At 39.8% G+C, this 144,179-nt stretch overlaps 1 protein-coding gene across 2 annotated transcripts; it reads left to right on the top strand.

Moving 5' to 3' along the window:
- Window positions 1–29,691: 29,691 nt before the first annotated feature.
- Window positions 29,692–110,365, top strand: ARHGAP20 (Rho GTPase activating protein 20). Of its 2 annotated transcripts, none has more exons than XM_084893675.1 (15): window positions 29,692–29,767; window positions 46,603–46,685; window positions 69,851–70,015; window positions 74,739–74,888; window positions 80,521–80,562; window positions 81,716–81,800; window positions 84,447–84,524; window positions 87,232–87,298; window positions 89,762–89,950; window positions 94,021–94,199; window positions 95,531–95,692; window positions 99,808–99,917; window positions 102,059–102,248; window positions 103,562–103,676; window positions 104,675–110,365. In XM_084893675.1, the coding sequence occupies exons 2-15, from the start codon at window positions 46,606–46,608 to the stop codon at window positions 106,552–106,554; spliced, it is 3,492 nt and encodes a 1,163-aa protein (XP_084749801.1). In that variant the 5' UTR covers window positions 29,692–29,767; window positions 46,603–46,605; the 3' UTR covers window positions 106,555–110,365. The 2 variants fall into 2 exon arrangements, with proteins under 2 accessions (XP_084749801.1, XP_084749800.1); XM_084893674.1 differs by lacking the exon at window positions 29,692–29,767 and adding an exon at window positions 29,901–30,261.
- The last annotated feature ends 33,814 nt before the right edge of the window (window positions 110,366–144,179 follow it).

The raw sequence follows: 144,179 nt of genomic DNA, 5'->3' as shown, positions 1-144,179 counted from the left end.
CCCCCTACTTGGGATGTGCCCACAACCAAGGTACATGCCCTTGACCGGAATCGAACCTGGGACCCTTCAGTCTGCAGGCCGACACTCTATCCACTGAACCAAACCAGTTAGGGCTAAGTCATACATATTGAGTAAATTCCTATTATTACCTTACAATGTATGCATTTTATTTATTAACCCCATTTGATAGGTGACAAGTCTGGGACACAGATAATAAATGCCTTCCCCAAGGTCATACAGCTATACAATAATAGTGTCAGCATCTGAACCCAAATGGTATGGTTCCAGACTCTTAATTACTAGGATAATTCGTTGAAAGGGGACATAGGAAAGCAAAAGACATGAATTCCTTATACCAAATAATTTCAATTATTTTCCTCTCATGAAGACTGTTTCAAGATGTAAAGTTTAGTCTCCAACATTTTTTCTCCTACCACCTTTCTGGTGATAGACAGCAATCAATTGGCTAAACCAGATACAAAAAAATCCTTTCTCTCTCTGTTTCCTCTTTCCTTCTGTTCCATATTTTCTTACTGAAAAATAGTATTTACTAGGAATTGACCTCAGACTGGAACGTGAACATAAATAATGTCCACAAACAGTTCAAAGTCTTTAGGAGGCAACAGACATTTAAGTAGTGAGTCAAAGTACTAGAGTAGAAATATAAGGAACATTGTCCTTTGCAAGAGCATTGAAGAAGAATTGTTAGTTCTGCCTGGCGTTCCAGGAAGACAGAAAGAGAAGAAACAAGGATTTGGGAAAAATCTAAACATAGATATTGATTAATTGCCAATAATTAAAGGCCCTTTCAATTCAATAAGTATTTATGAATTTAGTTTTATAGTAGGGGCCAAATAATGAGAAAGTAATATAACAAGGATCCTAACTTAATAAGTAAACAATTTTATTGAGGGGATAGAAGTTATATTCATAAAATTATTAGAAGTATACTTTAAAGCGCCAAATGCATTGTGTAGATAGTAAATGCAATAAAAAATGAGAGAAGGGAGCTATAAATATGGAGTTAGGCCATCACAAAGAATTTCATGCAGATGGGTCCTTACTATATGTGTTTTGTGTGCTAGCCTTACCATGGCTCCATCTTATTGACCTACTCTTATTTTCCTTAAGATGAAATTTCTCCTTTCTAAAATGTTGTTACATTTATTTTTATAAGCCAATTGCAATCTTTTTTTTTTCTTTTTTTTTAATAAAAAGGTACGGAAAAAAGAAAGGGTAGAAGGAAGAGCAGGATGAAGGGAAGGGAAGGTATCTCATTAACCCTTAAACTTTATTATGCCCCAAACCATGCAGTCTAATAAGATAATATGATATAAACATTATAGCAAGGAAAGTGGAGAGGAACCTGAGCTTAAGAGCTAAGACTTCAAGGTTCAACTTTCAGCTCTGCCACTTATTGGTGCACGACTTCAGACAAGTTACCTGTGTTTGAAAAGGCCTTCAAAATGAAGTTTGAAACAATTTTCTATATTGAGATTTTGATTTTTTTTTGAGTATTTTGCTTTCTTGTGCCCCTACGTCATAAATGACATACTGAGGTCTCAGTTTCCTCAGCTATAAAATGAAAATAATAGTAACACTTTTCTCAATAGGTTTTGATACGTTTCAATGAGTTAATTGCATTAATGTGCTTAGAGCAGCCTCTACGCATAATTATTAGTCATTTGAAAGTTATTTCCTAAACATTCTCTGTAGTCCAAGAACCAAGCTAAATCCTGGGAATATGTAAATAAATGAGTTATATTCCCTACATTCAAGAATTTCATAATCTAGTAGGAGAAACTCTAAACAATTTTAACTTAACTTGGTATTTGACAAATTAACAGTATGTACAAAATTATCTTCACGTTACATTTTTATTAGTGTGGCATAAAACTGCACTAACATTTTACTAGCAATATCAAGGTACTGGCTAAAACTGAGCTTGTCATCAACTGAAACTTCTGAATTTTGTCATATGAGTTAGTGGTTATTCAAGTTGTCTTCCTGTACTATGCAATCAGTTTTGATGCGTGTGTTTTTCCTGTTACATTTCATCTGCTTTAAACCTTTCATCCCAACTTGTTAGGATCCCTTTAAATCTAAGTGGCCCCCCTTGCCCTAGCTCTCCCTCCAGGTTTTTGTCATCGGCAGATTTGATGTGCATGCCTTCCACATCTTAACCAGATTTACTGGAGAGGACAGAGTCATGGACAGAGCCCCATGGCACCTTCAAAGACATCCCTTCCATTAGTACCTAGTGATTAGCCAACCTTTTCATATGCAACCAAACATAAATTTTACCTCACATATGATCATTCAGTCCAAGTTTTGCAGTTTTGCTCCCCAGGATATTGTGCTGAGGTGTCCTATTAGGTAATAAGTTTATGAGGTTTTGCTAAAATTATGATATTTTTATTCCTATATATTACCTCCTGGTTTACAAGTCCAAAGAGAAGTAAATCTCTTTTTATGGTTCATTCTGACTTGACAATCACCACCTTCTTTTCTGGTATTAAACTACCTAATGATTATCCTACCTCCCCAACTCCCCATCCCACCCCCTCCTCACCTCCTAAATTGTGAACTCTTCCTGGTCAAGAACATATAACTCTTTGTCCATAGGGCCTAGCATCATTCCTGACATATAACAGATGATCAATAAATAGTTGTTGAATAAGTGAATAAAACCATCTGTCCTATTTGGTTTTGGTTCAAGTTTTATCCAGGATATTTCTTTGCTAAATTGCAATGACTGTTCCAGGCCAAGTATGTGATCACTCTTTGGAATTTATTGTTATGGATTATTAATAATAATAATAATTTTAGGCATTAACTTAAAGAATGATGGTGTAATGTTAGTGGATAGCAAAGAGAAAATAGAGTTCAATTTCAGTTACTTGTGTCTTTTCAAGGAAAATTATCTCTATGTTGAAAAACATAAAATAAAATGGGTGAGGTAGATATAGAGATTGTAAGAAATCATCTGTCTGCTCTCAATGAGTTCATGTTCCTCAGTGGATTAAAACCAGAGAACTCAGAAGTTTTGCAAGCAAATTCATTGCATTCATACCAGTGAACTGTAAAGAGAAGTGGAAAAGGGATCTTAGAAGACATAATAGGTAAAAGTAAGTCATGTTCTATTTTTCTACAGAGGAAGGAAAGAAAGTGGATTGGCATTTCATTTACTTTTAATTTATCCTATATTTTCTTCTCCTTGGACTACTTATTTAAACTCTCCCACCACTCACTTTCTCCACTGGCTAGAAAGTGAAATGCACTTTCACCTGTTCCTTTGCTGTTGCTAAGAACCAGAACACAAATTCTCTTCTTTTAAGAGTTTGGGATATTATCGTTATAAGAAGCTATTCACAAAATAAATCTGAGAAAGCTACCCTGATTTTCTTTCTTTTTTGGGGGGTGGGGGGAGCCGTTAGTAACTCTGGCCCCGGGTCTACATTTAATTCATCTCCATTTAATAAACATGCTACTCAATATCTCATACAGGCCAGTCATTGTGCAAAGGGCCTCTAGGCAATCAAGTTGATGCTTCTTCCTTCATCAGGGCCTGTGATGCCTATCGGGAGGCCAGCAATCCTTGAGGCACCATCCCAAAGCCAGCTTATGAGTGTTGGCTTTTCTAAGGATCACAAGCATGTGTGATTCTCATTAAAAGGACAACAGTACAGTGAGGGAGCAGTCCCTGGGGCATTTCTTCAATCCCATTTACCAATAGATGGATGGCCAAAATACACACACCTCCATTACCACACAAACAACAATAGTTGATAGGAGACTGAGCCTGGAAGAGAAAGCAAATATATAAAATGAAAGAGGATCCAGTCCCCAAATCCAAATATAAAAAAGTAATGTAGCCAGATGTCCACAGGGCAAGGGTAAACATTAACAATTTTTTGTTATTATTCAATGATGTCACATCTATACTAATATTTTGTTTATTTATATTTAGAAATAATTCATTACTTAAAACAAAAGCAGGTTCTGGGGAGAAATAAATAAGGAGTCATTATTTAATGGGTACATAATCTCAGTTTTGCAAGTTGAAGAGTTCTGGAGATGGATGGTGGTGATGCTTGAGCAACAATCTGAATGCAATGAATACACTTAAAAATAGTTAAGATGGTAAAGTTTGTGTTACTTGTATTTTGCCACAATAAAAAAATTGAAAGGGAAGAAAAATATACCAAGTTGAAGACAAGGCTAAGTTGTAATTTTAAAATTTAATTTCCACTGTATGGGAAACTAAATTACTGGACCACCACCTACTTTAATACTGCTTACCTAGACCTCTCCCAACAAAATGTATTTAATGGTGATTAATGCAGAGTTCTAGAAAGGGGATTTTTGGCTTAGCAGCCTTATGGGTTTCATAAACTCTATAAAACTTTTTAACACACTATGCTTTAAGCACATAGTGTAGCTACCAAAATCATGAGTTTTGGACAAGACAAACTGTCAAGTGTGTGAGGGTGTGGCAGGCAAGGATGGAGATGAGTCTTCCAAGGATTCTTTTTTGGGCAACTGTTCTGAAACTTTGTTATTTATATTCTCTAGTATCAACTGTCCTCTTTGAATAAGTGAAAATAGGATATAGTAGATGAATATTTAGAAGGTGGAAATTCCTTATTTAATTTGGTTTACATATTCTTAATTGGCAAAATTTTAAAAATTGGCATGTTTTCCTATTCCCCACCTCCCAGCATTCCAATAATTTAAAAAATACTGAGCAGTGAAACAAAATACCCAGACACTGATGAAAGTTAAGAGTATTTCAACCCTAGTGTTCTTATTGTATGATACAGAAATCATGATCCCTACATATAGCATCTAACCATACATGTGGGCCCATTTTAGAAACTTACTCATGACATTAAGTCAGAGCCTCCATGTCACCAAGAGATTGCACTTCAGAAGGTTGAACTAGGAATGGAAGTATATGGAGTCCTGAGACAATAAGCACATTGGTAAAGTAGGAGCCCCAACTGGGTGAAATAAGCCACAGCAGTTAGATTAATTTTCTTTAAAAAAATAAATAAATAAAACTTAATTCAGAACAACCAAAGCCTAATCTGCCATTCTCTGGAAGAAAGACTGCTAAAACCAGACTAACCTCTTTTCCCAAAACATCATTCAATCGTCATGTGCTTTTCCAGTATTTCCTTTCCCATTGCTTCTAACAAGCATGGTGGCATTATATTATTTAAAGGGTGAAATAATCAGAAATTCCTCCTGTCTACTTATTAATTTGGAGATGTCAAAAGCCAATGTTCATGACATTTCAGTCCATTACTTGGGAAGTGATGGTCCACACAATGAAGCTGGCTGATGTTAAATAGTTATATACAAATGGAAACGTCTGCCAAAAGATTAAATAATAAATATATGAGTAGATGATGCAAAGCAGGGAAGGTGGCAAAATGTGGTTTAGAGAAAACCTGTGAAACTAGATGAGTATTTCTAGTATTTTTAAATAATCTATAGGACAAAGTTCTTCATACAGAATCTGACGTGATAGGATTAGCAGAAGGCAATTTATGAGCAGTGGTTGGGAAATCCTCCCACCTGTGCTTTCCCCAAAACAGTTACACAATCCTTAACACGGGGTACACTAGAGAGGCTTCCAAGAGTGTGTTTTGCCTATAAAACTAATTCATAACATTTATCTTAACAAGTGTGGCTGAAGACAGTCTTAAAACCTAGTAAGAGTTATTTAGCAAGTGTCTGAAGACCCAATAATCAGACTACTTATTCTGAAAACACTCCTATTATAGTTCGCTAGGAAATACAACTCTGTACTCCCCCAGGTATCTACTTCAAACCTCCTCTCCTCAGATCTCTAATTCATCATCCTCCACCCTACACCTATAGATCTTATCTCATATTTCACAGAAAAATATTAACTCCAATAAAATAATAATACCTTATTATTTAATGATCCTCTGCTAACCTCCATACACCTCCATCCTTTTCTACATAAATATCTCTGTTTTTAATGGATCATTCTCACTGACATACAACCATGGCTTAATGAATGTCTCCCATCTTCAAAAATAAACAGTACTCCCTTGACTCCACATTTCTCTAGCTACTGCTGCCTCTCAATGGAAGTCATCTTTGCACCTGTCTCTACTTACCTGCTTCTCACTCTCCTCTCAGACTCCTCTAATCGTGCTTTTGCTCCTACTAGTCATCAGTGACCTAATCTTGCCACTACTCCAATTCTCTGTCTTCATCTTTTGTAACCTCCCAGCAGCATTTGATGTGGTCACATGATCTCTTTTTCTGAGCTTCTTTCATATCATAATCACTTGATGTTCCTCCCACCCTACGTCTGCGTGGTAGGATCCACTTCTTCAACCAAATTTTAAATGTTGGAGATATATGGGGCTCAGTAATCTACTCGATAATCCCCCTCCATCTATTATGTTATGGGTGATCTCATCCAGTCCCATACGTTTTAAGATAAAGAACTAAAATTTTAGCGCTAGAACAGAGATTCTTAAACTTTAGTGCCAAAAAGCCCTTTGGCAGTCTAATAAAGCCTAGGGACCCCATTCACAGAAATGTGTTTTTAAATGTTTAAAATACAGAGTATTATAAAAGAAATATATTGTATTAATAAAGTTATCCAGTACATGAAAGTAGGATTATGATATTATAATAAGAGGTACTTCTAACCTATTAAGTAATAATACAGCAGATTGTCTAATAACCACCATTGATAATATCAATATAGTAGTGAGTGTAAAGAATAGCCAAAATTAACTAGAGGTATGAAAATATCTCGTATTTGCTGGTGAATATATCACAAATAATACTAATATAACTGTTGTTTGTTAAAAACTAAATTTCAAAAAACTCAAATCCAATAATACATAAAATAATAAATCATGGTAAATTGGGATTCATTTCAGGAAAACAAAAGTAGTTCAGTATTGGTAGAACCAATAAGTGTAATTCACCATATTAATAAAAGAAAGAAGGAAATTATATGCTCATCTCAAAAGATGAGGAAAAAGGCATTTGACAAAATTCAATATCCATTTGTGTCTTAAAAACAAAATTCTCATCAAACTAGAAATAGGAGTTTTCTTAATCTGTAAGGGCCATGTATCAAACAACCTACAGATAATATCATACTAAAGGATGAAATATTGGACCCTTTCCACCTATGACTAGGAGGGAAAAAGGATGTCCTTTTTCTCACCAATTTTATTCAACATTATTTTGGAGATAATAATCAGTGAAATAGACAATTAAATAAAAGGCATATATATAGGAAATGAAGAATTACAACTGTCCTAATTCACAGATAATTGATTATATAGACAATCCAAAGAAATCTGCAAAATATCTACCAGCACCAACAAGTTTAGCAAAGTTATAGCATACAAGATCAAAACACAAAAATCAATTGTATTTCTATATATTAGCAACAATAAATTTAAAGAAAATTAAAAATTATATCATTTACAATAGCACAAAAATATGAAATGCTTAGAGATAAAATTTAGCATTTTGTGCAAAGACCTATAGAATAAAAATTATAAGAATATTCTGAGAAAATTTGAATAAAACCTAAATAAGGTAAAGATGTACCATGTTCATGTATTTAAAGACTTGAGATTACTAAAAGATCAACTCTGGTTTCTTTAATTGATCTATAAATTCAATGCCATATGAATTAGAATCCAAATTGGCTTTTGTAATTATAATACTATTTTTAGAAAAGGAGAAACTAATCACAAAATTTTATAGAAATGCAATGAATTGGACAAACAATCTTAAAAAATGAACAAAATTGAAAGACTTATCTGAAGGATTTCAAAATTTACTATAAAAACCTAATAACAAGATATTCTATTGGCATACCATAAAGATAGAAACAGATCTGTATAACATTAAATAATTCAAAAATAGGCTCACATATATATAATCAATTGATTTTTAACAAATACATTAGTGCAATTTAAATGTAAAAAATCTTTGACACAATTGGATAACCATACTTTTTTTAAAAACACCATCTCTTCTCCTCTATCTTACACCATATACAAAATTAATTTGAACTAGATCATACACCTAACCTAAAAGCTAACACTACAAATATTCTAGAAGAAAACATAGAAGATTATTTGTATAACCTTGATGGATACAGAGTTCTTAGGTAGAATGAAAAAGGATTAATGATAATAAAAAAAATTTTAAATGAGTTCACAAAAATTAGAAACTTTTGCTGTAAAAATATTACTAGGTAATTTAAAAATAAGCCATAGACTTCACTTGATATATATGACTTGTATCCAGAATATGCAAAGAACAGGTACAAATCAAATATAAAAAGATAAACAACACAATTTTAAAATATGCAAAAAATTTTGAATAGATACCATTTTACAAAATAAGATATATAAATATATATCTTATATGTTTATATGTTTATATTTTAGACATAGAAAATATATTTTATATCTTTTGTGATTATTAATTTTGTGTCAATTTGTGGCACAAGGTACCCCAAATTTAGTTAAATTCTGGGTGTTTCTGTGATTGACATTTTTCTGTATTTCTGTTGACATATGTTTGTATTTCTGAGATTGACATTTAAATCTGTTGCCTGAATAAAGTAGATTTCCCTTCCTAATGTGGGTGGACCTCATTCAATCATTTGAAGGACTGACACTGCCTTGAGTAGATGATAATTCTTTTTGACCAATTGCCTGAGACTGGGATATCATATTTCCTACCTTTGCACTCAAACTGACATATTAGCTCTTTTTGAGTCTCAAGCCTACTGACCTTCCAAATGGACTACATCATTAGTGCTCCTGGGTCCCTAGCCTTCCCAGCTCACCCTGAAAATATTGGGACTTGTCAGTCTCCAAAATTGCATAAGCCAATTCCTGAAATATATTTGTGTGTATTTGTGTGTGTGTGTGTGTGTGTGTGTGTACTTGTTCTATTTCTGCGGAGAACCCTAATACAAATGGCCAACAAGCATATGAGAAGGTATTCAACATCACTAATCATCAAGAAAATTAAAATTAAACCCAATATGATATCACTGCAGATCCTCTCTAGAGTAACTAATTTTTTAATGACAAATTTGGTGAGAATGTGAAACAATGAGAATCCTCACACTGTTAAATGGTACAACTAATTTGGATAGTTTGGCAATTCCTTGTAAAGTTAGATAAACACCACACGACATAACAAATTTATTCCTATGTATTTAACAAAAGAAATGAAAGCATATTTCCACTTGTATTAGATGGGGTTATGAAAAACCCCAGGTAGGTATCAGAGGTACAATTATTAAAACTTTGGGATAAAATACTATTGGAGGGAACTATACTGGTAAGTGTAAATTCCAGTATGTGAAAGTACAGGGGAAGTAGTAATTATAAGGACTATGTGGCACTGGATAGTTGAAGCTTGAGGTGACTAATCAGCAATGAAGGGCTAAGTGGGAAAGCCAGAAGCTCTTGTAGTGTCATTACGTATCTCCTCTCACCTTGGCTAGTTTCTCTCAGTGATTAGAGTTTCAGTGATTAGAGCATTGGCCCCAGAATCCTTGGTTCAATTCCTGTCCCCAGGTCAAAGCATTTGCGTGATTTGATTCAAAATGTATCCTCTTGATCCATGGACCTATCTGGTCATTTTCTCAACACAGGTTCCTTGGCCTGTGGAATAAGAACAAAGTTCAGCCGAAACCGGTTTGGCTCAGTGGATAGAGCATCAGCCTGCGGACTGAAAGGTCCAGGGTCCAATTCCGGGCAAAGGCATGTACCTTGGTTGCGGGCACATCCCCAGTGGGGGGCGTGCAAAAGGCAGCTGATTGATGACTCTCTCTCATCGATGTTTCTAACTCTCTATCTCTCTCCTTTCCTCTCTGTGAAAAATCAATAAAATATATTTAAAAAAAAAAAAAAGAATCAAAGTTCAGCCAAAACCGGTTTGGCTCAGTGGATAGAGCATCGGCCTGCGGGCTGAAAGGTCCCAGGTTCAATTCCGGTCAAGGGCATGTACCTTGGTTGTGGGCACATCCCCAGTAGGATGATTCTCTCTCTTGGATGTTTCTAACTCTCTATCCCTCTCTCTAACTCTCTGTAAAAAAAAAAAAAAAAAAAAAAAAAAATCAAAGTTCAAACTGGACATGGCCAAATGGAAGCCTCTGAAACTCTCACTCATAAACCAGGCAAGAAAATGAAATTGCATCCCAAGAGGAATGAAAAAGAAGACAGAGAAAGGCAAATACTGTGTGGTCTTACTTCCATGTGGAATTTAAAAAATAAACTAAAAATTGAACTCATAGAACATAGAACAGATGAGAGGTTGCCAGAGGTGAGAGTATGTGGGGTGGGAAAGAATGGGTGAAGGTAGTCAAAAGATATAAACTTCCAGTTATGTGATAAATAAGTCCTGAGGATATAATGTACAGCATGGTGGCTAGAGTTAATAATATTGTATTGTATATTTGAAGATTGCTAAGAGAAATCTTAAGCGCTCGCTCTCTCTCTCTCCCTCTCTCTCTCTCATCTCTCTCTCTCCCTCTCACTCTTTCCTAAAGTCCTTATCACTAGAAAAAAGAATTTGTTACTATGTGACGTAATGAATATTAGCTAAACTTACTGTGGTAATCATTTCTCAATATATACATATATCAGACCATTGTCGTAAACCTAAAATTAATACAGAAAAATTAGGATATAGTTCAATTAAGTGTTAAATTAATCCATTGAACGTGGGCTGAATTCCTAAGGGAAGAAGTGAATTATCCTCCTGAATACTAACTAACCTAGTTCACCAAAAGAAATCTCTAAACCAGTGCTGTCCAATTAGAACTTTCTGCAATGATGGAAATGTTTGGCTTTTTCAATATGGAAGCTACTAGCCACACATGACTACTGGACATCTGAAGTATAGCTAATGCAACTGAGGAATAGAATTTTTATTTTATTTAAAGTAATTAATTTAAATTTATTCATCTGCAAGAGGCTAGTGGTTATCTATCTAGATAGCATAACTAATTTAAAAGAGAGGAAGGAGGGAAAAAGAGAGGGAGAGAGAGAGAAAGAAAGAGAGAGAGAGAGAGAGAGAGAGAGAGAGAGAGAGAGAGAGAGAGAAACCAGTGTAACGGTGAAAAGTAAGAGTTCCATTTAGACTTGTTCCATTTGAATGTAAACCAGAAAGAAATGTAGTTATTTTAGTATATTAATGGAAAATATCTAAACTAAGTGAGTAGGGTCAGCTCCTCAGTGATTTGGGGGAATATTTTTTTTTATATAAGTACTGAAATGTATGTCATTAGGGATAAACTTCACTAGACCACAACTGGAAGGATAATATAATGCTAGAGGTTACTTTTCATTGTTCTCACCTCCAGATTTGAGGTCTGTTAGCAGAATTGCTCTGAGAGATAATTAATCTTTATAACAATTTTTCTTTCAAAAAATATAATGGGCTGGAACATAATTGTACATTGTACCAGGTAGAGGAGAGACATAAAATAAATAGGAAAATATTTAACATAATAGACAACAGCTTTGATGGGGAGATAAATAAAAATATTTCTCTGCATTCAGAGTAGAATATCTTTCTTTTACAGAGAAAATAACGTAATTTTCAATACCACAGAATTATCAGTGGCATCTGAACCACATCAGTATCTATGAAAAATAATCCATAAGATAAGTGATTGATTAGCATTTCTTGTTACATATTACTTTCCCTGAACTTTGCACACTTCGGGAAAATAGTGTTTTTGAAATTTAACTGTGCTGAGCTCCTCTCATATAATCTTTTAGATAATTAAGCTATTCATCTACAACAGATTCCCTTCTTTAAGAAAGGCAGCCAGAGTAGTTACAAAAGGTATTCCAATCAATTTGCACAATCTACTGCAGAAAAAAATGAAAAATGCTTGGGTATATTTATTCTCTACCATCAGCTATTTTTAACTAATGCAGTTAAAGGCCTAATCTTTTTATACCTTTCAATCATAGGCTACATACTTCTTTGAAGTTTGGTAAAACAATACTTATTTGCACACAATTTCTTATTTCTCTCTCTCTCTCACTCTCTCTCTCTCTCTCTCTCTCTCTCTCTCTCTCTCTCTCTCCTCCCTTTCTCCTTCTTTCCTAAACATAGGTCTAGATGCTAAAAGGTCAGCAAGTTGACTATGATAGTTGATGGAATGTGATTGTGTGGGTAAGGGGACAATTGTCTCCAATTCTGTGCCTGTGTTTATGTTGTTAAAAAATAAATGTGAAGGTAATTTAAGAATTTCAGCAAAAATTATGCTAAAATCCTCAACAAAATATTAGCAAACCAGATCTAGAAATATACCGGGATCAAGTAGAACCTGGAACACTGATTAAAAAGAATATATGCAATCCTATGTTCACTTCAGCATCTATTTACAATAGCCAAGATTTGAAAGCCGCCCAAATGTTCATCAGTAGATGAGTGGATAAAAAAGATATGTTACATTTACACAATGGAATACTACTCAGCCTTAAAAAAGAAGGAAATATTTCCCTTTATCACCATATGGATGGACTTAGAGAGCATTTTGCTAAGTGTAATAAGCCTGTCAAAGAAAGACAAGTACCATATGATTTCACTTATATGTGGAATCCAATGAATGAAATAAGCTAACAAAATATAAACAGACCCATAGATAAAGGACAGACTGACCGCTGCCAGGGGGGCGGGTGGTTGTGGGGCTTGGTGAAAAAGGTGAAGGGGTTAAGAAAAAAACAACTCCTAGACACAGACAACAATATGGTGGTTACCAGAGGAAATGGGGGTGGGGGTGGGGGTAAAAGACAGTATAGGGGCATGCGTGGTGATAGAAGACTTACTTGGGGTGGTGCACACACATTACAATATACAGATAATGTATTATAGAATTGCACACCTGAACCCTATATAATTTAATTGACCAATATTACTCCCAATAAATTCAATTAAAAAAGTAAAATAAAAGAGTTTAAGCAAAAATTGATGCAAGTCAGTCAGTATCCAACCTAACAGACAGAGAGGAGCACCCAAAAGCTGTACAAAATGAAAATTTTATAGACACAAGAGAACAGACAAGAAAGTTAGACTAATGTGTTGGTTATTGCAAGGTTGCTTCCCTTTAGCGGGTGGCAGGGTTCTACCAGGCAGAGTAACTAATTAGTGCTGATTAGGTGATTCCTGATTGCTGGTTTAAGATTCCATTTCTGAAAGAGTGCAAACTATAATTAAGGCTCAGTTTGGTGAAGTGAGGCTCAGCATAAGCAACTCCGTTTGGGGTCTGCTGTCTTGCTTTTAACAGTGTAAACAAGATACAAGCTATATGTGTAAAGTATCAGCCAATAAAATGCTTACGTTCAGAACCCCCCCCCAGTTTCTTTATCTGTACTTCATTAGCATGTGAAAAGAAGGTTAATATTTGGTTAGGCTTAGTCCTGCTGCAACTCTTTCTAGATAACATAAAAATGCAGTATCCGCTGTATTTTATCCTGTCCCCTCTTAATATCTGCCCACAGGGCAACAATATGCCTATAGCAACACAGTCTGTGATAACCTGGACATATTTTCACTTGATGCTTTCTTTCTAGAAGGCATTTTTTTCTCACCTTGTCCTTAGATTCATTGTAGATGGTGCCTATTATTGTTTTTTCCCTAACCAAAAGACTTAAAAGATGTATTAATGCTCCAATGCAGCCATCATATGTTCCTCAGAAAATAAATGTCTATTTCTCTCTCTTCACTGCCACACAGGGTGTGCAAACAAAAGACTGTCTGATTGCCTCTCCTAATGGGGTTAGCCCTTAAGCAATGCCACATGCTTAAAGCACATTTCTGCAAAATTTAATTTGCTAAAAAACCCATTATACATTAATATATACCTTATTCCCTTCCATTCCTTGCTGATGACTAAAGCATTTCTGTAAGTCAACCTAAGCATTTTCTTTTCTTCTCTTCCCACTCTGTTCTTTGAGTTATGGTGTCATTCAGTAATTTAACATCAAAGTATTTTATCACTGGAACTATAGAGACAGCCTTCAGGGTCTTGATGATTAGCACACATAGGAAAGAAATGTCTTCTCAAGTTTAATTTACATTGAGGTGAATTCCTATTGTTTCACTCTTATTTGCATTCTCTCTGGTTTGTTAAGACCTTTTTGCAAGGCTTGGGAAAGATGAGTGGAAGCATCATCCCCCTGTCTTCACACACACACACACACACACACACACACACACACACACACACTTTCTCTCCTCTCAGAAACAGTGCCTGTCACAAAGCTTAGACTCGCACATGTGTCAAACACGAGGCCCGCGGGCCAAATCCAGCCCGCCAGGCCTTGCAATGTGGCCCGCACCGCGCTGTCATCACTGCACTCCGCTGTCAGTTTATGACATTGTCAGTTTATGACTGTTCAGTAAACCATTCGGCCGGCGATTTAGGCTGGATTTTAGATTTTGGCCCCTTCTCTGATTGAGTTCGACAGCCCTAGGCCTTAGAGAGTTAAGAAACTCCAAAATTAACTTGAGGCTCCCACCTCAAGATTCTGGGAAGTTCATGTCCATGTTAAATTGAAGATAATAAATACCACTTAGGAAGCTACATTATTCAACATGCTTTTACCTATATCTCATCTATGCCAAGTCAACATCCTTATTAAGGCATTAAATATATCTGATTTGCAGTTCAGAGAAGTTGAGCCATTTGCCCACGTTTACATAATTGGGAAGTAGAGTCAAGAAGCAGCATAGATCCCTAACTCTCAACTGAGTTTCTCTCTTTAGTTCTATGCTTTGTGCTAGTGGTTCTTGGAAAGAAAACACCAGCAGCAAATTCATTAAACATGGGTATGTTTTTGTTTTTTTTGGTTTTTTAAAGGATAAATAACTTTCTAGGAGGTAGTCAAATTGCTATAGATCAATATTGTACATGAAAATGCCAGGAATGTACAGTGGCTGCAAAAAAAATGAATATCAATATGCTTGAGGAGATTCAAAATATTTTTGTCTACCAACTAGCCACTTGTTCTTCCCCAGCCTGAACATTGCAGATCTTCTTGATCATTTTGTAATGAAATACCTTTTGGAATTCATACTTTAAATCAACTATAAAATCTCCCTTCAAATAGCTATTTCATAAAATGATTTTGTTAGCCCAGCCTAGGGATGAGAGGTATGAAGTGAACAGATTCAGGGTTAATTACTTTTTAAGCGTGCCCTCCTTTGCAAAACTATAATCCTAGACCAGTTGCCTCCTGAATCAGCCAGTCCACATTTACTATTCTAGGAAATCAAACCAATCTTACCTAAATAAGGTAAAATTAGCCAAAACACTCTACCAGTATTACCGAACAAAATTAACACATTCTTAAAAATAACTTTTTGGATCGTTGGTGGTTTGAGATTATTTACCTTCTGGATCCATTACTGGATAATTTAAAAGGGATTATTTTGCTTGAGAAAGAACTTTAAAAGTGTGTGTGTGTGTGTGTGTGTGTGTGTGTGTGTGTGTGTGTGTGTGTGTTTAAATTTCAGAGGAGCATCTATGATTTTTTTAACCTATGATTCATGATTCTTAGAGGGCATATCCTTCCCTCGGAGAAACTAGACTTGATTCACAAAGTATGAGTTTCTTTCCATGGCCCATTGCCTCAGAATGTAGGTTCATAACACAGTGGGGTAAAATCAAAGCATAAATTATAACTGCTATGCTGGCCTCTTGCACAAAAATAAAACCCATTTTATTTAAATTACTCATCCCTGAAACATTCTGTCTGTATTACATACTTCTGTACATATATCAAACACACTTATTTTCATATAACCCATCCCAAATCAGTTCCTTCTCCAAGCCTTTCTATTTCTCATTCACAAACGCAAGCACTTGGCTATCGCTTTAGAATCATAATGGAAAACATTTCCAGGCCTGGATATCCTACAGTATCTGGAAACCTTTCATTCTGAAGGTTCACACACACACACACACACACACACACACACACACACACAACCAAAAAATAAAGAAACAAATACAAAGAACAAGTAAAGAAGCATCTGAACTAGCAGAGAAACTTAGAAACTGGAGGTTTTTAGGTTTCTTTTGTTTTGTTTTCCTCAGGAAAAATTGTTTCCAGGCTAAGGTATTAAGTAGAACCTTAATACCTTAAGGTTCTGCTTAATACCTGGTGTCTAGTTTTATTTGAGAATCTCGTTTTTTTCTGCTCTTCCCCAGTTGCTTTAGTTGCGGAAGCACATCTAGAAGCATAAGCTCTGTAGCCACAAAGCTCAGTTTGATCAGAATAACTGTCCTCACTGATGAATGAGGTCCTGCTGGGAAGTCCCTCGCAGGGATCTGGCACGCCTGGCGTGCAGTTCTGCAAATGCACATGTTTGCCTCATGGTTTTTGTATAGTTTATGAAGGTATTAATATCATCTTAATAAGTAAATATTTTAGATTATAAAACTGACTTTTTGTCTTTAAATATATTAATTATATAACTCCGAATATGAAGAAAAAATAAAAGGCTACATATTTTTTAATTGTCTAGAGCAGTGGTCGGCAAACTCATTGGTCAATAGAGCCAAATATCAACAGTACAACAATTGAAGTTTCTTTTGAGAGCCAAATTTTTTAAACTTAAACTTCTTCTAATGCCACTTCTTCAAAATAGACTCGCCAAGGCCGTGGTATTTTGTTGAAGAGCCACATGTGGCTCATGAGCCATAGTTTGCAGACCATGGACCTGGAGCATGTTTTCTAGATTACAGAATTAGGTTAAGTGAAAGTCATAGAAATCAAGACTTCTTGGTACAGCAAGTTTTCCAAGAAAAAGTAAAAAGGGAAAGAAAATAGGTAGAAATCCAATCAAATTCATTGTAAAACCTACACACACACGCAGACACAAGGACACAATATTAAAGTTTGGCACAGTGGAAAGTGGTGATGAGTAAATAAATGAATATGGGTTTTATTCTCGTGTGAGAGGCCAACAGAGCAGTTAGTAATTTATGCTTTGATCTTACCCCACTGTGTTATGAACCCACATTCCGAGGCAATGGGCCATGGAAAGAAACTCACCATGCTTTGGATCGAGTCATTAGTTTGTTGGAGGAAATGATATGCCCTCGAAGAATCACAGAAATAAATGAAAAAATTAAAGATGCTCCTCTGAAATTTTAAAAGCAGAACTGAATTCCAGCCGAATCATATGATTTGGAAAAATTATTTCACCTTTAAACACTTCAATTTTCAAATCTGAGGGGAAATAGTCCACTGAATTATTATGAGGATTAAAAGAGAGAATGAAAATCAAGGGCTGTGAAGTCGTGCTACCTGGGTTAGATGCTGGCAGACAGGATCCTGGCAAGTGATTCAATGTTGCAAGACCTCAGACACCTCACTTTAAATAATAAGGATGCCTCTGTCATAGGTTTATTGTGAAGACTAAATGAGATAATGTATAAAGGATTTAGTCCTGTTCTGAGCACATAGTAGGCATTCATAAAATGGTCATTCTCTTTTTCCCTTCCCTGCAGTTCCTAAATATGCCTTTCTTGCTTGCAATTACTCTTATTAAACATGTTAATAATTTAACTCCTATCAAACTCTCCATTAAAATGTAGGAATCAAGAGAAAATTTCATCTTAAAATTCCTTCTGAAAAGTGAAACTTATGTGCATATTTACAAATGTTTATTAGAACATGTTTCTTTAAAAAAATATTTTGTTAATGCTTTTTAGAAACAAGAAAAGTACAAAAAGAAAATGAAAATAAAATGTTCCTATGCCCAGAATTAATTAGGCCTAACATTAGCAAATTATAATAGCTTCTAATTTTTTCCTTTAAAAAAAATCATATTATTATTTTGGTAGAGATAATACATGCTAGTTACAAGGGAGCAAACAATCTAGAACTAAAATTTTTAAATCATTTTAAACACCACTACCCATAAGTTACTATTATTAAGATTAGAGGAAGATAATTCAAAATATTTCTTATACAATTACAGATAGATGAATAAATGCATTTATATATTTGTGGATGGGTGGATGGATGGGTGAAAAAATAAATTTAATTTCCCTTGATTTTATAAAAGAAAGTAAGTAAATTGAAGGAATTATCATATTCAAATAAGATATTTCTTTACAAGAGATATTATTTCTTAAAAAGAGCTCCTTAAGGTTTTATGTACAGAGTGAGGGAGACAAAGACTACAAAATGTTAATAAGATCTATTATTTAAAAAATACCTACAGTTATCAATTTTAGTCAATATTTATCAAAGCCATGCTTCAAAGAAGATATCAACAGCCAACTTTCCTATTCCCTTCCTCAGGCCTCTCAAAATTTTATTTTTTATTTTGAAATTGTCAATAATTAACAACATTCACATCCTGTCTTTTATCATAACCCACAATTATTTATATTGGTTTTATACTTAAAATGATTCAATGCTTACCCACCACTCTTCTAATTAAGATATAAATATCTGAATTTTATATTTTGATTCAACTCTTAACTGGTTAGATTTACTTATCAAAATATTCTTTCAATGATGGTGTATTTTCCAATTGTATTATGTTTGAGACTGTCTGCTTTCTGCTTTTATATCAGAACTAGAGGCCCAATGCATGAAATTTGTGCAAGGGCCTTGGCCCCGACCCCAGCCCACAGCTGCTGCGATGGCCAAGGGCCTCTACTGCCTCTGCCATGGCCCCCACCCACTGCCACCTCTGACTTGGCCTCCACCTGCTGCAGCTTTGTCCAAAAGGAAGGACATCCGGTCTAATTAGCATATTACATTTTAATTATTATAGACTAGAGGCCCAATGCACAAAATTTGTGCAAGAGGCTCAGCCCTTGCAGCCACAGCCCTCACTGCCCTGGTTTCATCCAGAAGATCATCTGGAAGGATGTCTGGAAGGACATCTGGAAGGTTGTATGGCTGTCTGGTCTAATTAGCATATTATGCTTTAATTATTTTAGATGCCACTTTAGCTGGGTATAACTCCTGAGTCACTTTTACTCTACAAACTTTGTAGCTCATAGTCTGTTTTCTTCTGACTGTGCAATAATTTGAAGCAAGCCTCAACCCTTTTCCTCTTGTAGGTAATTTGCTTATTTTTTAAGACTTTTGTTAGCCGAAACCGGTTTGGCTCAGTGGATAGAGCGTTGGTCTGCGGACTCAAGGGTCCCAGGTTCGATTCTGGTCAAGGGCATGTACATTGGTTGCAGGCACATCCCCGGTGGGGGGTGTGCAGGAGGTAACTGGTCGATGTATCTCTCTCATCAATGTTTCTAGTTCTCTATCCTTCTCCCTTCCTCTCTGTGAAAAATCAATAAAATATATTTTTTTTAAAAGACTTTTGTTAGAGCAGTTTTAGATTTACAATAAAATTCAGAGAAAGCTACAAAGATATTCCCTGCCCCCACAGAGCCATGCCTGTCCCCATTATCAATGTCACTCCCCTATTATCAACATCACTTACTAAAATGATACATATTTTACTAAGGATGAATCTACATTTACAAATTATAATCACCCCAAATCTATAGTTTACCTAAGGGTTCACTCTTGGTGTTTGGACAAATTCAATGGGTTTGAACAAATGGGTTTGGACATAATGATATATCATCTTTAATATCCCTTTAATATCATCTTTATAATATCAATACCCTAAAATCCTCTGTGCTCTACCTATTCTTTTCCTATTTCCCTCACCCAGCAATCACTGATCTTTTTTTTTCTTATTTTTTTATTAAGGTATTATATGTGTACATACCTTACCAATCCCCACAACCCCCACTCCCATACATGCCCTCCCTCCCCAGAGTTTTTCATCCATTGGTTATGCTTATATGCATGTATACAAGTCCGTCGGTTGATCTCTTATCTCCCCCAAATCTCCCTACCCTCCCCACTGTAATTTGACAGTCTGTTTCTTTACTGTCTCTGTATCTATCTTTTTCTTCATCAGTCTATAATGTTCCTTATTATCCACAAATGAGTGAGATCACGTGGTGTTTTTCTTTCATTAACTGGCTTATTTCACTCAGCATAATGTTCTCCAATTTCATCCAGGTAGCAGCAAATGATTAGAATTCCTTCTTTTTATGGCAGCATAGTATTCCATTGTGTAGATGTACCATAGTTTTTTGATCCAATCATCTGCTGACAGGCATCCTAGTTATTGTAGATTGTGCTGCTATAAACATAGGGGTGCATATATCCTTTTTGATTGGTGTTTCTAGTTTCTTAGGATATATTCCTAGGAGTAGGATTACTGGGTCAAATGGGAGTTCCATTTTCAGTTTTTTGAGGAAACTCCATACTGTTCTCCGCAGTGGTTGCACCAGTCTGCATTCCCACCAGCAGTGCACAAGGGTTCCTTTTTCTCCGCATCCTCGCCAGCACTTGTCATTTGCTGATTTGTTGAATCACCGATCTCTTTATTGCCTTCATAGTTTTGTCTTTCAGGAATTTCATGTCATCAAAATCATGTAACTTTCTTAGATTGACTTCTTTCACTTAGTAATATGCATTATGTATCCACTCGCCTCCTAGAACTTGCTTCCAAGTTTTGACAATTATGAATAAAGCTTCTATAAATATTGGCACACATTTTTTTATGTTTGTGGACATAAATTTTTAACTCCTTTGGATAAATTCAAAGGAGCACAATTACTAAATTATATGTTTAGTTTTGTAAGAACCACCAAACTATATTCCAACATGGCTATACCATTTTGCATTCCCAACATAGCAAATGAGTTCCTGTTGCTCCATATCCTCATTAGCTTTTGGTGGTGTCATCATTCTGGAGTTTGCCATTCTAAAGGTGTGTATCAGTATCTTGTTTTGATATGCATTTCCATGCTGTACTATGATGTGGAGCATATTTTTATATGCTTATTTGCCAACTATATGTGTTTGTAAAATGTCTGTTATGATCTTTGGACCATCTTTTAATCAGGTTATTTTCTTATTGTTAAGTTTTAAGAGTTTTTAATATATTTTGCATAACTGTCCATTACCATATGTGTCTTTTGGAAAAATTTTTCTCCAAGTCTGTAACTTGTCTTCTAATTCTCTTGATATTGTTTTTTCCAGTGGAGAAGTTTTTTGTTTTAATGAAGTATAGCTTATTCTTTATTTCATTAATCTTGCCCTTCGTGTTTATTTAAAAGGGCATCACCATAACCAACGTCCTCTAATTTTTATTTATATTATCTTCTAGGCGTTTCATAGTTTTGGATTAAATATTTACATCTATGATCCATTTTGAGTTAATTTTTGTAAAAAGTATATGATCTGTGTCTATATTCCTTTGTTTTGCATATGGATGGTCAGTTGTTTCAGCACCATTTGTTAGAGAGATTATTCTTACCCCATCATATTGCTTTTCCTTTATGTCAAAGATCAGTTGGCTATATTTATAGGTTATATTTCTAGGTTCTCTAGTCTATTCCATTGATCTATTTGTCTATTATTTTACCAATAGCATAGTGTCTTTTTTTTTTTCAATTACAGTTGACATTCAATATGGTGTACAACGTAGTGGTTAGACAGTTATATAACACACAGACTGATCCCCTGGATAAATCTAGTACCTATCTGGCAGCAAACAGTTTCTTTGACTATATTCCCTATGTCTTACTTTGCATTCCCAAGACTATTTTGTAATTTCGAGTTTGTACTTTTTAATCCCTTCACCTTTTTCACCTACCCCTTCAAGCTCCCTCCCATCTGGCAACCACCAGTATGTTCTTTGTAACTATGAATGTGTCTCTATTTTGTTTGTTCACTTATTTTTTTTTTAGATTCCACATATAAGTGAAATCACATGATAATTGTCTTTCTCTGTCTGACTTATTTCACTTAACATAATAACTTCTAGGTTAATCAATTTTGTCACAAATTTAAATTTTATTTTTATGGCCAAGTAATAGTTCATTGATGGGCACTTAGAATGCTTCCATATTTTGGCTATTATATTATATGCAGTAAATAACACTTCTATGAACATAGGAGTGAATATATTCTTTCTAATTAGTTTTGGTTTCTTTGGATATATATACACAGAAGTGGAATTACAGGGCCATAAGGCAGTTCCATTTTTAATTTTTTGAGGACCCTTCTTACTGTTTTCTATACTCATCTGCACTCCCACAAACAATGCACAAGAGTTCCGTTTTCTCCATATCCTTGTCAGCATTTGTTGTTTGTTGATTTATTAATAGGCATTCTGACAGGTGTGAGGTGATATCTCATTGTGGTTTTAATATGCATTTCTCTGATGATTATGGATATTGAGAATCTCTTCTTGTGTCTATTGGCCATCTGCATGTCCTCTTTAGAGAAATGTCTATTTGAGTCCTCTTCCCATTTTAATTTGATTGCTTGGTTTTTCAGTTGAGTTGTATGAATCCTTTATAAATTTTGGATATTAACCCCTTATCATATATATCAATGGATATTTCCTTTCTCCCATTAGAGTGGTGGTATTTTTGTTTTGTTCATGGTTTCCTTAGTTGTGCAAAAACTTTTTAAAGTAGTCCAATTTGTTTATTTTTCCTTTTGTTTCCCTTGCCCGAGGAGATATGTCAGAAAAATACCTTTACTAAGGGGAATTTCAAAAGATATCTATCTTACCTTCTAGGAGTTTGATGTTTTCAGGTCTTACATTTAAGTCTTTAATCCATTTGTGTTTATTCTTGTATATGGTGTAAGGACATAATCTAGTTTTATTTTTGCATGTTTCTGTTCAGTTTTCCCAATACCTTTTATTAAAGAGACTATCTTTATTCCATTGCATATTCTTGTCTTCTTTGTAATAGATTAATAGACCATAGATGTGGGTTTATTTCTGGGCTCTCGGTTCTATTCCATTAATATATGGTACTGGCACAGAAACAGACACTTATCTTTGTACTATAGTTGAATATCAGATAGTGTGAGACTTCCAACTATGTTCTTCTTTCTCAAGACTATTGTTGCTATTCTGGGTTTTTCGTGTTTCCATATAAATTTTAGGATTATTTGTTCTAGTTCTATGAAAAATATCATTGGTATTTTGAAAGGGATTATGTTGACTCTATAGATTGCTTTGGTATGGACATTTTAATTATCTTAATTCTTTTTATCCATGAACATGCTATGTGCTTTCATTAAGCTTAGAGCACTAGTTAAGTATACAATTTTACCCATATGTTCCCAAAAATTCTAGTTTAGCACTTCTTAGTTGGGATTCAGGAATCTGTATTTTAACAACTCCACCAGGTGATTCTCATCATGAGAGAAGTTTGGGAAACACTGCCTTAGGGGATATCCAACAAACTGACAGTTGGACATCCCTCTCACAATCCAGGACCACTGACTCCTAACTGCTCACCTGCCTGCCTGCCTGATTGCCCCAAACTGCCTCTGCTTTGGTGGCTTTGTCCAGAAGGAAGTTGGACATCCAGAAGATGTCCAGTCAATCCAGTCTAATTAAAAAATCTGGATGTCATTCTGGATGTTCTTCCTGCCAAAGCCAGGGCAAGAGGTAAGCCAGGAGGTAAGGCAATGAAAAAGTGGAGGTGGTGAATATGGATTTCTTTCTCCAAAAACTGGCAATGAAGAGAAAAAGAAAGTGGAGGTACAGAAGTACAACTTAAGAGGGAACCATGATGGATGAAAGTTTTATTTTAGAATTATAAGGACTAGAGTGTGTTGTGTGCAAAGAGGAGAAAAAGTAATGAAGAGAAAGCAATTAAATGGGAGCATGCCCCATTCTCCCATCTCTACTCTATTAAAATTCATTGCATACCCAGCAATGTTCTTATGCTACTGTATTAACATCCTATATAATAATAAAAGGCTAATATGCAAATTGTCCCCTCAACCAGGAGATTGACCAGGGGGTGGGGCCCGCCAGCCAACCTCCCCCATTCCTCCCCACCCCCACCAGCCCAGCAGATCCATGTAGGTGGGCCAGACCCCGTCCATGCACAAATTCGTGCACTGGGCTTCTAGTGTTAACTATAGAGAGGCAGAAAAAAAGATAAAGCAAGGATTAAGCATAATTAATTATTTTTAACTGCAGAATTCACCAGTGATTTAATATATACATTATCACATTAGCTTGTTTCCTTAGGCATGCAACATCCATTTCGTTTCATCTGTCATCACATCTTTAGTGGTATTTCCCATACAATCCTTGATAGTGTTGCACATAACATGCCTTGGAAAATATGCTCTAAGGTAAAAATTCTTTCAGAATGTCTACATATAACATTTCCTTTTTCTTTGACATAAACACTACTTTTAAAAATAAGCCACTTTGTTTAATTACCAGTGTTATTTTCTACTTCAAATACTCAACAGTTTTCATTTATAACTTAAACTAGAGGCCTGATGCACGATATTTATGCAAGAGTAGGCCTTCCTCCCCCCAGCTGCTGGCACCAGCTTCCCTCTGGCACCCAGGACCCTGGCTTCCCTTGCAGCCCCAGCTTCATCTAGGGCATCTGGAAGGATGTCAGGTCTAATTAGCATACTATGCTTTTATTATTATAGGTTATCATAGTTAGTACTTAATGGAAAGGAGTTAAGTGTCAATACTTTCAAGTCAGAATGACAGAAATGCTGTTCCACCACTTATTAGCAGAGTAATCTTGCACAACTAATTTAACCTACTCATGGATTGAGCTCCCTAACTCTCCCATATATGCACCAATAATAATCAACTATGCAGCAGATAAAGCAATGAATTAGGAGTATAGTGAAAAGGGCTAATTTCCACAAATTTTTGGACAGGGTTGTCACAGAAACATGTAGTCAGAACTAAAAAATATGCAGTCAATTGAAATGCCTAAGAAAAACAAAAAGAAACCCAAAGTGATCTGTAGGGGAAAGAAGTGCCACATATTGTGATTCCCCTTAAAGAATGGGCAAGAGCACGAGGCGTGTAGTAGACAATAAATGATGATTAGTTAATTAATTTGGTCTGGCTCACAACTAACTGATGGGAAACAGATTTTTCTTCTTTTTGTTGTTTCTTATTAAAATATCAAGTTACTTTGTAAAATACATTTTTAAAATGATTGCGTAAGCCTCTGACCAGGAAGTAAACTGATCATGGACTAAGTCAGTGGTCAGCAAACCACAGCTTGCTAGCCACATGCGGCTCTTTGGCCCCTTGAGTGTGGCTCTCCCACAAAATACCACTGCCTGGGTGAGTCTATTTTGAAGAAGTGGCGTTAGAAGAAGTTTAAGTTAAAAAATTTGGCTCTCAAAAGAAATTTCAGTTGTTGTACTGTTGATATTTGGCTCTGTTGACTAATGAGTTTGCCGACCACTGGACTAAGTATAAAGTTTGGGGTCATATATAGTATGACATGGATGCAGCAAAATTTATAATGTTGTTTAGTCACAAGGAAGAAATACCATAAACTGTAGTGTTTTGCCAGGCCAGTGTGATTCAGTGGTTTTGCGTTGACCTATGAACTAAGAGGTCATGGTTCTATTCCCAGTCAGGCCACAGGCCTGGGTTTCCTGCTCAATCTCCAGTAGGGGGCATGCAGGTGGCAGCTGATCAATGATTCTCTCTCATCATTGATGTTTCTCTCTCTCTCTCTCCCCCCTCTCTTCCTCTCTCTTCCTCTCTCTGAAATAAAGTTTAAAAATCTTTAAAAGAAGAAGAAGAAGGAGGAGGAGGAGGAGGAGGAGGAGGAGGAGGAGGAGGAGGAGGAGGAGGAGGAGAAGAAGAAGAAGAAGAAGAAGAAGAAGAAGAAGAAGAAGAAGAAGAAGAAGAAGAAGAAGAAGAAGAAGGAGAAGAAGAAGAAGAAGGAGAAGAAGAAGAAGAAGGAGAAGAAGGAGAAGATTGGTTTTAGTGTCCTGGGTTTGATTCTAGCTCTTGCATTCAGTAGCCATATGATCATTAACAAGAAGCTTTATATCTCTGAGTACCAACATCTTTGTCTAGTGGTCATAAATACACAAGCCATTGTGGTTGTTTTGAAGATTATGATAGCAGTGTTTCACTATCAAATCCATATTGCCACATCCCTCTGAATGAATGATAGCCATTATCATAATAATACTGCTGGCATCATAAGTATATGGTCTTTACAGTCAATCATATCTGGGTTTAAATCCTGGATCCATCACTTATTAGTTGTATGACCTCAGAAACTTGCTTAATAAATCTGAGCCTCATCTTTATATTTAAAACGAGTATAAAAAGATCTCTCTCTCTCTCTAGTGGACAATGAAGTTTAATAAGATAATGTAAGGTATACATAACACATGGAAGGCACTCAACAGATGCCAGTTCCCTTTTTACCACTTTCCCCAGAGAATAATGACCAAATTTTTACCATGGAATCCGAGGTCCTCCATAGTCTGTCCCCCAGCTCTTTCTCCAGTGTCAGTCCCTCACATCCTTCCTCCATCTCCCTCCTCCTCTTTCCTAACTCCTCTGTCTCCCACCTCATTAGCTTCTACTTAGAACAGGGATTAAGTTCTTTGAGGAAATAGCCCCTTTTGAGATTCTAACCAAAGGAAGAGAAAATCCCACATCTGATCTTGATAATTAAGTAAAGTCAATAGCTCTCTTAATAGTTCATAGTCACCTTAGAGAGAGCTTGTCTCTTACAATATACTATAAACCATTTCTCTTCTTAAGACTATTACTTTGTCTTTAAAACATGTGTATATATGCTCGTGCACATGCATACACACATACACTTGTGTTTCTCAAACTCTCTCTCCCTCTCTCTCTCTCTCTCTCTTTCTCTCTCTCTCTCTCTCTCTCACCAATTTTGCATCTTCCATTACCTTGTTTTAGCTCCACAGCACCAGGGACAGAGAGCTAGGGTTGGCATGAGCATTGAACTGTAGAGCATAATGGATATGGTTGTTTCTAATACTTGATTCATTCATTCAGAGGGAACTTATTGAATAAAAATCATTGAGAGCATACATGTGTTCCTGGCAGAAAGAAGTAAAGACTAATAAAACACAATCTTTAATTTCAAGAATCTTACAGGCAAGGTAAGAGTATAGTGTAATGTGTACTATACTAGAATAATGTAATATAGTAAGCACTGTAATATATACTATATACACAGGAAAGGCAGTATAGCCAAGTAGTGAAGGGCACTGGTTCTCAAACAGACTTCCCAGGTCCCAAGCTTGGCTTCTCTATTTACCAGCTGTTTGAGCAAATTATTTAACATGTGGTTTGGTTTTTCGATCTGTAAAGTGGGGTGTAGGATTAATATGAAGTTTAAGTAAATTAATATGTGTACACTGCTTAGAACAGTGTTTAGTATAAAGTCTCAATCAGTATTACTATAACTGAAGGCACACTTAACCTTGTGTGTGGCTGGTGCATGGAGGTAGTTAAGAAAAGAGAAATAAAATCAGGAAGATTTTCCTGAATTATTGACGTGTCTTAAAGATTTATTTCCTCAAAAAATATCTACTTGATATTTACTAGGCACTAGATAAATAAGTGTAAATCAGTGGGAATTGGAAAATATAAAGAAAAACTTCCTAGGCTATGGGGACAGCAAATTCAAAGCCATGAAGATGTGAGAGCTCAAGGCAAGTTCTTGTAAGTGCAAATAGCTCAATAAGGCAAAGAATAGGGTGAGGCTTGCAGAGGGGCAGGAGGTAATAAGAAAGAGAAGCCAGGATGAAAGTGTCAGATTGTAGGCAGCCTTGAATATCATACTATGACATTTGAAATTTATTCCATAGATACAAGTTGCCAAAGAAAGTTTTAAGCATGGGAGTAATGGGATTAGATCTGAGCTCTTAAAACATTACTCTGGTGATAATATTAATCTGAGCCAACTCCATTTTCTTTAGGAAATGAGTCCTCTTGCAAAACTCCTTATCAGAGAATGCTAGGATTTTTTTTCAATGCAAATAAAGAAAGATGAGTTTAAAATAAAAGCACTTACAAATTAAGAAGTGAAAATGAGTTTTCCACATATGCAGTATAAATAATATGTAATTTGGTTTGGAATATGAAGCATTTATCTCAAAAAGAAACACCTGACATTACATGGGACTCTGAATGAAATAACCAACCCTAGCTTGGCCCTTCTGTATCTACCGTGTGTGTGTGTGTGTGTGTGTGTGTGTGTGTGTGTGTGATTCGTTCTTTTAACCAACAAACATTTACTGCGCCAGACACTGCTCTGAGCACTTGGGATACAACAGTAAACAGTGACAATAAAAACCAAATTGAAGATTCCTGTCCTCTGGAATACAGAGAGATAGATCATAAACAGTGATAAGTAAATTACATGAAATATTAAAAGGACATAAGTTATCAAAACAAAACATCGAGAAGAGTAAGGAGAATTGAGATCATCCATTCATGATAGGAATCATAGTAGGATGGCTTCGACAAGGAAGGAAAGGAACTGCAAAACTCTCCGTGGTGTAAAATTCACCAAGACTCCGTGATGGGTGCAAACCCCTGTCCCTGCACGTAGGTCTTAGCAGCAAAAAGAGAATTATGCTACAGATATATAATATCTACATTAGCATGAGTTAGATAATTATACATAATATACACGCATGGCTTATAAAGCCTGTGCAAGTCTACTTTAAACAATGTGGTATGGTCAAGGCTTCAAGTGGGCTGTAACATATTATTCTGCCCACCACTTCCACAAAAAACAATTCTGGGGTTTGCTGGTGGTCATGGTGTGTGGGTGTGTGTGTGTGTTTTGGACACCATCTCCTGCTTGGAACAGAGCCTGCCAGAGAGCCCTATTCTTCTACACAAGCTGTACTGATAACAGCCCAACCCGACAGGAATCTCCATCTTTTATTGTATTTTTTTTTCTTACCATTAAAACAAACCTTCTTCAACAACCTAGTATCACAGAGTGGTGTCCTTCACCGCTAATCTGTCCTTCAGGCTGGCCTGACTCCAAAGGAAGAAGAATGCCACCTACAGAATCATCTGCACCAGCCAGCCAGTCCTGTGCAGCACCATCAGTGCAGCAACTCAACCCTGTGTACTCCAAATCCCCTCCCTCCGATTAGTCTTTGGTTTAAAAAAAAAAAAATGGCACTATTTGGGCTGTCAGGAAGTTATGCTCTTGGCGCAGATATCTGATAAACACTTCCACATATTGTAGCCTGCTCAATAGCTGAGCCAATGTCTGTCCTCTCTCTGCCTGCATTTTCCTTCAGTGCTGCTTTCTCCTTCGGAATGCCCCTGCCTTTGCGGCAAGCAGTCTGCAGAAACGACTGGTGCCCACCGTGCAGGGGCTGGTGCAGGGGCTGGTGCAGGGGCTGGCGCTGGGCGGCTGCAAAAGCCACGCAGGGGGACCCGGGCAGGCTACCCAGGGATTGCGCCAGAGCTCGGGCGGCGCTTCGGGCTTCCCAATGCGCACAGTCCGGGCGCTCCGCGAGGCACAACTCCATCCCAGAGCCTCCGGGGTGGGGGTGGGGGTGGGGATGAAGGTGTGGGGGACCCCTCTGCGTCCGCTGACAGCGAGGCAGGAATCCCTGCAACTCCTCCGTGCTGGCTGCGCGGATGCATGCGCTGCAGCGGCGCCATCCCCCGCGGGCGGGCGGGCGCGGGAAGGGATGGGGTCGGTGCGGGCGCGCTGGGCGGCGGGAGAGGCGCGCGTCCGTGCACCGGAGACCCCGCTTCGTGACACCAGCGCGGGAGCTCTCCAGGCTGGACCCGATCGGAGAGGCGGACGGAGCAGGTCAGCAGCTGCCCGCCCGCGCCCCAAGGCGTGTACATATGGGAAACCTCCGGGCCTCAGCGCCTCGGGCCGGCCGCCACCCGAGCGCCGTGCGGGGGAAGACGGGGGGCGGGCCCGGCGCGGAGGGCGGGGCGGGGCGGGCCTTGGCGGGCGGGCGGCGCGGGCAGCGGCCGCCTCTGCAGTCGCCTCCAGCCCGCGGTGCGGAGCGCAGGCGGCGATCCATGGCCCCGACGGGAGGCGCGCGGTTCGCGCCCGGTGCCCGGCTCCCCGCCTGAGCGCGGCGGCCGCCCGGGCCCCGCGCGTCCTCGCCTCCTCCGGCCGCGGTCCTGCGGGAGGACCACCGCGTAGCCTCCTCCAGGGCTGGGATTATTAGCCTGCGAGTCTTCTTCATGGAAGCGATGTCCCCCCAGCAGGAGACTCTCGGGGGGCAGCCGGGGCGCTCCTCCTCCCTGACAGGCATGTCGTGGATTGCGGGAGGCCCCGGCACCAAGAAGGTGAGGACGCAGCGCGGGGCCCCGCGCCCTCCGCGGCCGCAGAACCCCCGCCCGGCGCGCGCCCTCCGAGCTGCCGGCCACGGGGCGCGGGAGCCGGGGAACGCGGGGGGATTTAACGCTCGGGGCTCGCGGGCCCCGCTTCGTTGGTTCTAGAACGTTCCCGCCTCATTCGTCCTCACTCCCAGCGGCGTCGCCGTGCCCCTCCGATCACCCGATACCTTTCGCTTGTCCCTTTCGCGTCCAGAGTCCGAATTCGCTTTCTCGTTTCGTGCCCAAAGCCTCCCGCGTCTCCATCCACCGCGGGGTCGGCCGGCGGCCCGCTCCCCGGCCGGGGCGCGGGGCCCCAGCTTGGGGCTTCGCCTCTCCCCGGCCCCGGGGGCTCCCTGAGGCCCCCCCCCCCGGCGCTCCCCGCGTCGGGATGGGGTCCTCTTCGAGTAAAAGAGGGCGGGCGGCGGCCGGCGGGGCGCCGCAGCCCTCGGAGGAGGAGGAGAAGAAGAAGAAGAAGAAGAAGGTAGGCGCCGGGCTCACCCTCACCTGGCGCGGTGGCGCCAGCTCCGAGGGATTTGGGTTGGGGGGGAGGGTTAGGTTTGGGTTGGGGGGGGGTCGAGGTGGGGGGGTTGAGCTCAGCACGGCGCGCAGGGAAAGGCTCGGGCTCTCGGAGGTGACGGTCAGACCTGTAGGTAAGCTGGGGATGGATGCTAACGGTTGGCACCGCGGGGACGCAGAGGCTTTGGGTTCGGCCTCGAACCGCAGTGGGTGGGGCCGGGAGCTGCGGTGGAGGATCGAGTGGGCCCCGCCAAGGGCCTTCGCCCTGCGATAGCCTCCCACCTCCTCTTCCCGGGGATCTGGGGCTGGAGAGGGCCTGGTGTAGCCCTGGGCTTGGGGGCGGCGCGTGCTCCCTGTCAACGCCGGGAGGAGGGATGCGGCTGCAACTTGTGGCTTTCAGGGAGGATGATCGCTGCCGCCCATCCGCTCCGGTTTTTGGGATCCGCTCCCAGAGCAAGTGCACGTGTGCTGGCCGTCAGTGGCCGGCCTCTGAGGTGGTCTCCGAGGGATTGATTTGGGTGTTTCTAGCCATTGGGCGTTTGGGCTCTTGCTCCTCCTCCCCCACCAAGACCTTCGGCTATTTGGCCGTTTTTTTATGGGTGTTTTTTTTTTTTTGGGGGGGGGGTCTGTCTTGGTGGTTCCCTTCCAGCTCCCCTGGAAACAGATTGGGTAGAGGCATCACCTAACTCTTAAAGGAACTGTCATAATGCACTGCATTTATATGATTAGGGCCCCAGGGGGTGCGCAGGCTCCTTAATTGGCCAGATCTCAGTGCCTCTCAGGACTCTCCCGCACCCGCATTCTGGGTTGGCTAGAGGGCGGTTGAAGCGAGGTGAGATCCTTACGTCAGTCCATATGGGAGGGCCCCTGAGCTTCCCTAGGACCTTGACCGTGTCACAGAGCCCTCTAGAAGGGAACGTGAGGATGTGTCAACCAGCCATAGTGTGGGCTAGGCCTTTGATGTATTAGACTGCGGTTTGTCCTTGTCGCTTTTCCCCTTCAGAGATGGGGGGGGGGTTGAGGGTGTGTGTGTGTGTGAGAGAGAGATAGAGAAAGGGGGGGGATTTACCAGGTTAACACTGCATTTGGACACTACTTGTCAAGTGAATAAAAGGTTGCTTTGCATCCTAAGCGATTGCCCTTGAGATGCTGTTCATTATAAGCCATAATGGGTTGTTACATTGCCAATCTAGTCTTTTCCCTTTTCTTTTTTGAAAGGGAATATTTTGCCAATCGGATATTTCTACAGTTTTTTACTCCCTTTGGAGTGGGGGTGAGGTTGAAGAACTGTTTTATTTTGCTTTTAATGTGTTTCCAGAAAAGTGCATTCCTGCTCATTTTAAACAATTAGTAGTTTTAAGCATATAAGTTTGATTTCAGATCTCCATGGTAGCAATAGAATGTAAAAATATTCCCAAAGTGTAGCTCACAGTACCACTGTCATTGATACTCTTTATGAACCAGTCTTCATGTGTCCCAAATGCTCACCAGATTGATCTTTTTTGTGTGTTTCATCTTGCCTTTTTGGTATTTGCTAGACTTAGTGAGTCATGAGCCATTTCTGAAAAAAAAAAAAAAAAAAAAAAAAAAAGAAGAAGAAAAAAAGTCCACTTATGTGATTGTAATCTTAATTACTACTTAAGGCTGCTTGGGTCAGTGTTTAAATCGCCAAGTACAGTCAACATTTTTCAAACGTGAAGTGGGAGATACTAGTACATTGGTGAAGGTAAGGTTCTCTTCTCTATAGCTTCCTTTTCTGTTTTTCACATGTGTATGTGTATTTTGGGTAATGGTGTAAGTAAAATGTGTTTCTTATTTGATGGTCAGATTCTCTAAAGGCAAGTTTACGGGAATAATTTCACTCGGCTTTTAGTTTCAGCTCTATTACTAGTGCAGTCATCTTGAGAAAAATCACTTGTTACATTTTTCTCATTTGTAGAATGGGAATAAAAAGATAATGCTGGAGAAAAAGTATGTCGATGACAATTATATCTTGTATTTTAGAAAATAAGGTGATCTTTTATAATAGGAGTTTTAAAAAAAAAAATAGCATCTTTCAATTTAGTCATCCTGAGAGTCTGTTACCCAGTGGGTAACTGCCATTGTCTGGAATGTTGATCAGATGCCCAGCAACTGCTATCACCACGACTACAGTGAGGTAGAATTTAGAGTGTGATGACCTAGGTGTAAGATTCTATACTGTTGGTATTGACTGGATTTCTGACCTAGGTGAATTACTTAACCTTTTTAGTTTTCTATTTATACAATGAAAATAATAATACCTACCTTCTCAGGGTTGTTGGAAAAATTAAATATGAAACTGAGTAAATATTGATACATAGTAAGTCCTCAATAAACGTTAACTCTTATTGTTTGCAATTTCTCCCATATCTGTAATTCCCCATACTACTGTGTCTCGGTTGTTCAAGCCAAAAATCTAGAATTCATTTTCAACCCTTCTCATTTCCTCACTCTACAACAACCATCAGAAAGGCTAGTCAAAACATATTTTGAATACTAGAGGCCCGGTGCATGAAAATTCATGTGCTGGAGGGGGAGTCCCTCAGCCCGACCTGCCCCCACCCCCACAGTCTGGGAGCCCTCAGGGATGGGAGGCAACCCTGTGATCAGGGAAGGTGACGCCCTCATCACGTCTCTGCTGGTGCCACGGCAGCACAATCCTCAGACATACCTGAGCCTCAGGCGGTCCTGGGCGGCCAGGCAGCCTCCATCCAAGGCTTATCTGTGCCTGGGGCCAGCCCTGGGTAGCTGAGGAGTCTGGTGGATTCCAGAGGCAGGTTTGAGGAGCAGCCAGGCCTGCTGGGGGGTGGGCCTGGCCTTGCTGCATGCCTGCCTGCCGCCCGGTAGGGCTGAGAGGACTGGGTGCTGCCATCTTGTGGCTGTGAGCACTGCAATCTTTGAGGGTGGGGCACTCAATTAGCATATTACTTCCTTATTGGTTGTGGGTACTGCCATCTTTGTGACAGTGTGAGGTCAATTAACATATTGAAGGGAGAGAGATAGAGAGCTAGAAACACTGATGAGAGAAACATCGACCAGCTGCCTTCTGAACACCCCCAACCGGGGATGTGCCCGCAACCAATGTACATGCCCTTGACCGGAATCGAACCTGGGACCCTTCAGTCCGCAGACCGATGTTCTATCCACTGAGCCAAACCGGTTTCGGCACTACCTTTCAATTGTACCTTTACAAAAGCTCCCTAACTTGTCTTAACTCCTTTCTTGCTCTTCCCCAATCCAGTCTCCATTTAGCAGCACCAGAGTGATCTTTAAAAATATAAATGGACCATGTTGCTCAACTGCTTCAAAACCTGTAATGGCTTTCCATCACATGTAGACTAAAATTCAGACTCCTTCTCTTGGGCATCTCTACTTCTCCAACCTCATCTACCCTTGACACCTTGTATTCTCCAGGCCTTCATTTTCAAATATCAAGTCATCAAGTTCATTTCTATTCTGAGGCCTTGGTTTTGCTCTGCCCTCTGCTTCTGCCACAGGCATTTGTAGTATTGGCTCTTTTCTACTGTCAGGCTTTAGGTCTTCCCAGAGGCCTGTCCCGACTGCCTAAGGGAAGTTGCCCCTTAATCATCTCTCTGTTTTATTTTCATCAGAGCATTCATCCTTGTCTGATATTTTCTTATTTCTTTCCTTGTTATGTTACCTGAACCCCGCACCAGGTTGTGAAAACCATGAGAATAGGTTGTTCCAGGCTGCCTCCCCAGTGCCTAGGGCAGTGCTACATAGTAGATACTCAATATTAGTTGGGTTATGTGCAGAGTGGAACAAGACAGATACTGGCCATTGTATCCAGAATTTATGATTTAAAGCAGGGTCAAGCACTCCTTCTTAAAGGGCCAGAATAAATCATTTAGGGTATAAACCATAAGGTCTCTGTTGCAGCTACCCACTCTTCCATTGTAAGCACTAAAGCAGATAGAGACCATAAATAAATGAATTGGCAGAGATGTGTTCCAATAAAGCTTTATTTGCAGGACAAGTGATAGGTCCCTAGTCTATAGTTTGCTGTCCCCTGCTAGAGCATCACTGTTGGCTAGAACTTTATATGACGATGGAACTGACCTGTGTCAACAATGTCCCATCCGATAACTGCTACCTACATATGGCTACTGAGTACTTGAAATGTGGCTGGTACAACTGAGGAACTGAAAAATGTTTAATAGTTTCACCGATGTATAATTGACATACAATAAATTATACATGTTTAAGTATATAAATCAATACGTTTTGACATATGTGTACATCTGTGAAATCATTATCACAGTCAAGATAATGAACGTATGTATCATCCCTAAAAAGTTTGCTCATGTCCCTTTCTAACCCTTTTGTTCCCTCCTCGTTTCTAGGCAACTATAGAATTCATTTGCATTCTCAAGCATTTTATATAAATGGAATCATTCTCTGTATTCTTTTTTATTTTATTTTTTAAGTTAGTGGAATTACTATGAGATTCATCCCTGATTATGCATGTATCGGTAGTTTATTCCATTGCTGGCTAGAATTCTATTATATGGATAAACTGCAGTTTGTTTATCCATCTACCTATTAATGGCTATTTGGTTAGTTCCAGGTTTTGGCTATACAAATAAAGCTTCTGTGAACATGTATGTACAAAGCTTTGTATGGACTCATGATTTCATTTATTTGGGGTAAATACTTAGTTGTTGAATGATGTGTCATATTTTAGGTATATGTTTAAGTTAAGAAGCTGTCAAATTATTTTCCAAAGTGGTTTTATATTCCCACTAGCAGTGAATAAGAGTCCAGTTTCACCAGCACTTATCTATCTTTTTTCATCATAACCATCCTTGAGGGTTTGTGGCTTTGACTTACATTTCCTAATGACTAATAATACTGAGCATCTTTTCACGTGTTACTTGTCATCCATATGCTATCTTTAGTGAGGTGCCTATTCAAATATTTTGCCCAATTTCAGTTGGGTTGTTTTCTTATTATTGAGTTTTGAGCGTTATTTACATACTTGAGGCCTGGTGCACGGAATTTGTACAAGGGTGCAGTCCCTAGGCCTGGCCGGCGGTCAAAGCACGAGCATCTAGTGTGGAAGGGCAGGTCCCAGCTTACCTCTGGGCCCTGAGGAGTACCTGGGACCCGTGCCACATGCACCCCCTTCTGCCTGAATCATTGGGCTCCTCCTGGCTCCCTTAGCACCTGGGAGCTGGGTGGTGGCCCCGCCCCCTGCCGCTGCAGCTGGTTGCCATCTGTGAGGTGATCAGTGGGGTGATCTGGCCCAGCTCACACCCACCTTGGCCTGGCACTGCCCGCTCAACTGCTCCACCATCCTGCCATGGTCCCACTCTGTGGGGAGTCCAGCAGTGCCTCCACTGCCACCTGCTGCCAGCACCACATCACCCCCTGGTGGTCAGCACAGGTCATGACGAGCTATTGAATTCCCTGTCAAACTCCAGGTGGAGGGAACAATTTATGTATTAGGCTTTTATTATATAGGATTATGGATTTAAAATCTTTTATTATGTATGTGTTTTTTGCAAATGCTTTCTCTCATTCTGTGGCTTGTCAATTTAAGAACAGAGCTCTTAATTTTGATGAAATTTGATTGGTTATTTTTAAAATTTAATTTTACTTCATTGTAATCTATTTGAATTTAAATTTAAATAGCCACATGTGTCTAGTGGGTACTGTATTGGACAGCACAGGTTGATAAGAAAAGACATAAACAATACTTTAAAAATTCATAGAGTAATAACTTATTAAAGAAACAAACATGACACTGATTTAGACAAACGTGGATATGAAGCTAGACCACTCTGGTATTAGGGCGTTCATAGAAGAACTCTTGAGTGATGCTTAACTTTTTTTTTTTTACCATGATAGGTAACTGGAATTTTTTTATGATTTTATTTTTATTTTTTTCATTTTTTAATTAAGGTATAATATGTGTACATATCTTACCATTGCCCTTCCCACCCCACTCCCATACATGCCCTCAAACCCCCAGAGTTTCGGATTCATTGGTTATGCTTATATGCATGCATACAAGTCCTTCGGTTGATCTCTTATCTTCCCCACCTCCCTACTCTTCCTGCTGTAATTTGACATTCTGTTTGATGCTTTACTGTCTCTGTATCTATCATTTTGTTCATTAGTTTATAATGTTCTTCATTATCCATAAGTGAGTGAGATCATGTGGTATTTTTCTTTCATTGACTGGCTTATTTCACTCAGCATAATGTTCTCCAAGTCCATCCAGGTTGCTACAAATGGTAAGAATTCCTTCTTTTTATATACGTGACAAAGAGCATACTATAAAAAGATTTCAAGAAGTTGGAGCAGTTGTTCAAAGTTCCCTAGGTAGAAAAGAGCATTATGTGTTTGAGGAGTAAGTAGATGCTGCATAAGAAGTCAGTCTCTATTTTACAGCCACATTTAACCTCATACAGAATTAACCAGTTGGTTCATCCATCTTTACTAAATAATAGTCAGATGATTTGACTATTCCCGAAAATCAAAGATTTTTCATCACCAAGGCTTTTCAAAATAATACACAATAAATGTGCACATTGATTTCTTAAAATGTGGCTCTAAAATATAATAGCAGCATGTAGATAACCAATTCTGGATATAATTCTGGATAACGCATCCTTGAGGACATCCACATTTGAACAGAATAGTTTTTGTGAAATGAAATGGAAGTACATATTAGAGTAATTTCAGTTTGGGATAATTTGTGTCATACTCAACCACCCTGACTTTTTGGTCTCGCAAGCTAATTGAAAACTCTTTAAATAAGATGAGCGCATATTGGGATAGGAAAGAAAGACAGGCACATAAAGTAAGTCAAAGCAAAATATTTTAAAATAGATCCAACATTTTAAAATGTGACAGCTGCTGTTGTGTACACTTCATTCTGTCGTTTTTGTCTGCATTCTTGGGGTCCAAGTCCGTTTATAGCAACTCATGATAAAACACCCCTGAGAGCTGACTTTGCCTATGTGTGTGTCTGGTGCTGGGCTCTGAATGAAACATCTTGGTGAATAAGCTTTAGTTTTATTCTTTAATGCTGAGAAAAATATCATGCCCATGGTTAAACCAGTGAACTGCTAAATCCTTTTCTGCTGTTTCTTCTCAAAGTGAATGGCATAAAATCAGGCAGCTGAGATTATTTGGGCTGAGAGAAGCCTGGAATTATCAAAACTGAATTGGACTGATCAGAAATGGCCTCTGTTATCACTGGTCTGACCTCTGAACTTCTAATTGGACTGTGTTTCTTTGTCTATAAAATGGGGGTAAAGATCCACATTCTGTTCGTATCACAATGTTGTTTTTTTGTGGGTCAAATGAAGAAAGCATATGAAAACACTTTGGGGGGGAAAAGTGTAAAAGCCATTAGTGTCTTTTACCAGGTGAAAATAGGTATAAAACAATAAAGAGTTTTATTTCTTTGAATTTAATACCAGAACATTTACATGTAAACGAATGGCTGTGATCTATCTTTTTCAGCTCAGGCTACCATAATAAAATACCATAAACTGGCTTAAAACAACAGCCATTTATTTTTCATAGTTCTGGAGGCCATGAATTCCCATGATCTGGATGCCAGCTAATTCAGTTCCTGGTGTGAGCCCTCTTCTTGGCATACACTTATATACACAGTGCTTTGAGAAAATATATGTACATTTTATTATTGTGACTTGATAGACTTTCATGACTCATACCCTCATGCCCCCAAGGCATTTGGCAAAAACCTCTGTTGTGGACTGAACATGTCCCCTGCAAACTCTTATATTGAAGCTCTGATCCCCAGTAGGAGGGCATTTGGGAGGTAATTAGGTTAGACGAAGTCATGAGAACAGAATCCCCATGATGGTAGTAGTGCCCTTAGAAGGGACCAGAGAGCTTGCCCTCTCTCACTGTCCCCTATGTGAGGACACAGCAAGAAGGCAGCTGTCTGCAAACCAGGGAAAAGGGCCCTCACCAAGAACCCCATCTGCGGGCACCTTGACCTTGCACTTCCCAGTCTCCAGAATGCTGAGAAATGGCTGTTGTTGAAACCACCCAGCCCGTGTTATTTTGTTACACTGGCCTGAGCTGACTGACTACCTCCAAAATACACTTTCATTGAGCGAAGAGTTTTTGCTGTCCTTTCTGTTGCTATCTTGGGTGTTCTAGATCACAGGGGCGCTCCGGATTCCAGGATGTGCAGAAAGCCTGCAGGGTGCATGCTCAGTTTGGCGAAGGCTATGGCAGCAGTTATCTGAAGCAGCCTCGAGGGGAGGTACCGTCTAGCTCTTCTTTCCTCAGGAAAGACCAGGCCGCAGTGGGGGAGTCCGGAAGGAAAGGGAGCAGAGGCCACAGCCTCTGTCAGCCACCAATAGCAAGGCTGGTGGGCAGCACAGCCCAGTTCACTTTATAATTTTGTTTCAGTCTGATTTTCTTTATCTAGGACAAGTTTAGATTAGAAACATCCAGCCAACAGCAGAAATAGCCATATCAGCACTGTATGCCAGTGCTGTGCCGAGCAGCCTTGGCCTAATTTGACAGACAGCTGTCACATGGCAGCACGGAGAGGTAAAACCTGTTTTTGGATGCCTGGTCACTAGTGTGAGGACTGAAAGTGGAATGCGCCCACATCAGTTCATATTTCAAAGATCTGAGAAACCCAGCTGCTCAGTGGCCTTTTGCTTTCCCTGTGTACCTGGGTCCTAATTTGTACCTAGGCAAGTGTCTGTGTTTTTCTTTTTTATAAAATTTCTTTATTGATTGAGTTATTACATATGTGTCCTTAAACCCCCATAACTCCCCCTTTCCCCCCCTCTCATGCCCTCACACCCCTGTTGTCTGTGTCCATTAGTTAGGCCTATATGCATGCATACAAGTCCTTTGGTTGATCTCTTCCCCTTACCCCCATCCTTCCCTACCTTCCCTCTGAGGTTTGACAGTCTGATCGATGCTTCTCTGTCTCTGGATCTGTCTTTGTTCATCAGTGTATTTTGTTCATTATATTCCATAAATGAGAGAGGTCATGTGATATTTATCGTTCTCTGACTGGCTTATTTCACTTAGCATGATACTGCGCTGCAGTGAAAAGGAAGGAGTTCTTACCATGTGCAACCGTATGGATGGAACTGGAGAGCATTATGCTATGTGTTCCTCTGTATCCCTCCACCCACCCCTTGAACCTCAGCTTTTACAGTAGCCATTACTAGGTTACCCTCTGATAGACATGGGCCTGTTTTTTTATTCTTATTTCACACTCTCTTTTACCAATATGGGTTTTGAACTCGATCATCGTACTCTTCCTCTCCGCATGAGGGAAGTGAGAGGTCTCTGCAAGGCAGAGTTTCCCAGCCATCACAGATGTATGTGACACATTCATCCCAGCCCCTTCGCCTTCAGGCAGGTAGGGTAGACAGGTACTGGGGCAGCGAGATAGCCCTTTGGTTTATTACAGTGTGCCATAATATGCAAGTAACATCACTTAGTATGGGTCATGATGGGAAACATGATGGGAAACATGTAGGGAATCCCTGGCCTCGCAGAGTTTCTGAGGGAAAGGGCATTGGTGACGGACCTCCCTACTCCAGGGGGCTGCTGAAAGGGACGATGACCGGATGTGGCTTTGCCCAAGAAGAGAGTGCAGACAGCGTGAAGGCCCATTGGGATACTCCAAGAGACTGCTTGGGCAGGATGGAGGCAGAGAAACAACGAGTAATGTGTAAGGGGGGTGATATCTACTGTCTATTAGCCCCATGCCCATTCTTCTACATTACATTGATTCTCATGTTTATTATTTTATTTCAAAGTGGTTGTCTCACAAAAAGAGGGAAGACAGCTAAAAGTAAAAAATGTTTTTTTTCTTAACCTCAGAAAAGAACGTTTTATTTTTCTTGTATTCCTTTTCTGTCGTCTGTGTTGTGATGACATTGGTTTTAGTTAAATGTTCAAAGTGATTCTGGATGGGATGATTATGCGTAAATGGGAGCTCTTATTCACCAGAGACCAAACTGACCACTGTAGGAAGCTTCACCTCGTGCATTTCTGTGGCAGCAGGACCTAAGAAACAAGGTACAAGGTTAAGAATATTCTTCTTTCCTGGCAGAGCCATGTCTTAGAGGTATGTCTCCACTAATAAACGCTGCAGGCCTCCGGGGAAGACAAAAAATTGTACAGCCTGGCCACCCAAGAATTACCAGTCAAATTTGAATAAGCTAATTTGCAAATGTGATTAAATATTTTTTCTAGCGTTGAAACTTTTGAGGATTTAAAAGCTTTCACCAAAGCCCTTATTTTAATGCTATGCTGATTTTAAGTGTTTGAAAGTGATTTCACATTTGACTTCAATTCACCTGAAATGCTTTAATATTTCTTCATAAAGTGACTGGGGGAAAACAAAGTAAAAAATTGCAGACTGAAACAAAACTTTTACAATTTCAAAGTAAAAACAAAGAAAATTTGCAGTTTTTTTTCTTTAGATAAGTTTCCCTTACCTCTAATCTAATTAAAAATAACCAGATTCAGAATTATTTATAGGTTTCAGCAATAATACTGTATCTTTTGGTTGGCATGACGTTAAAATTTCAATGAGAAGATACATACAGGTTTTTATGTAAACCGTATTTGCTGAGTTGTTGAACAAAAGAAAAAAGAAAAAACTCCTCTTCTGCAGTTACCTGTTTATGACTGCATTTTCCTACATAGGCACACTATGCTACCAACTGTCAGCTATATAGTCAGTGTGTATTTAACTCATTGACTTAACATATGGGCATGAGAATATACTATGTGGAAATACTGAGTAGGGCACTGTGGGATGGGAGGGGATGGTAGCAAACAATAGATAGGTGGGCATGTTCCTCAGGCCTCTAAGGCAGTGTTTTTCAACCTTTTTTGGGCAAAGGCACACTTGTTTCATGAAAAAAATCACGAGGCACACCACCATTAGAAAATGTTAAAAAATTTAACTCTGTGCCTATATTGACTATATATAAAGTAATTCTCTTGAATAGGAATCAAATAAACACAAAGAAAGTATTTTATAATTACTTTATTATGAAATATTAAGTAAACAAAATAGTGAAAAATTATAAAATTCTTGTCTTGTCTGCACCTACGGCACACCAGGCAACATCTCTAGTGTGCCGCGGAACAGCGGTTGAAAAACGCTGCTCTAAGGTATTCAAATGGACAACCACTCAAACACTTAGTACAAGACATATTCAACAACAACAACAACAACAAAAACACAAATAAGTGAGTTCCATTCTTATGTATGATCCTTCAGGTGATTGTTATACAAATAAATTATAGGTTCGGGTTATGAACCAGTTTGCTCCTAAGCCCAATGGTTTAAGTCAGTGGTCAGCAAACTGCGGCTCATGAGCCACATGCAACTCTTTGACCCCTTGAGTGTGGCTCTTCTACAAAATACCACGGCCTGGGTGAGTCTATTTTGAACAAGTGGCGTTAGAAGAAGTTTAAGTTTAAAAAATTTGGCTCTCGAAAGAAATTTCAATCATTGTACTGTTGATATTTGGCTCTGTTGACTAATGAGTTTGCCGACCACTGGTTTAGGAGTTTGGTAGTTAGCATTTTTAACAGCCTCATTGAGATATAACTTGCTTACCATAGAGTTTATCCACTTGAAGTGTACAATTCAATAGTTTTTATTTTATTCACAAAATTGTGCATTCATCATAGTTAGTTTTAGAACATTTTCATTACCCCAAAAAGAATCACCATACCCCTTAGCCATCATATCCCAGTCTTCTCATCCCCCCAAACCCCAGCAAGCACTAACCTACTTTAAGTTTCTATGGATTTGTTTATTCTGGATATTCCCTATAAATGGAACCATATAATATGTGGTCTTTTGGGGTTGACTTTTTTAATTAACGTAACGTTTTCAAGAGTCATTCATGTTGTTGCACATAGTACTTCTTTTATTGCCAAGTAATATTACGTTTTATGTATACACCACATTTTATTTATTCGTTCATCAATTAATGAACATTGAACTTGTCTCCACTTTTTGGCTATTGTGAATAAAGCTTCTGTGAACATTCATGCTTTTGCGTGGACTTGTTTTCTCTTGTGTGTACCTAAGAGGAACTGTAGGGTCATATGGTAACTATCTTTAGCCATTTGTAGAACTTCCAAACTGTTTTCCAAGTGATAGCATCATCTTACAATCCACACCAGCAGGACAAGGTTAGTTTAGGAACATGACTGGAGGATACAGAGTACAGTATATCCACATCCCGTAAACAATTGTTATTTAGCTGTCTTTTCTAGTGTAATGATCCTGGAGTATAAAATGGTATTTCATGGTTTTGATTTGCATTTTTTTGATGGCTAATGATGTTGAACATCTTTCATGAACTTATTGGCTATTTATATCTTTGGAGAACTGCCTCTTCAGATCTTTTGCCCATTTTAAAATTGGCTTATTTGTCTTTATAGAATTGTAACAACTCTTTATTCTAGATACAAATACCTTATAATTGGCAGAAATTTTCTCCCATTGTGGGGGTTTTCTTTTCACTTCTTGATAGTGTCCTTTGAAGCACAGAATTAATGTTGACAGTCATATCTAATTTACATTTTTTCTTTTTTTAAATATATTTTATTGATTTTTTACAAAGAGGAAGAGAGAGGGATAGAGAGTTAGAAACATTTGTGAGAAAGAATCATCGATCAGATGCCTCTTGCACACCCCTACTAGGGATGTGCCCACAACCAAGGTACATGCCCTTGACCGGAATCAAACCCAGGACCTTTCAGTCCACAGGCCGATGCTCTATCCACTGAGCCAAACCAGTTTCGGCTCATTTTTTCTTTTGTTGCTGTGTTTTTAGTGTCATATAAGAGAAACCATTGCCTAATCCAAGGTCAGAAATATTTCTGCCTATGTTTTCTTCTAAAATTTTTAGTTTCTACTCTTTCAGATTTTTTCATTCATTTTGAGTTAAATTTTGTATATGGTGTGAGATGAAGCCCAGTTTTATTCTACATGTGGGTTTCCAGTTGTTCTGGCACCATTTATTGGAAATAATTAAATTTATCATCAGACAAATTTTTACCATGTAGCTCAAAGTGGTAAACATTGGCACTATGTCAAATGATGTAGTGTGCAGTGTGCAAGAATGACTCTTACCATCCTGCACCACAGGTAACCCTTATGTTTTCTTAAGGAGGACATTCCAGCAGAGCCCCCAAGAGGTTGGTTGGTGTGTGTGTGTGTGTGTGTGTGTGTGTGTGTGTGTGTGTGTGTTTCTCAAAGAACCACTACCCGAGATCAACCTGGATTCTCAGTCTGCAGCTTACTAGTTTCTTTTTGCCTTATCTTCCTTGGAAGATATGTTCTATATTTTATAACTCTACATTAATTAATTAATTAGGAGGTTATTAATGTCTCCAAATGAACAATTCAGATCAGTTTAACTTTTCTCATAGGATGTTTTTTCCCCCTCCACAATTTAAATCATTTTTATGTCTGCCTTTTGATCCCTTCTTTATAAACTTGAAAACTAAAGAGCTCAGAATTAGAAATTATATAATTAATGAAGATCTAGTTTAGGAGCTTAGGTCTTCTGACAGTGAGTGGCTTAGAGGGTTAGGGGCAGCAGAAGACTACTAAAATAGGTCTAGGAATGCCCACCCCCCACACCCCTCATCCCGCTAACAAAGGCTGGACAGACAGATCCTCCATGTCAAAAGAGGGTATGCGACCAGGTAAAAGATTGGGCACATTTCAAAGTTCAAAGCATGGTGAACGGATCCTGAATAAGGAGTCAGAATAGTGAGTGGGAAACAAGCCCAGGCCTGAAGGTGAAACGGAATCCCGCAGAAAGCCTGCATGTGAACAATCTGCCACCTTTCTTAGTAAAGATCTACCCAATCTTCCAGGATTGAGACTCTTCTCCTGAGGCGAGCACTCATCTTCCTGATTTCCCTTCTCCTGTGACCAGTGCAGCCACACCAACCTCCAGATGTGAGATTCCTAAGAGTTAGGTTCCCAAAAGGTGTGACTAATGGAAACAGTGGGATGAGGTTTTCAGCTGTAATATACAAAGTAGGTTATCAGAGACATTGGGTTGGGGAGATTACAATCAGGGGACTCTGATGAAACCATGGGTGAGTTTTCTTTCCAGAAGGAAGGCACCAAATCCATATTATACAAATAATTTTATACAATTTAACCAGCCCTGAAACTGATTCATGGTTAATAACTCCTGGCCAAGAAATGTAGTCTATATTTCTTATCTATTTGTTTCCTGTCCTTTTGTTAACGTTTTACATCATTGTTTCGGTTGCTATCTGAGCTATGCTAAGGAGGTTTGGGCATGCAGTTTCCACATGTGAGCCAAAAGATTAACGGGGGAAACAGCAACATTGAGGCCATGGCACTGGGGACAATAAATATTTGAGAGAGAACCTTGGATGGGGATGGGGATGGGGGCTGTGGATAAGAACTGTGCCAGAGAAGTCCATCATCCCCTTCTCACTGATGATTCTCTCTGTGTTCCTATGCTAGGGTCTAGGCTTTATTCTGGCAGCTAGGAAGCAGTTTCGGCCAGCTAGAGGGGGTCAAGGCAGAGGGCGTGGGGGGAAATAGGACATATGCAATACTTTCAACAATAAAGATTTAAAAACAAACAAAAAGAAGCAATTCCCTTATGAGTCATGTGATGCCATACTGATGCTGAGCCTTACATGGTTCTTATTAGAGCTGCATCCAGTTATCACATAAGACTGGCCTGAACCCTCAGGTCCAGGGTAAGGCCTCTGGCCAGGGTAGGGTGAGAGGGTAGAGCAGAATGGATGGCTTTGGTAATACAGCCTGAACTTCACCCATGGCTCTTAGTGACTGTTGTTAATTTTACTCTCCCATATTCACTAGCTGGCCTTCTGACTCTGTCTAAAGGTATCCTATATGATAAAAGGCTAATATGCAAATTGCCCCCCCCCCTCCGCACGCCCCCATGAGTTTGACCAACCAGGAATTGGACCACTCGCTATGACATGCACTGACCACCAGGGGGCAGCGCAGAATGAAGGAAGGCCCGCCGGCAGCTAGGGGAAGGAAAGCCCCTGCTGGCCCTGATTTGCCAGCCAGGACTAGGGACTCTACCAGTGCACGAATTTCATGTACCAGGCCTCTAGTAAAATATATAAGAATGAATTTAGAGAGTAATTATATAGATATCAAGCTAAATAAAACCTCATTTGCCACAATTTTATCCTCTAAAACAGAGTACCCTAATTATCCATGTAATAAGCAACAGGTATGTTAGCTGTTTTCCCAAATTCTCTGGCCAGCATTTGACCTTATTCTCAAACCATAGAAAATACTTTCTCCCTGACTGGGTGGCTCAGTTGATTGCAGATTCAATTCCCACTCAGGGCACATACCTAGGTTGGGGGTTTAATCCCCAGTCGGGCACATACAGCAGGCAACCAATCAATGTTTCTCTCACATCAATGTTTCTCTCTCTCTCTCTCTCTCTCCCCCCTTCCCTCCTTTCTTCCTTCCTTTCTTCCATTCCTCTCTCTAAATATATCCTTGATGAGGATTTTAAAAATTTACTTTCTATACTACTTTTTGACACTTAGTATCTATCCTTGTTCAGATGTTACTATTTTATCTTCATAATGAGATTGTGAACTTCTTCATAGACAAAGACAGGCAATATAAAACTTGCTGAATTCAACTGAAAATTGGCATTTACTTTCTTTACAAGCCACGTGGTCTTCATTTTGATTCTTTTTCCTCAACAGAAAATGAAAACACTAGCAGAGAGAAGAAGGAGCGCACCATCTCTTATCCTGGATAAAGCCCTACAAAAACGGCCTAGTACCAAGTAAGCAAATGCTTTGTGTTATACATTTTGTGTGTGCTACACTTTATGTTGTTTGTTTATTTGTTATCAGCACCAGATTCTCTGTTTAATAATAGAAACTATGACTTCTGTTCTGAGGTTATTCATGAATCATAAACCATTTTAGAGCGGGTATGTAGGCTCAGTTGTTTTAAAACTGATTCAGAAGTGGATCTCATCACATAATACACAAAATTGCAAGTTCCACATATCGTTAAAGTTCAATTATAAAAATGAGAAGAAATCAGAATACTAAAACCTGAGTTCTTTTAACCACCAGGCATATTTGGTTATGCACAAACCTTTGCCTGGTTCTTTATCATGAGATGATGCCTGTGCCTGGGTATAAGGCAAATTTTTACCTATTTTAGATCTAACGAAGATTAATATCATTAAGAATGGAATGTTGATTCCTTTTATGCATTTTTTGATTAAATTAGTTAACTTGTTAGCATAATTTAAAGTTGAGAAACAAGCTAAGTATCCATTGAAATGGCTATTTTACCTATGGAGGCTGAATTCTGTTTCAATGGGTGTTTTAAGAAAGTCATTCCTGATGTGTAGAAATTGAATGGATTGTCAATCATTAACTTATTTGTTAATTTTTAAATGGCATTTTGACTCGGGAATTTTATGGTCAAAGAAATCCTATAATAATTTTCTCCTAATCTGTGAATCCTTTTCTGTAAATAGAAGTCTATTTAGAGTGAGGGTATATCTGCTATTTCTATGAATTATATGCTAATTTATGGAAGCATGGTAATTTTTTTTTCAATGCCAAAAATAAAATATAGCTAAATCCCAATCCAGCTTTCAAAATCCTTAGGTCATTCTCGGGACTCAGCAAGTTCTCAGACTCAGGCAGCCCCCACCTGCCCCACTGCTGTCTCCCCATCACCTCTGCAAAAATCGGTGCTTATATTAGAGCCAATAATTATTCCTGCCTCAGAAATAGGATGGGGTTTGTGTCAGATAACCACAGGAGGAAATTTTTATTTAAGGTGAAGTGTCATATGTTTTAAACTTCAGTTTATTCCCTACGAATCTCTCTGGGTTTGTAATGAGTGCACAGTGCTGGGAACAGAACCTTTACCTGTCTGATAGAAGTAGTGCTTTTACTCTATGTAATGTTGGTGCCTAATGTACCCTGTTTCCCCGAAAATAAGACAGTGTCTTATATTATTTTTTTCTCCCAAAGTTGCGCTAGGTCTTATATTCAGGGGATGTCTTATCTTTCCATGCGCTAGCTCTTATTTTCGGAGGATGTCTTATTTTCAGGGAAACACGGTATATGCCCTCACACCCTCCCACCCCTCCAAAAAAAAGCTGTTGGGTATTGAATGTTTACAAAATATTTGCAAGTAAACTAATCCTAGAATTGGAAAGAACCTTAAAGGTCATCTAGTCCAGTGGTTTCAAAACCCAAATCAGTATTCTGCAGTGAGACACAGTTGTTTGTTTTGGGGGTTTTTTGTTTTTTTGTTTTTTGTTTGTTTGTTTTTTCAAAAACTCTTTAACTATTATTTATTGGATGAATTAATGAATGAGCAAGTGACTCCATTTCCAAACCAAAATAGTAACTTAACCCATTGGCACAGTAGTTTCTGACTTTCCTTCCCTCCTTTAAGCAGCCAACACAATGAGAATTTCCTTTTTCACTGGTATGATTTGGTGAAATTCTGGCCAGGGAAGCAGGGAGATTCCTTTGAGCAAAATAATTCTTAGTTATTATTAGGAAGTTATTTCATGCAGCAAAATACCACAAGAACTCATGTATGTGGTCCAGAAATGACACACATGTTGGCATTCTTGTGGTATTTCTTCACTGTTTACTTAGGGATGAATTCAAACTCTCCTTCCAGAAATTCACTTGTTTTGACATGGCATTCAACCCACCTTACAGAACCCACACACAAAAATGTACCCACTTTTGTTTAAAATTACAGTCTATTAGCACTTTTAAGTTGGTATTCACCCGTCCATCTCCATCCTTACATCCAAATTAGTTTCTTGTGTCTGTGCTCTTTGCAAGACCCTGTGCTGCTGGTAAGGGAAGGCAGTGCCAGAGAAGCACTGTGGTCCAGCAGTAAGTGCTTGGGCCTGGGCTGCACTCAGACGCTGGCTCTCCATCCTGACTTTCTGTGTGGCTTCAGATAAAGGAACCAATCTGAGTCCTTGTTTTCCTCTGTGAAACATTAATCCAGTGCTTGCATTATAGAATGTGAAATAAGAAAACAGCTGAAAATGCTCCAAAGATTGGCTTAGATATAAGTTGTGTCTTTCCTTCCCTTAGATATATCTCATTTTCAAGCTTTAAACGACCTGACTCACCCAGTGAAGTCAAATTTGTTCATGCAAAGCACCTGCTCTGTCATTACAGCATTATATAACTAAAAGCGACTCCTTGAACCTGTTTCACGATATAGTGGAAACTGAGTCAAAGACTTGCTCTAAGTTACGCAGTTAATTCAGTGTTAGAAACAGGACTAGAAACTTGATGGAATATTCTTTGCAGTACACAGCAAAAGGTGTATGATATAGTATCTGAGAGATGGATTCTAGAGCTAAATTGCCAGGTTTGAATCTTAATACTGATCTTCGGTACAGTTGTAAACCAGCAATAATAAATAAAACCTACCTCATAAGGTTGTAAAACAGACTAAGTGGGTTTTATAAGTATAGAGAAATCTTTGGTTCTTTATCTATGCTGAATGTCTAAAGGCTATTTATTATTGTTACTAACAATGGTAGAGGTAGTAACAACAGAAGTCGAAATACACATTATCCTGTAAGAGAGATTCTTCCCATGGCAGATGGCAAGTAAAAAATACGAAGATGCTGTCTGGAAGCCAGCTAGATTCCAACATTAAATTCACTTTAACAAGACGATTATAACTCTAGGTCTGGCCTGAAGCAAGATTAGCTCAGAACATTTTGGATTTATCCTTTTTTTTTTTTTTTTAAGCTTTGAGAATTTTTTTAAATTTATCTTTATTCTTAAAAGTATTACTGATGTCCCCCATTCCCCCCTCATTGACCCCCTCCACCCGCTCTTGCCTCCCCTCCCCTGGATTTATTCTTTTTAAAAAAATAAATATTTCATTGATTTTTTACAGAGAGGAAGGGAGAAGAGAGTTAGAAACATTGATGAGAGAGAAACACCAATCAGCTGCCTCCTGCACACCCCCTACTGGGGATGTGCCCACAACCAAGGTACATGCCCTTGATTGGAATCGAACCTGGGACCCTTCAGTCCGCAGACCAACGCTCTATCCACTGAGCCAAACCAGTTAGGGCTTTGCTTTTCTTTAAGCAAAAGAATCCTGTGCTCTAGCCAGTTTGGCTTAGTGGATAGAGCATCAGCCTGTGGATTGAAACGTCCCGGGTTCGATCCCGGTCAAGGGCATGTACCTGGGTTGCAGGCTTGGTCCCTGGCCCTGGTCTGGGCTCATGCAGGAGGCAACCAATCCATGTGTGTCTCTCCCATGGACGTTTTTCTCTTTCTCTCCTTCTCCCTTTCCCTTCCACTCTCTCTTTCAAAAGTTGTAAGGGTCTATCAAGAATAAATCCCAGGGCCTTATACAGTTTGGCTCAGTGGATAGAGCAACAACCAAATGCTATTCATTGTGCTGCCTTGCTTACGTGCCAGTTGGCTCAACATGAGGCCCATTCCTACAATTTTAGACAACGTGTTCTGGGGTTTTAATTGACAGACCTAAGGATGATTCAAGATATGTAGTTAGAAGAGCACAGAGTAGAAATTTATGACAAGAAGATTGCCAGTGACGTGCAAGATCCCTTCTCTCCTTGCAAGGAACATTTTCCAAAGTTGTAAAATTCAGATGTGAAGGAAACAGACAGCAACTGCTTTATAAGGTGGCAAAGTTGGCAAATTTTTACCAAAATGGAATTTGTTACTTTAAGCAAAAGGCACCTTAGGCTTACATAGCACTTTATTATTTTCAAACTACTTTTCATATTCATTTAAAAAATGATCAAATGCATCTGTTCCTGGTGTGCTCTGCTCTTTTCCTATGGCAGGATTCTGAGAGGAAAGCTTTTAGAAGATTATATTAAACCTCCCCATCTTCTAGTGGGGCTGTGGCAGGGCCAAATTAATTTATTTTTGTGCTTGCAGAGCAGCACATCCATTTAATTTCTTCATTCCATCTATAGCCTAATTTGCTAATTGCAGTTATGATTCAATTTTATCTTCCACTTTGGCACCGGGAGAACTCTGCCTCATTAGTGATGTTTATTCACCCTTCCTCACCTCTCTCCACAGGGTTAGCAGGCTGTCCTAAGGCATCCGTACCGTATTGGGCTCACTATCCCCTTCCCCAGTACAGCTAGGATTTCTCAGAGGAGGTTTTGAATTTCATGACTGACTTTCCTTCAGAACCCTGAAAAAAAAAAAAATAAAGCACCTAAGAAGGAAGCAAAAGAATAATTGTTACTATTATTGAGAAGCCTCATACTATTGTGATTAAGAAAAGCTCTGGAGCCATTCTTCCTGGGCTTGAATCTGACACAGCTTCTTCCGAGGCATGATAAGTTTGGCAAATTCCTTAAGCTCCCTAGGCCTCACTGTCCTCATCTGTAAACTGAGGATAACCTCATGGGGATTGAGTTAATATTATAAGGTAACTGGCACATTGTATTACATAAGATTTTTACTAAATAAGATTATCCAGGCTATGACCCGTCCTGATCGGTGCCCATTGGGCTGACCAGTGGGAGGGGTCAAGGGCAGTTGGCCGGCTAACCCCGCCCCCTGGTTGAATTCATGGTCCAACTCCTGGTCAAGGGGACAATTTGCATATTAGCCTTTCATTATATTGGATACTTCTACACATGTAACTTGTCATCTGTTATTTTGAGCCATTGGTTCTCTGATGCAGAGCTCCTGGTCTAATGAGAACTCACCGAAAGGTTGTGGGTTTGATTTCTGGTCAGGGCACATACCTAGGTTTCAGGTTCAATCCCCATGTATGGGAGGCAACTCATTGTTTCTCTCTCACATTGATGTTTCTCTCTCTGTCTCTCCTTCCCTCCCTCTTTTCCTCCCTGTTACCCTCTTTCCCTTCCTACCTCTCTGTCTGAAATTATTAAAAACATATCCTTGGGAGAGGATTAAAAATAATCATTAAAAAATTAAACTAAATTATTCAAAATATATAAATCTTTATGCTTCCCTGTCACATGATGTCTAATTTTCTTAGTGTACCAGGTTTAGGTCTTGTTTTCTCAGCTTGACTGTCTGCTTTTTGAGTGAAAAGAACTTTGTTTTCTACTCTTGAAATCTACATGTACAGTGTCAGGAACAGAACTGATATTCTATAAATATTAGCTAAGCTGAATGAGGGATTCCTTTCTTGCCCTAGCCAAGTAGATCATCTCTCAGTAGGAGTGGGAAGAGAGTAAGAGTCCATTGCTGCCTGAGAAGTAATATAGGCAGCGTCGAAAAGACACACAAAGAATGACAGTTGTGGAGTGACCAGCTGTATAATGCATATTGATTTAACTAGAGGCCCAGTGCATGAAGTCATGCAAAGGTAGGGTTCAGCCAGCCCATCCTGATTAGTGCGCATTGGGCCAGCCATGGGGAGGGGTCAAGGGTGGTTGGCTGGCTAGCCCCACCCCCTGGTTGAATTCCTGGTCCAACTCCCAGTGGAGGGGACAATTTGCATATTAGCCTTTCATTATATAGAATACTTCTACACATGTAACTCTGATGCAGAGCTCCAAGTGTAATGAGAACACACAGAGAATGAATTCTAGTCCCTGCTCTATCACTAAATGATACTGGTAGTCACCTGGCTTTTCTGCAATGAGGATTCTTTTCTCATCTGTCAGGGGGCGATGTCAGTGGTAGGGGGCAAGGCAGAGTGTGGTTGCTTAAACCCTTTACATTCTTCCTCCATCAGCCCCCAACTCTACAATATTTCACTATTACATCAATGTTTCTCTCTACCTCTCCCTTCCTTTCTCTCTATAAAGCAATAAAAATATTTAAAATTGAAAAAAAAATCATATCTAAATATAAATTGATTTCCAACTCAGATTCAGGGCTACATGTGTGGTTTTTAAATATATATATATTATTGATTTTTTACAGAGAGGAAGGGTTAGAAAGAAAGAGTTAGAAAACATAGATGAGAGAGAAAGAAACATCAATCAGCTGCTTCTGCACACCCCCTAGGTACCCACAACCAAGGTACATGCCCTTGACTGGAATCAAACCTGGGACCCTTCAGTCTGCAGGCCGACGCTCTATCCACTGAGCCAAACCAATTAGGGCAACAGGTGTTTTACTTAACAGTATCAATACTACCACCAATATGATTACTGAAACTAGTTTTATTTTTTAAAGCAATTATCTTTATGGCATATCCCAGAAGTCATGTATAATCATGTTGTTTATGAAAGTCATTTGGAATATTTTTTTCTCTGTGTGGTCATTTTGGCTAACTTGTTTTAATTTCATTTTTATAGTTCTATTAAACTTTATTGTATAAATGAAAACTAAGATTTTAAGTTTTATAGTTTATGATATTGTGGTTTTATAGCCTTATGAAAAGCAATAAAATTTTTATAGTTTTATAAAATTTATAATTGTGTAAATATTTACATAGTCCATTTGAATCTATTAAAACAAAATATAGTCAAAGAAATTTAGTTCTTCTTTCTTTCTCGTCAACCTTGTATTTTTTCCTTTGCCATTGATAACTTAAAAAGTTCAATTTTATTTAATCAGATATGAATATAGATTTTTATCTGTCTTAAAAATAATATACTGTATACTTTTTCTACCCCACTTTGTTTACATTACACTATATCTGTATGATCACTTCATACTAGTATATAGAGATATTTTTCTTTCTTCTCTACAGTATTTTGGTAATTCATTGTTTATGCATAAGTACCATGGTTTATTCAGCCAGTGCCGTGCTGAGGAATGATTGGTTACTTTCTTTTTACTTTTTTGCTATAAATGATCCTGGAGTAAAAAAATAAAAATGAGAGCTTGTGCTTGTGAGAAATGGGATGACTTTCTCAAGATTGTCATTTCCATTCTCAATGCTGATGCAGAAGAGTCTCTGTCCTGCCACAGCTCCCTCATGGAATGTGTTGGGATCATGGATGGGTCAGGGTAGTTTAAATGTAAATTTCTACTGGTGTGAAGTAAAACATCTTTTAAATTATATGTTATCTAAATAAATGTAAACTAAATTTTAAAATGTCTATTCTGTTAAACGTAATCAGAAATGACATGAGGACAAAAACTCATCAGTGCAATTGAGAAATATAAAATGTTCTTTACATAAAAATAAATGCTGAATTATTGTTTCAACTATGTCAGTGTTTTAAGAATATATTTTGTATGTGTTAATGATGAGGGTGTCTCTGAATTTTTCTTAAACTGAGAACTTACACCCAGATCTTTTCATATCAGCATTATAGTAAGAAGTAAAATTTTTATTAAATTTGCCAATTGACTCATTTTTCTTTGTAAAGGTCCTTATTCAATGGACTTCTAGTTATGAATCCTTGTCCTCCTGCTAATTTTCCCCACTGTGCTCCCTCCAGCATTCCAATTATTACAAAAAATGGGCTTATGGTTGTATCTGTGCACCTGGACACCTCTTGAACATAGTAATGTTGGCTTTTAATGAAAAATAAAATACAATGAAAACAGGAAAAGAAAACATAGGAATCAGTACCAACTTTTTATTTTTCACCCTCCAGAAAACATTGGAGAGAGGGGATGGCTTTTAAGTGGTACCACTGGTTCAACAATGGTCTGGGAATTGTGCAAATTTCTACACTGAGTATCAGTACTCTGCAATGTAAAGATCTGGATTTAGTTCTCATTGGGCTGAATTTTTTTAATCTAATGACAATTAGAGATAGCTCTAATTTGTGGGGTGGGGACATTTCATTATTTTCTAACATTGTAACTAGGAAAATTCTTAAATATAAACAGAAGTTTATAGGATGTTACAGTGAATACTCATATTATTTAATTTCAAATGATTCATAAACAAATAGAGAGCTACTTATATGAATAGAGATGAAATAAACATGGCAAATGTCAATTACAGATAAAATACAGATAGTGGGTATATGTCCAACTCCCTTTAGCTCCCTTAAAGCAAAAAGTCCTCCCCTTCCTTCACAAGTACTGTGCTCATCGTAGATCTGCCTATTGGACAAACACTTGATGAAGTGAAGGTCATATTTCCCTGTCCCCTCCTCACTAATGCACTATAAAGCTTCAATGATAGGGGGGAAGTGTATATGATGATGATTAAGAACTTGACCCCTCTTGTCCTGACCAAAGAAAGCAAGTATTAACTGGGCCTGAGGCATAAAAAAGACCTGGATATTCCATTCATTTACAGCTGTTATGATAATTGAGAGGGGCCGGGAGTGGAAGGGGAAGAGGAGTAATTAGAAGGGATTGATGCTGCAAGTCTAGTCCACTTAGTTTTTGTGCTGGAAGGTCTCATCGCCAGTTTCATTGAGAAGACACATGGGGATGAGCTTCTGTCACTGCAAAGGAGTCACAGTTGGCAGAGGGGCTCGGATCTTCAAAGTAATCCTTCTCCTGGCCAACAGCCCAGAACGCAGCTGCTAATGTTGGGTTGGCCCCTCTGGCAGAAAAGTCATTGGTGTTGGAGATTTCTTAAATCCAGTCAGGTGCCTGGCACTGTCCCTTGCACTTGGGATATGAGGCAGTGGTACTGGTGCTGCTTGCTCAGCCTCTGGATGGACAAGTCCTCAATGTACTTCAGACCATTCTCCTCTCGCATGGCCTTGGCGCTGAAGGAGGCCTGTTTTCTGCTTTATGGTGTCTCCATAAGGTTGCCAACAACATTGCAACTGACTTCCCCCACAGTACGCAATCCAAGAGAAAGACGTGTGTGTCACACACAGACTGATCAATCTGAAAGCTAGAGTATTTTTCATAATTTCATCTTGGAAATGACATAGTGTTACTTCTGTCAAATTCTCTTGGTTATAGGGCCCAGCACTAATACAATATGGGAGCGCACATAAGAGTGTGAATCCTATGGACAGATATCATGGCATGCCAACCGTGAGGCTGGCCATTAGAGCCCACATCCTGGATTTCTCCGATTCCTTTGCCTTGTCATTAAATGTGTTCCTTTACTTCCCTAATAGTTCTGATACACTGAAGTTGTGTCTAACTGCTTGGTTATATTCAGGCAATCATTGGGTGCAAGAATGCTTCTTATAAGTGAAACAGTGTATTTCATATTGCATCACTTCAGAAGGCATGTGCGGGTTATCTTACTTGGCGAGTATGACCTGATATCCTTGTAAAGGTGTTTTTTTCCCTTTGCTATTAGAAAGTAATCTGTGAGTTCATATTCTGGCCCTTACTACAATAAATATTATGTCCTTTGGGCAAGAATTTGAATTTCATGTGATTTTTCATATTGGTAGCTAACTCTTTTTGCTTTTAAATATATTGCTTCCACAGAGCCATGAGCTAGATACTTTTAATTATCCTCATTTATAGGTAAGAAAATTTTACGCTCCTAAAGTTTAAACATTAAGGTGCACAACTAGTAAGTGGAAATACCCGGACTTAATTTCAGGTATGTCTGACAGCAGAATCCATGCTGTAGGCAGTGCTGCTTAGAGAACGAGTGGGAGAATTGCACCTAGAACTTCACAAGGTGTAGAAAGAGATCTCTTGAAAATACAGGGAGGAGCCCAGGTGGTAAAGGGGGAAGTTGATATCTGTAGTTTCACCATGTGCATGACATTGTGGGCAGAATTCCCTGGCTACAGTCAAAATCATGGCTAAACTATTCCAGGCAGAAGAGAACTGTACTATTTTAAAATTTTCTGGAGGCAAATGTAATACTCAGGAGCTCATTCCTTAGGGAAAAAAATCCTCTAGAAATATAATTTTGTTGTAAATTTACATTTATCTGATGCACAGTTGTTACAATTATAACAAAGTTAAGATTAAGGGAAGTATTTCAATGGTTCCAGGCAGTGTTGTTGGTGGGTATGAAGGAACAGAGGGAGAAAGGAAGAAACGGGCCTCAGTGGAAAAGAGAGCCACTTACTCCTTTATGGTCAGAACTAGAAAGCAATGCTGACAGACGGTAATTTTTGAGATAATGAAAATGATCTATCTGTGGCTAGAGCTACTGTATTGAATTATGCAACTTTAAATGGTACTTACAAATTCAAGTGGAATTTAAAGTTTCTTAATTGTTTCTCTTCATCTCAGATACATACATTTCTCTTTCTGTGCTAGTAATAAAATGTGGAATCTTAAAATTGTGGAGTTTTAGATATGGAGACTCTTTTTTAGAACCATTATATAGATCAGACTTCTTATTCCACCACTAAGGCGCCTAAGGGTTGTTAGACCTAAGGCCAGACTTTCACTGTCCCTCTGGCCTTAATTTTTCTCTCATATCTGGCCTTAAAAATAAGAGAATAAGTGAAAAAGAGGGCAGCCTGATCACACACAGAACAGTCATAAAGAAAACAGCGAAGGTGCCTGCTTGTTCTCCATGGCATTGAAAATAGGCACCCAGGAACGTGGGTAACCTCTGAGTTCTGAGAGGAGCAGCCTTCGGGAAAAGGTCAGGATGACTGTCCCCTCCGCTCCACCTTGGTGCAGAGTAGGGCACAGCTACCACTGAGGGTCTTGGTTAGAATGGGCTCTGTGCTCCCAGGAGCTAATGCAAATAACAGGGGAAAAGGCTGAACTGCCAGCACTCTTCCAATTAACCCCAAGGTAAGCCTCAGGATTAGCCACTTTGAAAAACGGATGGAAGAACAATGTGTCCGTCTTCCCTTTCAGTCCCTGCCTTACCCTAGTATTGTTTACTCACTTGTCTCTCATTCTGATAGTTCTCTCACAGATCTAACACACACCTCAGGCAACCAGAAGGAGCACACTCTGAAAACAAAAGCTGAGGGCAGAGGGCCTCAGGGTGTGGTTCTGGAACCAGGAGCACCAGCATCACCTGGGACTATGTTGGAAATATTGCTTATAGAGCCCCACCCCATAATGAATCAAAATGTCTAGGCCTAGGACCAACATTCCATATTTTAACAAATTCTACGTGTGATCCCGATACAGGCTAAATTTGAGAACCACTGTTCTAGGGCACGCTCCAGGTAAAGTCCTATTCTCAGAGTGGACAGGTAGCGTAGCCCAGGGAATCAGATTCAGGTAATACAGTTCATCCTTAGCAACACCTGGAGGGCCATTTCCAGGCCTCATCAGGATTGCTAGATGTCAGGAGCGAGTTATTGGAGGCTCTCACTCATTACCCAAAACAAAAGCAAGCTGATCAATGTTTCTCCCTCATCGATGTTTCTAACTCTCCCCCTTCCTCTCTGTAAAAATAAATAAATAAATAAATAAATAAATAATTAGTAAGATTAAAAAAAATTTTTTTTAAAAAAGCACTTATTCTTATAAAGGGCAGAAACCCTGACTTTGTTCTAGTAATATTTTGGACACATTAAGCTATGGTTCTAGAAGCCAGGAAGGCTGGCATCCCCACCCCTTGCCCAGGCATCACCACCCTCCTTTTTTTTTCCTTCTCTTTCCAAAGGCTTTCCACTTAATTTTCTAGTTGTTGAAAAGAGCATAGAATCTAGGCAGCTCAACTGTAGTTCCTTAGTCTCTTTTTGTGGTTGAGTCAGTAGAGAAGCCTTTTCTGAAGAATAAGAACGAAGCTTTTACTGAAATTCAGTTGTAGTCTGTTTCAAGATTTATCCTTAAATCTTCTTCAAACCCCTAGATTCAGAAACCTCTAGAAAGTATTTTCAATATGATTTTATTTGGAATGATAGAAATGGTAGAGCCCTTTCCCACTCACCTCTCTTTCAGGCAAGGCCTCTATGGCAGGGAATTTTGCTCTATCACTTGTACAAATGGTCACAGGGACCGTGTTATGGCCACACTAAAATGTTCACAGCCTGGAAATAAGCTGGGCCACATGTGTGTTTGCTCCGCTCCACCAACACAGATGCAAGGCGTGCTTTCTGCTTTGTTAAGGTAATGATGTCATTTTAGCTATGTGAAAAATGGCTTCAAATGTGGTTTGGTTTTAGTGGAGCTGTCAATTTTTATTTTGTCTGGCTTTTAATTTGTGGGTTTCACGCTTTAACACGCACCAGCAGTTATTTATAAGTGTTCCATTTATTTCTGACATTTTTTAAACCTTTGAATAAAACAAAAAGTAGGAAAATTTGTTCCTTAGCATTGATTTATGATCATTGTGATCAATCTCTTATAATTTGAACTTGAGAGGGGAAAAATTGAGAATGACAAAAGGATTTTTAATATGATGGTTCCCCATGACTGGTAGTCAGCTGGTGAGCATTTTAATGCTTCTTGTTTTTCTTTAGTTCAGTTGGATTTCCATTCAGCAAACATTTGTTCAGTGTTTTCTAAGGAACTAAAGTAGAAAGTCTGCCCTCGCACCAGGGGTCAGACTTCCAAAGCCATGTAGGGCATCTTCACACATGCTTTGACACCTGTGCACAGAACCAAATCTTTGGGAGGGGAAGTCGGAAAGTCTGTTAATTTTGGAAAATGAGACGATTGGCTTAGGTTAGTTCTAATAGCTTTTGGTTTCTTCTCACTTTTTGGAATGCTTTGATCATTGACAAAAGCCCTGCCACTTTGAACTAAATTCTGTGAAGTCAAATGTTCATCCATTCCTCCTTCATTTTTGTTTAGGGACAATGATGGGAAAAAGCTCCAGAAATAGAGTGGCAGAGGTGGAAAGGTGGACTCTCGTCCTGATGTTAGTAGAGAACAGAAGCGACTAATCAAATGGGTCTGCCTCCCCTGGAGAGAGTTACTTTTTCACCTGTGCTCACTGGTAAAGAAAGTAACGTCCATCCAAAGAGGGAAGGGCCACTCTTTCCCATCCCTCCCCTCCCCCGCCTGGCTAAACAGTGTTAGAACCAACACAGGTCATAGCAGAGCAGCTCTGGGGTTCGGTTTTGGCTTCTGAGTGATAAACTGATTTCTCCACTTTGCTTTTTGTAGGTGGAGAAGAAAGCAAGGACACTTTTGTTTGCTTATCTATTTTTTCTGCAAACATTTGAGTCCTCTGTGTAAGTGATAGTTCTAGAAACGGAGGAGGATCAGAAATAAGACATGGATCCTACCTTACTACACAGTGTAAATAGGAGCATATCATTGATGTATTCCCACCAGGGGTGACAGCCCTGGGGCAAAGGATTAATATTGGAAAACAGATCGTTCCTTTATAGTAGTAAATATAGAAATACTTCTCTTAATCTTTAAAAATGTTTAGCACAACACTTGTTGTCGGTATACTAGTATATTGTATACGTTCAATGTAAAGCTTCTATTTTAAGGCTTGGGTTTACTTTTGCTTGAAATTGGAAAGTATGTTATCTTTTAATGCTTTAAAGGGTTAATTAGATTTCCCAGCATAGACTTGCATAAAACACTTGAGATATATTATGTCAGCCGTCTCTAAAACAAATTTCATGATCTTTTTATTGTTTTTATCCTATCTACAGTGAGTGATTTTTAGTACAGTCAAACAACCAGATTTATCTGGAAAGCTCAGTTACTTGAATTTTGGGATACTTTTATCAAAAATAGACGAATGAGAGTGTTTTATTGCAAGCTAATAGCTGAACTTTGCTTATTTAAAAAAAGCATTTCATGTTATGGTGTGGGACTTATGAGCCTGTTCCTTTTGCTGGAAACATAATGACTGGCATCCCTAACAACCACAAAGGCCTGTTCAAGGCCTCGGTCATCTGTAAGTGTGTGTGTCAGACTTGGGTAGACAGGAAAGTTGTTCAGTCCCAGAGGTTGAAACAAAAAGCATCCTCGGCTTTGTGGTAGTTATTTAAGACTTTCATGTACAAGGTAATTTTAAAGCATCTTCTTGAGAACTGAAATAGACCAGCTGTCAAAGAAAGTGTTCTCAATCTTTTCTCTAGAACATACTCACTGATTCTTGACTTCAACACCAATTTTGTAAAAAGCTGCTAGTGTCTGATAAAGGTTGCCGCTGCCGAGCACAAGAAAGCATGCTTTGCATTCTCAGACAGAAAGCACTTTCTTAGCCCTGTGGGGGACAGTGTCCTGGAATATATGAAAATATCTGCTCTAATTATGAGGTAACTTTTATGCTCTATTCAGAGTAGTTGTCTCATCTGTTACAGTGAGAGAATAGTCTTAGAGCTTTGTAATAGCTGTACCAGATCACGGCCAAATTCGTTTTATGAGCAGTTTCTTGCATTTAGAAACTTTTTTTGTGTTTCCAGTTTGTGTGTGTGTGTGTGTGTGTGTTTGTGTGTGTGTGTGTGTGTGTGTGTGTGTTTTGGCAGGGGGTGGGGGGGAGGAACATTTTTTAACATTTTTTTTTCAAAACTGAATATGGTTTTAGACAAGTTAAATGATGACTCTACAGAATCATCCATTACCTAAAATGTGATGTAAACCAAATTTGAATCATCTATAATAATAAAAGTGTAACATGCAAATCGACTGAACAGCCAAACAGTGGAATGAAACGACCATCTGAACGACCTTCCAGACAACCTTCCTGATGACCTTCCGGACGGTCCGGGGCTGTGAGGGCCGGCCAAGGCAGCCGGGGCTTTGAGGGCCTACTCTTACACAAATTTTGTGCATTAGGCCTCTAGTCTCATCATAAATTTCTACCAGAATTGTTCTTCACAGCATCACTGGTGCCAGCCTTAATTCTAGGTCCAATGGTCAAATCATCTTCCTTGACCTTTCTAGGACACCCTAATCCCTCCCTTCTCCCATGGGCTTCTTATTCTGGTTATTGACTCACAGCTCATTCTACTTTGTTAGTTTCTCCTTCTTTCCCAACTTCTAAATGTTGGTGTGTCCTGGGACTCAACATTTGAACTTGTTCTCCATCTATACTAACTCCCTAAATGACCTGATCTCTTTCATAGCTTTAAAATCTCTATTTTGAAATTTGATAAGTAATTTAAACTTATTATGTCCAAAACCCAATTTTTTATCCCCACCCCTATCCCAATTAGTTATGCTAAAAATAAGTTTGCCATCAAATCCTATTAGACTCTACCTTTGAAATATATCTAGTATAGAACTATTTCTTACCATCTCCATCACTACCAATCCACCGTTATTTCTCTCTTAACTTACTACTTTTCAAGAAGCGTCTAATGGCTTTTACTGAAGGAATTTAGCCAACTCATTGCTGTGATGTTATTTTAAAACTTCTTTAAACAAGTGTTTATTGCATCCTTTCTCTTTGCTGCCCTCTGTGTTACTTACCCATAGATCTTGTCACTTTTCTGCCACACCATCTCCTCTTCATATCTCACTCAGAATAAAAGGTGAAATTCTTTGCATGTCCCTGGCTTCTTTGTTGGCTGGTGTATCCCCAGAGCCTTAATGCACTTTCAGTGATCATTAATATGTAAGTCACTGAGCAAATTATCAGTAAATACTTTGGGATTTAAAAAATTAAACATCATGAAATAGTTTACCATCTCAATATAGAACAACAACACATTGAATTCAAAAGTTCCTTTAATATTCAACTTTCTATTTAGCATTTATGAAAAATTTGTTTCTCCTTTATTTCCCAAATGATTTGCTTTGAAATAAATCTGTCATACCGAAATGTGCTCAGAAATTATTTCAAAACCTCTAATGCATATTTTCTCTTTTTAATTTGTTTTTAATTGATTTCAGACAGAAGAAGGGAGAGGGGAAGTGGGTAGAAATATCAATGATGAGAGAGAATCATTGGTCAGCTGCCTCCTGCATGCTCCTCCTGGGGATCAAACTTGCAACACAGGAATGTGCCCTGACTGGGAATCAAACTATGATCTTCTGGTTTATGGGTTGGCGCTCAACCACTGAGCAACACTGGCTGAGCAAGTATTTTCTTTCAGATACTTTAACCAGCTAAATGCTTTGGTTTCTTTAAAATGACTTAAAAGGCCGGAACCGGTTTGGCTCAATGGATAGAGCGTCGGCTTGGGGACTGAAGGGTCCCGGGTTCGGTTCCGGTCAACGGCATGTGCCTTGGTTGTGGGCATATCCCCGGTGGGGGGTGTGCAAGAAGCAGCTGATCGATGACTCTCTCTCATCGATGTTTCTAGCTCTCTATCTCTCTCCCTTCCTCTCTGTACAAAATCAATAAAATATATTTAAAAAATAAAAATAAATAAATAAAATAAAATGACTTAAAAGAAGAATTATATATGCATACAAACTCTTTGGTTGATCTCTTCCCACCTACCCGCACTTCCCACCTTCCCTCTGAGGTCTCAGTCTGTTCCATGCTTCTTTGTATCTGGATCTATTTTGTTCATCAATTTATTTTGTTCATTAGATTCCACATATGAGTGAGATCATGTCATACTTGTCATTCTCTGACTAGCTTATTTTGCTTAGCAGATCCAGAAATTATAGTTAGAACTACCTTCAATTAGGTATAATCCAGAAGTTGTAGCTAGAACTACCTTTAATCAGGTATGACCCTTTTGTTTCCTTCAGTGTACCAGTATCTAATTATTACCTGAACCAAACTACTCAAATTATTAAAGTGCCCAGTCAGCCTGTTGTTGACTTGGTTCTTTATTGAATAAATAAACATATTCAGACAAATGTACAATATTACCATATCACATTGTAATCACTACGCATATAAATTTCCTTCAGTAGCATAAGTATGTTTGGCAATATTATTTGATTCAGGATGACTCAAACCAATTTACTTAATTGATAATTAAGATGTACAGTATTATGAAGTCCGCACAAGTGACTAAATTGAAGTTCTCAAAGTCCAATAGTCACAATTTCATATTCTCTCCTTTCTTGTAAGTGCTTTCCTGTCAGGTGCTTTTAATTAAGTGAATTCCTAATAGCTATTGTTGAGAAACTTCTGTGTCAAGGCTATTAAAAAGTTATGTAGTTTACTCCCTTTATTGGAAACAATATCTCTGTTTATGGATCTTGCTCTGTTAGTGTAGCTGTTTATTAGTGTTCTCTATCATTCACACTTTCCCTCCATATTGCTATTCTGACTTTGCTTATTTAATGGTTTGTTTTCCTTGCTCTTTAAATATTAGCATCATTGATATAAGATTGTTGTTCTCATTATGTCCATATACTGCCTGTTCCAGCCAGCATTTTGGTTATAATTTAAAGGTTTAAAGGTTCTCTTTTGTGTTTTTCTTGCTTTAAGGCCCTGCTTATTTTATTTTTCCAGTTATTCATTCATATAAGCGATAAGCCCTTAGCCTAGCTTAGTTCTTTTTGATCCTGGTATTAATATGATCACTAAGCTCTATTCTATAATAGCAAGTCAGAATTTAGACTGTATAATATGGGCTACATGATGCATCATTTAATCATTGATGCTAATTTGGAAATGGAAATTATAGTACATATTGCAATCAACCACACCATGTTATGATCTCTATATAGAGTTTTCTTTGATCATTTGAATGTGATTTTATTTATATGATTTCTATAGAAATGTAATAGTACATTTTCATCCCATCAGTAAGACAGATAATTGTTTTAGACTAGAATTCCCTGAAATGTGCTTTGAATGTTGAGATGTTTCAGGTATGAATATCTAATGGACAAATTTTTATTGCTGAGTAAGATAGAATTTTGATGTTGATAGTGTGTGTTTTTTAGCTTCATTTCAGTAATCTCTTTTTGTTCTTCTAATTTATTCTCTAAGACTCACTAAGGTTGCCTTTATACAGGTAAGATAGAGTTCTAACCTGACATATCTTTATAACCAGGTAGGGTAGAACAAAAACTAGATCTTGAATGCTAGAATAATGAGTTGAGCTTACTCTTTAGACAGTGCACATGCCATGATCACTAATAATATGCATCAGAAAGATTAATTTGAAAGAAGTAAGAAGTGAGTAGCATAGATTGAAGAAGAGAGAGCAAGGAAGTACAGAGTTCAGTTGGGAGTTCATTGCAAACCACAGTAGAGGTTATGAGGATCTATGCTCAGGGGATTTTATTTTGTAGTTAAATACCCTGTAAACATTCAGATGTGATTTTATGTGGAGAATGAAAGAAAAAGAGCCAAGCTGGTGGGAATGGAATGATCCAGCTGCTGTAGAAATAATTCAGTGGTCCCTCAACATAGAATGACTATATGATCCAGCATTTCCACTCCTGGGTACATACTAAAAAGAAACAACAATAGATGTTCAAACAAAATATGTACATGAGTGTTTATAGCAGCATTATTTACAATGGCCATAAGATTGAAACAATCCAAATGCCCTAATAAATCTAATTTATTTACCCCATTGAGCACATAGGCTAGCCAACCCATAAACATGCAGGTACTCAGCAAACATTTGTTGGATAAAAATAAGTAAGTGAATTTTAAAAGATTAAGTAATAATTCTGTATTCTTTTTCTTAGTCAATTCTATCTTCATCTCAACCTCCACAACTGATCAATTTGCAAATTTTATCTATGTTTTAATATCTCTCAAATACGTTTTTTCTGTGTCTTCTTTCCTCTTCTCACTGCCAACTCAGTTCCATGATATTTCTTGCCTAAGATTACTGCAATAAATTCCTAAAGGTTTTCCTTCCTCTAAGCTTGCCTTTCTCTTTTCTTCAGAGTATTACAAAACACAGTATCTTGCTTAAAACGTTGCAGTGCTTTCCCATAAAACCTGAATGTGATAGGAAAAACAGCCATCTGCTGCTGCCCTTCCCCAGGCCCTGCCACTCTGCCTTCAGGCTCCCACAGTAAGGAAGCATGCCACACACAGTTGGTGTGCTGCTTTCCACTGAGACTGCTCTCAGCCTTCCTTGATCTGCCCAGCCTTTAAGACTTGGGTTCCTTCAAGAATCTTTCCTAGCCAGGCTAGTCTCAGATAGGGGCTCCTTGTTTTGCTCTTCTCTGTGCCCCTGGTACTACTCTGCATTTTTTTTTATCACTTGCTTCACTAGTTTCTCACTGTGCTTACTTGTCTGATTCCCATATCACATTGCTAACTAATTCCTTGAGACTACGGACTACATGGCAGATACCCAGTAAAGGCATCCCTGATCACTATTACAAATAATTAATTACAAGGTGATCATACATTCAATATACGTTGAGTGAAAATACTTAAGAGCTTCAAGGTAGGACATAAGAATCAAATATTCAACAGAGCCCAGGCTGGGTGGCTCAGTGGGTTGGAGCATCATCCCATCCAACTAAAGGTTGTGAGTTTGATTTGTGGTCAGGGCACATACTAGGTTGTGGGTTCTTTGATCCCCAGTCAAGGTGTTTGCAGGAAGCAACTGATCAATGTTCCTCTCTCACATCAATGTTTTTCTCTCCCTTTCTCTCTCTCTAAAATCAATAAAAGCATAACCTTGGGTGAAGTGTTTTTTGTTTTTTTTAAAAAAAGAATTTAACTGAGAGAAAATTTTCATGGAAGAGATGGCATTTGGAGTGAGCAGGTTTTATCTACTACTTGTCATCCTAATCATTCATTGATTTCCATGTGTAAATATAGACATTTCCACGAAGTATTCTATTCTGTATTTTAGTTTCTTTTGTGATTTAAGATGAAGCAACACCGCCTCTAAAATTGTACCTAAACGTGGACTTGCTTTTAGGATAAGCCTCAGTAAAAACTATGAAGAGATATTACTGTGGGTGAGTTTTATGGGAACTATTATCTAGTTTTAATTTGAAATGATTAAGACCCTAAGACACCCTTTTGCCTTTCAGAAATAGCTTCACAAAACTATTTTAAAATGTAATGTTAACACATAAGAAGCCCACAGGTTAATTCTTAGACTGCTTGTATTCGTTACTTCATTTTAGTGCTCTGTTCATTATAACTTGTAAATCCTAATCAGGCTATACTGAGAGGCTAAATAGAAGGTTATACTCTTACTCTCCTCCCTATTTCCATACTCTAAGACACTAAAATAAACACATCTACTTTGCACTCAGAATAAAAACAAACACATCAGAGTCACATAATTGAGAAATACATTTGTAAGTAGCAAACACTGATTAAGATTGTAGTTTTAAAAAGCACAAAGGTTATTTGTGTTTTTGTTTTCTCCTACAAACGAATTTTTTATTTTTAAATTATGTGAGTACTGACATGTTTAGTTTTATTCACGTAAATTCTACTGCATGAGTGGTGAGGCATTTTAAACCAATGCTTAGGTTGCTTTAGTTGTGAGGTATCTCTTATCATCGTTGTATGTAGGTCTTTAAAATGTATGTTAATAAATCCATACTGAAAGAGAAAAATATTTAAAACTCATATGGGATTCTTCCCCTCATCCCCTCTCCCCAGACCACCACCACCAACTCTACTTATTTGAAAGTGTTATTATGAGATGGAAAATGAGTTAGTATATATAAAAATTCTTTGAGATTGCTTTAAAATATAAACCCTTTTTTAAAAGCTTAATTAACCTTTGGTCTATGCTAACCCCAATCAAAAAAAATTAATTCACTAATTGCTTCAGATTCACCATTATTTACAAGCATTTAAGTGTTTTGGAAGTAACCCCATGGCCCATACAGGCTGCCTGTTTTTTTCATTGAAGTTTTACTGGGTCACAGCCACACCTATACATTTAGGTATTGTCAATGGCTGATTTTCTGTTACAATAGCAGTTCAATTTGACAACTGAGACCATATGAGCCATGAAACCTAAAATACTTATTATCAGACCCTTTGAGTAATAATTTGAGGATCCATGGTTTCAATTATACTGCTAATGTTTTATCATTATAATAAAAAAGAAGTTACTTATTAAATAACTAAAATAAAAACGCAAAAAATTACTTTTCCCCTGTCAGGCAATTAAAAACTAAAGCTATGTAAAATGCTATGTTGTCCGTTCCTTCATCTATTTATTATGTGCTAGCCTGGTTCTTACTCAGTTTGCATAAGAACAAGTGAAATTTCATTCTTATTTTCTATAAATTTGAAATCACTACATGATAAAAGATACCATGATGCCTCTTCCTGCTCCCCCATACCAAAAGAATTTGAAATAGTAGAAAGGATTTTTTAATCTGTGATGGTGAATATGGACCTTTTCTCTATGCTTAGTTCCCATTCATACTATCAAATATAGAAATTCCCTTTCCCCCTTTTTTTTAATTGATTGATATACTTTTCTTGTTATTCACTTATACATCTCATTAAATTATACATAGCATGTACTTACTTAGTCATTAATGAGCATAATGAAATTTACATATTAGGAGAGGTAGCTTATAGCTCAAAAAACACAGGGAGTGATATAACAACTCTGAGAAGTTCAACTTTTCTGAAGTAGAAATATATGCTACTTATACTTCAATTCACAGTTGTAAAATTTTAGAATGTTACAACCAGAATGTGTATGGAGTCAAAAGTAGTTCTCTAACTTCAATGAGCATTAAAATCATCTAAATGGCTTCTTAAAATACAGAATGATGAGCCAGCCCTCCAGAGTTTCTGATTCAGGAAGTCTGAGGTGGGCCAAAGAATTTGCATTTTTATTAAGAAAATATTGATGCTGATACTACTTGGGGGAGACCATACTTCATGAGCACCTATATCACAGGAAGGGATGGCTGACCAGGCATTACCTCAGAGAGGGATCAGGACAGTGTATGGTTTGCTTTTAGCAAACCCAGGGGAGATCAGACATTGTGGCCCATATATTCAAACCCAGAAACAGAACTAAGCCAGACCTACTAAGCCCCATGTACTGTTGCTGATTGTGAACCAGGTACTTGGGATGGCAGGACATGGCCTCTTACACCCTATACTTTGATGGAGAGCCTGAAAAATTATGACTCCATTTATATGAAATTCCAAACGAGGCAAAACTAACCTTCAGTTGGGGGGAGGGGAAATCACAAAAGTAGTGATCGCCTTGAGGGTGATAGCATAGGGATTGACTTTTGTAAGGAACTTGAGGGATTTGGGGGCTGATCAAGGAAAAGGATATATGACCATTGGAAAGGTTGCATGAGAAAGAAAGTCCCTCACAGCATGAGACTATCTAGAGGTTTGTGGCCAAAGGGCCACCATCTGTAAGGGGAGGAGGGCAGGGAGTCCCTGAGGTGATAGAGATTGAAGAGGGGTCTCTGGAGATCACAGGTCTAGATGAAGTTGCTCAGTAGCAAGTTCTGGGTCTCTGGGTCACAGAGCTCCAAAGGGTGGTAGTGATGTGGCATCTTACAACCATAAGGCTTTATCTCATCAATGGATAGTAAATGTTGGGCATAGTTTTGTGGAGTAGGCAATGCAGGCAAGCTATAAATGGCTAAAAATCTGTCTGTGTGGGCTAGTTTTAAAAATAATTGGGTGTATGAAAATTTGAATTTGGTGCCAGCAGATTTTATAGCTAATGGGTCTCAGTCTGCAGTGAAGAAATAACCCAGGAACCAGTACATAGATGTCATCATCAGCTAATTTACATAATAACTGAGAAGGAAGAAGAGGAAATTGTTTGGAGAGGTAATAATGTTCTCCATCTTGTGAGGGTTTAGATCATACAGGTGAATACATTTATCCAAACGCAGTGAATATACACCTGAAATATGTGCAATTATTGTGCATACATTTTGTTCAAGGTTTCGTGTACATTTTTTTATTTTATTTTTATTAAATTTATTGAGTTAACATTGGTTAATAATATAATATAGTTTTTTCATTACAAATACTCAACTCTAGTTAATGATGAATATGCTGACGTATTTAAAGGGAAATGTACTGCTGTATGCAGACTACACTGAAATGCCAAAAACAAAATGGATCAATGAGTAGACAGAAGGACAGATGGTTGGATAAGTATATCAAAGCAAGTATAGAATGTAGGTTGGGGTGTACCTGCGTTTATTATAAAGCTTCAGCTTTGCTTTATGTTTGAAAAATTGCACAATGAAATGTTATAAAGACTACTGCGTGGAGATAGACTGGGAGACCAGTTGGAAAACTAAGCCATCGCATTAAAAAATGTATAGAACTTGTATTTCTTGACCAACTCTAAGCTATAATTTGATAGAGAGTCCTATGCGTGATCATTTCACTAAGGGTCTGTGGTGTTGGCTGTTGCAGGGACAGTCCTTCTACCAGCATGGACACGGGTGCCTTTCTGTCATCATCTATATGCTCCAATAGGACTCTGCTAATTGATGGCCGAGTAGAACTCAAACGAGGCCTGCAAAGGCAGGAGCGGCATCTTTTCCTGTTCAGTGATCTGTTTGTTGTGGCCAAAAGCAAGTAAGTATACCCTGCACTCGCCCAGTTACCGTTATAAAATTGCACTTCCACCGAAAAAGAAACCTTCCGGGTCAGAGCTCACTGTAAGAATGTCTGGGTTCCATTACCGTAGCTACTATCTGAAGGGAGTTTTATGTTTGCTTTGTTTTTGCCAAATAACATTTCAACTGTTTATTCATTCAACAAGTGCTCATTTAAGTCCCCCTCTCTGCATAAACATGGAAGACATAGTGAAAAATATTATCGGTATGGTCCCTGCTCTTTTTTGCCACATTCATTCTAATGGTTTTGGGAGGGCAGTAATTACAGATGGAAGTTAGTGCTATGAATAAAATAGGGTGCTACATGAAGTAAAAACTGGATACACGTTAGGTAGGTGTAGTCAGGGTGGGGAGAATCATTGAAGGATGAGAAGAAACAGCCATTCAGATATTAGGAGGATGAGCAGTCTAGGAAGAAGGAAGGCCAGGTGCAGAGGTCAGGGGGAAGCTTGGCCCTTGGAGGAGTTAAAAGAAGGCCTCTGTGTGTAACTGGAGCACAGTGGGCAGGAGGAGAGTAGTCTGAATTGAGATTGGAGACATAGACAAGGATCAGGTTATCAGGACCTCTGGCAATAGATATTCGTTATCTATTGCCATTAACAAATTACCCCAAGATATAACAGTAGTTTAACTACAAACATCCCATACAGTTTCTCTGAGTCAGGAATCTGGGAGTGGTTTCGCTGTGGTTCTGGCTCAGGGGGTCTCATGAGGTTGCAGTCAAGCTGTCAACCAGGGTTACAGTCATCTCAAAGTTCAACTGGAGCTAGAGTCCACTTCCTGGCTCACTCATGTGAATGCTGGCAGGCCTCAGCTCCTCAGTGCTATCAACCTAACACTGTAGTTGTTCTCCACGTGGGTCTCCATAGGGCTGCTCATAACATGGTATTGCTTCCATGGAGAGAAATATCCAAGAGAGTGAGGAAGAGAGTAGGCAAGTGGGCTGACTTTGGAAGCGGCATACCTGATGGATTCTATGGGCCCACAGAGACCGTTGGCACCCTGTGGAAGGGAACTGCTCCAGGGCGTGAATATCAGGAAGCACAGCTCACTGGGGGCCATCTTGGAGGCTAGGTACCATAAAAGCTATGGTGCAGAGTTTGTATTTTACTCTAGAAGATTTATGGTAGTAGTATGATGTGGTTCTTAGTTCTAAAATATTGTTCTGGCTATGATAGTTCACGGTGGATTAGAGAACAGGCACAGGGAGAAGCAGAGGCTGGACAGGAGGTTATTGTAGTCGCCTTGAGGAGAGGCAATGAGGTCTTTATATGAGGAAATGGCACTTCAATGGGGGATATAGACATATTTAGAATATACTTTAGAGGTTACCAAAATAATTAATTTTTCACTCAATGCTAAATGCCAATGCGATTAACACCCAGCCTAGAACATGGTGGCTGCTACTTGTTTCATCCCTTATTCTTCTCATTGATTATGAAATATCATAAAAGATAACAGCATTTTAACAAATCTAAGTCATTAAAGAGTCTTTTAGTCAGAGAGTGGTAATCACTTTTTTTCTACTATCTGCACTCTCGCATCTAAGTTATGCCATGTGTTATAAATAAGACATGGGCATGGCCAAATACTAATTTTGTAAAGCACTGTATTTCCTCAGTGATATTTCTCTCTCATCAGTTTTTCTATCCCTCCCCCTTCCTCTCTCTCTGTAAAGAAATAAATAAAATATATATTAAAAGACTGAAAATAGAGAAGTTGACGGAAACTTCTTGGAAATATCCTCCCATCCAGGGCTTTTGATAGATGCATAGTATTTAAGAGGGTAAATAAGACCAGGAGTCCACATTGCTCAGATTCCAGCTCTGCTAATTAAACTGTTTGAATTTTGTCAAGTGTCTTAATCTGTCCATGACTCCATTTCTTCTTTCTTTCTTTCTTTTTCTTATTCCTCACTTAAGGATATTTTCCATTGATTTTTAGAGAGAGTGGAAGAGAGAGGGAAAGATAGAGAGAAATATTGATGTAAGAGAAACACATTGATTGGTTACCTCCTTTACTTGCTCGACCAGGGCCCAGGCCAGGGAGGAGCCTGCAACCAAAGTACATGCCCTTCACTGGAATTGAACCCAGGACTCTTCAGTTAGCATGCTAATGCTCTATCCACTGAGCCAAACTGTCTAGAGCCATGATTCCATTTTTTATCTCTAAAATGTTTGAGGATTACACTAAATAATATATGTAAAGTGTTTATAATAATGTCTGGCACATAATAAAATTTTAATAATATTAGCCATTAGAATGGAAACCATTCTTTCTACCTTTAGACACCTCCTTCTTTTATATCAGGAAATGGATAATCTTGGATCTTATTGATGTAGGGAAAGAATTGTTGGAATAACTTTTTTTAGGTCAATAGATGTGGCAGTTCCCACAAGGTATCTGAACTAGCCTATATAATAAAAGCCTAATATGCTAAGTGTCCAGTTGACAGGTCAGCCGTTCAACCATAATATGCTAATGATATGCTAAGGCTGCTCAACCAAACACAATGACATGCACTGACCAACAAGGGGCAGACAGTTGACCAGTTGACCAGTTGCTATGATGTGCGCTGACCACCCCAGACATTCTGATCGGTAGGTTAGCTTACTTCTGGGGTCTGGCTGATAAGGACTGAGCAAAATGGGCCAGACAAGCCCTAGAAACACCCCCCTTCCCTCCGTGGTCCCTCCCTGGCTGGCCAACCTCCCACATCTCTCCCCAGCCCTGATCGTGCACCAGTGGGGTGCCTCGGCCTAGCCTGCACCCTCTCACAATCTGGGACCCCTTGGCAGATGTCAGAGAGCTGGTTTTGGTCTGATCCCACTGGCCAGGCCCAGGGACCCCACAGCTGCACAAATTTGTGCACTAGGCCTCTAGTCTAATATAAAAAAAGACCTGCATTAGAAAACATGAAATGCATTAAAACGTTTCCCTCTAAAATATTAGTTTTATATTACCTAAATAGTTGCCATCAAGAAATAAGATTTTAGTTCAGCTGGTGTAGCTCAGTGGTTGAGCGTTGATGTATGAACCAGGAGGTCATGGTTCGATTCACAGTCAGAGCATATGCCGTGTTGCTGGCGATCCCTGTTATGGAGCTTGAAGGAGGCAGCCAGTTGATGATTCTCTGTCATCACTGTTGTTTCAATCTCTCTCTCCCTCTCCGAAATCAATAAAAATATTTCTTTTTAAAAAGAAATAAGATTTTTTTTAAAGATTTTATTTTCAATTGAATATTTAATTAAAAAATCAAAAGATACATAACAATAGGGTAAAAATATTGAAATGATATATAGAAGGAAGGCATTATGCTAGCAGACACTCTTACACTTAAGTGTACCATACAGAAAGCATATGAGGCTTTGAATCTAGATTACCTTCATGTATAGTTCCAGCAAAATCCTTTTCCATTTTATCAATACTACTGAATAGTTTTAGCTCTAACTATTCCTTGAGGAGCCCTGGCCAGAATGGCTCAGTTGGTTGAACATCATCCCCTGCACCAAAAGGTTATTGGTTCAATTCCCGGTCAGGGCACCATGCCCAGGTTGTGGGTTCAGTCCCCAGCTGGAGTGCATACAGAAGGCAACTAATCAATGTTTTTCTCTCACATTGATATTTCTCTCTCTCCCTCCCTTTCTTCCTCTCTCTTTCTAAAAATCTGTAAAATTGTATTTTTTTAAAAAAAATAGTCTATGAGGAGTTTTAGGAATACTTTCATATGAAATATCTTTTATTTTATTTAGCTTTTAGTGTTTCCAAAAATGGTTCTGAATGATAAGAAGTAGCCAACTTTCCCTTGACATTCTCTTTATTCTTCCCAGTGCCTGCTAACTATTTCATTCTTAGGTCCATTATAAGCATTAAATATGTGAATTAGGTCAAGTGATATGATGGTGTCAATATCAAGTTCTCAAGGAGATTAGGTAGAAATTGTCAAAAAGCAATTTCATTATCAACTTAAAGTAGATCACCTTCTGGGTCCCCAGAGATAAATGTTAATTCTGTTAGCTCTACTTAACTATAATACTTTCTGGCCTCTTTTATCCAGTTTAATTTAGGGTCTGTTTTTAGGCTAGTTTTTAAATTTTAGCCAGAATGTAAGAGGAAATGGTATTAACAAATCCTTAAGGAAATCTAAAATAACCTTTGCTTCTAAAGAGTAGAAAGTCTTGTAACCACTTAGATTGAAATGCATTGTAAATGCCTCTAGTTAATTTCAGGTTATAGATTTTTAGTATATCTCTGTTGAGGTGAAAATTTTCTAAATATTTTAATAAATAACATGTATCTGAATTTTTTATTCAAGTACTCAAATATTTTTGCAAGTAAGCAAATTGTAAATAAGAAATGAATTAATTTTTTATAACAGCAGTAAATTTAAAATTGGGATTTCCACCCAAACGCAGTGATCAACATTCTGAAAAATAATGTAGCCAGCAAAAAATAAATGCAGACATGAGGACTAATATACATCATGTTTCAAAGGCATTTTGGGGAGAGGGTAGCCAACCATTTTCCAATTTACTGTGGTAAGAAACACTGAAGATAAAAACAATGAATAAGACATACTTTGTCTCCTTGATTAGTTTAAGCTATTCTCATCACAAATTCAGAAACGCTCATAAAATTTAAGAGAAAAAAATAATAAGTCCTGTCTGATTGTATCGTTTCAGATATAACAACAACTTTAAGATAAAATATAAAGTTAAACTGAGTGACATGTGGACGGCAAGCTGTGTGGATGAAGTGGGAGAAGGCAACACCGATCCCATGAAATCATTTGTGATGGGCTGGCCCACGGTGAACTTTGTGGCCACCTTCAGGTAAGAGCAGAGCTTGTGCACGGGTTAGCTACTACAAAATACAGCCTTACTATGTAATTTCTAGATGGAGAGGAAAAAATTAAATCACTTTTTTTCCTAAATGTTTAAAGCAATATATTTTATTCTGATTAGGTTATTCTGAAGTCAATGACTCATCTTTTGATATACCCCCAAATAAAGACACTTGTAGACCATATGTTTCTCCCAAAGATATTTTTATTAACATACATGAGAAGTAATGGTAAATATTGAGAACTCTAGGAGTCATTTGTCTTGTTTGAGTAGTGATTTCCAAAGGGGCTCTAGGGAAACACTTTCAGGGCTACGAGAGAGGAATAGAGTATCAGAGCTCAAGGACCCCTCTCCAACATCCCCTCTCCTAATGTTTAAGTATTATTGTACATATTGTGCTTTTTGAGTTGGACTTTTCAAATCACTGAAATAAATCTTCACCGAAAGAAGTTTTATAAAATAGTCTAATTACGTTTGAATAAATGCCTGATATTCCCAAATTTTCTAAAGAAATTATTTCTAACTATTGAAATGAAATTAATGTCATGATATAAATGGGTACCTGAATTTAACATCACGTTCTGACTTAGTATCTATAGAGATGTGACGGATTAAAAGCAAATTTATTATTAAAGAAGTTAAAAGTTACTTTTCTAAGACTCACACCCTGGCTAGGATAGAGATGTGAATAGAGAACCTTTGTGCTCTTATCATTAACATGCTAACTGGGCACTTTTCAGTGCAGGATGAGCAAGCCAGAATGTGCAGTTGAGATTTTTAACATCTGCACCCGCATGTCCAGTATTTGTTTTACACTTGAGGATGTGGTGTTGCATCACATGCACATACTGTTTTTCTTCTTGCTTCTTCTCACCCCACTACCACCAAACCCCTCAGGCATCATCTTAAAAGCCAGATAACTAAAACCCAAGCTACAAATCTTCAAATAAAGGAAAGGCATGTCATTACATTGGGTTGTGCACTGTTGGCCACCACAAAATTTTAAGAGCTTATTTGGGAGAAACGTGTGTTTTTATCATTTTCTCCATATCTTCTTTTCCATAATGATTTCTCTAGATCTTATCATTTTTAATTGCTTGATCTCCTTGGAGTTATAGTGAAAGGAAGCAATTTAGAGTGAGGGGGTGGGACTGCATGACATCTTTAATCGACGAGTTCCCCTAAAATTTCTTTTAAGAAGAATTGAAAATATACAAGTCAATCTTAATAAATTAACCTGACATACTTCATACTTTATAATTTTTAAAGTAATATATGCTGTACATTCAAACAATGGAATATTATATAGCCAAGAGAATGCGTGATCTAAAACCACATGCAGTAATATGTGTAAGTCTCACAAACTTAATGTTGAATGAAAGAAGCCAGACACAAAATAGTGCATACTGCATGGTTACATTTATGCTAAGTACCAAACAACAAAACTATCCTGTTCTGCCAAGACAGTGGGGGCTAGTGCCTGAAAAGGAGCACATCAGACTTTCCCAGGTGGCTGTGTGTCTCACAGTCTAGGTACTGACCACGTGGGTGTTCCCTGTGTAAAAATTCTTCTCAAGTTGTGCATTTGAGCATTGTACAGTTTTCTCTATGTATTTTATGTGTCAATAAAAAGCTAAAAGTTAAAAAAATAATACTGTTTTTTAAAGGGGCAATTTCCTTTAAGTGTTGTGGGGAAAAAATCTTCTATTTAAGAAAGGAGATTTTCAAAAGGTCTTAAGGCATTATGAAAGGTGAAAATTGCATGTCACTGGTAAAAGATGTAATATACTTCCTGATGACCAGTCCTGGGAGATGGCCATCGAGAAAATTTCTAAGCAAAAAGTTAGAAAGAAATTACAAATATTTGTTAAATATATATTTCTGTAACAAGAAAATAACTAGGGTTTCCAAGTTCTTTAAAAAGTTTAAAAATAAGATTTTAAAAGCTAGTGAATAACAAGACCATACAGAAATAAACTTTAAATTGTCTTTATCTTTAGGACTTCAAAAAATATTAATCAATACTAGTTTAGTGGTAAATGAGCTGATTTTACTCAAAAGACTAGAGTAATTAAATTTTCTATGCACACCCACGGCGGGTTGAGCAGTGCCTTCATTGTGAGAGCAGAGTCAGGCCTGGCACTGCCACCATGACACCTGGTAATGGTGTGGCTAGCCCTGCCCTTCTACCACGAGGGCCTGCTCCTTGCTGGTCACTCCCCTCCATTCACTGCCTTCTCCTCACCATACCACACACCCCATTGTAAATGGAGGCAGTGGTAGTACTGCAGCATTCTGAGCAGCAGCAATCACAGCAACTGGACACCAACTGCTGGGACCAGGTGGACTTGAAAGCCCCCAGGCCAGGCCCATGCAGCGCCCATGCCCTCTTGGCAGTCATGGCCCAGTGTAAACACCTCAGCAGGGCCTTCAGCCAGCAACTCCATGTAAACACCAAACCCTTCATCCCAACATCCACCTAGCTGATTCCTACCATCCTGCAGTCAGGCCCAGCCTCTGCCACCCACAGCTGGTAGCCTCCACCAACAAACACAGAGCCAGCAGCTGAGGGAAGCCCTTCAGCACCTGTGGAACCTTCACAATAAGAACAGCAATTGTGTGAAGGTTCAAATTCAGCTGTTAGCATGCAACTTCCAGAACTTGTTATAGAAAATGGAGAGCCAGAAATGTCCCCAGAAGAATCGTGGGAGCACAAAAAAGAAATCAGAGTCAAGGGAATGGTTCCTTGGGAAATGGGAGGCCCCAAGGAAATATCCAAGAAATGATGGAGGAGGAAGAGGAAATACAAAAACCTAAGTCTGTGGTTGCAGTCACAGGTGCTCATAAAGAGAACATGTATATGTAGTATTTTTTTAATTTTATTTTTAATGTATTGATTTATTTATTTATTTATTTTTATTTTTTTGGCAATGGTAAGATATGTATATGTAGTATTCATTGGGCACATAGATGCTGGCATTAGAGGGGTCAATCATTAGAGAAGAGATAATGTATTTAACTAGAATGGTTGACAAAAGGACACTTGAGAACTATGAAAGAGAAACTAAAGAAAAAATAAAACAGGGAAAGATGGTACTTGTCTTGGGCCTTAGATACAACTCTGGAGGAAGAAGATAAGGGTAAAGCTGTAGAAGTGGGTCATGCCTATTTTGAAACTGAAAAGAAGCATTTCACAATTCTAGATGCCCCTGGCCACAAGTGTTTTGTCCTAGATATGGGTTGTGGTGTTTCTCAAGTTGATTTGGTTGTATTGGTCATCTCTACCAGGAGAGGAGAGTTTGAAACTGGATTTGAAAAAGGAGGACAGACAAGAGAACATGCAATGTTGGTCAAAAAAATAAAAAATAAAAAATACCCAGCAAGTCTAAAACACTTAATTGTGCTTATTAATAAGATGGATGATCCAATAATGAATTGAAACAATGAGAGATATGAAACCATAAAAAAGAATCAGTCAGAAATGAAGGATACACTATGAAATGAAGAATAAGTTACAGAGAATCACCAGTAGAATAGATGAAGGAGAGGACCAAATCAGTGATTTGGAAGATAAAGAAGAAAACACCCAATCAGAACAACACAAAGAAAAAGAATACATAAAAATGAGGGTAGTTCAGAAGCATCTGAGTTAACTTCAAGCATACCAAGCTTCACATCATGGGGCTGTCAGAAGAGAGAAAACAAGGAATTTATAACCTATTTGGAAAAATAATGATGGGAAATTTCCTTAACCTGTGAAGAAAATAGTCATACAAGTCCAGGAAGCACAAAGACTCACAAAGAAGATGAACCCAAAGAGGCCCCCACCAAGACACATCATAATTAAAATGCCAAAGATTAAAGACAAAGAAAATCTTAAAAGCGGCAAGAGAAAAGCAATTAGTTACCTCCAAGGGAGCAGCTATAAGACTGTCAGCTGATTTCTCAACAGAAACTTCACGGTCCAGAAGGGAGTGGCATGAAATATTCAAAGGGAGACAAAGCAAGGACCTATAACCAAGATTATTCTACCCAGAAAAGCTATCATTTAGAATCTAAAGACAGATAAAGAGTTTCTCAAACAAGAAAAAGCTAAAGGAGTTTATTACCACAAAACCAGTATTACAAGAAATGTTCAATGGTTAAGAAGAAGAGGAGGAGGAACTCAAAAAATATGAATAATAAAATGGCAATAAATATATATCAACAATTATTTTAAATGCAAATGGATCGAATGTTCCAATCAAAATACATACGGTGGCTGAATGGATAGCAAAGCAAGACCTTTATTACATATGCTGTCACTTCTGATTAAAAGACACACAAACTAAAAAGAATAGAGAAAGATATTTCATGAGATGAAAATGAAAAGCCAGGATAGCAATACACCAGACAATATAGCTACCAAAACAAAGGCTATAGCAAGAGACAAAGACCAGCAATTTCACAAAAGATGAATTAAAAAGACATAAACATACATTTATAGGTTCGTTGCAGCATTATTTACAATAGCCACAATATGGAAGCAACCTAATTATTTATTAATAGATAAATGTATAAAAAATAAGTAATGCACATATGATACAATGGAATATGACTCAGCCATTTTTAAAAAATGAAATATGCAGCAACATGGAGAGACCTAGGGGTATTGTCTGAGTGAAATAAGTCAGAGAAAGAAAAATGCCATGTGATTTCACTTACATGTGAATCTATAAGACAAAATAAATGAACAAACAGAACAGCAGACTCACCAATACAGAGAATATTTTTTAACAGTTGCCAAACAGGAGGGGAATTGGGGGATGATTGAAAAAAGTGAAGGGATTAAGAAGTACAAATTGGTAGTTACAGAATAATCATGTAACTATAGCATAGAGAATATATTCAAAATATTGTAATAACTATGCATGGTGTCAGATGGATTTATCTAGGTGATCATAGTTATATAAATGTCTAATCACAGGGATATACACCTGAAACTAATATAATATTGTACATCAACTGTAATTAAAAAATTAAAAAATATTTAAAGAAAAATAGAATAAAAGTTTTAGATGTATTTATTTACTAAATTACAATTCTACTATATGTATGAAGAAATAAATGCTGCTTTTCCTGGCAAAAAAAAAAAACACAACTGGTTTCTTGGCTATTCGTATGCCAAATTTCTCTTTAATCTCTTTAATCTCAAGTTAAGCATACATTCTGTTTGGATGGCACTTATCACTACCAGACACTCTGAGATAATTAGCCCTGTTTCACAGATGTGGAAACTGAAGCTTAAAAATGTTACGTGATTTGCCCATCATCATATAGTTTACGTATGTCCTTGAAATCAGATGCTTGGATTTTAATTCAAGTGCTCTTTCCACTATAAGAGTGCCACTTGTAGAAGAGTCATAAAGTAAGAAAATTGGTCTTTCTTGGGTCCAGGAGGTTTTAATAAAACTGTACTTGACTGTACAGTTTTTCCTAACAGGGAGTTTCACTTCAGAGGCAAGGTTGCAGTAGTTTGCAGCTACGTCAGTAACAGCAGGCTGTGGATAGTTCATTGACTTAAATATGTTAGCATAAGTATTTTATGAGGTTTAATTTTTCTCTCCCCTTTTATTTGCAGTTCCCCAGAACTGAAAGACAAATGGCTCTCTCTCCTTCAAAGGTATTTCTTCAGTATATATATTTTTTAATATTTAACATAGTTAAATGAATTAAATTCATCTCTGCTAAGACCCCCAAACTCTTCCCCTTTTCCTTAGTAGAAATTGTCCTCAAAATAAGTTGTTATTTAGACTGTGCACTAGCTACTACATACTATAAATGACGTTTTCTCATGACATGTATTTCTTTCTAGAAAGAACATTGAGTCTGGTTACGTCTTTTAGACAAAAATTAGTAATGTGTTCTATCTCTTTTCCTGTCCCCAGCCTATCATTTGGAGCTAACAGTTCCCTCAGAGCATGCATTAAGTTTTCATATATGAAGGGTTTTCTGCTGAGCACCTTAAAATCAATCATTATTCCTACCTTTGAGCGTACTGACTAAAATGATCAATTTAGGTTCATCTCACATTCCCATAGTTCTTCCCTTCATTCTTTCCTCTCTCCCTTCCCACACAATCAGATAACCAAGATTTACCCTCTCCTGGAGAGATAACTGAAAAGTGAAAGACCATTGCTTTGCTTTGGTCTAGTAAACGATTATGTGTTTTTCTGTATATAAGTAAGGTGCTGGGCCTGTCCAGAGGAGGTAGGGAAGCTTTGAGGGTTAAAACATCACCCAGAGACGCCTAAACCTGACTGTGCTTCTCAAACCTCACACTGGAAATGGATCTCCTGTTCTTTTTTGTGCCCATGCCTAATGTCCTGAGAATTTTTCTCTTCCAACCCATAATGTAATCTGAGTTTGCGGAGTCTTTCCATCTGTCTTTTTTTAAAATACCATTATAAGGCCCAACCGGTTTGGCTCAGTGGATAGAGCATTGGCCTGCAGACTGAGGGGTCTCAGGTTCAATTCTGGTCAAGGGCATGTACTAAGTTGCAGGCACATCCCCAGTGCGGGGTGTGCAAGAGGCAGCTGATCGATGTTTCTCTCTCATCGATGTTTCTTCTCTGTCCCTCTCTCTTCCTCTCTGTAAAAAAAATCAATAAAGTATATATTTTTTAAGAATCTGAACCATCACATAAGTCATTTAAAAAAAAAGATACTATATAAGTATATTGAAAAATATTAGCAAAATAGATTGATTTTAAAATAAGCTATTTAGCAAAAATCCATCTGACTCAGTGTTGTTTTGGGTTGTTGCATTTGATTAGATACATCACTCTAGAGAAAGAGAAGGACTATCCGAAGAGCATTCCCCTCAAAATCTTCGCCAAGGACATTGGGAATTGTGCCTATGTAAGTGTTTCTAAGCCAGAAATTAAAGTCCAAGTCCCTGCATCAGGCAGAACACTATGCACACAAAAAAGAGGCAGATAGGCAGGCAGACAGACTGTGTATGTGCTAAGCAAGGTAGGCATTTAGAAATACCACTGTGGCAAAACACATTTTCCTGGGTATGGATGTGCCTTTATATACGTGAAAAGTAAACCTTAGAGAAAATGAAGCAAGAGAAATACATAGTAACTTTGGTATTTAATAACACTTACACTTGGAAGGAATATTGCTTGTCAGATGTCTGTCTTCCCTCTGCATTCATGTTTCTCTGGATCCTTGCAATGACATCTGCAGAGGCTTATACTAAAGCCATTTCCAAAGGAGTCATTTCCTATTAGTATAAAGAATTTTTTTACAGCTTATCATTTCTTAAGTAGAGAGTGGTTTTGAAAAGCTTTTTATACTTTAGGCCTTTAGGGAGATTGACTCCCTCGGGTCAATAAGTGGGTGAGCTGGGAAAGGTGACATTTTTTTAGGGATCAGCACATTTCTATCACACAGTTTTTATCAGATTGGTCAAATGAAAATGAAGTCTAGTTCATTCTAGTTACTATGTGGAATTTGAAGACTGCAGCATCGCACACGTGTTAAGATGTTACCAGTGATGAACAAAATGGAAACTTGTCATACTTCACAGCAGCTCTAGATCACACAGTATCATTTTGCGTGTGGAAAAATATGCAATGCAAACAGTTGTGTTTGGGACAAGAGCAAAAGTTATGCACATGTTCTGACCTGAGTGCCAGATGCTACTGCTTGAGGGAAATACTCAGCTTTTTATGTATGAAGACTACAGAGATCTCCTATAGCAAAATAGCAAAAAACAAGTAAATATATAAAACCATCACAATTTTTCTTCTGGTTTTGATTCAGTTGTGGCAATTGGTTACATTCAGGATTTGATTCAGTTGTGGCAATTGGTTACATTCAGGATTTTCATGGAAAATCCCTTGAACTTTTTTTTTTAACCCTTTCAGTGTGTGGAAAAGTGTGGTTGAGAGAGGACTGGTGGTCCCTGTCATTGAGAAGAGAATACACACAAGGGGTCTGAGTGCTGAGTCTTCATCACTAACGCCCCGGTTAAATCACAGATATGACACACAGTCCTTTGCTGTCTGAGGTTGCCTCCTGGCAGGGGTCTCCTTTCAGGGAGTACATGTATGGGAAGCATTCTTTATCCTTCACCTTTAGTTATAGAACCTGTCAGTGAATTCTGCTGATGTGGAAAAACATAGCCAGGTTTTCAGTTTTGTCTGTTGTTTTTGTTTAGGAGCCAGAGAGCACTGTCTGGTGAGATTCATTTGCTTTGTCTACCAGAAAGACATGCGCAGAGAAATACGCATCCTGTCATTACTGTCTTGAACATGTGTGCCTAATATTAAGAAAAATTCTCTTAGAAACCAGCTACCTTGGGAGTAATGATTAGTATTTCAGGATAGATTTCTTCCTTCATAAGAGTTTCTTTAAATTAAATGGAGGGATTTACAAACTTTTTTTTAAATAAGCCTTTCATGAAATTATATCTCAAGTGAAAGCCCAATATATGAAACATCTCTGCCACTCTGGTCAAAGGCAAACACTGGGTCGGGTGCTCTGAGCCCTCCCTGCTAGATTCTAAAGCACATTTGCATAATCCTTGGACCTACCTGGAGCACAATTTGAAATCAATAAGAAAACAAACTTAAGAGGCAGTTCATAGAGGAACACTGCCTTAATTCCTGATTTATCTGACCATTAAAATAGTAAATATTTCTTTTTTTATGGTATTGCATTGTCTTAAACAATGTCATGGAATTCAGTTAACACTATAGCTATCTCAGAATCTTGTTATTCTTCTTGTTTGTTGCAAACTGTCTTTCTGTTTTTAAGCAGCAGTTTCTCAGTTAGTTTAGCACAGAGCTATTATTATAGGTAAACCTACTCAAAGGCAGAGTTGGCAACAGAATTAAGCTTTCTAAAAATGTCAGTCCTCTCTGCTAGTCTCATTGGTTTAAGGCCTCTACAGATTGCAACAATGGAAATCTCAATAGCCACAATGCCTGACATATAGCAAGTGCTCAAGAAATAATGGTTTTTAAAAATTCTAAACTGTAAATGTCTTTAATAAACAGTTATTTTTCTGATTTTACCTAAACTGACTATTTACCATGCAAATAAGAAAAAAATCCACACTGTGAAAACAGTACTCAGGAAGAAATAGAAAGGGATCCAGCTCTCTCCCTCTGTTATCACGCGTTGCATTATGGAAATACAATTCTGGAAATGACACAGGGGCTCAACCTCACTGATTCTTTTTGGTTGGGAGGGTGGTCCATATACTTTCTCTGAAATAAATATACTCTGTTTCTTTCTTGCATACACTCTTAGATTTGTGAGCCACATATTCTTTATCTTAAGATAGATGTTTTATTAAAGGCATAATATATAATGGAATGCAAGTAAATTATAAGCAAGAGTCATTTTATGATTAAGTCATATGCTTTATTCTGTCAATGCTGGAAATCAAGATTTGCCTTGAAATAATCACTTGACAATAATTATGTGTTCACCTGTTTTTAAAAGTCCTTTATTTATAGCTTTATTTTCTATTTCTTTTCTTTCCTACAGTCTAAAACTATAACAGTAACGAATTCAGACACAGCGATTGAAGTTATCAACATGTCTCTCCAAATGCTAGGGATAACTGTAAGTCACTCTGCTGGATAGCCTAATCAACAAACTTTGAAACCTTAAGTTCATGTAGATATCGTCTCTCTCATCATATGACAGCTGATTGCTAGAGATACAAAAGTCATACTGTGTCCCCAAAGATGTAGAAAATATGAATAGTAAAGCCTTAATATTAGCTTAATATTGTGTGCTATTCTTCTATTTTCATTTTAAAATCGTGCAAACTGAAAAGCATAAGATTTTAGAGTGTTAATAAAATAATATGTATTATATTGCATATGTTATATGCATATACAGTTGGAGAGTTTTGGGGTATATGATTCATAATAAGAAAATTTCAACCTCTTTGTTCTTTTCCAGTCGTCCACTATCTGACTATTCTTTCCCCATATCTTCTCCTGGTTCTTTTCCCTTACCTAATAATATTATTATCCCAAGAATCAGTAAGTCCTAGGGTGAAGAATTCTGAAGGATTTGCTATGTAGTAGAATTTTTACATAAAGAACACATAGCTAAAAACCTGCAGGGCCAGAGGCTGGTACCTCTAATGAATTGGTAAATTTAAAAACCAGCTTTGAATTAGATCATGAATTTAAAGAGCTTTAGTTTGCATGCCACATTTCCCCCTATTTTTCTTTCAGCTTCTTTCTGATTTATTGGGCAAAGACACATTTTGAAATGTTATTAATGGTGCAGATTGGAATATTTGAGGATGGGGTAGGGGGGAAAGAATTGGAAAATTCTTCTCATCTCCTTCCTACCAGTATATAAACACCATTCAGTGGATACTTTTATTAAAATGAGTGACTTTCAGAAGAATGGAAACTAAAGAATGTGCTTGACCAACACCATTTCTTGAGTGAGGTCCTCTATGAAAACACAGTGTTACTGTGAGGTGACATATGTCATATGGGCATTATGTGCCATAGTCTTATTAATTATATTATAGATTTGCTTTTACATAATGCCATAGTAAGCCTTTAAAACCTCAGAACTACCAAAACTTAGAATAAGAAATTTGATTTCTTTTAATTAAATGTAATAATATATGGTAAATCTAATTACATTTTTATGTGTGCCCTATATCTTGTGCTCATTACCCCAAGTCAAGTCTCTGCCCATAACCATTTGGCCCCCCATTCCCTCCTCCATATCCCCACACCCCGTTAAGTTTATATGCGTTGAGTAAAGAATGCACCTCTGCATTGACTTCTCAGCTTATAGAATTATGCCTTGGAAGAGAATGAATTTAAGGGGAAGGAAAGGATTAATTAAGACATGGCTCGTTTTCTTATTTATGCTTTTCCTTTGGATAAAGTGATCCATCTCCTCAGACCAAAAGTGTTTCTATTGGGTATAATAATTTTTATACTTCTAAAAGATCACAGTGTTTCCAGACATTACCCAAAGAGAGAGTTTTTTATTAAATTGCTCTTTCTATTCACGATAAAATTTCTTGACTAGGGGGTGAGGAAGAAAATGACAAATAGACTGGGGGAGGGGAAAGGGTGTATATTCTCCATAGCCACTACCCTTCATTATAAGGTCAGGGTCATAACTTTTTTTCTCACCAGAGGACATGGTTGTTTATTTTAGAGAGAGAGAAACAATCGGTTGGACCCACAACCTAAGTATGTGCCCTGACCAAGAGTTAAACCCACAACCTTTTTGTTTTGTTTTTTTTTGACCTGCAACCTTTTGATCTACAGGATGATGCTCCAACCTACTGAGCCATCAGGCCAGAGGAGGGCCATGATTTTTAATCAGAAGATAAAGGCAGGAATATTAGTATTGCTAATCTTTTCTGGCTTCATTTTAAACATTTTTGCTTTTTTCTTCTTCTAAAGGATACAGCCCAGTTTGTATCATTCAGTGTTACTCCTTTGAAGTTCGGTTATAATCCTGCTAGTGAACAATTTCATTGTTTCCCATCACTGGGTCCATTCTCTAGACAGAATTCTTGTCCTCTCTGTCGCTAGAACTGAACTTGCTTGCCCAAAACAAAGCCAATGTAGATTGTGCCAGCTCCCTACCCTGTTTCCCCGAAAATAAGACAGTGTCTTATATTAATTTTTTTCTCCCAAAGTTGCGCTAGGTCTTATTTTCAGGGGATGTCTTATCTTTCCATGCGCTAGGTCTTATTTTCGGGGGATGTCTTATTTTGGGGGAAACACGTTATCTCCTCAAAGCCTCTTGGTCAGCCTTCTGCTCAGCAGCACTGAGCTCGTAGTCAGCCTTTGAGAATTTTAGATTTTCATCACGACACAACAGCGACTGTGGCTTCCTGGATGACAAGGTTGTCTTTTTAGGGGCATTTTGGAGATTAAATCAAATATTCTCTGAGACATCATAGCTGAAGCCAGGACTCTAAATTAGGCCTTAGTCTTTTAGAAAAAATCAGGAAGTTTCTCTTCCTTTGTGACTGCACATTCTGTGGGCTGCCCGTTAGAGTGAGGTTCTGATTCCGTTGCAGCTCTTGGATTCCGAGCCATTGCTAGGAAAAGAGGGCAGGATTCCTGAGTACTTTGTTGGGGATTGGAGGGAGGGGAGAAAGGTTGTAGGAATTAGCACTGTCTTCTTCAAAAACTATAGTCACTCCCATGAATCTGAAAGTATTTATATCGTTTCCATTTTTTTGATGCAAAACATAAAAATGCCAAAAAAGTGTCTTCATTCAATCACCAGACTTAAAAGAAGAATTGTTGATTATTTTATTTCTAAGGGCTCTGACAGAGATTACCAGTTATGGGTCAATTCTGGCAAAGAAGAGGCGCCATACCCACTTATTGGTAAGTTCCTGTGAAGATCTAAGATAGGATAGATAGAATTGATTGTGTTTTAATTATAATCCTAAATCCTCAAATGGTCATATGATCTAAAATTTGAATACTATTAAATATCATATAAAATTAATTTATTCTTTTAATAAATATCTATACAGCATTTTCTAAGTGCTAGACAAATAATATCTCTTCACTCAAGCACTAATAGTATAGTATGGAAGAGAAGTGTAAATGTTCTTCTATTCTTTTACTTGACAGCACTATCTTGCCAAAACTTTTTAAATTATTTTCTTCAAGAAAGCAATATGTATTAGTATTACTTTTTTTCTATATATTTTTTACATTTAATTCTTAAATTTCCTACTTACTTTTCTACCTATTAAGTTGCCTCAGTAGAAGACTATCTAGAATCTAATCATGCCTCTTGATCTCACAGAACTTGACTAGATGCTATAAAGAAAATGAGATTAAGCTATTTAGATTCCAAAGAATCTACTCTGGTTTACCGGCTACCTAATACTTACAGTTGCTATTTCTCTAACCAAATTTCTGTGTTTTTTTTTTTTTTTTTTGAGGAATTATTGGTAAATAGTTCACCTTATTTAGATCATTTAACTAAAAAAAATTTTTTTTAATATATTTTATTGATTTTGTACAGAGAGGAAGGGAGAGAGATAGAGAGTTAGAAACATCGATGAGAGAGAGTCATCGATCAGCTGCCTCTTGCACACCCCCCACCGGGGATATGCCAGCAACCAAGGTACATGCCCTTGACCGGAATCAAACTCAGGACCCTTCAGTCCCCAAGCCGACACTCTATCCATTGAGCCAAACCGGTCTCGGCTAACTAAAAAAATTTTTTATCAGTTAAGTTCATTCAATGTAGTTAACAAATTGAGCAATTAAAATAAGGGACAGTGTATGTAACAGATCTTGAGATTATTACAGTGATGATGATGATGATGATGATTTCTTTTAATTTTTAAATGCTTACTTTCTGCCAGACATTTTTTAAAACATAATTTGCATTATCTCATATAATCCTTTCATTTATCTATGAGGTAGCTATTGTGTAATTCAAATGTTTCAAGTGACCTGAATAATCTAAAATCCAACTTTCCTACTAAATCAAACTCTTCTACAAATGTTTTAGATTATTTTCAGACTGAAAATAAAGTAATCATTTCCTGATTCTTTTTTAATGTTATCATTTTTTTAAAATCATTGAGTAACAATTACAAAGTTGTGCTTAAAAGTCAAATAAATACTTAAAATTAGTTTTAATTAAATTAATATATTTTATTTAATACCATGTAAATGGTAACTTTCAGGCTTAAAACAGCTTCAAGCTTTATCCCTAACTCTTGCTAAAAAAAAAAAAAAAAAAAAAAAAAAAAAAAAAAAAAAAAAATACATGGAACTTAGGATATGATTGTTATTTAACAGCAGTTCTTCATATATCTTAATGTGCCTTGCAAACTCTACTGTATATTCAGCTAATCTGAGTTTGTTTTAATCCCTGGAGCCCGTGATACTAATGGGATATTGACATTGTGTGCCTGTGCCAGATACAAAGGGATAGGAAGTGCTCACTGAGTCACATTCAGTGATAAATCAGGAGAAGAGAACTTACTCTCTGTACTTCAAAGAGACTGAGTCTACAGCATGGTGGTACTTGAGGATTAAGTTAAGAAAATACAGTTACTGAGAGCATATTTCAACCAGATGGCCAGGGTTTAGTTTTTCTAGTTGGCAGGTTCTTTTTTGCATCTTGTTTCTGTTTCTAATGCCCTGCAGCCTCCCTCCTGATTGTTGCCTGTGAACACCAAGCCCAGACAGCAGCAGTGGGAGGGAAGCAAAAACCAAACAAACCTGTGCTGATGCTCTTGAGTAACTGATTGTATAACGAATAAAAAGCAATGAAACGTCTTTTTCAGACAGGCATCTCGTGTTGAATAATAGTAATGAGTGATGCTTGAAACACAGTGTTTTTCCCTTATTATTTAAGTTATATTTAAGTATTTATTTGATCCTTATAATATTGTGTGTGGGTAAGACAAGTATATTAAATTATGGACTTGAGGGTGAGAGATCAAGGATTTGCTGAAGATTTGCAGATATAGTTAGCACTAATGAAAAACTGGAATACCTTTAAATGTTCTTTGATGGAAACATAGGAAGCGTCAACATTGTGCCACTCACACACCAATCTGAGCATTCCAAGTAAAATACTCTTTAAAGATTAGCTTTTCCCCCTCTCTTTCATCCCCTGAACACTACTTTGCTGGGGCCACCTGCATTATACAGTGGTCTCCAGCTATAAGAGTGTGCATGGTGATCATTCAGTCAACAAAATGACTCTTTATACCAGAAGTCCCAGGGGCAAAGTGCAGTCCATTCCAGTACGTAGCACACGTGCTTGGAGGACCCGTCAGCGCAAGGCCCACATTTAGATCTTTCTCTGTGCAGGACATGAGTATCCCTACGGAATCAAAATGAGCCATCTTCGGGACACTGCCCTCCTGACAAAGGAGGCAAAGGACTCCACCAACCCGTCCAGCCTCCAGGAGCCCTTCCTCATGGAGCAGCTGCCCCGCGAGATGCAGTGCCAGTTCACCCTGAAGCCCAGCCGGCTGGCTGCGGCCCAGCAGCTGAGCGGTGAGTCGCTGCTCTTCCTTCACTGAGCAAAGCTTTTAGCAGTAAACGTCTTTATTCCTGAAAACATAGTTTGCACAGAGGCAAAGACCCAGACTTCAGCCAGATGAGGCTCTTTTTTATTTGAATTTGCTAAGTGTTCTGAAGGGAATGTTTTGAAGATATTTTAAAGATCAGCAGTAGGTGTGACTAACTTAGAATCAGTAGTTCCTTCTGCTGTCACTATTCTTTCCCCTTTAACCTCATGCCCACTATAGCGCCAGAGGCAGGAGGCAGTGCTGCAGGTGCCTCAGTGCCTCCTTTGTACTGGAGCACATTGCACTGTGTGTGCGTTCCCCTAAATAGTCCTATTATAAAGAAGGAGGCTGTCCGTGACAGGGGCCAGGACACTCTGATGCCCTATGTGGATTTGGTACTGATGAGCGTGCGAGACTAAGTGATTTCCGCAGAAATCTCCCCTTAATCGAATCTGAATTCCCCTGTCATATAGCCACCTCTTACCCTCCCCGTCATAAAGAGGGAGAGTGATGTTCAGCATAGGACAGTCATTTACCCTTCACCCAGGTTTGAGCTTTAAGCCCTCCATCAATCTGAAGGTAAGATTGTATAAGAAATAGAAGAAAAGGGATACCAACAAGTGTTTAATGAGATAGCAGAAAATCAATGCTGAGTCTCTGTAGCTGCCTTCCATACCAACGGGAGGACAGTGAACAGTGGCAGCTATTTTATAGACACCTCCCCACACATGCACATCCAACTTTTAACCGTTTTTATTGTTGACACTATTGCAGATGTCCCCCATTTTCCCCTTCCTTTACCCACCTCCATCCAGCCTCCGCTCCCCATCTCTCTGACCATCACCACATTGTTGTCTGTGTCCATGGGCTATGCATATATGTTATTTGGCTAATCTCTTTTATATATTTTTAATTGATTTTTTACAGAGAGGAAGAGAGAGGATAGAGAGTTAGAAACATCGATGAGAGAGAATGATCAACTGCCTCTTGCACACCCCCCACTGGGGATGTGCCCACAACCAAGGTATATGCCCTTGACCGGAATCGAACCTGGGACCTTTCAGTCCTCAGGCCAACGCTCTATCCACTGAGCCAAGCCGGTTTCGGCTTGGCTAATCTCTTCACCTTCTTTCATCCAGTGTCTCTGCTCCCCCACCACTCCATTCCCTCTTACACCTGCCAGTCTGTTCCGTGTATCCAATGCCTCTGGTTATATTTTATTTGCTAGTTTATTAGATTTCACATCTAAGTGAGATCATATGATATCTATCTTTCTCTCTGGCTTATTTCACTTAGCATAAAGTCCCATCCATGCTGTCTCAAAAGAGTTGCTTCTTTTTTATAGCCGTGTAGCATTCTATTGTGTAAAATGGGCCACAGCTTTTTTATCCACTCATCTACTGATGGGCACTTGGGCTGTTTCCAGATTTTAGCTATTATAAATAACACTGTTATAAACATAGGGGTGCATATATTCTTTTTGATTGGTGTTTGGGGATTCTTAGAATATATTTCCAGAAGTGCAATCTCTGGTTCTAAAGGCTATTCCATTTTTAATATCAATGCATATTTTGGGGGAAACTCCATACTGTTTTCCACAGTGGCTGCTCCAATCTGCATTCCCACCAAGAGTGCACAAGGGTTCCCTTTTCTCCACATTCTCAACAGCACTAGTTGTTTGTTGATTTATTGATAGTAGCAATCCTGGCAGCTGTGAAGTAATATCTCATTGTAGTTTTAATTGTGTCTCTCTGATAATTAGTGATGTTGAGCATTTTTCCAGCATTATCCTAATTTCAAAAGCAGATAAAGACACTATCAAGAAAGAGAATTATAGGCCAACATCTTTGATGAACATAGATGCTAAAATCCTCAACAGAATATTAGCAAATCAGATCCAACAGTATATTTAAAAGATTATACACCATGACCAAGTGGGATTTATTCCAGGAATTCAAAGCTGGTACAATGTTTGCAAGTTAATAAATGTAATACATCACATAAATAAAATGAAAGATAAAAATCACATGATTATATTAATAGATACAGAAAAAGCAGTTGATAAAATTCGGCACATGTTTATGCTAAAAACTCAGTAAAGTGGGAATAGAAGGAGCATACCTTAATGTAAGAAAGGAAATATATATGACAAACATACAGCCAACATGAGACTCAATGGGCAAAAACTACAAGTGATCCCCTTAAGATCAGGAACAAGACAGAGATGTCCACTTTTACCACTCTTATTCACTATAGTACTGGCAGTCCTAGCTACAGTAATCAGACAAGAAAAATAAATAAAAGGCATCCAAATTAGAAAGGAGGAATTAGAACTGTCATTATTCTCAGATGACATGATATTGTACAGAGAAATCCCTAAAGACTCCACCAAAAAAATACTAGATCTAGTAAATTAACTTGACAAAGTAGCAGGATACAAAATCAATATCCAGAAATTGATGGCATTTTTACATACCAATAATGAACTATTAGAAAGAGAAGCTAAGAAAACAGTCTTATTTACTATTGCAACCAAGAAATAAGGTACCCTACCCAGGAATAAATTTACCCAAGGAGATAAAAGACCTGTACTTGGGAAACTGTAGGACATTGAAAAAAAGAAATTGAGGAAAATACTAATAAGTAGAAGCATATACTGTGTTCATGGATTAGAAGAATTAACATGCCCTTACTACCAAAAGCAGTCTGTAGTTTCAATGCAATTCTTATTAAAATATCAATGGCATATTTCACAGATCCAGAACATACACTTCAGAAATTTATATGGAATCAAAAAAGACCCCAAATAACTACAGCAATCTTTGGATGAACAAAGTTGAGGGATCACAAAATCAGATATCCAAGTGTACTACAAGGCCATTGTAGTCAAAACAACCTGGGACTAGCATAAGAATAGGCATATAGATCAATGGAACAGAACAGAGATTCCATAAATCAATCCACACCTTTGTGGTCAATAATTCACAAAAGAGGCAAAAGCACACAATGGAATAAAAACAGTCTCTTTAATAAATGTGTTGTGAAAATTGAATGGGTACATACAAAACAGTGAAACTACTTAGACCACACACAAGAATAAACTCAAAATGGATAAAAGACTTAAATGTTAAGTCATGAAACCATAAAAATCTTAGAAGAAGACATAGGCAACAAAATCTTAGCCATCTTACGTAGCAGTATTTTCACAGTACATCTCGTAGGGCAAGAGAAAAAAAAGGAAAAATAAGCAAATGGGACTACATCAAATTAAAAAACTTTTGTGCAGGGAGGGGGGGGGAAGAGTTAGCAAAATGAAAAGGAAATCCAGGGTATGGGAGAACATATTTGCCAATGATACAGGTGATAAGGGCTTAATTTCCAAAATATATGAAGAATGTATACAACTCAACAAATAGAAGGTAATCCATTTAAAGCATGGGCAAAGGGTAGTCTAATTTAATATCTTCAACTTTTTGTGTGCCTAGTCTCATCTTTATATATTGGCATGAAACATACATACATTTTGCTTTAAGGTATTACAGTGCAATAAGAAACCCTTTCTTTCACCCTTGAGAATTCAGTGCCAAAACTCATGTATTAATAAATAAACCAGTGATGTTCCAAAAAAGAGTAGAGCAATAATCAAAACATTTGATTCTTAATTTATAAAATATTATAATGAAATTTCATAGATTGAATTAACAGTAACAAAGGATATCTATAAGCACTTTTTCTCTTTGAGTCATAGTAATGAATGTAACATAAAAATAGAAATTGTAGGCGAAACCAGTTTGGCTCAGTGGATAGAGTGTCAGTCTGCGGACAGAAAGATCCCAGGTTTGATTCCGGTCAAGGGCATGTACATTGGTTGCGGGCACATCCCCAGTGGGGTGTGCAGGAGGCAGCTGGTCAATGTTTCTCTCTCATCGATGTTTCTAGCTCTCTATCCCTCTCTCCCTTCCTTTCTGTAAAAAATCAATAAAATATATTTTTTTAAAAACATAGAAACTGTAGAAATAAAGTGAGTTAAACTGGTTTTTCTCACTTCTTCCTTAGATTCAGGTCAGAAGACATTTAAAAGGAGAAAATCTATCATCAATTGGGCCTTTTGGCGGGGTTCTGGCACTCAACTGGATAACACGCCTATATCCCCAACTTCTCCTATGACAAAACAGCTCTTTGGAGTGTCTCTGACAGATATCTGTGAGAATGACAATCTTCCCAAACCTATCTTGGTAAGTCTCATTCTAGCCTGGAACACCAATGGGAAGGGATATTTGGGGAAGAAGAGAGCTCTGAGAGGCAAATCTATACCCAAATGGAAATATAGACATCCATGGCTTTGCCCGAGAATACTTATTATTATTACTTCAAAAAATAAAAATCTGATCAGCTATTAACAGAATCGTACATTAGACATAACAGGAAGAGATAAGCTAATCTCCTTGTCTTAGAAAAGAGCTACGTAAACTGCTCAGATAGATTAGAATTTGCTTGAGTGCATTATCCCTCGCATTTCTTGCACTTCCTTTCTTGAATTCTGCATTGTTCTGAAAATCTCCTTTAATCCCTTTAGCAGCAGAGACTATTCAGTCATGCTTTTTATAAATCTTACATGTGTTTTATTTGTATTTCAAGTATTTATGTATAAAGATACATCCTCTGGCATTTAGTTGTCTTTCACCTGTATAGAGTGGATCAGGTGAAAACCACTGCATTTGTCTTATCTCCAAATGACCATTGTTAAAGCAACATTTATTGAGTATCCAGAGTCCTCTAACTACTCTACTAGATGTATGCATTTTTATGGTATATTGTGCAACTGTAAGTGATAGACACTAGCCTAACCACTCTATCAATTCCTCTGCACAACAGTTAGCGGGTAGTTATCATCATCATCATCATCTTATCATCTCTCCCTTACAAATATATTTTAAAGCCTCGAGTTTATTCTAGATCACACAGTAAATATGTGCTATAATTAGGTTTCAAATCCCATGGGTTGCTTGTCTCCAACACCCATTCTTTTCCTTCCCTGAAGGCAGAGGATAGACAGCTTGAAAGAAAGCAAAATGAAACATGAAATATGGCCAGAATGGACTGGGATGGAGAAAGCCTCCTGGAGGGAAAGAAGGAAGTAAATACAGGAAGTAGAATGTAGTGTGGAGATGCATTAAAAGAAAGAAAAGCGAGTGGAGAGTGAGTTTGACAATACTATTTCCTTATTTGGGTAAAGAGTTTATATTGGAGAGTAATGGGGAGAGAGTATTAGATAGATGAGACCAGGTGACAGAGACCTTAATGCAAAGAAATCTGAGTTTACAGTGGCCGTTGGTTCATTGAAACAAGACAGACTCCTTAAAGCAAGTGTTTGAGGTAAAATGGTTTTTAGATATTGAATAAATAGAACAACAGAAATGTAGAGATACCAAAAATTCAGTTGACTAATTCCTCTAGCATCCACCCAGCTGGATCCCCAGAGCCGTCCCCTTGTCCACCCTCGCCTCTGGCAGAGAGAGACTGCTGGTATGTGTTAAGTGCCTTTTCCCCCTTTGCTTTCCCACAGGATATACTTTTTTACCTTAATCAAAAAGGACCCGTCACGAAGGGCATCTTCAGACATCCCGGCAATGCAAAGCTTTGCAAAGAGCTGAGGGAGAAACTGGAGACGGGAGCAGACGTGCCCCTGGACTGTGAACACATTTTCGTGATAACGTCTGTTCTGAAGGTAGGCGTTCTCACTCCATCACCCACAGTGCACCTCTGGAGAAACAACTGGTTTCTTTCATTGTGACGTTAAACCTAAAAAGTGTTTAAAAAAAAAAAAATACTTCACAAAGTGAAGATTGTCTTTTAAAAGCCACGGCCAATGAATGGCATGGCATGGCATGGCAGACTTTTTGAGTTTTTCTATCCCACTCCACTCTTCTCATCATGACTTCTGCTACCCCATGCAAAAAAAAAAAAAAAAAAAAAAATATATATATATATATATATATATATATATATATATGAATTAAGTCAAATTTAAAATAATCAAAACACGTACAGCCCATTTACCAAAACAAACATCCTAACTATTGTATGATGACTTCCTCACAATCTCACTACCTTCCTAAAATATGCAATTCTTTCAAAAATATATACTTTATTAAACTTTGAAAAAGAAGTTTACTATGCCAAACAAGCATTTGCCTAACAACCGAAACAAAAATTGCTCTCTGAGGCTCCTGAAACTTCCATTCATTGATGCAGTCGTGGTGCCTTCCTTGTCCCCGATGCGTTTTAAAGTAAAAGTGGGGCAGGAGTGGCTCTGGACTCAGCCTCCTTTTATAAAAGCCTTCCCTGACATTTTTTATGGTTCTCACCCGACCCCATGGTTACTTAAGTCACATCCACACTTGGCTTAGAGCACTTCTAAAATGTTTTCCTCCCACATTCTTGAAAATGCCTCTTTTTTTTTTTTTTTTTTTTTTTTTAATGTAGAGTCAAAACCAGCTTTTAGCAGAGCTTTTGACCTTAGGGGTAGCTTCTGCAGACCTGCTCAGGCTCCCATCTCCCAGCCAGTGGGAAGCACCTTGCCAGGGCAGAGACAAGGCCCGGCCGCATCCTGGGGCGGGAGCATAAAAACCAAATTAAGGGAAACATGGTGAAGAAGACTCTCGCACACCCTACTCCTACCCTGTGGGGTGGGGAACGACTTACAGAATCCTGCTTTATGACTTAATGCACAGTCAGAGGATTCTTGGTAAATGGGCCAAGTCTGCTCTTAACCCTGCTACAGGCTGTGCTGTGCAGAGCACGCAGAAGAACCGGGAGGCCGGCTCATTCAGTTTGAATTGCTCAGGGTCTGTGATTGCTCTTCAACTCTGGAGCACAATAAAGATATGCATGGTGTGTGTGGCCAGATATACTGTCTGGGAGATACATACAAGTATACACACACAATGACTTTTTCTTTTTTAAGCATCTAATTAGACTTTCTCCCATCTCTTAATTTAAGAAGCTAAATCCTTTGCTGTTGTTTTTGTTGTTGTTGTTTGTTGTTTTTTTGTTTTTGTGATTTAGATTCTTTTTTTTATTATTGTTTGAAGCATGACAAATAGCAGTACATATGTCTCTTTTTTTCCCCCCTTGACCCTCCCAGCCTCCCCTACCCCCCCCCATATATACCTTCACCTGCTCCCCCCCACCCCGCCCCATGTCTTGTATCCATTGGTTGTGTGTATGCATGCATACAAGTCCTTCGATTGATCACTTACAGCCCACCCCCAACCTCCCTTGCCTTCCCGCTATAGTTTGACAGTCTGTTCAATGGCTCTTTATCTCTATAACTATTTTTCCCCATTTCTTTTCTTTAAAAAACCTTGCAACTGCATACTAGAAATGAACATATAATAACAAAAGACGTTTGAGTCCCAAGCCTTTGTTTTAGAACATTTTCCTTACCATGCTATTCTCCTCAGTTCCACACTTCTTAAGATTTTGTGCTAAATTATTGAGGCTCTTACAAAAATATAATAATCCTAGAAGAGTTCGACTGCATTCCAAATTGGAGAAGTATTACTTGTTCAAAAATAAGCAAAGGACAAAGCTAATGCAAATGATTGAAAAGTCTGGTTAAATAGGTTACAAGTAGTTGACATTCTATAACCATGTAACTGCATTTTACTCTCATTTCTTCTAAGTGGCTGCAGGAATGAACATACTTTTTGGCAAAAGTTAAAGTTTTTGAGCTTTTGTGTCTTCGTTTTAAGACCATTTGGAAGTGCTACTTTAGGTTCTCTTTAATGTTTTACTTCTGCTGGTTTTGTTTAAGTATAAGCTCAGCTCTTCAAACTATAATTGACAGAAAATTGCTTGAGACGCTGTAACTTTGATCCAACGGACCTTTGAGGGAAAGTTCATTTTTAGCCCTGCAGGAATCTCATCTCCGATGAGCCTGTAGTCCTGCTGGTGCCCGAGGCTCTGATTTGGAAAGGCAGGAGACAGCTGAGTGCTGGGAGTCGGTGATTTTAATTCAGGACCAGCTCTCATATCCTTTCTCAGCTGCGATGGCGGTTGTATTTCATAACTTGTTATTCCAGCTGTGGAGAGTTCATTGAGATGTTACGACCTATTATCTTTCAAGTGTAGGTTTAAGATTTAATGATGTTTTTTCTTCAAGACAGATCATAAGTATGTGTTCCACTGCGATTTAAAAAGAGTGCTATTGTCACTGTCCCACTTTGAAATAACAGAGTTTGCCTCTTTGAATCTGACTTTTAAAGTAGGTGCGGCAACTAAAATTAGTTTGGAATTATGAAAATTCAATACCTTTACCCAAAAAGAGATAACTTTTGTAAAGACACATCTGAGTCACAAGTATCCGGGTACATTTCTCCTGGAAGACGTAATAGAACAGAGAAACATATAACAGAATAGGAAGAATCAGTCATCTTCCCGCTTGCTTGCCACTCTTTAAAAAAAATGTGTTGTGATTGCAGGCATGACTACAAAGAGGTTTTTAAAATTATATTGGAATCTCAATTATAGTTAGTTGGCCTTCCCTTGTCCTCACTAATATTTGTCCATATGCAAATAGCATCAGCTCAGTAGTAACCACCACTGTGTGTGGGACTGTGCTTGGCATTGAAGTGTACGAGTGGAGAGTGAGGGTCCGCCCTGGCCTTGGAGGTCTCATGAGCTGCTGGGGGAAAGACACATGTATTCAGCTAACTAGAATAGTGAGGTGTCGCAGCCTTCCTATCAGTAACATAAGCATGACATGTAAGTAACAAGCTGTGTTGTCTTTTGTCAAGTGGGGAGAAAAAGATTTGGTTTTCCAGCAATATTTAAATTGCTCAATTGCATCTTTCACCACTTTCCATGAACTTGTAGAATGATAGCCAACCATTGGTACAGTGCTTAGACATGAAACTGAGTTTTCTCTGCCTAAAGTTTACTGAGGTAGAGATCAGACTTTGCAAGCTTAGCTTTGCAAATACCATGCCAAAAGCAACAGAGAGAGTTGGCTTAAAACAGAAGTGAACATAGGACTAGAACCAAATTTAGTTTATGTTTAAGCTTTTTATAAACAAAGGTCAAACAACAAACATCCTTGGCCATAAGTATATGCATTATGATCTGGTCCCACCACACCCAGCCCCACCAATCGTTCAGCAGAGCAGAGTCTGGAAGGTCAGAGAGGACAATGTGCTGGGCACGTGCCAATCAGTGTACATCAGGCACAGGGTGCCTCTCCAGGCTCTCAGAGCCCATCCACCGCCTGGAATGCTTTTTCTCCCCAAATAGTGAGAGCCCTTCCATGGGAATAGGAGGGAGAAACTATCTCTAAATAGAAATTGCTCAGCAATTCCGCTGGAATATAACATTTGAAAATAGCAAGGACTCTGTTTTATTCACTGCTCTGTCCCTAGTACATATGAGCAAATATGTATAGAATGATTGGATGCTAATTACATTAGGAACCTCACCAATATCTTTGGCATTTCTTTGAACCAGTGATTTGAAGGGGAATGGCGGATTTAGGATGATTTGCCAGGCCCTGTCACATACACTAGTTTGCTAAAATCTATACACACGGGCACTTTCAGCCCAAAGAGGTTGTCCTGTATCTTTCCCGTTACAATCCAGACTCCAGTTGCTCCTCTGGTTTTTGCTAGAAAAAAGTCAAAGCCTGTGTTTCTACATGTGCACATTAGTGGAGAGTTGGCACCAAGAACTGTGTATTCCAAAGAAGGGAAGACTTAACTCTTTTCAACAAAATGTTTTCTAATCGCTCCAGTACATGTTTAGCATGAGAATAATGATTTAAAATATTTATTTTTCCCTCTCTCTCAGGATTTTCTACGACATGTTCCCAGAAGTATTTTCTTAACAGATCTCTATGATAACTGGGTATGTGTAATGGATCAAGGAAATGATGAAGAGAAAATAAATATGATTCAAAGGTAACTATTCTAATTTGGTCACATCTCAAAAATACTTTTTAAAAATCATATGTTTTATAAACTTATCTTGTGAAGTAATGATATCCATGGGGATCAGTTTAAAAACAGACTTATCCTAGCCACTGTCATTACTATGATTGTTTATTCCCTAATCTTATTAACATGGCACACGATCATTGTACACCTTCTATCTATCTGTCTAAATCTGAGAGGAGTTGACAAAAACCAATACTATAAACCCAATTTATGATTTTAATTTTGGTAAATATTTAACTAGACAACACAGAGAATATTTCTTCTTTCAATGAACTCACAATCTGGTAGAGTGCACAGGTAAAGCCAGAATTACAATGGCAATTCAGTAGTCAGTGTTGTAAAAGAGATACGTGGAGGAGGGCATTGTGGGAGCACGGCAGAGAAGCAGGTAGCTTTGGATAAACGTCAAGAAAAGGGAGTTACAGATGCAGTCTGATCATAAGAAATGCATCATCTGTATTCAGGCAAAGGAAGCTGCTAGCAGAACTCACCCCCGGTTCATCCATATTTCCTGCATTATAAGAGAGCAAGAAAGAAGTGTCCATCAAAAAAGCAATACTTCCAGCTGCTCTTTGAAAATCCAAAAATCCCAATACCGTTTTTTCCATATGCTTCTTCAATACAGTTTTTTTCTTGAACAATTTTAAAATACGTTATTATCTGCATCCTGCTATTGATAGACACGCCTTGTCTGTAGAAGAACAGGGTACAACTGTTGAAGAAAGAAAGCAAAACCTTGTCACAAAATACTCTCTGCTTCCATTATGGTTTGGTGGAGACCATTCGGAGATAGTGAAGGTTAGATTCAGTGCATGTGGCTCATTGTCTAAAACTTTACACCCTACTGTTAAGGATGATTTCCTTAAAAAAAGAAAACATAACACTATGACTCTCATACAAATATAAAATGAACATGTGTAAAAGATTTTGTTTAAATCATTAATTAATGAGAGAAATGATAAGATATTGCAACCAGTTCAAAGGAAATTTCAAACTACGACAACTTATGTAATTGAATCAGAAATGAATTTATAAATAGATGCAGAACTGGCTTTCTCTACTGAGGCCTTGAGGGGTAGTGGAAGGGCACAAATAAATCATTTGCCTCTTGACCAGACAGAATTTTCAATTCTATGAGCAAGTGTTAGGTGCACTGTAAGCCATCAATAACTTACAGAGTTTGTAGAGTTAGCTCAGAGGCTGAGGGCCTCCGGTAACCCAAGAGTGTGCTAGACAGTGTCTCACTTTCCATTGAGCGCACTCAGTAATCTTTTGGTCTATTTCAATATCTATCATAACTTGTCCCTATAAACTTCACTCGCTGTGAGTTCATTGTACTGAAGAAATGCCTCTGTTGTTTTTGCAACAGGAATCAAACTAATTTTCTCCTCTTGGTTGAGATTCTTGTTTTAAAAAAGCAACAACCATGATATCAACATATACGTTTTCTGGATGATAGTAAATATCATTTTCAGTGAGTGATAATTTGAAAACCTCTTATCACTTACAAAAGGAGAACAGTAGGAACTAGACCATCATAAGCTTGCCTTATATGTGAAAGTGATACCAGTGAGACGAGCCTTGGGACAAATTGCCTTTAGGAGCTAGTGGAGCAGAGCCCAAGCCCTAAGAATGGCCTGGGCATTCTTAATAGCTCAAGTTTGGGTTCCAACCAAGAGATCCACCTGGAAACAAAGGAGCGCTTTAAGTTTAATGGTTGTGGACTTTTCATCAGAAAGATTTTGTGGGGTTTTGGTGGAGAATATTCTGAAATGTTACAGGATTTAATTAAATTAAAATGCATCATATTAGTTTCAGGTAGATATGTTGGGTAGCATTTTTGATGAGCCATTTTTGTGCAGGCTCTTATATTTTCACTGAGTTGTGAAGACAGTGTATACAATAAATAGCTAAATCCCCGGGCTTACATTCCCTCTTTCTGTGCAGGCAGGGCTCACTTTACATGGTTCCATGTTAACTGAAACTCTCGCACATCTGTGTTTTGTTTTGCATGAGGAATTCGTGGAAAGCGAGGGTTGCCTGTTTATACAAATAGTTTATGAAATGTCTTGCTTAAAGAGTGCATTTTTTTTTTCTATCTTCAGGCTGTTAGACCAGCTTCCGAGAGCCAATATTGTTCTTCTGAAGTACCTTTTTGGGGTACTGCACAACATTGAGCAACAAGCCTCAGACAATCAGATGAACGCGTATAACTTGGCCGTGTGTATCGCTCCGAGCATCCTGTGGTCTGCTACTTCCTGCAGCCCGGAACTGGAAACCGTATACGCAAAGAAGGTAATGCAGCTTTTCATTCCTATGCCCTGGGAGCCTGAGTCCCCATTTTGAAGCTAAACTTCAGGGTATTAATTCTGAAAGACATTTTCTTAAAGAACATAAATTTGGGTTCAGTAATGGTTTTATCCTATCTTGGTGAACTATAGAAAAGTGGTTTCTTTTTTTTTTAATATATATTTTATTGATTTTTCACAGAGAGGAAGGAAGAGGGATAGAGAGCTAGAAACGTCGATGAGAGAGAAACATCGACCAGGACCAGCTGCCTCCTGCACACCCCCTACCGGGGATGTGCCCGCAACCAATGTACATGCTCTTGACTGGAATCAAACTTGGGACCTTTCAGTCCGCCAGCCGATGCTCTATCCACTGAGCCAAACCGGTTTCGGCAAAAAGTGGTTTCTGAAACAGAAAAGTGCTAGCAGTTGCATTAGTTCTTTTTCCTTGAGAGAGGCAAAAAACTGAGACTGACTTCAACTACAGAATGATAAGCAGTTGGTTTGAGAAAAGAAACAAGAACTTTGAAGTTAGACAAGCCAGGGTTCACATCTCAGCCCCACCACTTGCCAGAGGTATACTCCTGGGCAACATTAATTACACTGACCCAGTGTCTCCTCTGGAAAGTGGAGGTGGTGATAATACCTCATTCATAAGATGGTTCCTTGAAATCACACCCCTGTGGTGCCTGGCACGCCCCCCATTCTGTTTGCTTCTCTGCTCAGCTATTGGAGCAGGGAAACTACAGCGAGCCTCCAGTACAGCTCAGTGGAGGCAGAAAGCTCCCTGGTGAGGTCTCACCTCTTCTGCAGGAGCCTCCCCTTAGGGAGACTGTGGGAAGGAAGTGCCTAGGGAGAGACCAAAGGGGCAAAATGCAGGTTTTCTCTCCAGCTGTCTCTCTCCTTCGCAGCCAGCCCATAGGGGATGCCCTCTTCCCAGACCCAAGACAACTGCCTCATGCATAAGACATGCATTAATATGTCTGTCTAGTGATGCTTCATGGGCTTTAATAACAAAGTATATTTCTTTACCCCAAGCACTGTAGAGAATATGTAAAACTAATTTTAAAGACAGAACCATTTGGATGAAAATGTTAGTATTAAGCCAAAACCACAAATAATAACTTTAGTCCACTGATTAAAATGTGTTTCTATCCCCAAATTACTCTTGTCATAGCTTTTTATACCTTAAAAACAGACATGATTTTTTTTTCCCTCAGGATTCTTTTGCATTTTTGTTGAAATCACTCATATATTAAGTATGGTTTATAGATATGCTGTATGGAAAGTGGCATTTCAATTTTGTCCCTTTTTGTACAGAATACTCTGCTTTTTCAATTTCTGATCGAGAATTGCTGTCGAATATTTGGAGAAGAAATCACTTCCCTCTTTGGAGAGGAGTCGGTGCCGTGTGACATCAGAGAGAATACCTCAGGTACTGTGACTAATTGGGTTGTTTTCATGTGAGAAATAGACGGGCGTCTGGGAAGGTGATGGTACAGTGGTTGTCCTGGATCCCACAGCAGCTCCAGGGAAGGGAGCCACTGGCCTGGGTCAGTGGGCCTCGGGCGCCTTCATGAGAAGGCCCACTGGTGTGAACACTGGTGGGGTTCACTTAGATAAGACGAGATCCCCAACTTCAGGAACCTGATAGCACCTGTTGGTGTTAATCTTTTTTGTAAACGGAACTTTACAAGGAATGTTAACGCACATCATAGGACTGGAGTTAAAGCTGGAGCAGAAGGCCCAGAGGCTGCAGAGGCAGCCGGGCTTTTTCTCTCTCCCCTTCCTCTGCATCCCTGGGACACTCGGGATGCTGGTGGCTCTAATGCTGTTTCTAAGCAACAGCATTTAGACTGTGAAGTCCTGTAGCACCTATGACTAGTTAGATCACCTCTGGTCAATTATTCTCTGCCACTGAACATTAATTCTGTATCTACAAAATATGGATAGCCATAATGCCTGACTTTTGTGGTTGTTTTAAAGATTAAATAAATAATGGAAAATTAAAGAACTCTATCAAAGAGAAGTGGACAGGGTTAGTAAATGGTTGCCCTGAGAGTGAATTGGGTGTATTCACCAGCAAGCCATGCTAGAAGGCGGTCTCATTCGGAATCCAGGTGTACTTGGCATTGATTCCTTTATTTTTTTGTATCATATCTTGGTATTATGTCATGTACCTTTGCTTTGAGGAAATCTTACTTAAGGAAAGCCCATTTCTTCAGGAACTGAGATAAATCTAGTACACCCAATTTTACTTTGTGTTCTGCACTGACACATTGAGAGATTGTGAATGGTCTTTTTTCCTTAAGTATGGAAATTGGAAAAAATCTACATGAAAAGAGAATTAAACTAAGCATCACAGCTTTTGTTTCTTTGGGCAGCATGCACTTGGAGTATTTAACGAGGTTATCACGGTTTGATTTCCCGCAGATATCCCTTGCTTACAAATGACCGACTCCTCCTATGACAGCTTGGAAAACGAGTTGAATGAGGATGCCGAAGCTCCATGCAGCGACCTGGTGCCAGCCCTCGGCCAGGGGAGCAGAAGCATGGACTCTGTCCTCACCCTCAGTGATTATGACCCCGACCAGCCTGAGCTGGAAGGTCTTTTAACCCTGATTGACTTTGACTTAGACCATCCTAAACACGAAGACATTCAAATGGAAGGGCCTCTCGATGCCATGCCGGCGGCTGTCACAGCGCTGGGCGGAGAGGCCACCCTGCAGGACCACGCCGGGGCCCCATCCGGCACCACCACGCCCGGCTGCGTGTCCGTGGCTACGGAAGATGCTCCGAAAAGCCCTCAGCGCCCCCGGCGCTGCTCGGAGCCCAGCATGGACCACCGAGATGCAAAGCTTTCCTCTTTCCGCGAGTGTAACCAGAAAAAGCTACGCAAGTCCAGCTGCGATGCAATCCTGTCACAGAAAGGTGAGGAGCATCTGAAGCAGAAGGAACCCCCACAGGAGGAGGGTAAGACAGAGTCTAAACAGGCTGTAGCCACAGGCACTGATCACAAGAAGAATGCCTCTAATAAAAATGCCAAGAAGAAGGGCTTCTTTGGTCATGAAGCAAGCCATGGGAAGCTGCTTCCTCCCTCAAAGCCAGTGGCCATTTCGGTGGCATCTTGCAATTACATGCCCTCACAGGATTGTCCCAGGAGCCAGCCATCGGCGGCAGACACCCCCAGGCTCGCCCAGCCCCCCGCAGCGGAGGCCCCCAAGAGTTCCCGGAGGCAGCGGTGCTGCTCGGAGCCCAGCGTCCTTGACCAGCACTCCAAGCTGAGCTACCTCAGGGGCATTTTCTCAAGGAAATACAACAAAGCCAGCCACGAAGTAGGCCCCTCGCCTGGAGAGGAGGCATATCTCCAGCAGCACAAGTCTTTACAGATGGAGGGGCAGAAGCTCATCAACCAGAGCCTCATCATGGGGATCGAGGTGGGCAAGAGCGGGGCCACGAGCCAGAGCACCGAGAAGATCGTACCCTCGAGGTTAAACCTCTGCTCCAGGACCAGCTGTTCCAGCCTGTCCTCCCCGGGCACCTCCCCATCCGGCTCCTCCGTGAGCTCCCAAGACAGCGCTTTCTCCCAGATTTCAGAGCATTCCGTGTTTACGCCCGCTGAGACGTCCTCCCCGGTAGGTTGCACTTTTCAGGCCCACAGCCAGCAGGGAGAACCTTCCGACCTCGGCCGCTCCAGTCTCGTTTCTGGAGTGTCTGGCCCCGCCTTTGAGCAGGCCAGCAGCAGCCTGACTTACACAAAAAAGGATACCGTAGAGAGGCATTCACACATGCACTCTGTGACCCTCCATCCCAGCACGTGGCTAAGAAATGGCATGGCCAGCTTAAAAAACTGGTCCCTCAAAAACAAAGCCAGGGCAGCCAGACCAGAGGAAAAGAAAACAGCTTCTCGACCAGGGCCTGCAGAGCCACCCCCACATGCTTCTGGGGACCCAGAAGCCAACCCACAGCAAAAGACACAGAAAGACACGCCCCCGAGGGCACCTGCAGAATTGGCGGCTGTGCCAGCAGCCCAGCCGCACAGCGACGACGACCCCAGCCACGGCTCCGAGCCACGCGGCAGCTCTCCATCCGGCCAAGCGGAAGGCACATTGGAGCTTTGTGTGAAGTCACAGGAGGAAGGAGAGAGTAGCGGGCAGTGCCCCCCGGGTACCCCGCCCTGCGAGAGGCCCTCACCCAGCTCTCCGGTCATGGATGACGAGTCCAGCCCAGACTCAGGGCCCACAGCAGTGTGTGATGCTACAGACAAGCATTCAACCAAAGACGTCTTACCACAAGAAGGACCTGATGTCTAGAAGAACAGAAGGCGGCCTGTTCATGACATCGAGACAATGATCTCTAGGGCCCCTTTGTATAAAGCACCTGGAATAGGTAGCAAAAAGATAATTATTGCTAATACTTAGTACAATAAAATGATTCTCTTTACAAAGACCATGTGGCCAGAAGTTTAACTACAATAGTTCGTTAGAGCGTGGGACCGGGCTTGTCATGATTTTAGAGATACGAGCAGAGTTAGAGAAAGTGTCTTCTTTTTTTTTCTTTATTGAATTTATTGGGTAACATTGGTTAATAAAATTATATAGGTTTCAGGTGAACAATTACATAACACATCATCAATATACTGTATTGTGTGTTCACCACTCAAGTCAAGGCTGCTTCCATCACCATTTATCTCCCTTTACCCTATTCTATCACTCCACCCGCTTTAGTTCTAGTAAGCACCATACAGTTGTCTGTGTCTATGAGGGTGTTTTGTTTTGTTTTGTTTGGGGGCGGGGGGGTACTTAATCCCTTCACCTTTTTCACTCAGCTCCCCAACCCCCACACCCTTTGACAATTGTCAGTCTCTATGTGTCTGTCTGTATTTTGTTCGTTAGTGGAATCATGTGGTACTTGTTTTTCTCTGACTGGTTTATCATTTAGCATAAATAGGAAGCATGCATTATACCAGGTTAGACCCGAGAAGGCCGGGGTATCAATAGTGAAGAATGGAGACAGTGGAGAGAGGGGAAAAGTGCAGACAATCCACATTCCATGGAATAAGTTCAATAAATAAGCAAGAAATACGCCACTAATCAAAGTATTGGGAAGAAAAGCATGCCCGGTAAGGAAGGAAATCATGTGAAACATTTCCCTCAACCCAAGTCACTGGCTATTTCTGTGACTTCTTAGAGTCCTATGTCCTCGCAGGATCGTTCAGAAAATATCCCAGGATGTAGCTAGACTGGGGGAAAAGAGAGTGGCTCAAGAGCCGTGAGTATCACGATGCCTTTTTTGTTGGTTGTGTTACTTGATTCATTTTTCCAATAGCACTGCATCGCTTTGCAATGGCTCCGGTGAACAGCAGGGCGGAGAAAGATGAAATGGTGCCCATCTCCATGTTCTTTACAGAGGGAGCTGGGCTGGGAGCGTTCTGCAGAAACACAGCGTTTCCAATTAGAAGGTGGCCTGAAAGCGCCCGTTACCTGAGGGTGGGGGAAAACTGCAACACAGCCCTTTCTCTGTTACACAAATGCTGTTGCCAGCATGGTGATAGCCAGGCTCCTCTTTGCCGAAATGTTTTCTGCAGCCCCGCCCCTTAGATAGCCAGCCAAGACACATGACTGATAAGTCATCCTTTTTCTAATTATCATTTGGCCATAGAGAGAGCAATTTTGAGTTTGCCAGCTGATGAAGAGTTGCAGAATAGAATACCCACCCAAGTGGCTACCGGGCCTTCTCAGTCATTGGCTTTGGATCTCCCTACCTCCAGGAGTTTTTACATACCTTTGTCCCAAATGACTCATGGTTTACAGATAGTGTATACCCCTTCCCATTGGTTTAGATCCATGGACAATTTTCTCTCTTGCCTTAAAGTGACACTGGTACATCTCCTGGATTAACTCCATTGATTATTAGGTCTTGCCAGCCAGAATGGAGGGATAGAGTCAGGAAAGGATGTTCATTTTCCTTCATTTCAACTTGTTACTTATAAGAAGCTTAGAACCCACTGGGTCTCTCTAGTCCACCATCAAATGGACCTTTCTCCCACAAACTAGCTTATTTCTAACTATATTTCTGAGCCATTAGGAAGCTTTTATGTTAAATGTTCTTTCTCTGTTGTCCTAAATGTTGTTGTTTTTGTTGTTGTTTTGTTTTGTTTTGTTTTCAGTTAAAGGGAGAAAAATGTTTTCTGGTGGCTCTGGCCAGGTGGTTCAGTTGGTTAGAGTGTCATCCTGATATGCCAAGGTTGTGGGTTCAATCCCTAGTCAGGGCACATGCAAGAATTAACCAATGAGTGTATAAATAAATAGAACAACAAATCAATGTTTCTCTCTCTCTCTCTCTCTCTCTCTCTCTCTCTCTCTCTCCCTTCCTCTCTCTCTAAAATCACTAAAATAAATAAAAATAAAATGTTTTCTGTAAGACATAACAAGTCTTTTCAGTATTAGCTATTGGTGCTACCTACCTCTGGGGTACATAGCCCTGTTTGCCCTTAGCATTTTAATTAGCTTTTATAAATCTGGGTCCAAAGAACTCCTTCATGACACTGGCCATCTCAGCCACAGGTGTGAAGTAGATTTCACTCTGTCCTATAGTTAGACTTCTAAGAGTCCATATGCATTTTTTGCTATATTGAAAGGCAACAGGGATCTCCCTTACCCCTAGGGCAAAACTACTGTCAGAACTGCAAGATGTGAATGAAGCTCTTCCAGCTTCGAGTGTCTCTTTGGAAGAAATTTCTTCTCTACTTAACAAAATATTAGTTCTAGCCATATATATATATATATATATATATATATATATATATATATATATATATAGTCACCCACCCAATTTGAAGTATAGAAGGAAATAAATATTGAGGTTTTTAAATATTCCTGCTCTCTGTGTTCCCTTAGATTCTCTTATAATACTTAATGTAAATAGTTTGTTAATATTGCTGTAAAGTATTCTATTGTATGATTTGAAGAACATCATTTTATTATACCCTGTTAATCTATAATATATTAGACTCATGCTTTATCTAAAATGTTTAAGTTTGTATAATATATCTTGACAGATTTTACTATCCCGTTATAAATGTGTATTTTTGTACTTGCAGAAACTGCTGCTAACTTTTAAAGTTGTTTGGTTTTCAAGGCACTGATAATGGATATGTATGAAGCCCATGCTGTCTATTAAATGAAATACCATTCTCCAAAGTTAACAATCTCCTCAGAGCAATGTTCCCTTTGTAGAATTGTTCTAGTTAATGAGCCAAATTTCTGCTTACCATTGGAAATTTCATAAAATGCTATTAAGGTAGAATTGGAACTTTGAGCTTTTAGTCATAGATCATGGTCAGTCTTTCTAGAAGAGAAAAAAATAAAGCTTTTCTATTTTTCTAATCTTACCATTTACCAAACAAGACATGCTTTAAACACAGTCTTCATTTGCTTAAGTATTAATGTTTTCATTGTGCTTCTGGAATCAGATTTTGTCTTTATTCTCATATCAAAAGAACCATCAACTTGTTTTAATTGGTGGTATGATATTTTCTTACCTGAATTTAAACCATTTTGATCAGATTGACCAAGTTGCTCCCAGACATGACTACTTCTGAGGTCATATAGATGTATTATTGGTTTCTCAGGACTGCTGCGTCTTTACTTGTCAGAGTTCATTGGAGTTCATTCTCTACGTTACCATTTCAAAGAGATGCAAGAAAATGTACTTAGTTCAGAAAAATGATTTTTTCTAATAGCACTGATTAGGTACAGGCAGTGTGCACATATACTGATGTTAATTTCTCCCTAAATTTTACAGAAATACAAAGATTACTGTAAAAAGAGAGTCTTGATGTACTAAAAACATTGGATTCAAGAAATTTTCTCATTGTGTTTTTCTGCTTTTCATGGCATGCCATTGAGTTGAAAAGATCTAATGTTTCCTGGAACCAATGACATATTTTGTTTGTTGGAAAGAAATTCTTAGTATGTATCTTAAGCCAAATTGTGGTAGTAAGTGTTTAACTTATCTTTTCCTACCTGGTCATGTTTTAATGACTTAAGAGAAAGTCTTTGCAAACTGCTTATTTCAATACAAAGAAAAAAACTGAATAATAAAAGCTGAGTAAAATGTTAACTTGAACATCTATTCTGGTTATGAGAATATCTTGTAAGCTAAGTTTTCTGCTGAAAGAAAAATACTGCTGCCCTGGTCAGTTTTTCTCAGTGGTTAGTACACCGACCCTCGGACCCAAGGCTCACAAGTTCAATTCTGGGCACAAACAGGAGGCAACCAATCGCTGTGTCTCTCCCCCTCCTCACTCCCCCTTCCATTCTCTCTAAGAGGTCAATGGGAAAACTATCCTTGGGCAAGAATTAAAAAAAAAAATACTGCTGAGTTGTGTGTGCTATCTACCCCAAGTATGAGTCCTCTGTTTCAAAGCCACCTGTGAATATAAATTATGTGTATTGTTGTTGTTTTACACATAGTGACCTCCTTGACTTCAGTTCTGCATTTGTGTGGTGGAATTAGAAGGCTCTGAGGTGTAGTTTGGAAATTTTTGTTTTGTTTTGAAGTCCCAAAAAAAGATACACAGAGGATGATATTAGATGTATAGTGTTACTTAATTTGTACGGTGTGTCATTGCATGGGAACAGCTTTTAGATAGTTCAGTGTTGTTTCTAACCTACTTACTTTGTTAAGGAAAAGTAAATAATTTTCTGGAGTTCAGTATTACATGGCAGTGTATGGTGCAGATTTGGAAGACACTAAAGTTTAAATGCTAATTATTTTCATATAGGTTTTATTTTACATTACAGTAATGTGTAATTTAATTTAAAACTTCCTACAGTTTCTTGATCTACTATGAGGAGTGAGTAAATTGGCTAAAAACCAGTATTTGTGCTAAGCGAAATAAGCCAGTCAGAGAGAAAATTATCACATAATCTCATTCATATGGGGAATCCAAAGAACAAAATAAACTAATGAACAAATAGGTCCAGAGACATAAATGCATGGGACAGACTGATGAATTTCAGAGGAAAGGCAAGGGTGGGTGGATGGGTGGGAAGAAATGCATATATGCATATCCCATGAACACAGATTATAGGGTGGTGAAGGCCTGGGATGATGGTGTAGGGGGCTAGAAGGAGTCAATGGGGGGAAAGGAGGCATCTGTAATACTTTCAACAATAAAGATTTTTTAAAATCAAAAAAAAACAAAAAAAAAAAAACACCTATATTTGTGAGGTAGGCCTATTACTCTCAGTAAAATGGACGCTATAAAGGAACACTTCTTTTCTGCCAGGTTACAGGGGCTGTGATTGTTACTGCCTAAAATTCAGGGGAAAGAAACATATCTTTGCCCATGAATGGGAAGACTGAAAAATAGAGAATCATCAAAATATATGAACATAGAAAAGCTTATTACTTAAAGGCAAAGCAAATGAATGGGTGGGAAAAGGAGCCAAAGATGAGCCAATTCAAGCAACAAACTGAATCGCAAAGAGGTCAAAGAAATCTGAAAAGAGGGAAAGAGCATGGCTAGGAGGAGGTAGAGGTGTTGCAAATGATATAAATACTATTCAGGCCATTTAATGCCAAGGACTATTCTATACCCTAAAACTGCAATATGAAAAAAGATTGTTTCTGTCCTCAGGAGCTTTAAACAACTAAGGGGAAAATGAGTTGTGTAGAAGAAAGGGAAGATTAGCATTTATTGGACACTTATTGTTGCCTGCATTTATGAATGCATACATGTACTTTTTCATTTAATGATTACAGTAGCCCCCCATAGTGTGTACATTCATCTAGAACCTAAGTCTGATTCAGGGCTCATTTTTTTTTTAAACCTTAAACTTTAAAATAGAGATTAAAATAATACTTTCTCCATAGTAAACAAACACAATTCATGGGAAGTCAATCTAAACTTACCAAATTATAGTGTCTTAGCTAGATAGCTTCAATTTTAAAAAAAATCATTCAGTATCAGACATAATTCAGAAAGCTATAGTAAATGTAAAAATAACTGAAAATTTGGTCCAGACAAAATGGTATAGACTTGTGTCTCCCTGCTAAATATAACCGAATGATTAAGTATAATCATAAATCCTCAAAATAATGCAAAAGACGACCAAAGGAGAATCCTAAAAGGTGGTAAAAGAAAGGTAAATTGGTCCAGAATCCTAGGACTGGAAACACAACACCATAGCACAGCATCTTAAATCCTCTAAGCCAGGGGTCTTCAAACTTTTTAAAGTGGGGGCCAGATCACGGTCCCTCAGAGAGCTGGAGGGCCGGACTATATGAACTACTAATTACTACTGTAACACCTTGGTTGCGCTCACTGCCCAAAAAACCTGGCGGGCAGGATCAGACTCCCCTGGGGGCTTCATGTGGCCCGAGGGCCGTAGTTTGAAGACCCCTGCTCTAAGCCAATAGAAGGCAAGCCAGGCCTGATCTTTTCCAACGTAGCAGCAGAAGGCTGCTCAGATATGCTTTCCTCCCCTTGATCAACTGAAGTCCCTTTGACACCACTGGGTAAGCCAGGCACCACTTACAGGAGTGCCACACAAGAGTTAAGTGGTGGAGGCACAGGCAAAGAATTATTCTTTCCTGCTGAGCCTGAGGCTCCCCTCCCTCCCTGAGAGGCAACAACAGAAAGAGACTTAGTCATAATGTTATGGAATTTACCAGGTAACCGAAAAATACACAGAAGTACTCGGAGATTCTGAAAAAACTCATTTATTTTCAGATGTTTCACATGTACTAATCCTGTGACTCAGGGGTCAGTTTCCCAAATCCTGAGTCGCCAAATATGGAGGAAGCTTTCCCTTTACACCCTTTGGTTTCTTTGTCCCCAAATATGGATCAGACTTCTGGACCTTTCATGGGCTTTGCAAAAAGCCCCATGTGTTGGGATGGGGGCCATGAGACCACACCAAAAAACCTGGCCTGGTGCCAGCACTGATAACCCTCTCTGGAGGTTGTGTATGATTCATGGTTTATGGCCTCTGTAAAATGGGAGTATTTAGGTAAATGCATCTTGCAAGACCAGATAATTAAGGAAGGGGCAGTGACTTGATTATAAGCTAACAAGAATGTGCATTAGGGATACTGATTAACTAGATACAGAGTCAGGCTGCAAGCCTCCTACATTTTTTCACAAATGGGGTTAATAATAGACAAGCAAGAGCATCCATTAGAAAGCAGATTACTGACACAGATTTAGATTGCTAGCCCCCACAAAAAAAAAAAAAAAAAAAAAAAAGTCTTATTTTCCCCATCCTATCTAATAAAGAGAGAATATGCTAATTGACCCTCACACCATCACAAAGATGACGGCACCCACAGCCAATAAGGAGGAAATATGCTATTTGACTGTCCCACCCTCAAAGATGGCGGTACCCACAGCCAATAAAGAGGGAATATGCTGACTGCCCCGCCCTCAAAGGATGGTGGTGCCCAGTCCCCTCAACCCTGCCAGGGCCGCTCCAGAGTTCCCCAGTTCCCTTAGCCCCCCAGCTGCCCAGGGCCAGCCTGAGGTACAGGCATGACTCAGGTGGTGGCTGCCCCAGGGCCACCTGAGGCTCAGGTAACCAGGGCTGGCAGAGGCTTGTGCTGCTGGCAGTGGCAGCAGCAGAGGTGTGATGGGGCGTCACCTTCCCCTGATTACTGGGTCACCTTTCCTCCCTGCAGGCTCCTGGACTGTAAGAGGGAGTAGGCCGGACTGAGGGACCACCCCCCCTCCAGTGCATGAATTTTTATGCACCGGGCCTCTAGTCAACAATAAGCATTTCATCCTGAGAAGCATCTTTGCCCTGGCAGGCCTAAGACTCCACTCCCCCACCCAAAGACACTGGGATGCCCAGACAGCATAGAGAGGAAGGATTCTACCACAAAAAGTACCCATCCAGAAGAGTCTCAGCCCATGGGACAAAGAGGCTTCTCTGGAAGAGAACAGATCATAATTACACCACAAAGCCCCTGAAAATTAAACTGTCTTTGTGCCCATAACCCCCAGTTATGTTTCCTCTCTCTCTCTCTCTCTCTCTCTCTCTCTCTCTCCCCTCTCATAAATAAATAAATAAATAAATAAATAAATAAATAAATAAATATCATGCTTAAGCTCTAACATATCAAAAATTACATTCAGCCAAAACCAGTTTGGCCCAGTGATAGAGCGTCAGCCTGCGGACTGGAAGGTCCTGGGTTCGATTCTGGTCAAGGGCATGTACCTTGGTTGCAGGCACATTTCCAGTGGGGGGTGTGCAGGAGGCAGCTGATCAATGTCTCTCATCAATGTTTCTGACTCTCTATCCTTCTCCCTCCCTCTCTGTAAAAAAATCAATAAAATATATTTTAAAATTACATTCATATGAATGATATGCATACAACAATCAAAACACAAAGATTGACACAGTGAATTAAAAAAAAACTACCTAATTATATCGTACTTACAAGAAACTCACTTAAATTCAATGATATAGATAGGTTTAAAGTAAAGGGATAAATGAGATACACCATGAAAACATTAATCAAAAGAAAGCAGGAGTGGCTAGATTAAAATTGAATAAGGTGAACTGCAGAGCAAAGAAAATTACCAGAGACAGGAAGGGGCATTGCTCATTCCATGAAGAATAGGGATACATATGTAACACCATAATCAATAAAGAAATTTTAAAAAAGAAAACTCTAAATGTTTATGCACAATTAACCATATGTAAAGTGAAACATGGCATAGCTGAAAAGAGAAATAAACAAAATCAATTATAATTGAAGACTAACAACCCTCTATCATTAATTGATAGAACTAGATAAAAAACCAACAATGGTATAGAAATTATCAACACCATAAACAAAAAGGATATAGTTTATGGAACACTTCATCTAATAATAGAAAAAATACATATTCTCTTCATTTGTACATGGAACATAAATCAAATGGACCATATCTTGAGTCATAAAACAAACATCAACATTTTTTAAAAATCAAAATCATACAGAGTATGTTTTCTGACCACAATACAATCAAATTAGAAATCAATAACAAAAAACTCTTTAAACCCTTGAAAAACAAAAAACACACTTTTAATTAATACATTGGTCAAAGAGGAAGTTTCAAAGGATATTTTTAATCACAGAAATAAATGAAAATACAAATATCAAAATATGTGGGATACTGCAAAAGCAATGTTGAGATGAAAATTAAATGCTTAGATGTAAAAATCTCAAATCAGTACACTTCCTATCACAAGAAACTAAAAAAAAAAAAAAAATAATAAGAAAATAAAGCCAAAGCAAGCAGAAGAAAGATAAAAAGATTGAAGCAGAAATCTATAGGGTGGGGCAAACATAAATTTACAGTTGTGAGTACTCAAAACAGAGTTTATTCTTGTACTGTTATTAATTATTGTATTATTTTTATATGAACAACTGTAATCTACTTTTGCTCCACCCCGTATAAATTTTAACATAGGAAAATAATATAGAAAAAATCAATAAAATTTAATTTTAAAAATTAGTAAAATTACTACCGTGTTTCCCCGAAAATAAGACATCCTCCGAAAATAAGACCTACTGCCGAGACCGGTTTGGCTCAATGGATAGAGCGTCGGCTTGGGGACTGAAGGGTCCCGGGTTCGATTCTGGTCAAGGGCATGTACCTTGGTTGCGGGCATATCCCCAGTAGGGGGTGTGCAAGAGGCAGCTGATGGATGACTCTCTCTCATCGATGTTTCTAACTCTCTATCTCTCTCCCTTCCTCTCTGTACAAAATCAATAAAATATATTTAAAAATAAAAATAAAAAATAAGACCTACTTACAGTTTTCCTTCTGAGTGAAATATAAGGCATCCCCCAGAAAATAAGGCCCTCCCTAGGCTAAACATGAGAGATTTGGTCCACTGATTCTGAAAGAAATGGAGTCACAAGAAATTCACCAGGAAATTCAGGAATTGGATTGTTATGATGATGTTCCAGAAGATGATGACATGATTGTCATTGAATAAATGAGTAAATTCTTGATACTGTAGGATTCACAGTTTGTCTGGTTTGTGTTGACAACTACCATACTACTGTACCGTATACAGGTAATAAATTTCCTTTATTTTCATTTCACAATAAATGTGTACCGTATTCTTCTTCATGGAAAAATAAGACATCCCCTGAAAATAAGACCTAGCGCATCTTTGGGAGCAAAAATTAATATAAGACACTGTCTTATTTTCAGGGAAACATGGTATATCTCTATCAAGATTAATGGCAAAAATAAACCACCCACAAAGCACTAAGATCAAAAATAAAAGAGGACATCATTATACATACTACAATCATTGAAAGGGTAAGAGTCAAAATGGCAAAACAGGTAAATACATACTCAAATCCTAACACAACCACATCAAAATTACAATTAAACTACAGAACGACCGTCACTCAGAACCACCTGAAATCTGGCTGAAGAGTAGTCCTACAATGAGGGAATTAAAGAAGAATCCACATGGAGACTGGTAAGAGAGGCAGAGACACAGAACAGGCTGGTCTTACCCTCTGGAGGGACAGTTAAAAATTGGGAGGGATAAACTTGACTGAAGCTGTCCCCTATGAGGAGTGAGGGGTCCTAGCTTCCCACCAGGGCCCTCAGTCCATTGTGCCAGGAAGAGACGTCCCCATAACATCTGACTGTGAAAACCAGCGGAGATTGTTGGCTGAGTGAGACTGAGAACTGAGGGAATTCCAGGTGCTCCTTTTAAAAGGCCTGCAAAGGCACTATTTGGATTCTCTCTGAGCTCCAGCACTGAGGCTACAGCTTGAAAGGTGCCAAAAACATACAGAGAAAAACTGAATTGTCTGACATCATGGCAAGGACTAAAGGGGACAGCTTTCTCCCAGACAGAAAAGCTGGCAGAAACCATTGTTCCTTTGCTGAGCCCTCTCTCAGCAGAGCTGACAGGTGGGCACCATTTCTGAGTCTCCATTAATCTGGTCAACATTGTTCTTGCCCTTCCCCCAACCCCCCAATGATTCACTGATCCCCCACCCAACTTGTAATATATATTGTTTACTGTGGCATTCCCATGCAAATGGCTTATCTTGGCTCATGCCTCAGACTCTCCTAAAAATCCATCAAGAAAAGCAGCATCTGGCCTTAGCATCCCTTGTACCTCTTGCTAAATGACCCCAAGCCAGGCATTAGTGGCAGCTAGAATCAGTTTGCAATTTAGCCTCTGCCAGGCACCTCCAAGCCCACCACAAGTAACAGCCATCTGCAAATCTTGTAGCTCATGCCAGGAGGTCCCAAGCAAAGCACAGGCAGCAGCTGATGAGGCAGGCCCCAAAGACAGCTACAGATCCTGCCAGAGCTCTTCCAACCACCTCCAAGAGCAACATACCAAGAGTAGACTCAGCAGGCACCAGACCCTGCTAAAGTAAGTCCTGCTCTGTGGCGTTGGCCCCTGTACAGCAGATCCTCAGCTACAGTTGTAGTCAATTATTGCAGCTGATCAACTACAACAGGAGGGGGCACATAGCCCACACAGGGACACACCCAGAGCACTCAGCTCACGTGGCTGAGGACACTGTTCCTCTGGGCACTACAGGACACTTATTACATAAAGCCACTCTACCAAAACTAAGAGACATAGTAACTCCACCTAATGCATAGAAACAAACATAAATGAGGCAGCCAAAATAAGGAGACGAAGAAAATAAAAACAAAACCCAGAATAAAACTCTAGAAAAAGAATTAAACAAAATGGAGACAGGAAATCTACCAGTTATAAAGTTCAAAACACTGATTATAAAAATGCTCAGTGAACTTAGCAGAAAAGTATATGAATTTAATGAGAACTCAAACAAAGACATAGAAAATATTTAAAAGAACCAATCAGCAATGAAGGATAGACTAACTTAAAAGAAAAATATATTACAAGGAATCAATAGTAGAGTAGATATATAAAGGATAAAATCAGTGATTTGATAGATAAGAAAACACCCCAACAGAAGATAGCAAAGTAAGAACATTTTTTAAAAACGGAGGTAGTATAAGGAATCTCTGAGTCAACTATAAATATACTATCATTTGCATCATGGAAGTGCCAGAAGGAGAATAGAGAAAGCAAGGAATAGAAAATGTATTTGAAAAAAATAATTATGGAAAAATTCCCTAACCAAGTAAAGAAAATAGACACACAAGTCCAGGAATTGCAGAGATGAACTCAAAGAAGCCCTACCAAGACACATCATCATTAAAATGACAAAGGTTTACTATAAAGAATAAATAAGTCAGACTGATAAAGAAAAATGTCATATGATTTCACTTATATGTGAATCTAAAAAAAACAAAGCAAATGAACATCTAAAGAGAAACAGACTCATAGATACAGAGAACATTTTGATAATTGCCAGAGGGGAGGGAGGGAAGGGAATGGAAAAAGGTGAATGAATTAAGTACAAATAGGCAGTTACAGAATAGTCATGAGATTGTAAAGTAAAGCATAGGGAATGTCTATAATAATAAAAGGGTAATATGCAAATTGACCAATAGCCATATAGACATTCTTCTGGATGAAGCCGGGGCTGCAGCCATGGGATCAAGGCAGCTGCCATGGCTCTGAGGGAGAGATCAAGGCAGCCATCCTGGCTGCGAAGGCCTACTCTTGATGAATTTCATGCATCAGCCCTCTAGTAGTCAGTAATATTATAATATTGTAATAACCCATCTAGGTGTCAGATGGGTACTAGATTTATTGGGGGGATCACTTTGTAACTTATATAAATGTCTAATTACTGGGTTGTACATCTGAATCTAATATAATATTGTATATCTACTGTGATTAAAAAATAAAACTTATTTTAAAAAATAAAAAAATTATAAATAGAAGATGATAATAAGAAAATACAGCAAATAATTTTACACTATTAATTTGACAACTTAAAAAAGATGGAATAATTTCTTAAAAATTACCAAACCTTAATCAAGATGAAACCAACAATTAAAACAGTCCTATAATCACTAAATAAATTTAATTCACAATTTAAAAGCTACTGAAGAAAAATCTCTAGGCCTAGATGGTTTCACTGGAAAATTATAACAAACATTTAAAGAAACATTAACACTAATCTATATATATAAAAGGCTAATATGCAAAGTGTCCCCTTGGGAGTTTGACCAGGAGTTTGAGTGCACTATGACGTGTGCTGACCAGCAGGGGGCAGCATGGAATGAAGGAAGGCCCCAGCTGGCAGCTGGCAGCTGGCAAAGGAAGGCCCTGGCCAGCAGCCAGAAGGCCCCAAACAGCCCTGATCACCAGCCAGGCCTAGGGACCCTACCCATGCATGAATTTCATCCACTGAGCCTCTAGTTTTATATAATGTCTTCCATAAAATAGGAAAGTTAGAAACACTTCCAACTCATTTTATGAAGCTAATATTACTGCTATAAGAAAAACAAAGACAGAACAATAACAGAAAACTACAGAACAATGTCTCAACTTAGATGCAAATATTCTCAAAAAATAAAAGCACATTGAATCCAACAATGTGTATAAAGAATTATATATTACTAGAGGTCCGGTGCACAAATTCATGCACCAGTGAGGTCCCTTGGCCTGGCCTGTGGGACCAAGGGACCCCACCAGTGCATAATCAGGGCCAGGGAGAGACAATAGAGGTTGGCCAGCTGGGGAGGGACCAGGAGAGGGCTCCGGGGCATATCCGGCCCATCTCACTCAGTCCCAATAGACTGGACCCTAGCAGCAAGATACCCTACCTGAGCATCTGCCCCCTGGTGGTCAGTGAACATCATAGCAAGCAGCTGAGTAGCCTTAGCATATCATTAGCATATTACACTTTGATTGGTTGAACAAACAACCAGACACTTAGCATATTAGGCTTTTATTATATAGGATGACGAAGTGGAATTATTTTCCAGGTATCCAAGGAGGTTCAACATTGACATAATTGACATGATTGCTTACATAGAAAATACAATGAACCTACAAAAAAAAAAAAAATTCTTTGAGAACTAAATACTGAATTTAGCAGGGTTACAGGATACACAGAAATCATTTGTACTTTTGTATGCTATAAACATACAAAATATAAAATTAAAAACAATACCATTTTAATAACTCCAAAGAAAACTAAATACTTAGATAAGAACCTAACAAAATGTGCATAGAATATGTATTCTGAAAATTAAAAAATGTTGATAAACTTCAGATGAAAGAAATAAAATATAACCTAAATAAATATAGAGATATACACTATTCATGGATTGGAAACTCAGCATAGTAAATATGTCAAATCTTTGGGAAAGATTTGGGAAACTTGCAATCCCAACCAAGTTCTCAGAAAGAATTTTTGTAGCCATAGACAAGCTTCTTCTAAAACCATATGAAAAGACAGACAAGTAGAGAGACAATCACAGCTTACCAGAGCAAAAGCCAGAAGCAGACGCTGCTGATGGACCCAGTCCTGCGGAAAACCCAAATGCTGATTGATAGGTCCTGGAGGCTTGGTGTAGACAAATCTGTGAGTAAAAGCTCCGATGGGCCCCATCTTTAGAGGATCACCCCACTTTTGTGAGTTTTACCTCCAGAAGCCCAACCAGGTTCTCGCAGTGAAGATCAAAGAAACATCCCCTCATTCTCCCAAGGAGAGGAAGAGTAGCCCTTTTGAAATATGCCCAGAGCATTGTGCTTTGACAAGGCAGGAAAACTGCTTTCCCAGAGCCTCACAACCTAGGGCACGGGTTCTGTTCAACTCCAGGCCACTTCCTGTCACACATGAGGAAGAGAGGGGGAAATTGATCAGTTACTTCCTGCTGCACCCTGACCTGGGATTGAACCCACAGCCTGGGTATGTGTTCTGACCGGGAATGGAACCTGAGACCTGTGAGACAATGCTCCAACCAACTGAGCCCCCAGTCAGGGCTAGATAATATTTTTAATCTTTTGACCAAACTTAGAGACAGAAGGAAAGAAAGACCACAAATATCTAAGACATAGTTAATTTTCACACACACACACACACACACACACACACAACAGTGTTTTAAACATTTCAAGGTTTCCCATTCATGGCATTGCCAGGACTGCTCGTGCCCTCGATGCACACTGAGCTCACTGCCTGTCTCCACTTCCTCAACTCTTCACTCCAAAGTGCCTTCTCAGAGAGCCTTCAAGTCATTGAAAACTTTTTTTTCAAAATGCTGGGAGTCCAGAGCATAGAAACACTGCTCAATGCCCTCGTTTCTAAAAGGAAGGTATCTGCTCTACTTAAAGGTCAGGAAACAATCACTAACTCCTTCAGAGCATGTGTGTGGAGCTGCACTGTCCGACTGGACCATCCCCCTGCCCTCCAGGAGTTGTGTGTGGAGCATGTGTGTGGAGCATCCCCCTGCCCTCCAGGAGTTGCCACTCCCTGGGAAGGCACACTATAAAAAAGACAAATCAAATGTTTAGTGCACAGAAACCTCATTTTATTGCACTTCCCTTTATTGTGCTTCACAGGCATTACGTGTTTTACAAATTGAAGGCAAGAACCTGGACCAGCAAAATGCTCCCGGCTCACTTTATAGCAATGCTCTGGGACCGAACTGCAATGTCTCCAAGGGAGGCTGGGTATTAGACGCTGACCAGTGCAAAGGAGAAAAAGAAAGCAGGGAAGGGAGGTGGAAGTGGCAGGAGCAGGCGGATTGGGGTAAAGCTTTAGATCAGGTGTCCAGGAAAGGCTCTAGCGTTCCATTCCTGGTCAGGGTACATACCCAGGTTGTGGTTTCGATCCCCTGTCAAGGTACAGCAGGAGTTAACTAATCGATGTTTCTCTCTCACATTGGTGTTTCTCTCTCACTCCCTCTCCCTTCCTTCCTCTCTCTCTCCCTCTCTCCCTCTCTCTCTCTCTCTCTCTCTCTCTCTCTAAAAACCAATAAAAACATACCCTCCAGTGAGAATTTTTTTAAAAAGAATATTACCTAGAATCAGAGCCATTAGGCATAACCTAAGAAATCAACAAATCAACATCGAATGACCCTCAGAGGCCACATGAGGCACAGGTCCCACGTGAGGACGTGGCAGGGTGTTTCCCAGTGCTGTCTCCATGGGCCACATCACCTGGCATTTGACCACCCAAGAAGCTGGTCCCCCAAGGCTCACTTAGAACCCATAGCTGGATGAAGCCACGTCCTGGTTGCGACCCAGACACTAGCTTCCCTACGACGTTTCTCCAGTGCCCACCACCCTCTTAGCTGAGGATCTGTTCAGCTCTGGTTTCTAATCCCCTTCATCGACAGCACAGAGCCGTGTTTCTTCAGCCTCCTTCCCCTCCCCCCACCCCCCAACGCTCTCCGTTCAGGACCACCTACAGCTGCCACACATACGCTCCGAGCTGTGACCGTGGACAAAACAACCCTTGGGCCACACAACCCAGTCAGGCCCGTTACGTTTGACTCAACCTGGGCCTGGGGAGTTCTCTTATATACATTCGGTTCTACCTTCCCTCCCCGAGGTGTCAAATACACGCTCCAGCTGCCCACAATGCCAGAGTCGCTTGTTGCAGTCAAAACAGCTCCTGGTGCCATGTGGCACCCGTGTAAACAAGTGGTTGGTGAGGTGTCACGTAGACAAAACAACTGTTTGGAGGACTGGGCTTTCCCTGTCCACCCAGCACAAGTTGGCATGAGTCGAGGGTGATGCCTGCCAAGTATGTGGGCAGCTGGGGCCTGCACACGTGGCTGTTTGTGGTGCTGGCAGCAGCCCCATCTTCCCGCTGTCTCTCAGTAGTGTGGGCTGCATGGTTTGGAGGGTGGGGCAACAGAAGGGAGCTAAGTTTGAATTAGGACAGGGGCTACGTGTGTCAGTACCCTCACCTGGAAAGGTCTCTGACGTTTCCCAAGTTCACCCTCTTGTCCAGAGTGGGATTTGCTGGGGCCTGATGTTCACCCCAGCCCGCATCTTTGTGTGACTGACCAGGCGACAACAAAGGCTTTCTTGGAATCTGAGGTTAGGAAAGATGAAGGGCCAGTGCCGCCTGTCTGTCTGCAATGGGCATATTGCATAATAATAGCTCTCTCTGATCTTTCTTCTGCATGTTCTTGGTTTCTCCACGTCTTCCTTTCAGCTTTGTAATGTGACACTTAGCCGCTGGTTTCTTATCTTTGCTGCCTCCTCACCACCCCACCCCCCACCTCCCAACCCTCCTCTCTCAGATCCACACAGAGAACAGACCACTCGAGCTTTGAAGCCTTAAGGATCATGGCATTTGCCCTAACACCCTCTGTGTGCTGGACTCCTTGTTTAATGGTGGAGTAACCAGGCAAGGACCATAAACTGCCTCCTCTGCCTTTGTCTTGCCTTCCTTTCCTCTCTCCCAATTATAAGGTGTCTTACACAGGCACCTCCTAGGCCCTGAAGACCCCATCTTAGAGTGGGACAGGATCGGGATATGAATATTTGCTCTGGAGTTTTTCAGCTCCTCCATAAACTCGGGAGATATAAAAAACAAGACTGTTGACTTTCTTAGACAGCTTTTATACTTTGTCAGTTTCTTCTGCTGGAGGATAGCAAAGCCCAGAAGAGTAAACACAGAAGAGCAAACATTGTCCATCTGTGGGAAGCTTCGGGGGTTACCACCGTGTGGCGGACCCCAGGCTCGGCCAGTGGGTGGTTGTGGGATGAGCTGTGGCGTGTATGGTCCAGTTTGACACTCCTGGGGAGCCCTACACTGCCAGCTCAGCAGGAGCATAAGGAGAGTGGGTGTTGTTAAGTATCCCAAACTTCCCAAGTATCCTGCTTCCTTTGCTCCTTCCAAGGGCTGTGCTATGAAGCAAGAGAACAAATTGTCCTCCACGTAGCTCTTCTCAAAGACATTGAGTGCAATGAGCAAGAACTCCCCATCAGGGGGCCCCAACTGCTTAGGCCTCTCAAAGGTAGAACTGGAGATACCCTTATAATTTTCAACATAAAAAAACACAAACAAATAAAAAAAATAAAAACGCAATGGCTAATGACAACATGAACACCATTTTTCACTTTTCATTGTAATTCATGAATTTGGTATGTTAACTTGCAGGAAAATCAGGGCTGTCTCCTGACAAAATTAACTACTTACAATTGCATAAAGGTTCAGGGGGTCACTTTTTATATTTAAAATTATATGTTAAAAATTGGGATGTACAGGGAGGAAATAGTGAAAGGAGCCTTAGGGATGAAAAGACAAGACCCCTCTGACAGCTTGCTCAGGGATCTGGTCTGTGGGAATCCCCAACAGCTGTCAACCGCTCAGACTCCCATGTAGCCCTCCCACTGCACAGAGCTCACTGCCCACACACAGTCCCAGGGGACTAACGTACTACAAGAACTTCTCCTGGAAACGCAAGCAAGTGACAAGAAGGATTTGAATTTTGTAATCTTTTCTTTTTCTGCCTGTTCTCCAAAAAGATTCTCTTTATTACCAGACAGGAACCAAGCCCAGAGTGGATCTGCCTAGGGCCAGCTGGTTGTATGTGGATTCTTGACTTCGTTTAGGAAAAAATTTCACAACACAACTATGAGGATTCATATATTAAAGCTGGAGGGTTTGGCATAGAAGAAGCAAGAGCAGAGCCTAGGCTGGCTGCCTTCATTCACTGGGAAGTCAGAGAAAAGGGAGTGACCTTGGGGATAGGTTCAGAGGATTAGCTGGGATAAGCTGCCACTGCCCCTTGCTCCCCTGGTTGTAAGTCTCATGGGGACCCTTAGAGTTTAGGGGATGCATGCCTGTGGGGGAAGAAGAGGAAGAATGGAATGGCACAGGCTGCTCTCCAAAGAAAGAGCATGAGCAGCATCTTTGTCTTGAGGCTTTTATCACTCTCTCACAGGCAGGAGTCTTAGGGGAGGTATCAGGGGGAGGATTTCAGCAGAATATTTGTCAGTTTCCCAGGTGTACTCTTTCTGGACTATGGTCTCCATGGATTGGCCAGTGCCAGTGCAGAGGTTCGTGGGTCACTGCAGCTGGTCCTGGTGGCACCCACCTGATTTTGCTTTCTTTCTGGACCTGAAGCTGAAATACAACTGAGGCCCAGATGTATATGGCTAGTAATAAAGAGCATTTTTATTCAGCTGTCTGTCCCGGTTTCCCTATTCCACTTGTCCTGGCTTCCTAGCCTGTCTCACTCTTGAGCAGTGAGGTGCTCAGGAGTGAGGGTTGGGGGAGGAGAAAGGATAGGATAACACAAGCAGGATGATTTCTGTAGGGCTAATGAGAGAATAGTGTAGTTATTTATTGACATAGTATTCATGATCACTTTTTGAGTACCTCATGGCTTTCAGAGTTTATTCAAATCCTATTAATCAAAGCCCTTTATGATGCCACGAGTGATTATGATTATCCCCGTTCTGCAGATTAATAAGTTGGTTACTTAATTAGTAAATGGCTGAGCCAAGGCTTGACTCTAGATTCCCTGATACACTTGACTAACCTTATGCCTTTTCAAAGCACCAAGTTACAAAGGTGTACTCTTAGAGTGTGAAGATTTGAAAAGGTTCTTCTTCTCCCAATTATCCCAGATGCTTTGGGGAATTCTAGACCTATACATCAGGACTGAAACAACCACTCAGATGAAAATTAGACCCATCCAGCACTAACAATAAAAGAAAAAAAGTTGATGTCATCAAAATTAAACATTTCTCATCATAAAAGCATGCATTTAAGAAAATGAATACTAGATACACATCAAAATTACAACTAAACTACAGAACAACCATCATTCAAACCATCTGAAACCTACCTGAATGGAAGCCCTACAACTAGGAATTTAAAGAAGCAGCTACAGCCGAGACCGGTTTGGCTCAATGGATAGAGCGTCGGCTTGGGGACTGAAAGGTCCCGGGTTCGATTCTGGTCAAGGGCATGTACCTTGGTTGCGGGCATATCCCCAGTATGGGGTGTGCAAGAGGCAGCTGGTCGATGACTCTCTCTCTCATCGATGTTTCTAGCTCTCTATCTCTCTCCCTTCCTCTCTGTACAAAATAATAAAAATATATTTGAAAAAATAAAATAAAATAGATATAAAAAAAAAAAGAAGCAGCTACATCCAGACTGGTAGAAGGGTGGAGACACAGAACAGGCTGGTCCCATAACTACACGTGGCAGATAAAAATTGGGAGGGATATCTCAGCTGTAGAGGTCTCCCTGAGGAGCAAGGGATCCCATCCCCACACTAAGGCCCCCAGCCCAGGGTTCCAGTGTCAGGAAGGGAAGTTCCCATAATTCTGGCTGGGATATCTCAGCTGTAGAGGTCTCCCTGAGGAGCAAGGGATCCCATCCCCACACTAAGGCCCCCAGCCCAGGGTTCCAGTGTCAGGAAGGGAAGTTCCCATAATTCTGGCTGGAAAAAAGCAATGGGAATTATGGCTGAGTGAGACAGAGGGTTGTTAGTTTCCCAAGCAGTCCTCTTAAATGGCCCATGCACATGGATGAACATACTCAGACTCACTCACTCTGAGTTCCACCTCTAAGGTAGCAACTTGGAAGAATTCAGTGACATACAGAGCAGAACTTAATTGTCTGGCATCAGGGGTCAGCTTTTTCGCAGACAGAGTGCTAACAGAGGCAAATATTCCTTTTAGAGGCCAAGCCACACATACAGAGCCAGCAGGCTAATGCCATATTTGAGTCTCCTTCAACCTAGCTCACACTCTTCACCCACCTTACTGATTCTCTGAGACCCTATCCCACCCAACTTGTGGGCCCACCCAAGCTGTTTCCAGTGACTTTTTCATACAAATGGCCTGTCTTGGCTTATGCTCCAGATCCCTCAGACAAACAGCATCTGGCCTCAGCAAGCCCCATACCCCTCAATAAATGGCCCCAGGCCTAGCACTAGCAGCAGCAGGCCTTGGTTCACAGTGTGGCCTCTGATAGGTACCTCCAAACCTAAGATAAGTAATAATTATCTGCAGATCAATCTGTAGTTCATGCCAGATGGTCTTGGGCATAACACAGGTGGTGGATGACCTTGGCCTGCATGTCTTAGAAGCCCCAGAACCAGCTCACCCAGTGGACAACTTCATACAAAGTTGAAGAATCACCCAACCACCTCCACAAAAGACACATTCAAGGGGTGGACTCACCAGGCACCAGAGCCCTGCTGAAGTAAGTCCTGCTTCATGGGTGGGACCCTACAGAGCAGATCTTCATCTATGGTTGCAGCCAGTACTTGCAACCAATCAGCCTAGGGATAAATCTCTCCCATTGAGGTGCCATGGCGACACAGCACTGACTGCCAAGGGGGGCTGCAGATCAGGTCCAAAGAGCAGCCTGAAAAGAGAAGCAGGGTCTGATCTGTAGCCTCTGTGGCAGCTGTTAATCATTCCTTGCCTCTCTCTTTCTCTCAGGGCCTGGCCAGTAGCTGCACCTCTCTTTCTCCGGGGCCTCCACTGGGGCTGCTGATCAGCCCTGCCTCTTTATCAGGCCCAAAGACACTGAACTGTACAGAAACTGACCAATCAGAACTAAATCGGGGTGAACTGTGAGGAGTCAATGGCTGCCTAGGAGGCAGAGCTTTTGACACTGACTGTCATAGAAACTGACCAAATCAGAACCTAATCTGGATGAACTGAGAAGGCAGAACCTAAGGTGGGGGCTGAGGGGAGGGGGATTTAAAGGTAATAGCTTCTTGGTATAAGGTATAAGAAAGCAGTTCAATTTTTTAATGACTGGTTTGGCAGTATAGTGCATATGACTGGCTATCAGTCCAGATATAGGGGTTATGTATTTTTGTCTACCAAGAGCATCTCCTCCTGCTGAAAAAAACCCATTTAAGCAATCCTATACTATATAATCTATCTATACTACTAAAAGGGTAATATGCTAATTAGACCAGGTCAACTGGCCATCTTCCAGACATCCAACTTTCTTCCAGACAAAGCTATCGAGGTGGGTGTCAAGGCAGAGGCCATTAGGGGTGATCAGGTCAGGAGGGGATAGCAGTTAGGGGCAATCAGGCTGGCAGGGGAGAGCAGTTAGGAGCAAAATCAGGCTAGCAGGGGAGAGCAGTTGGGGGTGATCAGGCAGGCAGAGGCAGTTAGGGGAGATCAGGCCAGCAGGAGAGGGCTGTATGGAGCAAGATCAGGCCAGCAGGGGAGAGCAGTTGGGGGTGATCAGGCAGGCAGAGGCAGTTAGGGGTGAGATCAGACCAGCAGGAGAGGGCTGTATGGAGTGAGATCTGGCCAGCAGGGGAAGGCAGTTGGGGGCGAGATCAGGCTGGCAGGGAAGGGAAGTTAGGGGTGGTTAGCAGGCAGAGGCAGCTGAGGGCAAGATCAGGCTGACAAGGAAGAGCAATTGGGGTTGAGATCAGGCCAGCAAGGGAGGGCAGTTAGGGGTGATCAGGCAGGCAGAGAGGTTAGGGGCAATTAGGCAGGCAGGCAGAGGGGTTGGGGCAATCAGGCAGGCAAGCAGAGGCAGTTAGGGGCATTGAGGCAGGCAGGCAGGTGAGCAGTTAGGAGCCAGCAGTCCCAGATTGCGAGAGAGATGTCCGACCGCTAGTTTAGGCCCAATCCCACAGAGATTGGGCCTAAACCAGTGGTCGGACATCCCCAAGGAGTTCCCGATTGGAGGAGGTGCAAGCTGGGCTGAAGGAACCTTCTCCTCACACCACCCCCAGCACAAATTTCGTGAACCAGGCCACTAATATATCCATAAAAAGACTCATATACAAATATTCATTGCAGCTTTTATTCATAATAGTCAACACTATTAAACAACCTAAGTGTTCACTGATAGAATAATGAATAAATTATGACATATTCAATGTAATGAAATGCTATTCAGCACTAAAGAGAAATAAACTACTGACTCATACAACAACATGGTAGAAAACACAGAAGACAGGCACCAATGAGTACATATTGTATGCTTCCATTTACATGGAGTCCAATAGAACATTTTGATGTTCCTAAAATATCATATGAACTGATAGTGACAGAAGTCAGAAAGTAGTTAGGAAGGTGGCGGAACTGATTGGGAAGGGGCACAAGGAAACTTGGGGGGAAATGGAAATGTTCTCTTTCTGGTTTTGAACAGTGCACACACCAAGAACAGTGCACACACCAAAACTGTCCAACTCTTCTAGCTGAACTCTTAAAATCCATGTATTTTATTGTCTATTAATTATATCTCAATAAATTATTTGTAAAAGAAGCCTGCTGGATTAGCTGCAAGGATTATGGCTTTGTCCCCAGGAGGCCAGTATCTTCCCATCTGACAGAAACCTGAGATCTGAGCTAATGAGCTCCCCAAGTAGCCTGGCCTATGGGCTGAAGGCAATGAAGTTTCAGCAAAGCAACTTTAACCAAAAGGCCTTTCTGCTGAGTGGTGCCCCAGCCCCAGAGCCAAACTGCCCTCTTATTTATTCTGCTCCTCTGTTAAAACTCAGAGGAGGAATGCCAGAGGCACATGCCAGTCATTCTCCTGTCATCCAGAAAAGAATAACGCCAAACTCTCTGCACAGTGCAGCTGGCTAACAGGCCCAGGTCACCGGTCGTGCTGGGCAGGGAGATACTCATTGTTGGCACAGAAATCAGCTCGAATGACAGCCTCGCTGGACCTCACACAGAAACCACCTTTAAAACTTTAGGCAGAAATGATAAGAAGGGGTGTCAGGCCATACCTATATGTTTCTAGATCCAGAATGCCTGCGTTTCCTGGAGAAGCATTGTCTGATGGTACCCAGGCAACCTCTGAGGGTCAGGGAGTTTTCATCTCAGGAAGACCAGTATGTCCGGGACTTACAAACCAGATGCATGAGGGACAGTCACAAGAATCAGTGCTTTACCCAGGATGGAGTGTGAGGAGACACCACAGAAATTCAAATACTTGAAGGGCTACCTTAAAGGAAAAAGAAACAGGCTTTATACTCCAAACCGCTGAATTTCAACTAGTGTATAGAAGTCACAAAAAAAATAGATGTTAATGCAATATAAAAAGGACCTTTGTGCCCTAACCAGTTTGGCTCAGTGGATAGAGCGTCAGCCTGTGGACTGAAAGGTCCCAGGTTCTATCCTGGTCAAGGGCATGTACCTTGGTTGCAAGCACATCCCCAGTAGGAGGTGTGCAAGAGGCAGCTGATTGATGTTTCTCTCTCTCCCTCTCCCTTCCTCTCTGTAAAAAGTCAATAAAATATATATATTGTATTTTTAAAAAGGACCTTTGTAACAGCAAAGCTGATTAGCATTTCATTCACATATTGATTAATTGAGCCAATAATTTTTGAATAACCACAATGTTGGGTGTACACCAGGATGGATCAGTTGCAGATTTGGCCCTGAAAATGAGAGACAAGATATGACTGTAAGTAACTAAGAACAAGGCAACATAGAGAGCAACCAAAGGACTTGTATGCATGCATATGAGCATTACCAATGGACGCAGACACTAGAGCGGTGGGGGGCTTACTCAGGATGGAAATGGCTGGGGATAGTCAATTGGGGAAAAAGGAGACATATGTAAAACTTTAGACAATAATAAAAAAAAAAAAAAGAACAAGGCAGCAAGTGCAGGTGAGAGGGCCCCGTTAGGAGAGGGAAAGTTGCTTCCAATCCCAGCTGGATCTTACATGATACTCCACAGTCATTCTGCTCCTCCACATTTATTCTTGCGTCCATTCAATAAATACTGATTGAGTCCTACTAGGTGTCAAGTTCTGTTCTAAATGCCATGGATATCGCCTGAATAAGAGAAAACCTCTTGTCTGCATGGAGTTTGTGTCCTACTGAGGAAAGACAGGCAACATGCAAACAGATTTTGTAGTGTGGCAGTTGGTGACTGGTATTACAGAGAACTAGAGGTTGCTCTGAGCCTTTATCACTCTCTTCAAGCAATCAGCCTCTCTTCTCTTGCTTTTAACTTCAATGACCTCCCACATCATTGCAAAAATTGTGGCCTCAGCCCCCCTCTCCTGCACAGCCTAACCTCCATCACCTCTCCCCATTCTTACCCATTCTTCCTTCAGGACTGACCTCTCCACTTATGCTCTCCCCACACCTCAGGGGCCTTGCTACTTCAGCTCTGCCAGCCCACATGCTCCCCACCTTATCTCTCCTCACTGATTAGATCTCTCCTCATCTCACAGACTTGTTCTTTATCATAGTCCTAAAGCAACTTTTCCTTATTACCCCAACATGACAAATAGGTGTTAGTCAAGAGTTAGTTTGCTGCTGTCATCAGCTTCCTGAGCCCAGTGCCAAAGGGGAGTTCCCAGCATCACATGTGGACTCACAGAAGATATCCCTGATGGGTTATTGTGTGTGCCCGTCATCCAGAAAGCACCACATGTCATGGGGCCCTTGATGAGCACCTGCATGGTCCCGTCCCATCCTGACTCTCTCTCTCTCTCTCAGCCTTTGTTGTCAGACCTCTTAAAAGCTCACACTGTACTCCTTGTCTCCACTGCTTCACTTTCCCTTTATTACCTCACCTGCCCTGTTGTGCTTCTGCCCACTGACCTGCTCATGCAAAGATCACACAGTGATCACATAATTGCCAGCACAATAGCTTTCCCCTAAACTGTGTTCAGTGTCTTGGTTGGTGTTTCCCAAGGTTATATCCTCAGTCCTCTGCTCAACTTTCTGTCTCTCCTTGGACAATCTCACCATCCCAGAGATGCAAATATAACGTGTACTCTAGTAGCTTCTCTATTTAGTCTTCTGCCCAGTTACCATTATTAGAAATGAGGGTATGGGTCTGATTATGAATGGGTGACACAAAGGAGTCTTGTGCTGATGGCATTGAGTATATTGATTATGATTGTGGTTACTCAAGGCTACACATGTGATGAAATTGCAAAGAGCTACAGACACACACACACACACACACACACACACACACACACACACACACAAATTAGTGCATGTAAACTAGTGAAATCTGAATTAGCTCTATGAGCTGTACCAATGTCAATTTATTGGTTTTGTTGTTGTAATATGCTTAAATGTCCAATACCAGTGTTTTTCAACCTTTTTTGGGCAAAGGCACACTTGTTTCATGAAAAAAATCACGAGGCACACCACCATTAGAAAATGTTAAAAAATTTAACTCTGTGCCTATATTGACTATATATAAAGTAATTCTCTTGAATAGGAATCAAATAAACACAAAGAAAGTATTTTATAATTACTTTATTATGAAATATTAAGTAAACAAAACAGTGAAAAATTATAAAATTATTGTCTTGTCTGCACCTACGGCACACCAGGCAACATCTCGCGGCACACTAGTGTGCCGCGGAACAGCGGTTGAAAAACGCTGTCCTATACAATTACAGTAGTATTAAGGGAAGTTGGAGGGAGGGTGCAGGAGACTTCCCTATACCTTTTTTTTTCCTTTTTTTTTTTTTTCAACCTCCTGGGAATCTATAATTATTTCTAACTTAAAATTTAAAAATTAAATAGATAAATAATTACTTTAAGATAGTAAAAAAAAAAATACAAGATAAAACTGCAATTACTATCCATTTTTTACAGAACAAGATACAAACTCCTTTGCTTAATGTCCAAAGCCCTTAACAATGAGCCTTATAATCCATTGCTCTTCCTTGAGGCCCTTGATCATTCCTTCCATAACCATTGAGTATTATAGACCCGTAATGGGCTGAGAAACTGAAAATACAGTGTGAACAAGATGAATAAGGCCTCCACCCTTATTCATCTTTAGGTGAAACAACCAAGTAGGCAAACAATTCCAATGAAATGGGCCAAATGCCACAACTGGGAGATACAGAAGCTGTCTAACCACTCTCCTCATCATTCCTTTTCACTCGCACCAGCTTCTCTGTTCCAAATGCTCTTCCCTGACCATCAAATCGTCCATGAAATCTACCCCTTCATTCATTCAACCAACATTTTACTGAGTGCCGGCTCTGTGCCAGATGTTGTTCCAGTCCTTGGGGCTGCGCTGTGGACAACACAGAGCAAATAACATTGAGCCACTGGAGTGGGAAGGGAAGGAAAAGTGTGATGGGGAATAGAGAGTAGTTTTCAAGTTAATAAGAGTTGCCTTGACCAGCCTTTGTTCTCCACCTAAAGCCATGGGTTATCTCTGAAATCCCTCAGACCATTATTTCAAGCTTGTTATCAGTATAAGGTTTTACAAGGTCATCACAATTTATGTGTTCCCTAAAGATTGATTCCAGAGAAGCATGGACCGTTACATTCCATCAGATTCCAGACGGAAACCCGAATAGAGCTGAAGAAGGTACATAAAGATGTAACCTAAAAAGTGTGAGTCCATGGGCTGGGAAGGCCTCGAGGGCAAGACGGGGATGTGGGCACAGGCCAGCTCAGTCCCAGTATGAGGATTTGTTTTTCCACTCGCATGTTCTTCCAACCGTACAAGTGTGTTTTCTCCTCTGAGTCTCCAGTTTGCCACGCTTCCCAGCTCATTCCACTGGATTGGGTTACCCGCTGGGTTGGGTTGTTTTTCTCTGAATGCTTCCAGCTGTTTCACTTCTGCTTATGAGCACTTTCTGCGTATGTGCACTTTCTCAGTCGCGGGGTTCCTCTCTCCCATGATGCTCCTCCCAGCACCAGTTGTGAATACAATTCTCATTTTGCTTCCTCCAGGTCCTCCCCTGCCTACCATTTTCTACTATTACCCATTTCTACTTATGTTTCACTAGCCTGAGCAGGAGGAAAGGAACTGGAATTCAATATTTATTCAGCACTTATTGCTGTGCTAAACAATTTATGCACATCATATTATTTGATCCTCACAGCAGGTCTATAAAATAGGTATTATTTGTGTTCCCACTTAGAATGAAGGAGATGATGGGCAGGGGATTTCCACCACTCGCCTGTGGTTGTGAAGCTCAAAGCCGGGAGTTCACCCAGATCACTGTGACCCCAGAGGTCACGTGCAGCACCAAGTAGTTTAATAACTGCAGTATTTTTCTTTCTTTTCTCAAACTCACATGAATGGTTTCACATCAGAAGCATTCATTTACAGCTTGCTTCTTTTCGTGCAGTATTATATATTAGAGACATCCATTTTGATAAATTTTATATATTTAACTTATTTTAATAATAATATTTCATTTTATGGCTATCTTACACTGATGTTTTATTACTATAATGTGCAGTAATTAGCTCTATTGCATGTGAGATTTTATTTAGAGAATATACCTAGAAGGGTATAGGTGGTGTCCCCATCTTTAACTCTATTTGAATTGCCTACAATCTTTCCAAAGCAGTGGTTTCAGTTTATACTGCCACCAGCATCTTACATTCTCACCATCATCTAACATTTATCAAATTCAGAAGCAAATATAGCAAAATCCATATGGCAGGTATGTGTATGTGCTATGCAATGCTTTTGTACTTATCCATACATTTGAAATATTCCATAATTGAAAGCAAATTGTAATTATGGTTGCCTCCTTTTATTGGTGTCTTGGATAAAGACTTAGAATTCTTACTAATGGCATCTGCACATGTCACTGAGCTATCATCCACACGACCTTAACAGTCCTCAACATCTAAACTATGTCACGAGCTATGCTTGCTTACAGAAATCGAAAAGGATTCCCAAGTGCAAAGGCTGAGGTTCTAAGTGCAAAGGAAGATGGTGATGGGGCTTCATGTGCAAAACAGATGGTGCACAGAGGGCCGAGTGCAACAGAAGAATGACTACGAGTGCCTAAAAGGCTTTGCTCACTCCGTGCCACAGCCTGCAAACACGGAAGGCTGCTCTCCATCGGGGAGAAGGTGCCTTTAGAGCATGAGCTCATCTTTCTCCATTCCCTGTTCAAATAACAAAGTTCCTATTGTGCTTTCTCAAGCATAGTCTTGTTCTATTGGTGCAAATAGCACTGGGCAGAACAATCTTGGTCTGGGTCCCTGACCCTTTTAACGATAACCCAAAACTTCCATGAGTGAGATTGTGAATGTGAGTGTGATATTCTGATTTATCACACACACACACACACACACACACACACACACATATAATTATATATATATATATATATATATATATATATATATATATATATATATATATATAAAATTATAAGATCTCCTACCCTGTTTTGGACACAGACCTCCTAAAACCCTAAGTGATGAGAAAAGTCCATGTGTCTTTGTTATGTTAATGAAGTGACTTTTGGACCACACTGAAGAATGGAGGCTGGCTGCCAGGAGAACCAGCCATGTGATTAGAGGTTTGGAACTTTCAGTCCTACCCCCAGTCCTCTGGGAATGGGAGAGGAGCTGGAGGTTGAATCAATTGCCAATGTCCATTGATTTGATCAATCATGACTATGTAATGAAGCCACCAAGAAAACTCAAAAGGACAGGGTTCAGACAGCTTCCGGGTTGGTGAACCCATAGAGGTACTGGGAGAGGCGTGGAAACTCCACGCCCTCTCCCCACACTTTGTCCTATGCTTTTCTACCATCTGGGCTATTCCTGCGTCACATCCTTTTTATAAAAAGCTAGTAATTAGTACTAAAATGTTTCTCAGAGTTATGTGAGCCACTATCTAGCAAATGAATCGAACCTGGGGAGGGAGTTATGGGAGCCTCTGATTTATAGCCAGTCAGTCAGAAGCACAGGTAACAACATGGACTCTCAACTGGGGTCTGAAGTGAAATTTGGGGGTGGGGGCGGTCTTGTAGGAAAGATCCTTTAACCTGGGGATTCCGTTGCTGTCCCTGGGCAGGTAGTGTCAGAATTAAATTAAACTCTTGGGCATCAGCACGATGTCTGGGAATGGCTTATTGGGGTAGGGAACCCTCACACACACAAATTTAAAATTTGGACCCCAGGTGGGGAAGGGACAGAGGGTGGGGTGAGAAGGGGGGGGAAGGAACATTTGTAATAATATGAACAATAAAAATTTATTAAAACCTAAAATAAATAAATAAATAAATAAATAAAATTTGGACCCCAGAACACTCCTATTAAGCCAGGCATCCAGATTAAATTAACCTCAATAGAAAGTGACCAAACCAACCAAATTAAGCTTAATGGAGATTGACAAAAGGTTAAAAATGGAAGTTTGCCTTCACTAGCATAGTATGCTGTGGGAGATCTTAGCAACAGCTTCAATATAAAGTCAGTGGGGGAGTGAGTTAAGGATGAGTTTGGATGACCAGAATCTCAATGTGTGCCATCAGCGGCATATCTCTTCATATCAGAGGTGAATGGCATCTCTACCAGCCAGGGTTTTTTGGTTGCAAACAACAGAAACTGACTTTGGCTAACTTGTGCAAAAAGAAGGTATTTATTGAAAAATTATCTCAGCTCTGAAACTTGGCAGGAAGCCTACATAGCAGAGTCAGATATGGGTCAGACCTGGAGAATCTTGGAAGCAGGAACCACAGGAGAAGTCTGATAACAGGAATGACAGGGTCCGAACCCTCTATAAACAGAGGCCCAAGACCCAGGGCAAGAGAAACTTTGTTCCTAGCAGGTTCTGAGCTGGCCAGGCTGACACCTGAGCTGAAGTTCTCAGTTCCCATCTTGTTCTTCAGTGGAACACAGCCAGTTCTAAATGGGACACATTTAGCAGAGGCACCTCTGGGATGTCTGGCTTTCACAGAAGAACTCTGAAAGCTGCTGCCAAGGGCACTCACTAGAAAGACCTGCCTCTTGTTACCCCACAGAGTAGAATTGGGGACAATCACTAAGTACTGTAGAAGTTTCAAGGAGACAAAGTTGAAGTCAACATAGCCAGGGACTTTATAATAGAGTTAGTCAGCAAGGGATTTAACAAACTTTCATGGTGGTGAGATTGCTGACCACAGCAATTGTTCACAGAAAGACTGAATCCCCTCTGATAAGACATAAGGGAGGGGACCCCTGCATTAATAGGAAATAGATTAAACAACTTACAGGGTCACTCAACTTCTTGATTTGAAATGATCTTGCTTAAGTCACTTATTTGAGTTATATACATATATACAACAAAACTAAACTTTTGCAATCATAAATTTTAAATATAAATAATTAAAATATTCCTTAATTTTTCTAAAAATGTTTTTTATTGATTTTAAAGAGAGGAAGAGAGAGAGAGAGAGAGAGAGAGAGAGAGAGAGAGAGAGAGAGAGAGAGAGACATCAGTGAGGAGAGAGAATCATTGATCAGCTGCCTTCAGTACTTCTCCACTGGGGATCAACCCTGGGCATGTGCTCTCACTGGGAATCAAACCATGACCTTCTGGTTCATAGGTTGATGCTCAACCACTGAACCACACCAGCCGGGATGGTTTGAAAATTCCTTAGGACAGCACCATGTTGGAGAACACATCTCTCAGTAAGTCCAATAGAGCCACTGTAAACAGATGATTACAACACATCTGTTTTTTCAGTTGAGTATAAAATGGAGCAGATGGGTCATGTTAAAAAATAACAAAAAACAGAAAAACAAAAAACCTTTCAACACAAAAATGACAAAACACGCCTGCTCTGTAAGGTTCATAAAACCTGAGACCAACTGAAAAAAGGTGATATTCTAATTTCCCATCAATCAGTCTGTAACCACTGAATGTATTGGCAGCTAGAATAGCTGTGTGTGTGTGTGTGTGTGTGTGTGTGTGTGTGTGTGTACACACACATACATGCAAACACTAGTATCTTTCCCTCTTTCTCTTTCACCTACCAAATTGCTGAATTTCTATATATTTAATGTTTTGATGAAATTTCATTGTTTTTGGAAATCGTTTACTCATTAACTCAATGAGTTGGGTTTTTTAAAAATCCTCAGACAAATCTCTTCTTAATCTGTTTTTCATAGGTACTCAGTAGCTATATTTTTTAAGATGACATCCCCAGTGGTCAACTCCCAGGCACTGGGCTGGGGGCCTGAAACCTATGAACCAGAAGGTCATGGTTTGATTCCCAGTGAGAGCACATGCAGGCCACAATGGTGAGCTGGGAAGGGGCTAGATCTCCCTCCCAGGGAGGTCACCTGAAAGGTGAGTATGATCTCAGCACACAGAGCACCATGAAAAGCAATTCCTATCATCAGAGCTAAGGGCTACATTGAAAGCCTTGCTGAGGATATGAAGCAAGGGTCAAGGGGAGCTGAAAACCCTAGGAACAGACCATGTAAGGGCCTTATTATGGGAGGAGGAGGCTGATATTCCCCAGGGCTGGCGGCAAAGGTTTTGAGCTAAAAACCACGCCAAACAGTGCTCTCTGAATGAACTTGGCCTAAAATAACAAAAATGATGATGATGAAAACAGCATCTTTCTAAGTCAGATGGAAAAGGACAAGAACCATATGATTTTACTCATATGTGGGATATAAAACAAAAGCAACAAATAGACAAACAAAATAAAACTCATAGATCCAAACAACAGAAGTGTGATGACCAGATGGGAAGGGGGATGGATGAGGATCAAGACAGTAAAGGAGTGGAATATACGGTGTTGGAAGGAGACTAGACTCTGGGTGATGGGCACACACTAGACGTAGGGGTGTCGAACTCAATCAGAGAAGGGGCCAAAATCTAAAATCCAGCCTAAATCGCTGGCCGAATGGTTTACTGAACAGTCATAAACTGACAATGTCATAAACTGACAGCGGAGGGCAGTGATGACAGCGCGGTGCGGGCCACATTGCAAGGCCTGGCGGGCTGGATTTGGCCCGCGGGCCTTGTGTTTGACACATGTGCGACTAGAGTGTACAAATGATTTATAATAAAGTTGTACACCTGAAACTTATATGATGCTATTAAGTAATTATTCTAATAAATTTCACTTTAAAAAAACACAAAACATTATTTTCCTAAGAGTCTAAGCACTACATTAGCTGCTTTATTCCTCAAAAGAGAACTGGAGCCTAATTTTCAGGTAAGAAAACAAGGCCACACCCAAGAAAAAAGTGCTTTAAAAAATATATATTTTAATTGATTTCAGAGAGGAAGGGAGAGGGAGAGATAGAAATATCAATGATAAGAGAGAATCATTGATCCGCTGCCTCCCGCATGGCCCCTACTGGGAATCAAGCCCGAAACCCGGGCATGTGCCCTTGACTGGAATCAAACCTGGCACCCTTCAGTCTGCAGGCCAACGCTCTATCCACTGAACCAAACCGGCTAGGGCAGGACATGGCCAAGCTCAGCATCAATGAGGAGAGAAGCACAGTCTGCGCTCAGCCAGAGGCCCTGGGATGCAGGACAGAGGGTGTGGATGTACAATCCTATCACAGGGGAATAAAGACTTGCAACCACATTTTTTCATCAAAAATGAAACAGTATTATAGGCATCTTAAAGGCCCCACTGAAAAAGCACTGCTGTGACATGAGGTGCTACCTAATACTAAGGCAATGCAGAAGTAATTAGCACAGCCAAAAATAAAAAGACCAGTGTTCTCTCTACTTCCTGAGAGGGCACAATGCAAGTTTATACATAACTGGCATCTTCATTTAAAAAAAAAAAAAAGTTGGCTTTGTTAATAAAAATCAGTCTCTTTCACCACAGAGAAGAGAATATGGAAACATGTGAACCCTGATACATCACCAGTGGCTTTCCCTTCGGTTGCCCTCCCTAACCAAACATCTGGCCTTACCCCCCTTTCCAATATACTCAACTGTACCAAGAAGATGCAATCTTTTTTTTAAATACCAATTGAGCATATATCAAAATAGCTGTGTGGATCCAATGAGGCGATACATGTCAACAAGCACTTATTAAGGGGCCAGGCCCAGCTTACAAGTTCAATACCTAAGAACGGAGAGCTGCTGATATAATGTTCTACTCTTCTCCCAGCTGTAACACCTGCAGCCCATGGTTCTAGTTACTAAACACTTGCCAGATCCACCTTAGCATCAACTGAGTGTTCCTCTTTAGCTCTCTGCCCAAGAGGGTGCTAGAGGCCCATGATAGAGTCCAGCTGGGTGAGGGTCAGAGGTAACTGCAGAAGGAGGATGTTGTAGCCCATTAAAACTCCGGGTGACAAAGTCCATCACAGATGCTTAAGGAATTATCCATGTTTGCTTTCTCTTTGCCTTTGCTTGACGCCATCACCAGGGATAAGGAAAGGTTAACTTCATCTTACGCATTTGATACGCGTTACTAAATGCTACCAGTCACCAAGCCAGAAAAAGCACTGAAGAGAGGAGAGGCCATTATGATGCCAATGGACAAAACCCAATCTCTGCCCTGCATTGTTCACAGGCTAGAAGTGAGATGAGCTGCTCTGTGGGCCCGGGTGACACATGCTTTGACTGAATTCGTTTTTCTTTCTTTTCTTTCTTTTTCTTTCTTTTTTTATTTTATTTTAAATATATTTTATTGATTTTTTACAGAGAGGAAGAGAGAGGGATAGAGAGTTAGAAACATCGATGAGAGAGAATCATTGATCAGCTGCCTCCTGCACACCCCCCACTGTGCCTGCAACCAAGGTACATGCCCTTGATCAGAATCGAACCTGGGACCTTTCAGTCCTCAGGCCGACGCTCTATCCACTGAGCCAAACTGGTTTTGGCTGAATTCATTTTTCAAATAACATAAATTGAAAACATTGTTCAGTGTCAGCATATGATTATGTATCTTCTGAGACGCAAACCTTTGTTGAATAAATAATGGGTGTCTTGGGAGCCTCTCCGTGTTTTGGTCTTGCTCTGGTGACTACATGGGGAGACTTGGTAAATATTTGCTGCTGAGATGAAGGAGCCTTCGGCAAGTAGCAGTCATTCTGAGTCCTGGTGACCACACAGCTGCTCCCACACATCCATTTGACTGGTTGTCGCCTAAGGAACCTGAAAGTGCTTCACTCTGCTTTCCCCCTTCCCACCTGCCCCATATTCGGTCCCGGCTGTCCCTGAGTCCTACTCCTTTCTGGTCTCTCTGCTCTGCGTGCCTTCTGCCCACTTTCCCGTTTCCCCTCTGCAGAAGAGAAGCGCTGCATTCTGCTCCGGACAGGGCAGCCTCAGAGCCCACATGGGCTGGCTGCCCTTTTCCAGAGCACAGAACATCTTGAAGATATTTGTAATTTTACACCAACTGGAGGATATAATTCATTGCTTGCTGAATCAAAGTCCACCCGCTGCCAGAGGATTCCAGAGACCATTATTAGGATAGTTAAGAGTAAAAACAAAATGAAATGGTTCTACTCTCACCCTGCCCTCCCTCACACACAAATGTACCCACAACCACCACTGGTTCTTGCTCTTAGAATAACACATACCCCTTGCTGCTTGCCCCTGCCTCCCACTCCTGGATCTCTAAAAAGGAGTGGTTCCACTCATATTGGGATATGCAGACTTTGTGAATGCAAATCAGACCCAGGCAAACTGCAAGGTTAAGAGTGAATTACTGTCAGCTATAAGGGGCTTGAGGGAGAGAGGGAATCCCAGACAGGGAGAGGGATGCAGGCTTGCTCTCCTAGGCAATTAATCATCTGTAAATGCAAAGGGATGGCACAAAGAGCCTCAGCAGCTTGCTAAGTCTCTGCTTTCCAGCTGGGGCCATGGGGTCAGAGCAGTTTGATAAAGCCCTCCCCCTCACCTGGACCATGGGGGACAGGGGAAAGTCAAATTGCTAACTGACAGGAGAGGCTGGGAGAACTGCAGTATTTTCCCTGTCCATCCAGGATTAACAGGCACTAGCCCAGGCACAGGTGCTCTGGACTTGACTCTCCCCTTGGTTTCTACATGCAGAAGCCCAGTGAATGTCAATAGCCAACCACATGCAACAGGTTGTTCAATAGTAATAATTGCTGCCATCCATTGAAGGTTAAATATGTGTGCTGCACCTTTAACCCTATATATACACAATCTTATTTAATCCCAGATGCAGCTTGTTAAGGTCAGGTACCATGCTTATTTCATTTTTACAGATAAAGAAAATAAGGTTCAGATATATCGTGACTTGCCCAAGATCTTGCACTTATCGAAAAATTGATCCACAATCTGAACTCAGGCCTGTCTGATTTAGAAGCCACTGTTTGGAATCAGCAGACCCCTCTCTCACCCCCAGAAACTAAAGGAAACCTCATGACATGAAGTCTTTTTTTTTTAACTGAAAACAAGATAAAGGTTGTATTCCCCTGAACAAATGGTAGATTGTCCCCACTTTAGAGAAGATAAATGTAAAAATAACTAAGAGACTATTTGTGGCTCAACTATAGCAGCAGCCAGTTATGACCTTTCAACATCTTCTGAGTTTTATTTCCGAATTCCCACTCTCTACGTCTTGGCTCCCTACACCTTCCTAATCCTCTGCATGTGCATTTTCTTGTTTATGGGGTTTTTTTTTTTTATATGTATGGTGTGAGTTTCTGCCACCCACTGCAAATCTTTTATAGAATGAAATGGAACATAGAAATATGGAAAGGATAGGTGGACACAGAGATAGGTGGATTAAAGGACTGATAGATGAATGGACATGCACAATTGGATAAGAGATGGACCAATAAACAGACATGTGGACAGGTAGATGATAAACAAGAAGATGAATAATTGGATGGACAAACTGATAGGCAGATGGACAAATAAACAGACGGGCGGAGCTGCCATGACCCATTTGTGTACTGGTTCTGACTGACACCCACACCAGCTGCCTAGTGGCCTGAAAAGGACAGCTGACCACAAGGTAATAGCACCCTGAGGGCAGAGAGGCCTGAGAGGTCTTCTGAAGTCATGCTAATTTGGCATCTGTTACTAAGGCTGGCTCTTTCATCACTGGTCAGTAAGGAGGGAGTAGGAAAGGCTTAATACAAACACAGGACCACTGCTCCAGGCCACCTCTTCTGCCAGGCCTTGTTCTGCTGCCCTGCTTCTTGCCACTGCACATTCTCCATACCCAAGGGGACCTAACCTTCTCTAATGACCAACATTATCTTTTCTAGCTTTTATCTTTTAAGCATGGATTTTTACACCCTCCATCTCCACCTGCCACCCAAGTCAAAGTATAAGTACCCTGAGGGTAAGAAACATCTCTTACCTCTGTTTTTATAGTACTTACCTCAATGGAATGCTATCTCACAGAATGCGACGTAAGTGTGATGGGCTTCTGTACTTAGGGAAGTTTCTTTAGCCTCTTTAGGCATTGTCACAAAAAAACACTGTTCATGGAAATGTCCCAGTGCCACCACAATGTCTATTTACTGAGTACTTACTAAACACATCCTGTATCAGTGGGTGCCAACCTTTTGGACCTCACAGACCACCAGTGGACCACTGGCTGGCGACCACTGTCTTATATAATAAAAGGCTAATATGCAAATTGTCCCCTTGGGAGTTTGACCAACCGGGAGTTCAACCACTCGCTATGATGTCTGCTGAACACCAGGGAAGAGGGCAGAACAAAGAAAGGCCCCAGCCAGCAGCTGGCAGACAGGGAAGGAAAGCTCTGGCTGGCAGACGAAGGCCCCAATCAGCCCTGATCACCAGCCAGTGTCAAATTGTGTGCACCAGGCCTCTAGTATATAATAACAGCTCATCACTATAGAGTGCTGACTACTGATCTAAGTACTTTACATCTAATAACTTGATCTTCATCATAATAGGCCACAGCAATAAGTCCTAGGATTATCCAAAGATGAGAAGACTTAACACTTAACAAGATTAAATAACGAACTCAAGTTCGTTATTGGTCAGAGCATCAGCCTGTGAGCTGAAGGCTTGTGGGTTTGGTTCCCAGTGAAGAACATATACTTGGGTTGCAGGTTTGATTCCCCAGCCTGTTAGGGGACATGCAGAAGGCAACCAGTCAATGGTCTCTCTCACACTGATGTTTCTTTTTCTCTTCCCCTCCTCTCTCCCTTTCACTCTTTCTAAAAAATCAGTGGGGAAAAAATGATAATGAGCTCAATGTCACACATGAGTAAGAGGCAGAGCTGGGATCCCAATTTCAGTCTAACTCTAAGTAAAAGGCCTTAACCTCCAACCCATGGGATCACTTTAGGTGGGACAAATGGAGTGAGTCTTTCTGACCTTGTGGAAAGTCATAAAAGAGCTTTATGGGTGCCTT

Source organism: Pipistrellus hanaki, assembly GCF_964339955.1.
Source record: "Pipistrellus hanaki genome assembly, chromosome: 9".
In the NCBI taxonomy this organism is placed as follows: Eukaryota; Metazoa; Chordata; class Mammalia; order Chiroptera; family Vespertilionidae; genus Pipistrellus; species Pipistrellus hanaki.
This window is presented reverse-complemented; position numbering and strand designations above follow the sequence as displayed.

Bases quoted from the DNA above. Each gene is read 5' to 3' on its own strand.
- ARHGAP20 (XM_084893674.1), top strand. From the start codon at position 30,157: ATGGAAGCGATGTCCCCCCAGCAGGAGACTCTCGGGGGGCAGCCGGGG. The intron at 95,693-99,807 runs GTAGGCGTTCTC...CCTCTCTCTCAG, and splicing joins TGATAACGTCTGTTCTGAAG to GATTTTCTACGACATGTTCC. The intron at 99,918-102,058 runs GTAACTATTCTA...TTCTATCTTCAG, and splicing joins AAAATAAATATGATTCAAAG to GCTGTTAGACCAGCTTCCGA.